The following is a 142198-nucleotide window of genomic DNA, read 5'->3' as shown; positions in this document are numbered from 1 at the left end:
GCAGCACTGAGGTCGTGTAGTACCAGCACTGATAATTTGCCTGTATCAGTATTTAAGCGAATATCATTTATTATCTTTATAAGCGCTGTCTCTGTACTGTGGTGCGGTCGGAAACCAGATTGAAAATTGTCAAAGTATCCATTCGAGCTTAAGAATTTGTTCAGCTGATTGAAGGTAACTTTTTCAATGATCTTGCCTATGAAAGGAAGATTTGAGATCGCTCTCTAGTCGGATCGGATATAGTTGTTTAATATGGTCTTATCCAGATTGCTCTTTTTCAGGAAGGGCTTGACAACTGCAGTTTTCAGGGAGTTCGGAAAACTCCCAGAGAGAAGTGAGGCATTTATCACTTCTAGGAGATCTGCTTCTAAGCTGTGTAACACATTTTTGAAAAAAGATGTGGGAAGTGCGTCAAGGGCGCAGGTTGATGTTTTTAAGTGCTGTACGGTTTCTTCCAAAATTTTCCCCTCAATTTCTTCGAAATCAGATATAGTGACTACTTTCTCAGGCTGTTGTCTGATCTGCCTGACCCCAGCGCAACTCAAGGATGAGCTGATCACCTTTCTGATATTATTGATTTTCTCAGAGAAGAAAGAAGCAAACTCACTGCACTTTCTCACTGAGAGCATTTCACAGGGAATCTGGCTTGGGGGTTTGTAGGGTTACAGTAGCAAAAAGAGTGCGTGTGTTGTTTATATTGCTGTTTATAATATTCGAGAAGAAAGTCTGTCTAGCTTTTCCTAGTTCCTTATTGAAAGCATGGATGCTGTCTTTGTAGATGTTATAATGGACTACAAATTTTGTCCTCCGCCACATGCGTTCTGCTTTTCGGCATTGTCTTTTCATATTCTGCACTGCTGTTGAGTTTCTCCAAGGTGCTTTTTGTCTGTCACTCTTCTTCCTGACTTTCACAGGAGCAATATCATCAATTACACTCTTAACTTTTGAGTTAAAAGAATCAAGGAGAAAACCAATAGTGTAAGCAGATAATCTTGGTGTTAAAGATATAGCCTTTATAAATAGTACACTAGTGTTCTCATTTAAGCATCTCTTCTTGACAGACACAGATCTAGCTTCAATGGCAGGAGAGATCAATATATCAAAGAAAATACAAAAATGATCAGACAGTGCTACATCCTTAATAACAATTGATGAAATGTTTAGACCCTTACTTATAAGTAAATCTAGAGTGTGTCCACGATTATGTGTGGGTCCATGTACATGCTGAGTCAGATCAAAAGTTTTTAAAACAGTTTTGTTTTCTTTTGCCATATTGGTTTCTGCATTATCTATGTGAATGTTAAAATCTCCAGCAATGGCAAAGCAGTCAAACTCTGAGGAAATTGTTGATAACAGTTCTGTTAAGTTCTCAGCAAAAGCTGGAGAGTATTTTGGAGGCCTGTAAACAATGATAAGTAAAATTCGTGGAGCACCTTTTAACATAATGCCCAGATATTCGAAAGACGGCTAATTCCCAAATGATATTTGCTTACATTGATAGACATCTTTATGAAGAGCAGCTAAACCTCCGCCTCTTCTGACAGCTCTGCAGACACTCATAAAAGTAAAGTTAGGAGGGGCTGTTTCATTGAGGACTGTTGCACTGCAGCTGTCTTCTTGCCAAGTTTCATTTAGCAACATAAAATCCAGGTTGTATGTGGTTATTAAGTCGTTGACTATAAGTGATTTATTTTTAAGTGAGTGGATGTTTAAAAGTACTAACTTAACAGTCTTACTTTTTGTCCCCACAGCAATCTTAGTATGTCGTGTAATAGGCACCAGATTAGATGGGTTTGCTTTACGGCTTTTCAAGGCCTTAGACTTTCTATCATGTAATCGAACAGCAATAGAAAAAGATACAGGCACACTGGGTTCCCGGCTGTTCTGTAAACATTTGAGAAAGTTATTGTTATCATAGCGGGGACCCGACACATATCACTGAGAGCTGGTATCAGTTGTTTTTGGTTCACCTCGAGCTGCTGGAGGAGGGTGTGGGCCCTGGCACTGTTGCAGAGGCCGAAGAGCTCTCACAGGAGGAGGGGGAGGGCGAGCTGGGCCCACAGGCTTTGGTGGTTGTGGGGCCTGGCGTTTTTTGGTTGGTATCTGGGGGCTCGCAGCAAAAGAGCGGGATAGTCTAGTTCCAGAATGCACCAGTTGTTCCATTTTCTCTGAGAAGCACAGAAGTGGAGATGCCGGAGAGAGAGATAACGTTTCCGGTGAGAGGGATTTTTGCTCTGGTGTTATTGGAGGCTGTAATATGCTGTCCTGGTTTCCCTGGCTGTTTTCCAGAAAGTCATCCTTGGGTGCTTTATCTTGGAGCAGTGCTGGTATGTCACAGTCTGTCTGTGGTGAGCTCTGTGGGCAGGGCTCAGCTGAGATTGTGTCCGTGAGCAGAGGTTGTTGTGGCTGAGTGGTGTTATCACTGTCCTTGTGTGATGTGTCAACCGCATGTCCATTCAGGTGCTGAAGTGAAATCCTGTGGTCATTCATACTGTACCCAGGTGTGTGTGTGCCATTCAGGTTGAGTGGATTGGCACACATTGCAGAAGGATGACGGAGGGAGAAGTAGATATTGTCCTTTAGCACTCTTGAACCAAGTTTGTTTGGGTGGTGGCCATCCTGTTGAAACAGTTGCCTCTGACTCCAGAAAAGATTGAAGTTGTCAATAAAGTTCACTCCTTTTATATTGCAGGTTTTTTGCCCAAGCAGCCATGAAAACCTGTTTGTTCCTCTTGCTGGGAGTGGTCCACTGATGAATGTCTGAATTTTCAGTCTTTTAAGTGTTTCAAAAAGTTCATTGAAATCCTTTTTAAGAAGTTCCGACTGCTCTTTATGAATATCATTCTTCCCCACGTGAATGATGAGTCGATTTGCAGTCTTATGTTTCATCAGAATGTTCTTAAGTTCCCTGTTTACACCAGATGTTGTTGCTTCTGGAAGGCAGCACGTTGCCAACCATAAGCCAACTATCAGAGTCCTGGGCCCGGCTGCGCTCTGAGCTGAGTGCCGCTGTCTGCTCGACCTTGAGCCCCAGTTAGCATCAGTGTTAGCTACTGGCTGATTCAGTCTGTGTTCGATTACATTCATCAAATTTGGGGATTCCTCATTCATTAATACTTAAAATCTGTTCTCAAGATGTATAGGCGGTGGTAGGAGACCAGTGTTTGCAATCCTTGTCAGAGCCGTATTTGGGGATGCTACTGCAGCAATATGTGATGCTCGTGAAAATCTGATGTCTCGAGTGCCTTTGGGTCTCGCTCCCTGTTTGTGCCATCAATTTGTAAGTCGATCGGCTTGTTTCTCTACACTCAGTATGGCCTGTCGAGAAACACTAGATTCATGGGACTCACCGGCTGTATGCTGTGGTCGTCCATGACGAAGCTCTGTTGTGTGTACCGTCTGATTTGGTGGTCCCGCAATTAACTTTGTTTCAAGAATTGCAATCCTTTGTAAAAGTCTGTGGCAGTTGGAGCAGCAAGTAGATACCAGAGGAGGCATTTTCTTATCCTTATGAATGTAGGCAGTTTTGTTTTCTCTTCCCCGGAATGTAAGCTTTCAGTGGGAGGCTGGTCGAATAAAATAATTCTGCTTTTTTTTGTAGTAATCCAAGCGTTTTGAGCACTGTGCTGATTTGCTGAAGTTAAAATTAGGTGATAGAAGGAGATAAAATATAGAAATATAAAAGCGATAGAGCAAAGCGCGGAGCAGTAAGCGAGAGCGTCCGAACAGTAGCTGAGCAGGAAGTAAATTCTCAGATGCAAAGGGGCCATTGAACCGGTACCTCCTTTTCGGAGCGAGTCAGGCTTTTACAGACGGTTCTATGGCCCCTTTGCACAACAGTTTCGCTATTTCTGCGCGGAGTAGATGTGCTACTTCCGTATTCACTTTCGTCGCATTCGTGCTCGAAAGCGCGGGGGACGGCGAGCGAACTGTAGTGAATAGCCCTGTCTTATTGTGCTCAGCACCCATTTTGATATTCCTGGGATCCCTTCCCATGCTTTCACATGTACAGCTAGGGGCAGAATGGCCTCCGGGTTCTGATCGCCGCACTTCGTGACGAAGTGACGAAATGAAATAAACGAAATGACTCGAATGACTCAAGAGAGTCAGTAAAATGATACAAACTTCCCATCACCCAGTTATGACTTGTGAGAGCAGGGGCACACCGGCGCTGCGGGGCGGCGGCAGCTCAGTAAAGCGTATAAATAACCTATTTTGTGAATTGTTCATTCCCGGTTGGCACACATTTTGCCGCCCTTACAAAAGTGCCGCTCTAGGCAATTGCCTAGTTCGACTATATGGACGCGAGGCAAGGACGCAAAAAAATTGTAACACAGTATTATTACAGCATACGTGCATTCAAGTTAAAGCTCACGTTATGGGAGACGCAGATGGCAAGCGGTGACCCTGCTCATTTCCCCTGTCTAAGAGATGTGTGCGCAGCAAGCGTTAATCCTGACATGAGACAGTACAAAGACAAGATTTCAGGGTTGCTGAGGGAGTTTGAGAAACGATTTCAGGTCTTTAGTGAACTTGAGACAGAATTCGCAGTTTTTCGCTCACCATTCACAGTCAGAGCTTCTGATGTGCCCGTTGACATGCAACTTGAAATAATTGATTTGCAGTGTAATGTAGAATTGAAGGACAAATTTGCCTCTGTGGGCTTGGACACATTTTATCAGTATCTCCTGCCAGGCTATCCTAAATTAACAGCACTGTTTTCAAAAATGTTGTGCATGTTTGGGACTACCTACCTGTGTGAGCAAGTTTTCTCAGTAATGAACATTAATAAAACGAAGCTGCGCTCAAAGCTCACACATAAGCACTTAAATGAGATTCTAAAATTGGCTGCTACTCAGGACATAATGTCTGATATTGATGCACTTGTGCAGGCTAAAAGATGCCAAGTTTCAGGGGCAAATACAGAGCAAGACTAAATCCTATGGAATGCTGCAAATAAACAGCTGTGAAATTAATATTTGCTGAAGTAATTTCTGTGAAAGTCAGTGCTATTTAGCAACAAATTTACTACAAAAGAGTTTTGTAGAGTAAAATATGATTTCTTATGCATACCATATGTATGCGAGTTTTTTTTATAACATTGTATGCATTATCAAGGAAGGGGACACATTTACTTGATCAATTTTCTGTTTAAAACAGCTAGGACACTTAAGATTTTAAGTGTGTGGAGTCAATTCATGTGTTCAGAATTGCTTCCCAGAATTGGAAAATGGATTTTAAATAATTTCTATATTTTGATCTGTTTGATTTATATTAAAATGCAGGACAGTGTTTTTAAGTTCCACAAAACTGTAACTAAATGTTTTGCGACATTGTACAATCACTGTGATCAGTTTGTATGCATAATGCACTTTAATAAATGTTAAACTGAGTAATAGTGTTGTTGAAATTGCACATACTTTTCTTAAAAACTCTTAGGTTGTTCATAATATATTTTGTAGAAGGACAATTAATTTAATATAAAGATTTTTATAATTTACTTCTTCTTTGCACCAAAAAAGAGGACTTATTGTTAGTTCAATGTAATTTTGCTATGAGCCTACTGGTCTGGCCCCCTTGTGATCAGATTAAGCAGTATGCGGCCCCCAGACCAAAATGAGTCTAGTACATTGTTTAAACGCTTTGTTTACAGTGCATTACATCATACACTCAGCTATGGACATTAGCAACTCCACAAGACATACATTCAGTAAAATCATGTAAGTTGCATTTCTTTGACTATTTACTGTTAGCACTTGCTGAAGTGTAATAATCAAAAGGAGTCTAGTGTTTTTCTTTTTTTACAGACTGTTTATTGGTAATTTAAATGATGTAGTTCTGTACTTACCTGTTGATTTTGCTGTTGTTCTGGTTGGGTGCATAACCCGGAACGCGCTTATAATAGCAGCGGTCATACCATTTTGCATAACCAGGGGGCAATAAATGTGGGGATTGTGATGTTTGTTCTGTGTTAAAGTTTGTAATGTGCGCCCTCATACTGCTCATGTCACGTGTATGTGACCTGCTATCCATAAATGGATATATGCTAATAAAAGAGGTTCCTGTCCATCAGAATAGAGAGTGATGCCTGTGTGTTTTTCCTCTGTTTAGTTTACTAAAATAACTGGTTTTAATTCACGAAAAGGTTATGGGCCCTGGAGAGAAGTAGGTAACCGATGGAGTAGATTGTATTTCGACGGAGATGAAAAGAACTATGAACTTTGGGAGACAACATTTCTAGGCCACCTGCGTTTGCAAGGCCTAAAGGACACGATATTATCAGAGCCTCCCGCACATGGTGATGAGGAACAAGAGGATGATGATGGCAATAAAAACGAGGAAGCATATGCATTCAATACTTGGACAACAAAAGTTTGTCTCTTGTAATGAGAGAAGCAGCGGACGACGGTAGGAAAGCTTACAGATTTTTAAGAGGTTATTAAAGGAAAGGTAAAGGAAAACTGCAAATAATCAGCCTGTACACAGAGTTAACGTCGCTGCTAAAAATGGCAAATGAGAGCGTCACAGATTATATTATTCGAGCAGAAACCGCAATCACAGCTCTGAGAAATAACGAAGAGAGTCTCTGTGATGGACTGTTAACTGCAACGATTTTGAAAAGTTTGCCACACTCGTTTAAACTGTCCGCCATCCATATCACACAAAGTGATGAAAACATAACGTTTGCAGAGTTCAAAACCAAGTTGAGAAGTTTTGAAAGTATGGAAAGGTTTCACACCAGCGCGAGTGATGATAACGCGATGAGAGCGAGTGCCTCAGCCCCGGAACGGAGGGGGAGAGAACGACTAACGTCAGCAGACTCAGACTTTACGTGCTATAACTGCGGTTAAAGGAGGCACAAAGAACGAACCAAAATCACAAAAGACTGTGGAGTAATTACTGTAAAAGCTCGACGCACAAAGATGAAAATCGCAAAAAGAGACAATCTTAAACAAGCCGCTGATAAAGAGGACAATGACATACATTTTTATTTAGAGCGAGTGACTGCCAATTCTACAGTGTGCAACGAAAGGGACTAATGTTTGACACTGGTGCGACATTGCACATTATTATGGACATTGAAAAATTCAAGTTTGATGACAAATTCCAGCCGGAGAAACACTACATTGAGTTGGCTGACGTGACCAGAGCGAGCGGAGTGGCGCTGAAAAGAGGTGATGCGGAGGTGTGTCTGATTGACAACGAGGGACAACAGGTGAAGGCGATGCTGAGGAGCGCATTGTACATCCCATCGTTCCCGCAGGACATCATCTCTGTTAAAGCTACAACGACGAATGGAGCTTCGATCAACTTCCAACAAGGACGTGATCGGGGCCTGAGTGGGGCCACTTTTCAGCCCAGGAGTTTCAGCCAAAGACCGGCCCACTTTTTCCATGGTGGTGGAAATTGGATAAATAAAAGCAACAGTTCAGCTCTTAATATTGTGTAGTTTTTATTAATACCTAGGTTCAACAAATAATGTAAAGGTTAAATAATAATTCACTTAAGCTGAGAAGTTAACAAAAAATATTCCACTATTCCACAAGGATAGGTTGATAAATTAACAAAAGCAGAAAGAAAGAAAGAAAGAAAGAAAGAAAGAAAGAAAGCATTTGAAATGTATCCCACTCTTCCACAAAGAGGCATATTGAACTAATGTGTACAGTTTTGTTTAGAAAAATGTCTTATTTTACCCAGAATGCACTGCAGTGTAGTCCTACTTAAGATAGTCAGAGTCTTATGGCTCGTTTCCACTGAGCGGTACGGTACGGTACAGTTCGGTACGGTACGCAATTATTTGCGTTTCCACTGTCAAAAGTTGTGAATGGTACCAAAAAGCCGAACCGTACCGTACCACTTTTTGGGTACCCTTCCGTTGGGGTACCTAGCACAGTGGAACGGTACTAAAGGGTGGAGCTAGACTCACTGCAGAACGCTGATTGGTTGACAGAGTATCATCACTTGCGCGTGCTATAAGGGGAATGACAACATAAGAAGCGCCATTTTTAATATACAGTTGGAATATAATACTACGGTTATTCTTTCACGAAATGTAGTTTTAAGAGTTTTTGAGGCGAGAATGTAGTTGTTTAAAGCTCAAATCTGCGGTTCATTTATAAGGATTTATGATAATTTGATCCATTCCAGGGATCACCGGGCGCTCGGCGCTCATGTTCCCCGCCTGGAACAGCCTTTCCTCGGCTAGTCGTTCTGACGTTTGCCGCTGACTCTGTAGTGGTAATTCGTCTTGTGTATATCTAACGGGTGTTCTTTGGTCTCGTGAATCGATAATTCATTCCCTGGCCAATCGCTGAGGGCTGAGGCTGAGGGCTAAGTGAAGTTTCATATATTTAGGCTATAACTTTTCCGTTGTAACGTTAACGTTAGACTAGCGCTGAATTTGTATGTTTGACTGAATTGTTTGCTTTATTTCTTATTGCATAGCTTCTTGTATAGTTACCTTTTACTTATACTTTTATAATGGCTATTATTGATAAAACTGAAATTTAACAAAAAGAGATAGGGTTGAGTTTTGTCATTTTTTATTACAAGATTATCACTGTAATGTTGTTTATTGCAACATTTGTACAAATGCACATATTGCCTGGAATATGTTTAATATTTTTTTAAATTTAAACCAAATGCGGGGTTGTGTTTTATATTTCGTTTTGTTATAGGCTACCGTTAAACATGCTGTGAATAATGTCATCAGGTCTATACATTGCCTGAACCACATTTGTGTGCCTATAATGTTTAAAATTTATTTAAATGAAAACGAAAAGAGGCAGAGTGGTGTTTTATAACATATTTCGTTTTATTGTTGCCTAAAATGTACATGCAGAGCGAGCTGAGTGACGCTTTCACGAATACGCTGTTCCATTTGGAGAATTACCGGACTCGCGTCCTCGGGAGTCCTTCTGCTGAGAACTTTACATACTTGGTATTGAGAAATGCCTAATGTCGGCGCTTGTCTTCTTGTGACAAACATGCCGAGAAGCAAGGACAAGATCTGCTGTATGCCATCCATTGGTGTTTACTTTGTCGCTTTCTTCTTCGCGCGAAAATGACGTTGACCGCTTCTTTCTGGCAAACACCACGCCTATCAAGTAGGGTACTGTTGGCGGTGGAAACGCTAGCCGGATCATGGTTTACTGACCCGACCCGAACCGAACCGTACTGTACCGTACCGTACTGCTCAGTGGAAACGAGCCATTAGGTGCTTTGTGCAACGGTCTTATTTAGATGTCTATCTGAAGTCTGACTATCTACTATATCTAAGCCATAGTCAAAGTCTATCTTTGTGAAAGAAAGAAATGCCCCAGAAGGGCATATACCAGGGGTGTCAGACTCAGATTAGACAGTAGGCCGGATTTGTTGGAATGAGAGCTCATGGGGGCCATCATTGTCATGGACATTTATCATTTTTCTGCATGGCCATGGGTATCATATTGTAGTAATTTACTACTTTTTTACTACACCCACTTCTGAACAAACAATACATAGTGGTTTATCATGTACCGTCATATACTGCTCTTTCTCACATTAAATAACTCTACCTGTCCCTGTAGTCATGGCCTCCTCATTTTCAGCGGGGGACTGGCTTATCTGGCTTATATGGACCCAACCAACTCTATTTGGGAGGGGAGGGGAGGGGAGGGGAGAACTCCGTCACATGGTACAACCCTTGCAGAGGCTGCGCGCTGCGTTGTCAGAATGCGGAGTGTGTGTAGCCTTTTTAAGAGAAGATAGACTAACGTGACAAATGTAAAAAAAAAAAAAAAAAATCCTCGACCGGCCCAAAAGTGAAGCGCCCCACCGGGAATTCTCCCGATTACCTACCCCGGGCCTGGGCGTGATGAACTCCTTCACAAAGAGTGGTACTAAATTTCACATTCAAGAATACAACAGACTGTACTTTCTAAACACTGTCAACCAGGACAATGATAGTTGTTACGGATGTTATGACATTCAAATCATCCTCGGCCACTCCAATTATGATAATGTTTCCGAATTGCAAGATGTAGTTGAGGGAATGAAAATCAAAGGAAAGATTGATAAAACTTACCTAAACTGAGATTTGCACAGAAGGTCAATTTGTTTAGAGTAGAAACAGGGAAACTGACACACGAGCTAAGGCTGCACTTGAACTAGTGCACACAGATCTAGCTGGTCCTATTGACCCAGTAGCTAAAGATGGTTTCACGTATGTGCTGGCATTTACTGATGACTACTCGGTTTCAGTGTTCGTGTATTTCCTAAAAGCTAAGAGTGACACTGAGACAGCTACTGAAAAGTTCCTCGCTGATACAGCCCCTTATGGGACTATAAATTGTGTTAGATGAGACAACGCCACAGAATTTACGGCAAAAGAGTTCCAGTCTCTATTAAGCAAGAACTGTATTCGACATGAGACCTCAGCACCATATTCACCCCATTCAAATGGGAATGCTGAGAGAAATTGGAGAACGCTGTTTGAAATGGGGAGATGTAGGCTCTCAGAGAGCAATCTACCCAAGATGTTGTGGACGTATGCATTGATTCCACTGGAGGGCCTGACCACTGGCGCTATTATCTTTGCTAAGCTGGAGGAACTATTCCAAAAGCATGGATTGTCATTTGAAAAAGTTAACCTGGTTGTCACTGGTGCTCCTGCCAAGATTGGCAGAAACAGGGGACTAGTGAGCAGAATTAAGGCTGTCGCTCCCAGCATTAATGCACTTCACTGTCTCATTCACCAAAGCATGCTGTGCGCAAAATTAAGTGGCGATCTTAAAGCTACACTCATTGTATTTACTGGGCTGTGGAAAAGATGTGGTTGTTTTAATGTCATTGATGTAATTGGCATTATTAGAATAAGGCTACCATGTGCAAATGGTTCTTCCCATTTACGTTTGACGGGAAGATTGCTTATTTAACCAGGTGGTTTGCTCTGTCAGTATAGCACAGTAGATGAGGGCTGTTCCAGTCATTTTCCTTTGTGTTTAACCTGCAATGGGTATGGTGCTGCCTCATAAGCACCGATCATGTGGTTTTTTTTTATTATTAAGTTGTACTCTGCACGGATTACCCTTGGATTGTTAATAAATTATCTCTTTTTGCACCGGAATACATCTTCTCATGCCATGCCTTGCTAACTCCTATCTAACCCTCGAACTATAGCACCTGGCTTTAGACAGTCCCAAAGGCTGTCCTTTGCGACAAAGACAGAGTATATAGAACAGACAATAAAAACCATGCGATAAACTCCAATCATACATACCAAGAGAGATTCATAATGTAGAAATATGCATGGTCACTCACCACACAAGATTACTGCTACTAGCATGCATGACAAAAAAAGACAAACAAGTAAGCCTCTTCATTTAACGGACTGATAGTGTTTTTGGGTGTGTTTTGTGTTTCTCTTTTTGGTCTCTTTTGTCTCTCTTACTTTCACTTTCACAAGCCGTCGCTGATTAGCTGTTTTTCCTGTCAGTCATGCATAATGAGTTGAGTGGGTGTTCCTTGTGAGGTGGGATCCTCATCATCCTGATGCTTGACACCTGGAGAAGCCCTACTTAAGAAACACGCTACTGTCAGCGAGGCAGAGAGAGACTTTTTCTTTTGACTTTGTGATGTGTTTTTCTTAGCTTGATTTAGTTTTGTTAAGTTTTCTGTCTGTCATGTAATCTTGCCCTTTGTTTTTGAGTGTCCAAAAAGGAGAGGGGATAGGTAAGACCGTCACGTGACATACATCTACAACTTTAGGTTGATTTTTGTTTATATACACTAGGTTAGGGATTTGTGCCACTCTCTGTATTTTTGTTTTCGTTAGTTAGAGTAGTTTAGTTACGATGTCACGGACGTTGAAGACTTTTTCTTTGATCTTTCTTTTTTTTAGTTTAGGATTATATTGCAATGGTTTAGTTAGTTTCTTTTTGATTGTTACATTTGCTTGTTTGACACAATCCAATTTCCCCTTTGTTCCTTCCGTTTTGCTTTGTTCGTATGCAAATATTAATTGCTTTACCTTTATTAAATTAATTTCACTTGATTTGGTCGTGTCTCTCCTGTTTCTTATTTCACTCAGTGCTCAATGGTGACGGGTGTCTGAACTGGCTTCATGTTCCCCTTCTAAAAATTCCTAGACGGCTGAGAGCCAAAGAAGGGTCGTAACACGGATAAAGATCCTTTGAAACCAGGAGACCAACACGAAAACTGCCGTACACTAAACTACTTACATCACTGGGTTTATTAAGGGACACCCTAGCTGCATTGGGGAGGGCTATGAAAGTGGCGAAGATGCACTATCTTTCTTCGGTCATAACTAGCAGTTGTCATGAACCTAGAGTTTTATTTAATACCATTAACTCTGTGTTGAATCCATGTACCTCTGATCAGACAGAGGATTCAATTAGTACATGTGAGAAATTTCTCAGTTATTTTACTGACAAGGTAGCATCTGTCAGGCAAAACTGCAGTCCTAATTTTAATGTGTTTGTTCCTACTGCTTCTGTGCTTCCTGCTGTTTTTGAGGATTTCAAGCCAGTTGCGTTTGCGCTGCTTTCTGAGATAGTGCAACACATGAAACCCACCTACTGTTCATTAGACATTGTCCCAGCCAGGATAGTGAAGGAAGTTTTTAATAGCGCCATCGGGTCGAGTTTACTCACTTTAATTGATTCTTGTCTTAGTCTAGGTTGTGTCCCAGCTGCATTTAAACATGCTGTGGTCAGGCCGCTACTTAAGAAGCCAAATCTTGACCCTTCAGTATTATCTAATTTTAGACCAGTTTCTCATCTGCCTTTTCTGTCAAAGGTTTTGGAAAAAGTTGTTTTTATACAGTTACAAGCCTTTAAGCAGAAAAAGTCTGTGCTTGAAAAATTTCAGTCGGGTTTTAGATCACGTCACAGTACTGAGTCAGCACTGCTCAGAGTTCATAATGACATTGCCTTGTCTGTGGATGCTGGGAATCCTGCTGTTTTAGTGCTTTTGGACCTCACAGCGGCGTTTGATATGGTGGACGACGCAGTCCTCCTATCTCGCCTCGAGCATTGTGTGGGCATTCGAGGTTTGGCCCTTCAATGGGTTTAACTCCTACTTAGCAAATAGGAGCTTCTCAGTTATGATTGGTGAATGCTCCTCGTCAGCTGCTCCTCTTTCTTGTGGGGTACCCCAGGTTTCAATTCTTGGCCCAATCTTGTTTTCTTTATATATGTTGCCGTTGGGAAGTATTATAGGAAAGCACAATCTGTCCTTTCATTGTTATGCTGATGATTTGCAGATTTATTTGCCTTTAAAACCGAATGATAGTGTCGCACTTGACTCCCTACTTAGTTGTATTGATGATATTGAGTTGTGGCTGTCACAAAATTTTCTTAGTTTAAACAAAGCAAAAAATGAGTGTATCATCTTCGGTAACCCAAATGGTTCAGCGGTGAGTTTGGGGGCTCTGGCGCCATACCTTAGGCCAGCTGTCAGAAATCTGGGGGTTATTTTTGATTGCAACATGAAATTTGACAAGCAAATTAGCAATGTTGTCAAAATGAGTTTTTTCCAGCTTCGTCTTCTAGCTAAAGTTAAGCCTTTTCTTAACAAGCATGATCTAGAAAAGGTGATTCATGCTTTTATTAGTTCGAGGTTGGACTACTGTAATGCTCTTTATGTTGGTTTAAATAAAAGCTCCATTGCACGAATTCAACTTGTGCAAAATGCTGCTGCTCGGCTTTTAACAAATACACCGAAGCGTGCACACATCACTCCCGTCCTCTACAATTTACATTGGCTTCCAGTGCAGTTTAGAATAGATTTTAAGATTTTGCTGTTCGTTTTTAAGACCCTAAATGCCCTGGCCCCGGAGTATTTGACTGAGATTTTAACTCTGCGTGAGCACAGCCGGTCGTTACGGTCTTCAAACCAGTTGGTTTTAGAAGTCCCAAGGGCAAAGTATAAGCGATGGGGTGATCAGGCGTTTGCAGTTGTTGCCCCGACTCTGGAACAAGTTACCCCCTGATATCCGTACAATTACGGATGAAACTGTTTTTAGGTCTAAACTTAAAACCCACCTGTTTAAAATGGCTTTTAATACGCAGTAGTGTTGTGACAATTACCCTGTTTTTGTTTCTTTTCAATTTTACTTTTCTTTTTGATTTTCACTGTTATATGTATTTATTGTATGATACGTTTTATTTTTTATGCTGTGAAGCACTTTGGATACCTGACGGTTGTGTAAAGCGCTATAAAAATAAAGTTGATTGATTGATTGATTGATTGATTAAAACACCAGCGCACAGCAAACAGAAGGATAAACCAACCGCTATCCCTCATTCATGATGACTTACTTCCACAAAGGAGCAGCACCAAGGATGATGCATCCCAAACAATCAAACACTTCCCTTTTTATATTCTCAACACAGCCCTGATAGGTTCAAACGATACTAACCAATCGTAAGGGAGTACAAACACTGATAGGTACAACGGTTTGCATGACATCAGCCAATCATACCGGGGCAACACTTCATATAAGAAAACCTTTTGGATGGTGCTGAGGTGGGCAGCTGGAGGGGACTCGTTTGGCGAGGCCGTAAAGAAGTCATCAAGTAAATGTATGAGGTAAGGGATTGACTACTTTCACACCTGATGATCAAACGGATGGTGAAATGCTGTCTCACCAGCACACTCTGAAGAGATGCCAGAATCAGGTTTAATAGGACTTTGAAGGCTGAAGTGAAGTCGACTTTGGATAGCTATACTCCGCGACCAACGGACACAAACTGAATTGGTTGATCTATGTGGCAAGGAACAAAAAGTATTTTTTGGCAGTAGAAAAAAAAGTTGGGAGAACCCAGGCTACACGGGGGGAGCCTGTTCTTCTTTACCATTTCAAAGTGAAATCATATCATTATTATTCACATTTTAAAATGATCATTGTCAGAGCTCTGCCACAGAGTGAAGTGCAGGGGTTGGCATTTGAGGTTTAAATTAGACTTTGTAGAACAGATTTCCAATGGGCCTATTCACACCTGGTCATTTGTGCGTTTTTACTGATCGGATTGCTATCCATTTTGTTAAAACTGTTCCATTTACTCTTGGCAACATAACCATGTCTCTGCAAAATAAAATATAAATCTAATCTTCAATTCCTGCACTATATGCAAATTCAACTGAGATATGAGCTTCATTTAGGTTATCATCAGCTATTTTCAAAATAAAGTAGAGTCACTGCTTTTAATGAAGACACCTGTGTTTTGAGATTCATGATGTGATCTTTCAGTTTCATTTGCAGCAGTTTTCATCTGGAATGTGAATGGCCTCTGTTTGGGAGCAGGATCTGCGTCTGACCTGGGTCATTTGCTTATACCCCTCTGTCTCATTGTAGTTTCCTATTACTTCTAGACGATCCACACTCTTAATAATAATAGTCAGTAAATAAGAAGATTATGATCAATTCTTTTATTACATTCTAAAATAATATAGAACAGAGAAAATGTGTTCTCCGTATATGGTTAATGCAGCTGAACATCCAATGATGTTCTCTCCTTTGGCTCCAAGCACTTTATACATACACATATGAAGATTAAAGCAATTCAATAAAATAATATATAATAAAATGTCAACAAACTGGAAGTTATAAGTGCCACAGAAAGCTATTAAAGTAACCTTTATTCACTAAGCCATAAACTCTGTTGCAATGGTAGGGTACATGCTGATTTCTATGACAATTTCACATAAAGAATTCCAGATTAACATCTTTCTTTAATTGTTTTAATCTCGAGGGAAGGCATTACAATGAAGATCGTTGTGTATTTGTTTGCAGGTCTTTTCTCATTACTCAGAGAATGGATAGATCAGGTATCCACTGAAATTGTTAAGGCCCTGGGTGTCTCCACAAAGCTGTCTGCCTGACAGCAACTCAACATAGACTTGACCGCCATGTCTAAGCTGGAGAAGAACAGTCTGAGTACTACTATCCTCTGAATCCTCACGGTTATCCTCCCACGATGAGGCAATCAGCTGACCGTTCTTCATCAACTGCAGCTTTTGGTAGAGCCGCTCACCTGCATCACCAGTTTTGGAATAAGCCGTGAAGGAGAAGAAGTAGAGACCAGCGTGGGGGGCTGTGAATGTACCTGTGAAGAATCAGGTTCAGCTTGAATACTTTGTATTATTGGCTTACTCTGACTTATTTTGAGAAGCTGTTTCTATAAGGATGAATTGAACAAGATGCACTGCATATGGTCATAACATAAATCTAAACATGAGTTTAGTTTGACCTATACTAAGCATAATTTAAATGAGATGGTGGGTTAATAATTTGCTCATGTAATAATACTGGGAACACTTCATGCCGCAGCTCAATGAAATCTACTCATTTGAATACTAGCATTTATTATTGGCCCAGTGGCCTTTGTTACATTTGAATCTAAGGCTACATCTACATTAATCCGGATACTTTTGAAAACAGCATTTTCGTTTTAAAATGCTCTCCATCCACACTACGTTTTCAGGCATTTTATGACATTCCAGTATGGATGAGAAACCTTTGGAAAACGTGCGTAAAACCTCACAAAAGCTGACTAAGATGATACAGATGGAAAAAATAAATAATAAAGTTATCGCGCAATTCTAATGACAGGATCATTTTATTTAGCCAAATATCTCAGCATTCACTGATGCGTCCAGGTCGCACTCAGTCACTATAGCTAGTTAGATTTAGATTAATTTTATTTCTGTGTCATGCCAAACATTTGGCCCATCCCACATGGGATTACAAACATCTTCTGGTCATATATACAAATCATTCAGAGAAATACATGTATACACATGTATACATACACACATATATACACACACACACAGCATATACAAACAAGTCCTCATCTACAAATCATCTCGATAAAGAGCTTTTTTCCTCTTCTCCCAGCTTTCTCAAGATAGATGGCTAATTTATATGTTGCACATGCGAACAGCCGTCTCAATCTTTGAGCATCATCCATATTTACCAAATCAATCTCTGATTTTATCTTACAAAACAAAAAATCACACTGTTCACAATAAAATGGACAGTAGAAAACAAAATGGAACTCATTTTCTATATCATTTAAACAACACAAGGGACAGATCTGTTTTTCCTCTTCTAAATTAACATATCGTCCTGTTTTAACAGTCAAAGGTTAAACACCAGATCTCACTGATCGCACACAGAGTTGTTTATATACAACATAATTCTCTGTGCCATATTCCGGTTTTACCCTCACAAAAATACGCAATTTTGGCATAGCCCATATATCCTCAGCCCACTGCTCTTTATCTTTAACAAACACAGATTATTTAAACAAACCAATATTCAGCTTTTCATTATTAGAAAACAACTCCCCAAACCCATATTTACAAAACAGTTTGCATATATCTTTAGACCAAGGACCAAGATTGTGTTTATCCCAGAGAAATATTTTCCTTGTCAACCTACTTGCGTCCATATCTAATAAACGATTCCATAACTGGGCCATACATATCTTCCAACAAGCCTCACATGATTTCCATCCCATGTCTCCCACTATCGCCAATGTTGGGGCATATTTGTGTACACCCAGAAAATATCTTATGGCACTATTTTGCACTAATTCACAATTAGATATGTTTCTAAGTCCTCTAACCCCCACAATACATCAAGTATAGGGCACGCACAAGCTTGAAACAGTTTAGAATAATTTTGAAAACGTATGTCTTTCAGATTCTTGCTTTTACTAATAATTCCTCCCAAAGCTCTACATGCTGAATCAGCCAGAACCTTAACACCTTTTCTGAAATTCATATGTTCATCAATATAGAAACCTAGATATTTAAATGAGTTCAGCTTCTGTGACCCAATTTTAAACTCATAGATGCTGCGAGCAGTTAAAGGTTTTCTAAAGTGAATTATTTCTGTTTTCCATTTATTACACCAGTCATCAATATAGGAGAGCCGCTGCATATTATCTTCAGAGGGTGACAGTAAAACTATGTCATCCGCATACAGTAGAATACTTATCATTTCATTTCCACAGGTTACTCCACAATTCAGTGATTTAAACTCCTTTGCCAAATCATTCATATAAATTGAAAAATAAAGTGGGGGACAAAGCATTACCCAGTTTTACCCCTGATGATGTTGGGAAACAGTTTGTGTGAACTTCATTTAATCTAACACATGCTATGGGCTTGTGATAAACAGACTTCATAGCCCAATAAAAATGTCCATTTACCCCGTACTCAATAAGTTTATATGCTAACAGATCCTTATTGATATCAAAAGCTTTCTGAAAATCAATAAAGCAAGAATGTGTAGGCTTATTTTCACTAATTCTTTTAGTTATAATTGTAGACAATACAAAAATGTGATCAAGACATGATCTTGACTTACGGAACCCATTTTGTTCTTCCACAAGAAGCTCTTCTTTCTCTAGGTACAACATGAGCCTCTCATTAAGTATTGTAGAACACAATTCATAAACTGTGTGCATTAAACTAATCCCTCTATAATTCAAAGTCACCCTCGGATCCTCATTTTGTGATTTTGGTATCGGATTAATAATCGATTTAAGCCACGTATATGGTATTTTGCCAGATTCATCACCAGTGTTGGGAGTAACGCGTTACAAAAGTAATGCATTACAGTAATGAATTACTTTTTGCTGTAACGCAGTAGTGTAAGGCATTACCAATCAATTTTCAGTAATATTTTACTCGGTACATGTTCAGTAACGCTTCCGTTACAACACACTTTTAGCCCAAAGGCGTAGGCGTGTTTTACAGGAGTGCCGCGACTCCCGCGAGACATGATTTCGGCCTCTGTGTTCGCGCTGGCGAGTGGAAGAGTGGCTAATGGGTAAAGATGGCAGAAGACTGTACATTCGCGAGATTGACATATGCCCATTACTTCGAGTTTGTCAGAGATAAGGACAAGAAGAACGTCATAGTCAAATGCAACCTTTGTCCAAAACCGAAAGAACTATCGACGTCGCGAAATAGCACTAGCAATTTAAAAAAACATCTCGAACGGTGCCATGCGACCACTCCACTTACTGTGAAGAGAAAAAATACTGAGGACGAGAGTATTAAGCCAAAGCAGCAGAAATTAAATTTCTCTCGGTCTGCCATCATGCCACTTGAACCTCGAGAAGTCAGAAGACTTGTGGCAGAGTATCTCGTCGAAGACATGTTACCATTGTCAACGGTGGAATCTCCTGCGTTCAAGATTTCCATTACACGAGAGTAGATGTTAAAACTTCATGCTGATTTGTACTCGGCTTTCGCCAAGATAAGCACCAACTAAGACGTAGCTTTACAGTAACCTATGCTTCTCCATCCATTTACGCTTCTTTCCATCTGGTGACGTGAATCTCCTTCTGTCTGGTGTTAATAGTGTATTTGCGCGTCAGCACACACAACGGCTGCAACCACAGTGCGGTCCCCCCATAACAACCCTCTGGATTGAGCGGAGTAGGGAACATCTCTAGGGTCTTCAAGTGGGCACCTTCCGTCCTCAGTGTTTCGTCAACTAGCCCACGACACCTCAAGAGGGCTCGACAGTGACTCTGGCGTCCCAGAGTCCCCCCCCCTCCGTCCCCCACTCAACTCAGCCCAGCTTACTGACCTCTACTTCCCTCTTGCTGCTGAGACCTAACCACAATCTCACAATCTCTCCGCAACCCAACCATATGCGCCAACCCGTTTGACTAAGGCTGTCGAGCGCCACTGGTGCGTTAATATGCAGTTTCAGTGGCAACGGTTCCGTATGGCATACCACCTACCGCAAAACACAATATTTGCCCAACCACCCGTCATTCACGCAATATACACAGGAACGTAATGACTGTAAATACTATACAACCTCTACAAATAAACCAACAGTGCTGCTGAGACCTAACCACAATCTCACAATCTCTTCGCAACCCAACCATACGCGCCAACCCGTTTGACTAAGGCTGTCGAGCCCCACTGGTGCGTTAATATGCAGTTTCAGTGGCAATGGTTCCGTATGGCATACCACCTACCGCAAATCACAATATATGCCCAACCACCCGTCATTCACGCAATATACAGAGGAACGTAATGACTGTAAATACTATACAACCTCTACAAATAAACCAACAGTGCTGCTGAGACCTAACCACAATCTCACAATCTCTCCGCAACCCAACCATACGCGCCAACCCGTTTGACTAAGGCTGTCGAGCCCCACTGGTGCGTTAATATGCAGTTTTAGTGGCAACGGTTCCGTATGGCATACCACCTACCGCAAAACACAATATCTGCCCAACATCCGTCATTCACGCAATATACACAGGAACGTAATGACTGTAAATACTATCCAACCTATACAAATAAACCAACACCCTTCAAGTTTTCAAGAATTCTACGAAACCGTAGCATGGCGGCCTGTACTCAGCCAGCTAGAATCTTTCCGTCTCAACCACAGCCAGTTGCTGCTCCTTTCTGCTGCTTCAGATAAGTTCTTTACTGTGCGACGCAACTCTTGACCACTGAATCCGACATCTCTGAGGAACCGGGTTATAGAGTGTGCCACAAAACCTCGACAACCCACTTCCACTGGATAAACCTGGACTCTCCATCCTCGCTGTTCTGCTTCAGTGGCCAGATGAGCATACCGCAATTTCTTCCTCTCATATGCCTCATCTACCATCTACCGCATCCTCCCATGGCACTGTTAACTCTGTCAGTTGAACAATGCGTGCTGATCCAGACCACAAAACAATATCTGGTCGTAGGTTAGTGGTGGCATTCTCAGGTGGAAAAATAAGCCGTTGATCAAGATCAGCCAGCATCTTCCAGTCCCTAGCAGCTTCCAGTTGTCCTGGGCGAGAATTGGTGTTAGCACCTTTTCTTGGTGGTTGCTCGCCTGGGCGGAGGAATATTGTCTTCTGCGTGTAATGTTTTGCTAGAACAGGCGGCAACTTATTGGTCATACTACGCTTGCCTTCCAATGCTAAAGCCAAACATCGCAATACTTGGTCATGGCGCCAAGTAAACCGACCTTGGCTAAGAGCCACCTTACATCCTGTCAAAATGTGCCTTAATGTGGCAGGTGATGAACACAAAGGACAAGATGGATCCTCTCCTACCCAGAGGTTTAGGTTCTGCGGTGATGGGAGAACATCATATGTTGACCTAATAAGGAAACGGATCCTACTCTCTTCCATTGACCAAAGGTCTTGGTCGAGTTGTTCCACACTCTCCCATCTCATCCACTCTCCCTGCTTGGCCTGGGAAATGGCCTTTATACATCTCATCCTCTCCTTCTGCTTTCGCACCTCGTTGACTACCAGCTTCCTCCTTTGAGCTGGGCCTGCCTTGTGCCATTTAGGAGGAGCTAAACTGAGCCCAAAACCCCCTCTTCCATGCTGTACCTGTCCCACGATATCCCCAATTTGAAGGTCAGCCTTTGCCTCTACTACAGATTTCTTTGCTGACCACTTTCTACCAGTTTTTACCACAGGGGCTGCCTCCCTTACACATTTGTCGCGTGACTCTGCTAAAGTCATTTCCAGTCTGACCTTGGCACACTTAAACTCCTCGGTTAAAGCAGAGACTGGCAGCTGCAATACTCCTTTACTATAAAGTCCCACTCTGCTGAGGCAGCGTGGAACTCCCAACCATTTCCTGATGTATGAACTTATTAACGCTTCCAGCTTATCCACTGTTGTCAAAGAAACCTCGTACACAGTCAGTGGCCACAGCAACCTTGGCAGTAGACCAAACTGAAAGCACCAGAGTTTTAGTTTGCCTGGTAGAGCACAGCTGTTTATGCTCTTCAACCCTTCTACTACTTGTCGTCTAACTTCTACCACTCGAACTTTGTCCTTTAGATCCCCATCGTACCATCTCCCTAGACTCTTCACTGGCTTCTGAGAAACTGTTGGTATTGCCTCACCATTAATGAAGAATATTTTATCTACTACCTTGCCTTTAACTATTGAGATGCTCCTTGATTTAGAGGGCTTAAATTGCATTAGTGCCCATTCAATATTATCTGTTAACTTCCCCAATAACCGATTAGTGCAGGCTACCGTTGTAGTCATGGTTGTCATGTCATCCATGTATGCTCTGATTGGTGGTAGTCGCATCCCAGAAGCCAAGCGCTCTCCTCCTACTACCCATTTTGATGCCCTAATGATTACTTCCATTGCCATGGTAAAAGCCAGTGGAGAAATGGTGCATCCTGCCATTATTCCAACCTCTAAGCATTGCCATGTAGTGCTGAATTCTGGAGTTGAGAAACTAAATTGCAAATCTCCAAAATAGGCTTTCACTAAATTTGTTATCGACATCGGTACCCTGAAAAAATCAAATGATGCCCAAAGAAGCTCATGTGGCACTGAACCATATGCATTAGCCAAATCCAGGACTGTCACGAGGAGCTCCTTCCTCTCCTTTTTAGCTGATTGTATTCGTTGACAGATAAAACTGATATGTTCTAAGCATCCTGAGAATCCTGGAATGCCCGCTTTTTGAACTGAAGTGTCAATGAAGCCATTCTTTAATAGGCAGGTTGACAATCTCTGAGCAATAATGCTGAAGAAAATTTTGCCTTCGACGTTTAATAGCGAAATAGGGCGAAACTGACTGATGCTTGTAGCATCTTTTTCTTTGGGTATAAAGACTCCCCCTGCTCGGCGCCATGATCTAGGTACAACCTTCTTTTCCCAAGCCACTTTTATCAATTTCCACAGAATCCTTAGAACTCCTGAAGCACTCTTGTACACTCTGTACGGAACTCCATTAGGCCCTGGAGATGATGAAGCCCTTGCCTTTCTCACAACCTGCTCTATCTCTTTCCACTTAGGTGCACAGACCTCCATTTGGTATTCTGGTGGATTGACAGGTGGGATGTCTGACGGAATTGACATAGGCTCATGTCTTTTTGCATCTGTATGCGTTTCCTCCAAATATCTCTCTAGCTCAACCCTAGATGCTTTTAAAGTGCCATTCTTCTCACTGGTGAATAACTTCTTTATGAATTTGAATGGATCTTTATAGAAATTAGCCCTCGCGCGTTCCTTCTTTTTGTAGCGTTTCCGTAGGCGCTCAGCTCTGCGTAATGTTGCAAGCTTATCTTTTATGGCCCTTTGTAAGAGATTGAGTCCCTCCTTCTGACTTTGTTCCGCTCTTTTCCATTGCTTCCTCAGCTGTCTCCTTTCTCTAACTAACCCTTCAATTTTCTGCTGCCGTCTAGACAATCCAGGAGTAGTTTGTACTTTTTCCTTCCTTTTTTCCACACCAAACCTCTCACTTCCATATGCGTAAATGATGTCCCCAAATTTATCCAGCTTCTTTTCAACTGTACCAGTTAATCTTTCCAATGCAAAGCATAGATCTGTGTTTACCGTGTCCCATGCAGTTTTCTCACTAGCTCTTGGCCATCCAACTCCAGGCCTATGCCCGTTGAGGTTCTTTTCTCTCTTATGCTGGTTAGTCTGACCGGGTTCACAAGAATCAATGTGTTCATCACTAACTGTGCAAACCCTCATCTCCTCTATGACAGGGGTGCTGATATCCTGCGAACTGTGGTTTGCTTCCTGTCGCTGGATTTCATTCGACTGACTTGACTGACTCCATAAGAAGTACTGATCAATGCGAGGCCCTTGTCCCTTCTCCCTCAAGCATTTCATTTTCCCTTGATGAATCTTCAAACCCCTGACCGTTGTCGCCTTGCTCCAGCCACAGACACAAGCTTGGAGTTCAATGGCTTTGCTAACTGCTGAACCTGAACAAGTCTTTTGTGAAGTACTCTCCATACTCATATCCGTTTCAATTCCAAAGTCGTTAACCATGTTGTCCACCATTGAGTCATCTTCCGCCCCTGCTCTCGCAGACTCTAGGGGTATTTTCCTCTTTAATTTTTCAGAAGCCTTGGGCGGGTGTCTCCAGCATCCTGTAAACACAGAGCTGGATACTGCCGACAAGGGTAGCTAACCCTTACCAGCCCCATTGGGGTCTCTTTCCTCCTGTCAGCTGTCTCTCCAGGCTGTCACAAGGTCTTTCCCTTGTTGCCAGCAGCACTATTCACCGCAGTCACTGGACGTATCCAGATCTTCATGATTTCCATTACACGAGAGTAGATGTTAAAACTTCATGCTGATTTGTACTCGGCTTTCGCCAAGATAAGCACCAACTAAGACGTAGCTTTACAGTAACCTATGCTTCTCCATCCATTTACGCTTCTTTCCATCTGGTGACGTGAATCTCCTTCTGTCTGGTGTTAATAGTGTATTTGCGCGTCAGCACACACAACGGCTGCAACCACAGTGCGGTCCCCCCATAACAACCCTCTGGTTTGAGCGGAGTAGGGAACATCTCTATGGTCTTCAAGTGGGCACCTTCCGTCCTCAGTGTTTCGTCGACTAGCCCACGACACCTCAAGAGGGCTCGACAGTGACTCTGGCGTCCCAGAGTCACCCCGCCCTCCGTCCCCCACTCAACTCAGCCCAGCTTACTGACCTCTACTTCCCTCTTGCTGCTGAGACCTAACCACAATCTCACAATCTCTCCGCAACCCAACCATACGCACCAACCCGTTTGACTAAGGCTGTCGAGCCCCACTGGTGCGTTAATATGCAGTTTCAGTGGCAACGGTTCCGTATGGCATACCACCTACCGCAAAACACAATATCTGCCCAACCACCCGTCATTCACGCAATATACACAGGAACGTAATGACTGTAAATACTATACAACCTCTACAAATAAACCAACAGTGCTGCTGAGACCTAACCACAATCTCACAATCTCTCCGCAACCCAACCATACGCGCCAACCCGTTTGACTAAGGCTGTCGAGCCCCACTGGTGCGTTAATATGCAGTTTCAGTGGCAACGGTTCCGTATGGCATACCACCTACCGCAAAACACAATATCTGCCCAACATCCCGTCATTCACGCAATATACACAGGAACGTAATGACTGTAAATACTATCCAACCTATACAAATAAACCAACACCCTTCAAGTTTTCAAGAATTCTACGAAACCGTAGCATGGCGGCCTGTACTCAGCCAGCTAGAATCTTTCCGTCTCAACCACAGCCAGTTGCTGCTCCTTTCTGCTGCTTCAGATAAGTTCTTTACTGTGCGACGCAACTCTTGGCCACTGAATCCGACGTCTCTGAGGAACCGGGTTGTAGAGTGTGCCACAAAACCTCGACAACCCACTTCCACTGGATAAACCTGGACTCTCCATCCTCGCTGTTCTGCTTCAGTGGCCAGATGAGCATACCGCAAGAACCTAGTTAGCAAGATCCCTGTGACAACCAACAATGACACGGTAAGCTAACATTTCCGTGAGTGACTAGCTAGAATTTTATCTAGTTCATATAGATTCTAGGTCACTGGATAAAAATGTACAGGTGAAACTCGAAAAATTAGAATATCATGCAAAAGTTTGTGTATTTCAGTAATTCAAATTAAAAGGTGAAACTATGTTAGTAGCTATATACACATGCCTGGTTATACTTTTCAGAGGGCCTGGATTTCTGTATTTTTTTTTTTTTTTTATTGATTTCATGTAATATTCAAATTTTTTTTAGATTTAGAATTTGGGGATTTCATAAGCTGTAAGCCATAATCATGAAAATAATAACTTTTGCACTACATTCTAATTTTTCAAGTTTCACCTGTGTAGTCAAAATGTTATGGCCATCCACAGACCTAAACTGAATGTATTGACCTAAACTTTAAATGTAGCTAAAATAAATTGATTGCAACCACTTACCTAAAAAAAAAAGTTAATTCAAGTAATAATTTTTCAGTGTACAGTATATAGCAGCATAATGTGAATGTATCTGACAATGGAACATTGGTTCTTGGAACAGACAATGAATTTGCAATCGTGTGATTTAGCATAGCATGATCATGAACTGGAGTTTTAATATATATTTATGTTACTTTTTTTTCAGAATGTACTGCCATGTAGAACAACGTTCACCAAAGAACTGGATAGGACCTATACTGCTATGGAAAAAGAGCTAAAAAAAAAATTTGATGAGCAGCAGTACGTGTCAACAACTGCAGACATATGGACTGCCTACAACAGGAGTTTTTTGGGGGTGATTCGGAGACGTTGCAACGGATGAAGGCTGCAATCGCTTGTCGTAGGTTCAGAGGTAGACACACTTATGACGCAATTGCATCTGAACTTGAGGATATTTTTACCCAGTATGGATTAACTACTGAAAAAGTGACTGCATGTGTGACAGACAATGGCAGCAGCTTTGTTAAATCTTTTAAGGAATACCAACAAGTCGAAACTGAGGAGGACGAAGAAGAGGAGGTGGAGGAAGATGATGATGGGAAAGTGGCCTTCACCGACCTCCACAGCGTTCTCACTGGAGGAGACGATGATGATGCACAGCAAGGGCTGTGTGTGTTGCCTGCACATCACAGATGTGCAGCTCACACGCTCAACCTCATTGCCAACAATGAGATTCATAAATGGTTGGTATCAAACCCAGAATCCAGGGATGTTTACCGCAGTTCCACAGCTAAGTGTTCAGCACTATGGACCAAAGCTAGCCGGTCCACAGTTGCATCTGAGTGCCTAGAAGAGATCAGTAAAAGGAAGTTGATTGTGCCCTCAGTCACCCGGTGGAACACATTTTATGACGCCTATGTTCGGATCATAGAAATGCCACTAACTGACATTAACAATCTGTGCACACAGGTTCAGATTAAATGCATGAATGACAGGGAATACCAGTTTCTGAAGGAATACTGCTCCATTATGAAGCCTTTCAGTGCTGCACTGGACATCCTACAGGGTGAGGAAACTTGTTTCTATGGGACACTTCAACCAACACTTGAAGTTCTAATGGCCAAAACTTTAGCAATGCAAAATGGCCTTTCACAAATGATCACTGGGTTGCCTGAAATAATTGTGGGAGCAATTAAAACTCGCTTTGCCACAACAATTGACTCCAAGGATGCCCTACTGGCTGCCGTCTCACTACCCAAATTTAAACTGCGCTGGGTAAAAGAGGAAACCAGAAGAGATCACCTCAAGTACCTCCTCACCACTGAGTGCCGCACCCTAACAGTAGAAGAGCCTGCCAACCCAATGAGTGATGCTCCTCAACCTGCTGCAGTCACCTCCTGTGAGGATGACTTCTTTTCATTTGATGAAAAGCCCAATGCCATGGCTGATGCACCTATGTCAGTGGAAACAGAGGTAACCTCTTATTTCAATTCTGATCCAGTGATGGAAAGCCTGCATCAGTTTCCAAGAATTAAAAAAATTGCATTACGTTATAATTGTCAGGGTTGAGGTGCTGGTTGAAGGATGAATCAATAGGCAGAAGTCCAATACAAATGTTTACTTAATAAAAATGAAATAAAATGGTATAGGCAGGTAGACGGGTTGAAGATCCACGAGAAACACAGCATACACTCAACATGTGCTAACATTCACATTGATAACAACAACGACCGACAAAGACTGAATGAACCGAGGCTAACTAAATACAGAGACAAATGAACCCTAATGATGTGAAGACAGGTGACACAGATGATGATAACGAAGAACAGGCTGGTAAGTGAGGGAGTGAGTTCAGGTGTGGAGACGAGGAAGATTCTGGGAAGTGTAGTGAAGAGACAAGGACAGACTGGTGCAGACGAAGACTGTGACATTACACCCCCCTCCCGGTAGGCGTGTCCTCACGCCGTAGAAGAGGGGTGGGAGGGTGGGCATTCTGGAGTCCGTGACGGGAAGGCGGACCGGGTGCAGCAGGTCGGACTCCAGGATGGTCCAGGCGGCCATGGCGGAGCAGGACGAGGGGGCGGCCAGGGCGGAGCAGGACTTGCAGCTGGCCTGGGCGGAGCAGGACGAGCAGGCGGCCAGGGCGGAGCAGGACGTGGGCGTGGCCACGGCAGAGCAGACGAACCCTCTGGCATCCAGGGCGGAGCTGTTGGACCCTCGGGCGTCCAGGGCGGAGAGGACCCTTCGGGCGACCACGGCGGTGAAGACCCTTCAGGCGGCCACGGCGGTGAAGACCCTTCGGGCGGCCATGGCGGTGAGGGCCCTTTGGGCGGCCATGGCGGTGACGGATAGCCCCCCCCCAAAAAAATTTTTGAGGAGAATTGACACCGGTTCAAGAACAGACATTGGCTCAGGCTGGGCAGACTGGACATGCATAGTCTCCGGCTGGGCAGACGGGACGTGACCAGTCTCTGCGTGCCTGACGTATCCCAGCGGTGAAGATGGCTTGGTGCTGGACGGAACCAAGGTCTCTCTCCAAGATAGTCCGGTGGTGTCTGGGAGGTCGAGGGGACGATGGAATGTGATCCCAATCTGGAACAGGGTGCTGAGAGTTTCATCCTCCAGGGAACTGCTGAGGGCGAGATGAAAAAACTTTCTGGAGAATTCCAGAACATCGTGGTTCTCCTGAGCCAGGTTGATAAACCGGATGCGTTCCTCCATATTTTTGGTCGGTTCTTCTGTTACCGGTACGTGTGGTGGTTGGAAGCACAAGGAAGCCGGAGAATAGGAATTAACAGGATTTAATATAACACTCATTAACACAGGATAACTTTTACACACCATACACAAACGAGAACAGACCAGGAATGAGGGAGAACACAGGGTTAAAATACACAGAGAACAGAATAGGGAAACAAGGCACAGGTGGGGCAAATCAACTCAACACAGGTGAATAAACTGAACACAAACGAGGAGCGGGAAAACTGGAACACAGGACTGAACCAAAAACACTAAGCAGGGGGAAACCCAGGACACACATGTAACAATAATGCACCAACACCATCCAGTGCACCGGTCGAAATACTTTTCAGTCTTGGGAGTCTGGTACTCACCCCAAAACGCAACCGTCTTGGTGATGGACGCTTTCAGCGACTTATTCTGATGCGGTACAACAGATATTTCAGTCAAATGGAATAGGCCCACCATAGTCGTAAGCAAGCACAGCTTCAATTTCCCTTTACTTGAAATTTTCCATGTTTAGCTGCACACCACCTCTGTTTTATATTTGGCAGGAAACAGAACTTTTTAAATCCAATTTTCCTGTTGGCAATATCTGACCATTACTTAAGTTTTGAAGATTTTGAACCATATTTGCTGTCAGGCCTTGTGGGCCCAAACACCTTAATTTCAGTTTTGTATTTCCAAAAGTTTTTATTTCCATTTATTTCTCATATGACTTCCCTTATTACTGAACTTTTTTGAATTTGACTTAAATGACTGAGCCATATTTCCTGTTAGGTCCAAGCACTTTAATTTCATTTTTGTATTCTCGAAAATTGTCTAGTCCTTTAGTTTCAAAGAGACAATTGCAATCTGTCTTGTTGTTGTAGCCTAAGTGGATTTATTTGAACCTTCCTTTATTTGGAAGCCTATTTTGTCTGATCCTTTTTAGAGGCATATAGGCCTAAGGGTCTCTATTTGTTCTTTTTTTTCTTCTTCTAAGCAGCAGTTAGGCTATGTTTAGCCTATGTTCATTTTCATGGACTAAAATGACTGAGGCTGAGGGTTGGCCCTCCTATTGCACTTTATACTTCCAGAGAAAGCATAAGCTATGTTCATCATGCTCACTTTGTGCATGACAGTTTTGTGTTGTGAACTTCTTGAATTCAAAGAGAATAAATTAATGGCAACAATAAAAGAACAAATGTGCATCTTGTGACTTCTTGTCATGGCATTAAAGTTTACATACAGTTCTGTTGTGTCTATTATGAATAGACCAAAGCTATTGCCAGATAATCACTTTACCTCTACCATACTTTTAACAGACTTGGATCGTTTGTGATTCTGTCTGTCATCCTCTCTTTCTTCTCTTGAGCCTTCACTTTGCCAATTATATGCTATATTGTTAGTAGCCTGGATAGCCCACAATCATTATGCTACATCATATTGCCTTCTACTGGATGTAAAATGCTCTGTAGTACATTTTGTCTTTTTATTTTTTATATTATAACTACATCTGTAGTTATTTTGGTGAAATTAACTCAAAAGTAATACAGGAGTAATGTAACGCATTACAATTCTGAGACAGTAATATTGTAAGGTAATGAATTACTTTTAAGTAACAGTAACAAGTAATCTATAATGTATTACAATTTGGAAGTAACTTGCACAACACTGTTCATCACACCATTTAAATAAATCAAACAAAATATCAAATAGTTTGGGTGATTTTAGTATTTGGGATATTTTTAACCCCCGTCGCTTTTCCCAATTTAGCTTTATTAATAGACTTTATCACAGTCTTTGCTGTCCCAACTTAATTGATAGCATAAGTAGTGTAGAACATTATATAGAAACTGTGTCTATTCCTCGTTTAGTGAGGCCAAACAATAAATCTACTACAGGATCTAGGAAAAATATAATTGTAATTAAACCTCAATTGTAGAAAATCTCAATATCAGTGAACAAAAACAATTTCTAAAGCTAGGTCTTCTAAACACTAGATCGCTCACACCTAAGGTGGTTATTGTAAATGAAATGGTCACAGATAATAGTTTCGATGTATTTTGCCTTACTAAAACCTGGCTTAAACCAAATGAGTATTTCGGTCTAAATGAGTCTACTCCACCAGGATACTGTTATAAGCATGAGCCCCGTCTGATCGGTCGTTGCAACAATATATAGAGATATTCTAAATGTTACTCAGAAAACAGGTCACAGGTTTAATTCGTTTGAAGTACTTGTGCTAAATGTTACGCTCTTAGATGTAAGAAAGAAATCCCTATTATCTCTAGCCTTGGCTACTGTATATAGACCTCCAGGGCTCTATGCTGATTTCCTAAAAGAGTTTACAGACTTTCTCTCAGATCTATTGGTCAATGTCGATAAAGCAATAATTGTTGGAGATTTTAACATACACGTAGATAACACAAATGATGCGTTAGGGGCTGCATTTACAGATTTATTAAACTCCTTTGGGGTCAAGCAAAACGTCAGTGGTCCCACTCATCGTCTAAATCATACACTAGATTTAATTATCTCATGTGGAACCAATCCAGCCAATATAGATATTATACCGCAAAGTTATGATGTCACTGATCATTACATGGCAACTTGCATAATACGTACTGCTGAAATTTGTCATGTTGCGCCGCGTTACCGACCAGGCAGAACAAACCTTCCAACCACTATAGATAGATTCTCAAATAGCTAACCTGATCTATCTCAGCCACTCAGTGAACCCAAACAAACAGATGAACTAGAGGAAATGACTAGCAGTTTGAGCACCATTTTCTCTAGTACACTAGAAATTGTTGCACCAATTAGATTAAAAAAGGTTAGAGAGAAAACGTCTCGGGTTACGACTGTAACCCTTGTTCCCCGAGAAGGGAACAAGACACTGCGTCGTCGTCGTGACGACACTATGGGGAACACCCTTAGCGTAACGCATCTGAAGTATGAATGAAATCTGTCCAATCCTGATTGGTGCTGCGTCATGACGTAGTAGATGACGGCACAACCGGAAGATACAAAGGGACGCCGGCACACACACACATCAGCTCCTTTGCGATGAAGCAAGCGCTCTGCCCGTGATAGGTGTGGCGATGAGACGCATTGTCTCGTTCCCTTTTTGGGGAACAAGGGTTACAGTCGTAACCCGAGACGTTCCCCTTCGAGGGAACTCGCACTGCGTCGTCGTCGTGACGACACCATGGGGAACGTAATACCCACTATGCCACACCGTAATCACGCCCGCCCTGGTGTGAACCTGCGAGACCAGGCACACTTAGGACGCGAGCACTCTGGCGCCAGGCGTCAAGGGGAGTTGCAGACTGTAAAAACGTATGAAGGTGTGCGGGGTGGCCCACCCGGCCGCCTCTCAGATCTCCTGAAGCGAGACGCCAGAAAGGAGAGCGTGTCCACCTCACGCTCTCTACACCAAGTGGAAAACACATTCCACTTTAGGCTGTACAGTCTCCTGGTGGAAGGAGCCCTGGAGCTGAGTAGGGTCTCGACAACATCTTCTGACAGGCCAGCCTCTAGGTACCGAGCCCCCTCAGGGGCCAGACCCAGAGGTTCCAAAGCTCTGGCCGGCGGTGAAATATTGTAACCCCTGCCTGAGACAGCAGATCCCTCCTCAGAGGGACCTGCCACGGGAGGCCGTCTAGCAGTGCTACAATCTCCGAGAACCATATCCAGGTCGGCCAGCGGGGTGCTACTAAAAGTAGGCTGATCCCTTCCCGGAGAACCTGCTCCAAGACTCCCGGGAGCAGAGCGATCGGGGGAAATGCGTACAGACGCAGCCTCGGCCATGTCTGTGTCATAGCGTCCAGCCCTAGCCGAGCTGGATACCTGAGAGAGAACCACAGTGGACAGTGGGACGTCTCTTGAGACGCGGACAGATTCACTTCCACTGGGATGAATCTCACACACATGGCCTCCACCACCTCGGGGTGGAGTCGCCACTCCCCGGGCCTCAGCCCCTGCCTCGACAGGACGTCTGCTCCCTGATTTTGGATCCCGGGGACATACTTCGCTCTAAGAGACGACGGTTTCCTCTGGGACCACAGAAGGATCTGGTGTGCCAGTCTGCATAGAGGGCGCGACCTCAGACCCCCCTGATGATTCAGATACGCGACTACAGAATTCTTGTCCGAGCGTATCAGGACATGGTGGCCGCGGAGGTCCGGGAAAAAACACCTCAGAGCTTTGTAGACCGCCAGCATTTCCAGGCAATTGATGTGCCAGGAAAAATGCCGGGTCTCCCACAGACCTCTCGCAAAGCGGCCGTCCATGACCGCGCCCCAACCAGTGAGAGAGGCATCTGTTGAAACGATTTTCGGCAACATGATGCTCCCAGCACCGGTCCCTGGGACAGGAACCAAGGTTTCCTCCATATGCCCAGGGAATGAAGGCATCTGCGCGTTACCCTGATCATACGGAACGGATTTCCCCTCAGGGAAAACCCCTTGGCTCTCAACCACCACTGTAGGGGTCTCATGTGTAGCAGGCCAAAAGGTATGATGTTGGACGCTGCTACCATGAGCCCCAGCAGTCTCTGAAACTGCTTCACAGTGTGGTTGTAGCCTAGCTTCACACTGGAGACCATCGCCAGTATGGACTCCACGCGCGCAGGAGAAATCTGTGCCCGCATCGTCGTGGAATCCCATACAACTCCCAGGAACGTAGTCCTCTGGGGGGGCGTCAACACACTCTTTTTTGTGTTGAGTCTCAACCCCAGACTCTGGATGTGGGCGAGGACGACATCTCGATGCCGAATCGCCAGCTCTGTAATTGAGCACCCTGCCGCCCTTGAGCCTCAGGGGTGCCAGAGCTGCATCCATGCACTTGGTGAAGGTACAAGGGGAGAGAGCTAGGCCGAAGGGAAGAACCCGATATTGGTACGTTTCGCCCCCGAAAGCAAACCTCAGGAACTTCCTGTGACATGGAAGGATGGATATATGGAAGTATGCGTCCTTCAGATCTAACGTGACGAACCAGTCCTCGAACTGGATCTGACTCACTATGGTTGGAATTGTGAGCATCTTGAACCTGAACCTCCTCAGAGAACGATTCAAGGACCGGCAGGGAATAATCGAAAACCGTTCCCGATGGGCAAACACGAGCACTGCCTGGCCGCAAGCCCTTGGGGCGGCAGACAGAGCAGCGTGCGTTCGCTGCTCATCATTTTAATTCCTCAGAATTAAATGCAGTCATAAACACTGTATAAGTGAAACACGGTCTGAATGGTAGGCTGAATTAAAATATCTAACTTAATATAATATTCATTTATAATATTATCAGATAATATTCCATCATTTTAATTTCTTAAAATTAAATGCAGCCATAATACCAGACAACACTGTTTTGTGTTATACAGTCTCGAATCTACACGCTGCATCGGCAGACGCGAGATTCGAGTCGTTACAATATATTTGGCTTTCATCCCTCAAGAAGAAAGTCAACAGGTGCGAGGCTGAAATATCCGACAGCGCACGGATATACGCGTCGAGATATTTCTCAATGAACAGCTGCCAGCACCCTCAGGAGCTGACTGTGAATGCCTCGCACCCAAACAGTATTATTTAACAGATCGCGTGTGTCCCCTTCATTGCAGACCCGTACTCTACGCGCTGCCTCGGCAAAAGCGAGATTCAAGTAGTTCACAATATATTTGTTTTTCATCTCTAGAGAAGAAAATCAACGAGCGCGAGGCTGAAACACCCGAAAACGTACGGCTGTGCGCGTCGAGATGTTTCTCAATGAACACAGCCAAAACCCTCAGGAGCTGACTGTTCTTGCCTCGCACACACACATAATCTTTATTGCAAAGCAGACCCGTAATCTACGCGCTGCCTCGGCAAGCGCGAGATCCGAGCCACTAGATTCTGTATTGCAATGTACGAACTTTAATCTACTACGTCATGACGCAGCACCAATCAGGATTGGACAGATTTCATTCATACTTCAGATGCGTTACGCTAAGGGCGTTCCCCATAGTGTCGTCACGACGACGACGCAGTGCGAGTTCCCTCGAAGGGGAACTAAAGCACCATGGTACAACAGTGCTACGCATGCTATCAAGAGAGAAACTCGTAACTTAGAGCGTAAATGGAAACAAACTAATTTAGAGGTCTTTAGGATAGCGTGGAAAGACAGTATGTACGTTATAAAAAGGCTCTAAAAGCAGCCAGGGCTGAGCATCTCCGCAAACTAATAGAAAATAACCAAAATAATCCAAGGTTTTTATTTAACACCATGGCTAGACTAACAAATATACACACATCACCAGAGCAAAATATTTCGTTACAGTATAGTAGTAATGATTTTATGAATTCCTTCACTGAGAAAGCATCAGAAACAAAATTGTAAATGTACAATCTTTTATGGTGTCTTATGATTCGGCCTCAATTATCACTCCTCAAGAACAACTACACCGCTTTACAACTATAGGACAGGAAGAGTTAAATAAAATTATCATTGCATCTAAACCAACAACATGTTTATTAGATCCAATATCCACTAAACTACTGAAAGAAGTGTTACCTGTAGTGGAAGAGCCTCTTCTCAATATTATTAACTCGTCTTTATCTTTAGGTCATGTTCCAAGAATATTCAAGCTGGCAGTAATAAAACCTCTCATTAAGAAACCGCAATTAGATCCAAATAACCTAGCAAATTACAGACCAAATTCAAATCTTCCATTTATGGCTAAAATACTAGAAAAAGTTGTGTCCGCTCAATTGTGCTCTTTCTTGCAAGAAAATGAGATATATGAAAAATTTCAGTCAGGATTCAGAACGCATCATAGCACAGAAACTGCGCTAGTTAAAACTACAAATGATTTACTTTTAGCTTCTGACCAAGGCTGTATCTCAATACTAGTTCTACTCGATCTTAGCGCTGCGTTCGACACTATCGATCATAAAATACTCCTGGATCGACTACAAAACTACACTGGTGTTCAGGGACAGGCACTAAGCTGGTTTAGATCGTACTTATCAGACCGTTACCATTTTGTCTGTTTAAATGGGGAAAAATCGAAGATAACATCAGTAGACTATGGAGTGCCGCAAGGATCGGTGTTAGGCCCTCTGCTATTCTCAATATATATGCTGCCACTTGGTGGTAATATTATAAGAAAACATGGAATTAATTTCCACTGTTATGCTGATGACACTCAATTATATATTTCATCACGACCAGATGAAAACACTAACTCATCTAAATTGACAGAGTGTCTCAAAGATATAAAATGCTGGATGACGTGTAGAATTGCTTATTGGTCCAAAAAACTACCCACAAAATCCCTTACAATACAACTTTAATTTAGACGGATGTCCTGTTACTTTATCCACTACAGTAAAAGACCTGGGTGTTATACTAGACCGCAACTTGTCTTTCGAAAATCATATTTCATATATTACAAGAACAGCCTTTTTCCACCTTAGAAACATTGCTAAGCTACGTAACATGCTATCTGTTTCTGATGCAGAAAAGTTAGTTCATGCATTCATGACCTCGAGACTAGATTACTGTAATGCTTTACAGGGTATCTGCACACTTTTTAAAGTCAAATTTAAGGCTTTTTAAGACCTTTTTAAGACCTGAAGAAATCAAAATTAATACCTTACATTAGGGGTGCGCAATATTGACAAAGATATGTCTCAATATTTTCAAAGTTTTGTTGATAATTAGATGATATTTATATTGTGTTTATGTACTGGTGCCATGGCTGGTTTAGGCCTGTTGCTGACAGCAGACTCACGAAGATATTCATATTTTTCATATTCTATGCAGTGGTCAGTTCACAGCAGTGAAATAAATTAAATTTTTTTTTAAAGGACAATATTTGCAACCTTAAATTGAGTTCCAGGGGCATTTTCACCCATATATGGACTTTTTTTTTTTTTTACTTAGAGGTATGCATCACCTTTTATGTCAAATTCTAACATTCAAATTAAATTATATTAGAATAATAACACAATACCACTGTTACCAGTTAAATTAAATCATTAAATAAAAATCCATCGTTGCAGTGCAGAGGAGACACAGAAGCAGCATCAGAACTGGCATTAATATATTTACACTCCATTTACAATTCCATAAATAAAACTATGATATATTCAATTCTTAATTCAATATTTAAATATGAACTGATTTCTAATTGTAACATTTTAATTACAGGGTACTTTAAATGTGAAACTAAACCCGCCAGTAGGTGGCGGCAAGTCACTGTCTGAGGGAGTCATTCATTCAACCGATTTGTTCAAACGGCTGATTCATTCCGGAAGTGCAAGTGATTGTTCATTGAACCGTTAAAATGATTCGTTCAAAACGCGGATTTCAGTCAAGAAAACATCGCTGTCTTTTGCATTGAGACTCTGCTATGGTTTCATTTTGAAATTCTCGTCAGCGAAATAAAGGGAAATAAGGGAAATTGTTGACAATATTGTTTATAAAATGTAACAATGTTAATTTAACTGTTATATAAAATAAATATCATATTTCCTATTGTGCACGGGAAAACAGCCCTCTTGCTGATGTAATATTGTATGATAACAACATATGATATATAAAATACCAAAACTTTATACGTCTATTAGGGAACATGCCTATAACTGCACTGACACATTACGCAGTGAAAGCAAGCATGAGAGACAATGCGATGTCAGCTCGCAGTGCGCCCTCGTACATAGTTAACGTTAAAGTAAAACAATGATTACAATATCATAAAATACAATACACATCGCACACCACTACGCACATAAAGAATGAACATACAATTGAACTGAAATTAACCAGCTTTCTTCTCCTCTCCTGCTGTTTTGCGTGCGGGAGACAGACGTAGGCTAATGCTGGCGCGAATGCGACGCGAAATGTCACGTGAACGAGCAAATCCACAAAGAACGAATAATAAATAAAGTACGCTAATTAGTTTTAATTTGGAAAACATTTAGATATGTCTAAGTCAAATTGCCATCGGAAATTTAAGACCTTTCATAAGTAAAAATAAGACTTTTTAAGACTTTTTAAGGCCTTAAATTTTTAAAATCTAATTTAAGACTTTTTAAGGACCCGCGGACACCCTGCTTTATTAGCTGGTTGTCCTGCATCCTCAATAAACAAGCTACAGTTAGTGCAAAATGCAGCTGCTAGAGTTCTTACTAGGTCAAGAAAATATGATCATATAACACCTATTTTATCATCTCTACACTGGTTACCTATTGTTGTAATGTCTGTCTGTGTTCCCCCGGTCTTTGTGCTTTTGGTTCAGTCCTGTTCAGTTTTCCCGCTCCTCGTTTGTGTTCATGTATACCACGCCCCCTTGTTATCTTGTTTAGCTTGTTTGGCCTTGTATTTAAGCCCTGTGTTTCAGTCCAGTCTTTGTGAGTTCTTAATAATGTTGTTGTTGTACCTTGATGTTGGTGGTTCTGTTCCTTAGTCTTGTGCCCTAGCCAGTGTCTTTATGTAGTTTGAGTTTATTAAATAAAGTGTGCTGCAATTGGATCCTGCTTCCTCCTTGCTTCCACCTCATCGTGACAGAAGAACTCACCGCCAATGGATCCAGCAGTTGTTAGCAACCAGGTACTAAGAAGATTTCTAGCCTCTATGTTTCAGGATGGCCAGCGGATCGAGAAGTATGTGAGGGACTTTTTGAACTGCTGCCATCTGGGATCGCTGAATGACATTGAGCTCATGGACCTGTTCTGGAGCGGGCTGGATGCGGATATCGCGCAACTGATGCCGGATGATTATACCGGTTGGACCCTAGAGGGATATATTGACCTGGCCCTTTACTTGGGGGGTTCGGCATCTACGGTGGGCTTGGCTGATGAAGCACCCTGCCAGTTCACAGTATCCCTGGAGCCTATCCACGTCCCGCCTGTCCAGCCAGAGACCGTCCAGCCAGAGACCGTCCAGCCAGAGACCGTCCAGCCAGAGACCGTCCAGCCAGAGACCGTTCTCGTCACGTCTTCCCAGTCAGAGACTGATCACGCCACGCATGCGCCGCCTGAGCCCTCAGTGACCGCAACACTGGCCATTATGGCCACAGCCATGTGGTGTGTGTGGGCTACGCACACACTTGAGCCGGTGTCCGCTGATCCTGCGCCAGAGCCCGCTGATCCTGCGCCAGAGCCCGCTGATCCTGCGCCAGAGCCCGCTGATCCTTCGCCAGAGCCCGCTGATCCTGCGCCAGAGCCCGCTGATCCTGCGCCAGAGCCCGCTGATCCTGCGCCAGAGCCCGCAGATCCTGCGCCAGAGCCCGCTGATCCTGCGCCAGAGCCCGCTGATCCTGCACCAGAGCCCGCTGATCCTGCGCCAGTCCTGTTCAGCCCAGAGTTTCCTTCACCGCTGGTCCTGCCCAGCCTAAAGCCCTCTTCACCGCTGGTTCTGCCTCTTTCTCCTGAGCCGGTGCCTTCTCCAGGCTACGACCCCGTAGCTACCCCCAAGAATTTTTTGGGGGGGGGCAGTAGGCCACCACCATGGCCACCCGAAGGGTCCTCTCCAGCATGGCCGCCCGAAGGGTCTTCACCGCCGTGGCCGCCCGAAGGGTCTTCACCGCCGTGGCCGCCCGAAAGGTCTTCACCGCCGTGGCCGCCCGAAGGGTCTTCACCGCCGTGGCCGCCCGAGGGGTCTTCACCGCCGTGGCCGCCCGAAAGGTCTTCACCGCCGTGGCCGCCCGAAGGGTCTTCACCGCCGTGGCCGCCCGAGGGGTCTTCACCGCCGTGGCCGCCCGAAGGGTCTTCACCGCCGTGGCCGCCCGAGGGGTCTTCACCGCCGTGGCCGCCCGAAGGGTCTTCACCGCCGTGGCCGCCCGAAGGGTCTTCACCGCCGTGGCCGCCCGAAGGGTCTTCACCGCCGTGGCCGCCCGAGGGGTCTTCACCGCCGTGGCCGCCCGAGGGGTCTTCACCGCCCTGGACGCCCGAGGGTCCGACAGCTCCGCCCTGGACGCCCGAAGGGTCTGCTCCGCCCAGGACGCCCGAGGGTCCGACAGCTCCGCCCTGGACGCCCGAGGGTCCGACAGCTCCGCCCTGGACGCCCGAGGGTCCGACAGCTCCGCCCTGGACGCCCGAGGGTCCGACAGCTTCGCCCTGGATGCCCGAGGGTCCACAGCCTGCTCCGCCCTGGTCACGCCCTCAGCCTGCTCCGCCGTGGCCTCGCCCTCAGCCTGCTCCGTCGTGGACACGCCCACAGCCTGCTCCGCCCTGGTCACGCCCTCAGCCTGCTCCGCCGTGGCCTCGCCCTCAGCCTGCTCCGTCGTGGACACGCCCACAGCCTGCTCCGCCCTGGCAGTCTGTTCGTCCAGCTCCGCCCATGTTCCATGGCCCAGGTCCGCCATCGCAAGACCCCGGTCCCGTTCCCTGCACGGACCTGGCCCGCCATCCCTCCCCCGGGACCGCCTCCGCTCCACCACCCTCCCGAACTATGTCTCTAGTTTTGATGGGCGTCGGGAGCCGCCCGTAGAGGGGGGGCTATGTTGTAATGTCTGTCTGTGTTCCCCCGGTCTTTGTGCTTTTGGTTCAGTCCTGTTCAGTTTTCCCGCTCCTCGTTTGTGTTCATGTATACCACGCCCCCTTGTTATCTTGTTTAGCTTGTTTGGCCTTGTATTTAAGCCCTGTGTTTCAGTCCAGTCTTTGTGAGTTCTTAATAATGTTGTTGTTGTACCTTGATGTTGGTGGTTCTGTTCCTTAGTCTTGTGCCCTAGCCAGTGTCTTTATGTAGTTTGAGTTTATTAAATAAAGTGTGCTGCAATTGGATCCTGCTTCCTCCTTGCTTCTACCTCATCGTGACACCTATTAAGTTCCGTATCAATTACAAAGTATTACTACTGACCTATAAAGCCCTAAATGGTTTAGCTCCTGTGTATTTAATGGACCTTCTATCGCCATACAATCCATCGCGCTCTTTAAGATCACTAAATTCGAGGCTTCTGGTCATTCCTAGGATATCTAAGTCCACTAAAGGAGGAAGGGCGTTCTCACATTTAGCTCCTAAACTCTGGAATAGCCTTCCTGATATTGTTCGAGATTCAGACTCGCTGTCCCAGTTTAAAACTAGATTAAAGACGCATCTCTTTAGCCAAGCATTTACATAATGCTTAACCTTTAATACTACTGCTGAATCAGATCGAATGCATTAATATTATGAACATCAGCTATGCTAATTATTTCCCATCTGCCTTTCTGCTGTTATCTCGGGACGCTAGTCCCGAGGTAAATGGCGTTCGTCAGCTCCAGTTTGTATCCAGCCTCCACGGAGACTTCAGATGACCCAACACCTGCGATGAGACGACTAAACGCCTGTGAAGAGACGACTCAACGCCGGCGATATGTTATGCCCTAAATTAATACATGATTAACTAACTGTATTTTTCTATGTACATTTCTGAAATATACTTTATGTAAAGCTGCTTTGAAACAATATGTATTGTGAAAAGTGCTATACAAATAAATTGAATTTAATTGAATGGCCATTTGAACTTCTTCTTTTGCAATACTCTTATTAAGATCCTCATTTATCCAATATTCCCCTTTTAAAATGTGGCCCTCTATTACATTTTTCCTCTGACATATTTCCTCGTAGAATTTTTTGTGGATGAATTTTGTAAACTCTCCTGAAAAGCTACATGACAATGAGCCTCAGGCTTTATAAAAAAATGTAACTGCAGTAAAGAATGATCTGGGACTTCTTTCTCCAATCAAATCCATACAATTTGCCATTTTAATTAATTGATTTGGAACTAACACTTCAAAGGAGTCACATATTTGTAGGCAATCATATGGGACAAGTATATATAATCAACCAGCGCTTTACGCTTGACAGATACTGCTGTGTAGTTATCACTTAAAGGACATATCCTCCCATTAACAATACATAACTAAGGGAGCTTTTACACTGGGCTTGTTTGCTGCGGTCCGAACCCGGGCGCGATTGTTCCCGGCATCCCCCACAGCGTTGGTCTGGTTTCACACTCAACTTGATTCTATCGAACTCTGGTGCGTTTGCGCGCATCTTACATAGATTGAAAACAGTATATCTCCATTCTGTAGAAATTTTATGTGGTTAAAGTTTAGTTTGACAAGGGCATTTTTTCCCACCTTATTTCCTCTCATTAGCGGAGTTCAAGTCAAGTGGTATTGTGTCGTGTCTCGGCTCTCTGCCCAGTTATCCTGTACCTGTAGCATTTCATTCTTCTCTCACTTCACACTACTTGCCTGGTTACCGACATATGCCTGCCTGCTGCACTTGCTTTTCCCTCTTGCATTGGCTGTCTTTTCCCAAAGACTGACTATTGATTTTGACCTCAGCACCTGGTCCTCAATCTCACCCCTTCACCCGTTCAGAGACCGCCTCATCGGCTTTTGACCTGTTGGACTGCCTTGTTTAATTAAAATTGTATTCAATAAACATTCAGAACTGCCTTTGACTCCACCAATTGTTTTTTGACATTAGGGCTATGACACAGCCCTAAAATGTAAAGTTGTACTTTTGAACAATGTATTTTGGCCCACTTACCCAATGCAGAATTGTACCCATTTCCCTGATTGAGTGAGACAGACTGGTAAGAGATGGACATGTTGCTGGTGAAAGGCCCAAGACATCCACTCATTGGTAGCATTGCAGCAGTGAAGGCTATCTTAGATCCAACTTGGGACAGAAAGCAAAGAAAATTCTGCAAACATTTGCATAATGTTTTATCTCCGATAAGTAAATGTGAAGTGACAATTGTGATGACTACCTGTGTCTTCCTCTATTTGGCTGTTCAGGTGAGACAATCCTTCCCATAAGCCAACCAAACGTATGAAGGTGGCCTCCTCCAGCTCAAACAGTGAATTCGCAATACAACAACAACCCTGTTGTCTCCTGAAGGCACATTCACAGTCCCATCCACCACAGGGCAGAGTCCCTGTCCAACTCACTGAATGGAAGGGAAAAGTAACAAAAGTAAGTAGAAGTGAAACAGAGCCCTGCAAAACCAGTAATTGAACCTGACAACCTGAAAATAATTCATGGTCAAATTATTCACCAGCAGTTTCACGCAGGAGGTCAAAGGCAGTGGCAGCCTCTGACCTTGAGCAGAGACAGAGAATCATCAAAATACATGGACCAGCAAGTGTCTTCATCCTCAGAATGCCCAGAATCCAACTGCCCTTTAAAAGAAAACTGTTTTACATATTAAAAAATAAATAATATATATTACATACCTACACACGCATGCATGCACACGCACACGCACACACACACACACACACACACACACACACACACACACACACACACACACACACACACACACACACACACACTCAGTAGAACTGAAAAATCCGAAAATATGGGATTCAAATATAATTTAAACCCTTGAAATGAAACGAAAACCTTCATCATTTAAAACATAACACAACAAAGAAACATAAAAATAAAGAAGACATTGTATAGCCAATGTCTCTACTAGTGTTTCCCAACCCTGTCTCCTGGAAAAACACCACTAATACACATTTTGGCTATGTTCCCTGTATACCTTTGGAGAGTGCTTACGGTCAACCTAAATCACATGATGACCAATCACATTCTCCCTTCGATATCATTGGTTTGCTGCCAGAGTTGTACAGATTTGAAGTCTCTTTAAATGGTCAGCTTCACCCAAAAATGAAAATTATGCCATGATTTTCTCACCCTCAAGCCATCCTAGGTGTAAATGACTTTCTTCTTTCAGACGAATACAGTCGGAGTTACATTAAAACATATCCTTGATCTTCCAAGCTTTATAATGGGAGTGAATGGTACCTGAGATTTTGAAGCCCCAAAAAGTGCATCCAACCATCATAATAGTAATCCATACACAGGGGCGCATTAACAGGGGAGGGGCTGCACGAAAATTATATTTTTAAATAATTATTTGTATACATTGGAGCTAGCGGCAGTGACACCCGTTCATTTCCAGGACTCTCAACTGCATTTTCGGCAAAGCCCTGCTGTGTGAACGGAACCGGACTGGACAAGTTCAGTAACTTGCGCGTGGAGCTACTACTAACTTATATAGACACAAGCTTAACTAATCAGTTAAGTAATATCACATTTAGGACTAAGATAGTTCGGTAACACTTTATAGTACGACCCGCAAACAACTGCGTAAGTAAACCGAAATTACGGTGTACGTTTCTGTAATTATAGTGTACTTCCGTGTAGGTATAAGGGAACAATATGTTAAGTTTTGGGTAATAAAGGGGTAACAAGCAGATATACAAGCAAATTATTTATAATGTAACTATTTTAAAACTAACAGGTACTGTACCTATTCTGTTAATATATTCACAGGCCTGCGAGGGGCGATGTGGGTATGTGGCGAGCCAACGCATTCTCATCCTTTGGCGTCATATAGGTGACCCCATATGACATTTCGTCGAAATCTTACGCACATGGCATCCTTTAGCGTCAATATAACACGCACTGTTATGGGTAGGTTTAGGTCTGGGGTAGGGTACGGTTATGACGCCTTGGGATCTGCGTCTCATATTCACGCTAAACGATGCCATGTGCGTTGGATTTAGACGAGCGTCACCTGTATGACGCCTTGGGTTCTGCGTCTCATATTGATGCTAAAGGATGCCATGTGCGTAAGATTTCAACGAAATGTACAAAGCGTCACATGTATGACGCCAAAGGATGAGAACGGGCTGGGCGAGCAGGACGAGGCCAAGGGACGTGAGAGAACGGCGCGAGTGACAATAATCGTCACCCACGAGACGCACCGGTCTCGCATCTCTCACGGAGGAGCGGAATCATAAATAGGGGAGCGACGGCGCTGAAGATCAAGAGAGGAACAGGCCTGATTTTATGTTGTGTTTTGTTTCTGTTTTGTGTGGACAGCAGTTGTCTGTGAGGGGCTGCTGGCTTATACTTTTCTTTTTGTGTTTGTTTTATTTTATTATTAAAATGTTTAAATGTTCACCGGTTCCCGCCTCCTTCTTCCCTGAATCTGAACCCCGTTACAATCATAAAGCATTAAAAAGGGTTCAGAAAATATAATTGCTGACACCTTATCTAGAGCTTAAACACTGCTTCAGGTTAAGTTTTAAGGGGGTGAGTGTTACGTACGCCATGCTACGTAATTTTGTTTCTTGCGTATGTTGCTGCATATGTGTGTGTGTCTGTGTACTTTGTCTGTTTCAGGTGTGAAACTCGATGCTAGGATGCTGACATCTGGAATCGCGCCACCAATCGTCTGTCGCCGTGCAGTTTATGAATGGATCTAACTTCAATGGCGACAGTCGAGATAGACTCTGAGCCGGGAAAGAGTATGCACACTCTGTGAGGACGGTTTTCTCATTTGAGAGACCAGTCTGAGAGACTGATCGATGTCTGGGGGTTCACTGCTTTTGTGATCTGGCAGTTGGATCAGCTCTCGTTTGTTCGTGCCTGTGCTCGTTTCTGTTTGTGCCCTTGATACATGCTGGATGTGCAATGCTAAATGTTTGTTACCATTTCCCTCATGAACTCATCTCAGTCACCGTCTGACACTGTGTAGACTGGCGGGAGAGGTTTTGAGTCAGGTAAGCAGGTCGCGACCTACATTTGCACACATTGTTTCTATGAAATGTATTAGACGCACTAGTGTTAGGAGTGGTGCTAATTATGCATGTTTTTGTTTGTTTAGTTAGTATAGTTTAGTTATAGCGTCTTGTATGCTGAAGATGTTTCTTTCTAAATTTTTTTTGATAGTTCAGTTCCTTAACTTTAGTTAGAGGGTTTTCTTGTTTTATTCCGTTTTTGATTTAAGCACCACTCTCTTGCTCCTTCCTCTCGACTAGATTGTTTATTGATTTTGCTTGTCCTTGTTACGTTGTACATATTGTAAATATTAATTACTTCATTACTTCACCTTATTACTACTTCACTTTATTGCAGTTGAAGAATTAAATTGTAGCAATGTTCAGGGAAGAAGGAGGCGGGAACCGGCGAAAAAGTAAATAAACTTTATTTAATATAAAACAAACAAACAAAAATACCGCCAGCAGCCCCTCGCGGACGACTGCTGGCTGAAATAAAATACAAATACAAAAACAAAACACAACACAACTAAAACACAGGCCTGTTGCTCTCTCCATCATCAACGTCGTCGCTCCTCCTTTATGCTTCCGCTCCTCCCTGAGAGATGCGAGACCGGTGTGCTTCACAGGTGTTGCTCATTAGCAATCACTCCACCGGCCTCGCGCCGTTCTCTCACGTCCCTCGGCAGTCCTTCGCCACATAAATATTTCATCTAAGTTGTTGGTTTGTTGTCCGTTCCTTTTCTTTTGCAATTCCCATTACTGTCTTGACACACACATGCAAAACTTTTGTTATGTCTAATAATATTCCTAGACAAATAACATCTAATTAATGAGGGACGTAAAAATTAGTATACTTTTTCTCACTCAATCCCCATGTATGCGGATTAGTGTGATGTTTAAGTAGGGTTGGGTACCGACACGCGGTGCCAATAGGGAACTGGTTCCGGCGTAAACGGTAGTAACCAGACCGAATAAGAACGAAAATGTTGGTGCCTGATTTCGGTGCCTGACTCTGTGTGTCATGAGGCACACACACGCAAGGTCTCTCGCTCTCTCCCTCTCCTTCTCCGCCGTGCGCGTGCTATACGGTTTGGAGCACAGTCTGTTCTGTCTCGCATGCGCGCTCTTGATCGCCCGCTCGCTCTAAATTCCGGGAGATTTTAACTAATTTGCGGGCATCAGGGAGCCGTTATCAATATGCGGGAGACTCCCGGAACGTCTGCTGATAGCGAGGGGATTAATGAAGATGCCGAAGACAAAACGCTCCAAGGTTTGGCTGCATTTCACGTGTAAAATTATACGTCAGAACGCCCTCTGGGTTTGCGATGGTCTGAAGCCCATATAGAATCACGCCAATCCATTAGCTGATGGGGCGGCGCCGCCTCGACGCTCTTACGTCATCATATTATATAGGCGCGCGCGTCATCTGCTCTTCAGATTTCTCTACCGAAAAAGGAAGCTTGTCGGCAGCGCGAGGATCTTGGCAGCGAACGCAGCGTCTCATTCCCCATTCAGAGAACATAGGTTACACCAGTAACCAGACACGTTCTCTTTCATAGGTTCACTCAACGCTGTGTAGCTGAGAAGCAGTGGGAACGAAATACCAAACTGGCCAAGCTAAGCGCTGCCGTAACTCAGGGCTGGACTGGTAATCTGGCATACAGGGCAAATGCCCGGTGGGCCGACGTGCTTTTTGGGCCGATACATCTCATATTTTTATTTTTATTTTTTTTTAAAAAAAAATTTTACGGCCAATAAAACTCGTACATCGGCAGCCCATTCGTTTTGTTTTGTTTAATTGACGGCGCTGGGTTAGTGCCGATGTAATGCATTGGTCAAAAAAAAAATCATATTTTTTTCCAATGACAGACCGGCCCATGAAACACGTAGATCAGCGGCCCATTTGTTGTTTTCTTGATTGACACTGGGCTGGCCCAATCACATCTTTAAACACCTCCCCCTTTGTGCTTTGAGTGAGCGTGCAGTGTCAATCTGTCTATAGTCTGAGAGATGGACAAGAAACGCAAGGAATGTGCAGAGAAATAGCGTGAAAAATAGATATAGGCCCTTCAAGCAGACGCTGTAAAATGTGTCAAAGTATATGTGTTTTCTGCAGCAGCAGGACCTTCATCAGCTCCAGTGGCCGATGAGGAGGATAGTGAGGAGGATCAGGAGAGAGATGAGAAAGTGTAGAGTCTGTGGTAAGCAGAACTACTTTTTAAAACACTTTGGCTATGAGTGTAGGAACCCATTACCTAGTTACGCATTATTTCCACATCTGCATTGTTGACGATTACAGCAATTTACTACAAGTTTAATGAGACACGTTTGTATCCATGTTTTCCGCCAAAATAAAAGCTTGATGCAGTTTCCGTCAAAATAAAAGATCATGTGCTTATCTCTTTCAAGTTTATAAATTAGTACAAAACTAATTATGAAAGTTTTCTTTATTTTTCAGTGCATTTGTTTTACAATATATGGCTATTAGGCTACTATCTTGAGATTAATTATAACTATTATTATGTAGTAGTGTAATATAGTAAATATAGTTTTATACTAAAAGAGTTTTTTTTCTGTGTTTAATTTGCACACTAAAAATGGGTTGGAGCTTTTAATTTTTAACTCTCAAAGTGCACCAGATTGATGAATTTAACATTAAAATGCACACAATTTTCTTAGGGGGGGGGCATGCCTCCAAACCCCCCAGAGGGACAGAGATCCACCCACCACAGTTTTACCAAAGATCCTGTGGGAAACACTGGTATTGCTATGCCAGTGCAGCTTATAGCTTGTTTTTGATGCATCACTGCGGAGTATAGTTCAATTGTATTAATAAATTACAATTTCTTACTTATTTCATCTGTTAACTCTCACTCGTTCCTACTCACTCATTACATGCCATTAGTGGTTTTAATGAATAGGAGTTGAACATATTCAAGGGCGTGCAAAGATGGGTGGTGTTTATGATCATATGTAGTGGGCCAGTCTGGGCGAAAATGCCAGGGCCGATTTTCTGTCCCAGTCCAGCCCTGCCGTAACTACTACAACAACCAGATAACTTACATGACTGGTTCAAGCTGACAAAACATGGGAACCTGGAGCCGTGTCGAGATTATATTACCCTGGTAGTAATCTCTATTAATCTCCAGTATTATTACATTGTTTGATACAATATTGTTTTATTTGATATTATGTAAATGTGAATTTTTATTTTTATTTGGTTTATTTATTATTGCCATATGTTACTTGTATTTATATTGTTTAAAGATTTAAGTTAATATTTTATCCAGTTTGACCCTGTAAATAGACAAAGTGTGTGGTTTCGTTTTCTTAAGTACCGTTTCAAGAACCGTTTAAGCACCGGAACCGTTTAAAAAATACAGAGTAGGTACTGGTATTGGATAAAACCCAACCGATACCCAACCCTACGTTTAAGTCATTTTATTAAACCCTGGGAAAATACGGCATATCATGTCTCTCATGCATCTTTTCCTCCGACACCACATATTGTTTTCCTCTCTGGGCAACAACTGTCACGGGTGGTTGCAGGAAGACAGAACAAGATGAAGGTAACTTTTCAACACAAAGGTTTAATGATGATCAAAAATACAGGACAGCAGAACAGAGTAAATGGGTGTGGCATGTAGAACTGTGTTTAGAGTTTCGCAAAAAGTTGGTTTTTCAATTGCAAACTGAGTGTAAAGCGTATAATGTGCTTGCAGTTTTGCAGACTTGGTCTGAAGATTCGGTACATGAGTGAATGGTTTTCACTGAGTGAGCCTCAAGTTCCACTTTTAGTGCGTAAGCAATTTGAAAAAACTGTAAAGCTAACAGGAAATGGAGAATTTTTCAATTAAGTTTTTCATAAATTCTTATGCTGACAGTATAATTTGCATTAAATTAAAAATGCAAAATAGAAGTATTATCACTAAAAGCACTCATATTATTTTCAGTTTATATATTTTAATTAATTATAATTATATAATAAACGTGTGAGCCCTAATATACAGTATAAACATATAAGTAAGTCAGTGTAGAAATTAAGTAACAGGGAGATGTCTTTTTGCCCTGAGGAATCAATGGAATCAAATAGACAGAAGCTAAAATACGACATAGAAAAACTACAGTGCCAGCTAAGAATAAACATGATAACCAAACGCAGGATAAATACACCCAAACATAAACCAGACGTTTTTAAATTATTGATATAAAACTACTACTAATGTGTCAAAGGGTAGAAGCTAGATAAGTGAGCCTACAACTGCCTCAATATTGTGTTTTTCAAAAGTTGTATGTAGAAACCAACAACAACATACAAATGAGTATTCTGCTTACTTATGTTTTTAAATATAATTTATTTTAATACTTACTGCTATGAAGAAACAGATGATGTTCAGAAGAATGGAGTCAGTCACAGGCCAGAGTTGTAAGTGGACTGTTCTTTGAAGCTTTATGCAGTGGGTGGAGTTGCTCAGAGTTCCTCACCCTCTACAGCATCTGATAAGACTAAAAAAGTAAAGAAAGAATATGGGACACCATATTCCAATGCCTTTCATCTGTTCCACTTGAACATGAATACATGAAAAGGATATTTTGTAACTGATACCCACAATATATTTCTTACCAGGATACTCTGGTCTCTTTCAACTCCTCATGGACCGCAGATAATATCATTCCAGCTTCTGCGTGATTGTTCACCAGTCATTTTAGCGACAAATGAAAAATGTGGCAAAATCTGAAGTCCAATTATAGAGGTGGATGCAGGATTTGGTTTCCTGATTCTCAGAACAGGGTGTAGACTAGAGAAAGATGTGAATCTAAGATCATTGTTTACAGTGTTGTCTCATGTGGCTGTATTTTAATATCATCCCAAATCTTGAGTACACATTTACTGTGATTGTTATTTAAGATTAAAGTGATATACTGGCAAATAATCACTTATTTTAAAGCATGGGAGGGCCATTGAAGTGTAAAATGAAACTAATGAAATTATCCTTCCGGAGATCCTCCATGGACTTTTGTTTGTTTCTTTTTTTTCATTTATTTATTTTTGGACAGGGACAATGCAAAATATACATTAACCTTAGAAAGGAGAGATGCATTTTTGTGTCACTTGTGCTAATTTGCACCTGTAGTCCCAGTAGACTTGAAACAGGTCAGTCGCTTGGGTGTCGCTCGCTAGGCTTCATTCCACCGGCCTTGCTCTGTTCCCACGGATCACATCTAAGATACGTTTCCCACATTGTAGTTTTACAAATAATGCAATCAATACAGACAGTGATGTGCTCATGCAGATGTTTTGCATGTGCAAAGCATATACAGTAAAGGTGTAGTGTCCAAGTTTTGTCAACAAAAAAACCCAAATGGTATCAGTCTCAATCCCTTGCAAGGCCAAGAAGTGACCGTTACGAAAAAGAAGTGTTCTATTAGTATAGGCTACTTCTTTTAAACTAAAAATAAAAAAAAGTATATTTTAGTCTATGTTTTATGTTCTTCTTAGAAACCTACTTAAAAATGCAGTTTAGTATACTTGACATATACTGACAGAAAAGTATATTTGGCCATATACTTGTATCTATCTTTTGATTAAGATGTACTTAATAAATAATAAAGTATTCTAAGTATATACTTGGCTTGTAGTTGTGTTTAGTCTTTTGATTGAGTAACCTATTCATTACTTGTTCCCTTACGAAGGGAACTCAACGATGCGTCCATCGACGCCATGGGAACGCCCCCAGCGTGACTGCGTCTGAAGCATCTATGTCAACTAGTCCAATGGAAAGAATGAGCGTCACGGGCGGGTGACGTCATGACCAGGATATGATAAAAGCACATCCGGTGCAAACCGGCATTAGCTTCTGTTGCCTCAGCAAGCGATCTGTGTCAAACTGTCTGTTATATTTACTGTTGTCTGTCTGATATATATATTTATGGAAACTAAACAATTGCACAAACTCTGTGTTCTCCCTGCTCGCGCTATTTAACGAGTAGGGACACACACGAGCTTTGTGTGATGGGTTTGGGAGTAGAGCATGCGGTATCAGCCTCCGAGGGGGCTGATTGCCAACATTGTGAGAAGCTTTCGCTTCGCATGCTCCGCTCCCGCCTGTCACTTTTCGAGGAAAGTGGCCGGGCTCGCAATTCTCAGGGTGACAGGTCCCGCGTCTGCCGAGGCAGCGCGGAGAATGCATTCCTGTGGATCGCGGATAGGATCTCTTTACGGGGTTGGAGACGGGTCCGCGGATCTTATCTCCTCCCTTTCCACGAGGGATCCAGTGCTCTCTCGCCGGTCTCGGAAGCCCGCGCTGCGGTCTCTTCCGCCCGGGGAGAGAGAGAAATCAATGCTTCAGTGCTCTACCTCCGAGGAGGTAGATGTGCTGGGCACTGAAAGTGACACAATCATGGGGGAAGTGAATTTGCCATCTCTTTCCCCAGCGTATGAGAAATATATATAGCCTATATATATATATATATGATAGTTTATATATTATATATAAAATAAAGTGAATATATATAAAAAATATATATAAAAAATAATAAGCTGGTGGAAGTGTTTACTAAGGCTGTAGATAAATTAAATATTTATGGCCAGCAGAAATAAGGGGGCACTCGTCCTAAAAATAAAATAGATTAAACGAGTTTCCTTCCCTCTATTTTTCCACCTCCATCACGGGGCCTTCCATTTTTCCCGATCTGCACAGCGAGCTGTCTAGATCATGGAAAAGCCTTACTCCTCTTGTCTTTTAGCCCCCACATTCATGTATATTCAGATATTTGGGGGTTAAGAGGGTATGGCTATGGGGCAATACCCCGGGTAGAACAGACGCTTGCGAGCTATCTGTCTCCCGGTTCAGTATCGTACCTGAAGGCGTCGGCTTCTCTCACTAAACCATTAAAGAAAACTATTTTTTAATCTAGTGGGAAAAGCATATATGGCAGTGGGTCTAGCATGGGCCTGCTTGCACACCATAGCAGTGCTACAAGCATATCAGGCTGACCTGCTGCGGTATTTGGACAGAAGTGAGGGAGTTTGGCCCGATGGGGTTTGAGAACTCCGTCGGGCCACAGATTTATCTCTCAGGGATGGCAGCCCTTGTGGTCACTGAGAGACACCTCTGGCTCAATTTGATGGGAATCATAGAGAAAGATACAAGATAATCTCTCCCTCGCTATGTCCAACCCCCTGGGGCTGCTGGGCGTGAGCAGCTCCAGCCGTCTAGTTTCTCATACACAACACAGCAGCCAAAGCCTTCAAAGCAGAAGCCGGATCCGAGGACCGTTCTTCACGCTGAGAAGGCTGTGGCTCAAAAGAAAAGGTCTGGCGCCACCGGCGTCAGACCGGTGAGGGCAGCCCCAACCGGGGTGGAATGGTGTACACCTCATTATACGGTGCCCTTTCCATCTCGGTGCCCTCAGGGGACCGTTCTGCCAACCCCGCCACCCTTGGTGCTTCGGGGCGCAGCGGTCTCCAGCGAGCTTCTGGCGCAGCGTCAACTCGACATTGCGTCGGAATGCGCCCTCTGAGGGGGGTTCGAAAACAGTCAGTTCGGGTGGTTCCTGCCAGTATGCTTCAGGTCCCCGAACTGGCTGTCTTTATTACACCAGAGGCCAGCCTCGAGGGGCTGGTTCCCTTGGTAGATTTTCTGGCAGCGCGGAAGCTACTGCCAAATATATCTCTATGGGTCCTGCAGTTAGTAGTAAGAGGCAGATTTGGTTCTCGTCCTCCAGGCTACAACGGGGTGTTGCTCACGTTAGTGCATTCCGAGCAGGCTCTGGTAATGGAGCAAGAGGTAAAGGCCCTGTTAGCAAAGAAAGCTATAGAGCAGGTGTACTCACCCGACATTGCGTCGGGTCTTTACAGTCGTTATCTCATTGTTCCAAAAAAGGATGGAGAGCTGCGTCACATACTAGATCTTCGTCTGTTGGAGTGTTTGGTGCTGGAACTCAAGTCCAAAATGCTGACACTCAAACAGATCGTGACTCAAATCAGATCCGAGGACTGGTTTGTCACGATAGATCTAAAAGACGCATACTTCCATATCTCCATCCTCCCTCAGCACAGGAGGTTCCTGAGGTTTTCTTTGGGGCAAAGAACACCAGTATCAGGCACTTCCTTTCGGTCTAGCTCTATCACCCCGCACATTCACGAAGCGTGTAGACGCAGCTCTGGCCCCGCCAGGCTGCAGTGCATATGCATTCTGAATTGCATAGATGACTGGCTGATTCTAGCGGAATCAGAACAGTTAGCGGTTCGGCACCGAGGTGTCGTTCTCGCTCCTATGCAGATGTTGGGGTTGAGGCTCAATGCCAAGAAGAGTGTGCTTTCTCCAGTACAGAGAACCACTTTCCTTGGTGTGGTATGGGATTCAGTGACGATGCGGGCCACTCTGTCGCCCGTTCGTGTAGCTGCTATCCTAACAGCCACAAAAGAGCTGAGGCTAGGCCAGTCACGCACTGTAAAACAGTTAGAGAGGCTGTTGGGTCTTGTGACAGCAGCGTTCAACTGGATAACTTTTGGCCTGCTGTACATGAGACCTTTACAGTGGTGGCTCAGGACCAGAGGGTTCTCCCCGAGGGGAAACCCACTTCGTATGATCAAGATCACGCGGCGGTGTCTCCGCACCTTGGTTATATGGAGGAAACACTGGTTCTTAACCCAGGGTCCGGTGTTGGGAGCTCTTTGCCATCGAGTTGTGATCTCGACAGATGCTTCCCTCACCGGCTGGGGAGCGGTATTGGAAGGCCGCTCAGCTCAGGGTTTGTGGAGGAGTCATCATCTCTCTTGGCACATGAATTGCCTAGAGATGATGGTCGTCTTCAATGCGTTGAGACATCTCCTCCCAGACCTGAGGGGCCATCATGTGTTGTTCTGGAACAGTGACTGTTAGGCCTCAGGGCAGCAGCGTCCAATGTGATACCCTTTGACCTGCTGTACGTGAGACCTTTACAGAGGTGGCTCAGGACCAGAGGGTTCTCCCTGAGGGGAAACCCACTCCTTACGATCAAGATCACGCGGCAGTATCCCCGCGCCTTGGTTATATGGAGGAAACTCTGGTTCTTGACCCACAGACAACACGTTGGTGGCCTCTTATTTTGGTCCCTCAAGAAATTACGCTGTCTGAGGGCAGTGTATATTCCGGGGGGGGCCAGAATATTGGAGCAGACACCCTGTCGAGGCAGGGGCTGAGGCCAGGGGACTCCACCCCGAGGCGGTGGAGCAAATATGGGAGTTTTACGGCCAGGCAGAAGTGGATTTGTTCTCGTCTCAGCATACGACGCACTGTCCACTCTGGTTATCCCTCACTCAACCAGTCCCCTCGGGGCTGGATGCTATGGTGCAGACGTGGCCGAGGCTACGTCTGTACGCATTTCCCTCCGTTGCTCTGCTCCCAGGAGTTCTGGAGTGAATCCGCCAGGATGGAATAAGCCTATTTAGTAGCACCACCCTGGCCGAGCTGAATTTGGTTTGCGGACCTAATTTTTCTCCTCGACGGACCTCCCTTGGAGGTCCCGATCAGGAGAGACCTTCTGTCTCAGGCAGGGGATGCAATATTGCACCCCCGGCAGGGGATTTGGGAACTGTGGGTTTGGCCTCTGAGGGGGCCCAACTCATAGAGAGTGGTCTCTCAACCGAGGTTGTTTAGACCATTCTAAGCTCCAGAGCTCCCGCTACGAGGAAACTATATTCACTATTTCGAGAGTTTTTCACTTCTTGGTGTTACCAGCGTCAGTGGGATCCGGTTAACTGTTCAGTAAACACAGTATTCGAGTTTCTGCAAGAACGCTTTGTATCAGGTCTATGTCCTTCCACGCTTTAGGTATAATATGTGTGGCGGCCATTGCGGCTTTCCACGCCCTGGTGGGTAGTACATTTTTGGGTCGAGACCCCCTGATCACTCGTTTCCTTCGTGGCACTTTGAGGCTGAGGCATGCAACTTGCACTAAGGTGCTGGCTTGGGACCTTGCAATAGTTCTAGAAGGCCTATCTGGGGCTCCCTTCGAGCCCTTAGATTTGGTCTCAGAGAAGTTCCTTTCTTTTAAGACTATTTTCTGCTAGCTATTTCGTCCCTATAAGAGTCAGACCTTCAGGCCCTTTCGGTCCCCACCTGCCTTGAGTGCACCGGGATGGCCAAGGCAATCTTACCCGAAACATGGATATGTTCCAAAGGTGCCTACCATTATTCCGAGGCCTATTGTGCTGCAGGTTTCTGTCCTCCCCCATTTTTCGGACCAGGAAAAGCTGAACCTCTTGTGCCAGTGCGAGCACTGGACACTTATGTTCATCGGACTTCTCTGTCGAGAAAATCCAACCTATTGAGCATATAGATAGTCGAGACTATTCTTCTTGCTTGTGAGTCTTCTGGCCAACCATTTGGTGGTCAGGGCTCATTCCACTAGGAGTATGGCTTCTAAGCGTATTATCTGGAGTTCTCTCCAAGACGTTTGTGATGCGGCGGGCTGGTCCTCACCGCTCACATTCATGAGGTTTTACAGCTTGGACCTGGATGCTGCCCCAGGATCCCAGGTGCTTGGTGCAGTGTGACAACAGGCTGACACTCAGGCATTTGAAAGTCTGGCGCTTTGGGTATTCTCGTTCCCATGGCGTCGATGGACGCATCGTTGAGTTCCCTTCGTAAGGGAACTTCTCAGGTTACTATTGTAACCATAGTTCCCTGAGAACAGGGAACGAGACGATGCGTCACCCTGCCATACTTCCTGCATCCCTGTGATCGGCTTGCTTCGGCAATTTTCGAAGCTAATGCCGGTTTGCACCGGATGTGCTTTTATCATATCCTGGTCATGACGTCACCCGCCCGTGACGCTCATTCTTTCCATTGGACTAGTTGACATAGATGCTTCAGACGCAGTCACGCTGGGGGCGTTCCCATGGCGTCGATGGACGCATCGTCTCGTTCCCTGTTCTCAGGGAACTATGGTTACAATAGTAACCTGAGACATTTGTCTTATACACTAAAAAAGAAAAAAAGAAAAAAAGATTGCTTACACAAATGTAAAATAATACGATAATCAAACATCAAACTGCATATAAGATCAAAACTGCCAAACATTACCGAATGAAATATCGACACAGGAGGAGAAAACAACCGTGAGAGGGGGTATAACGTGTTTCTTTTACTGCTTTACACACAATTTCTGAAAATATGGCTCCATTTCTCAAAACTCTACACAGAAAACCACAAAACATAAACACAACATGCAAAACATCAGACATCTCTTGCAAAAGCAAACACATGCAAAACTATTTCAACTCTTCTAAAAATGGTGTTTTCGCATATTAACTCTACACACAATCATCAAATGATCAGCCACATACACGCCAAACTACATACATGTGTGAAAAAGATAAAAAACTGTTATCTTGTGTCTTTTGCTTGTTCAGTGTGCAGTGTGTAGTGGAGTTACAGCAGTTTATCACACATGTATGTGCACAAATACACTGTATGTACAGTATGTGTGCATGTGCAGTATATATGTTCACTATAAACAGAAATGCAAGGGTGGGGTAAATATTTTAATTTCAAAACATTGTATTTTCAGTGTATTTGACCACTAAAGGATCATCAGTAACAGACAAAACAAATGCATTTGAAGATACTGTAAACTAATAGGGTTGTTACTGTAATGTAAAGGGGAAAATATTAGTTTTCTGTCTCCACATCGCAAGCAATGTTCTCTGTGGCTAAACAACGGAGTGTGTGGAGGGCCAGATCAGGAAGAGGGTATTTAAATGGGCTGTGCCTGTTGCGTGAAGCGATCGATTGGACCTGACCCTGTTCTTCGGCTCGACGTGCTGCAAGAGAAAGGTATGTGCAAGTGTTTTATCTGTGTTTGTACTGGTACAAACTGGGAGGTAGCATGATAACCATTAGCACCAATTAAAACCGTAAATGTTGGGGTTGGCTGGTAATTAATTCAGGTCAGTGGCGTTTACATTGATTCTGGGTATTACAACATAACGAATGAATGAGAAATGCAGCAATTCGGTTTTTTTTCTCTTTATCTTTACATAGTAATTTACAAGCAAAAAATTAAAAGTTGAAACACCAACAAAATCCTAAAGGAATAATAATTACAAAACAACAACAACCCACCCCCAACAAAACAAACAAACAAACATCAGAGACATGTCTAGTAGTATAATGGTGTGTGTGTGTATGTGTGGCCTGGTAAACCCTACATTATGGGGACAAAATGTCCCCATAAGGATGGCAATATCTGAAATCCTTGTTCGTGTGGGGGCATTTTTTGGTCCCCATGAGGAAAACAGCTTATAAATCATACTAAGTGATGTTTTTTGAAAATGTAAAAATGCAGAAAGTTTTCTGTGATGGGTAGGTTTAGGGGTAGGGTTAGTGTAAGGGAATAGAATATACAGTTTGTACAGTATAAAAATCATTATGTGTGTGTGTGTGTGTGTGTGTGTGTGTGTGTGTGTGTGTGTGTGTGTGTGTGTGTGTGTGTGTGTGTGTGTGTGTGTGTGTGTGTTGTCTCATGATCTGTCCAGGGTGTTTTCCTGCCTACGACCGAGACGCTGGGAATGACTCCAGCCACTTCCCCACAAACCTACATAGGACAAGTACTTTGGAAAAAGTATGAAATAGATGAATGGATGGATGAATGGATGAATGGAGGGATGAATGCACAGGCGTAACTATCGGTTAGCAGGGTACGCAGTTGCTTATGGCCCCGGACCAATCGGGGGCCCGCGTGACTGGAAGATATTGATTGACAGCCCCTATCGCATTTTACTATTTTTGGTCTGATCGCATTTTACTTTATCACAAATTTATTTGAACAAATAATGACAACAACATATTTTACTGATCATTGAATACATGTGTGAAATGAACAATGATGGATTTTGGTGTGATTAGTTTGGAATTGGGACTGGGGAATCCCCGGGTCTGTAAGTGAACATGCATATTCTCACAGAGAAAAGCCCGGAAAATGCAGCTATAATGTACGTGAGCATCTTTCTTTATGTATTTGGAGCTAGGCCTGTGTGTGTGTAGTCATAGCCTGGAGTAACAATGTGTCACCAGCAGTGCTTTTTCATGTGTTTTGGTAGGCTACTCCTGATTTTGTCAGTCATCTCTTATATGCTATGTCTCTATGATCCTATCCTGTTCATGCTAGTCTACTCGTGGGCATCACGTGCTGTAGGGGCCCCGCCTCGATGATCCTGCATAAGGGCCGGTGTTGGCTCGTTACGCCGCAGGATGGATGTCCAGTACTGCGACGGTTCTTGTCCTCCCTCTCTCTTCTTTCCTCATGTGTCTTCATTGATCCATGTTTCCAAACTAAATCATTCTGACTGAATAAAATAAAAAAAGTAAAAAAAAAAAAAAGCTTAAAAGCTTTCAGCTGAAATTGCAATTAGTTGTTTGTAATGATTATTATTTAATTTCATTGTAAATGTTCTGCTAATATTTTATATTTCAATATAAATCCTGCAGAAATATAAGAGTTTGCCATCATTCTGATTGGAATGTGCTTTTATCAGTTTTGAAAGCAGTGTTTGAGCATTGGAAAAATGTGCTGCAAATATATAGTTTTGCAGATGGTGAAATATGAATGACAAAAGTGTTCATGGATTTTGGGAAATGTGGTCATTGAATCAATTTTGTGCGAAAGCAACGAAAAACGATCCACAGTTTGGACTTCTGTTTCACTGAATGTGTGAGAGTTTGAACATGTGGCTTCAGTATTGAACAATGCTTGTTAGCAATTGAAAATAAAATAAAAAACACTGTAATAATACTATGTAAACAGACAGCAATAATAATATAGTCATCATAATTAATCCATTTAAAAAAAATTGCGTTATGTAAATTACACTTTTAACAAAATGATCTAACAATTAACAATTCAATAAATATGCAATAAAGCCGAAATCGGTATTACTAAAGATTATATTCTAATTATAACTATACCATAAAGCCTGTAAATGCAAATGCTACGATGTTTCAATGTGACCTGAATCGATGTGTGTTGCTTTTGGAGAACCATAATGTTTATTTCAACACCAAAGTAGTATTTTTGAATATGTTCTTTGCATTAAAACAATTTGAATCTATTACCCTGCTTGTTAACTCTTTCATAGCGCGAAGGACGTCTTAAGTAAATTAAAACATACAGTGTGTCACAGAGAAAGAGACACATTACACTTGTTAAGAGGACAGCGGAAATCACAATATATACCACTCTTGCACTGTTGAAATCAAAAAGAGCATACAACCAGATAAAGGAAGTCATTTCATTGTTGCACACTTAGTACTGTATTTTATATATTAAAAAAGTAAAATACAGTATAAATTTGAGAAGAGCAATAGAGTATATTAATCAGTTGCATAGAGCAGGAACCCGGTGAAAGTGTTGTAGTGGTTGTTATCGTCGCACAGAGAGCAGCCGGCTGGAAGAGCCACATCCACCCGGTCTCCTGCATTCAGCTGCACTGCTAGCACAGCGCTAACACTGTCCTCCTGGTCCTGATTGTTCCTCTCACTCGGGGATGCGAGTGTGCGTCCGTTCAGCCGGAGTCGAGCACAAGCAGCAAGTGTGGCTCCGGCAGCGCCAGCATCGCTGTAAACAGTTAGTGCCAGGCTGTAGACACCAGAACGTGGAGCTACAAAAACACCAGTGTTGGTGCTGTAGCCATCCCCCAAGTTAATAAATACACTGCCATACTTCACCACAGAGTCCTCGCGATTCGGGCCGACACACAGGCGTGTATCAGTAAGAGCCACAGAGAAAGCACTCCGACTGGCTGTCCAAACATAAGAAAAGGGGAAGTGATTCGGACATTTCAAACTTAGACAATGTATCATTATGACACTTTCTGAAGAATAGCGCAGTGCTAAGAGGAGAGTAGAACAGTGTTAAGCTTTTACGCAGGTTTGCTTTTGAGGTAATTAAATGTACATTCACTCAACATGTGCCATGTTTTCTGTTGACTGTTTAAGAGAATTAACACATCCACTTGGCTCCATAAAAGCAATTATAGATTATTGAATAGATATTACAAAATCACAATTCAATATGCAAATAGATTGAAGAAATAAGAATAATTGCAATCCAGCATGTAAAATTACGATTCCTACATTAAGCTACATTAAGAACCTTCTAAATAATAAATGTTAGCATGTGATTTTCAATGCATGTGACTTCAATTTTGTTAAAAGGTATAAGGACTTTGAATTAAGTGCAGGCTAAATTCAAGGAAGTTGAAATACTAAGTATAGGCAAACAAGAACGCTACAAATGGCTCACCCCGAATATTGTTTAAGACTGCATTAGCTCTCTCCAGGCCTTTTTGTAGCTCATTTAAGCTCATGTTGAAAAACGTCTCCATCTTCCACATCTGATTCTTCATCAGGCAGCATCCACAGGACGCCACATCAGTCGGACACACTTCAGAGAGCCAAAGAAACAAGCATCATCATATCTCACTTCCCTAGTGTCTGAATTGTTGTTTAAGGTTTTTATGTGACCTTATCTATGTGTATGATTTTTTTTAAAGTCACCATTCTCATTGGGTTCAACTTCACTGGGTTCTCCCGGACCATTCCATGAAAACATTCTGTCTTGTGCAAGAGCACATCCCAAGAAGCTTAAGATTACAATGGCTAAAACAAGTAAAAGAAAGTTACATACATCCAGGCAATCCTGTACATAATTATATGCCATTGTATAAACAGGTGAAAGACTAAAAGTTGAATTTAATTGAATTTATAGTCAGTCTCACCCTTCATTTCTGCTGATGTCTCTTGACTGTAGTCTCAGAGGAAGATGTTGACATCAACTTGAGTAATCCTGGTTATAAAGGCTACACCTCTGGTCTTTCAATAGGAATGGGGCAGGGCTTTTTGTGTGTGTGTGTGTGTGTGTGTGTGTGTGTGTGTGTGTGTGTGTGTGTGTGTGTGTGTGTGTGTGTGTGTGTGTGTGTGTGTGTGTGTGTGTTTGTGTTTGTGTGTTTCCCATGCAATACAGTGCTGAATATGGGACAAAGATCGTTTTACAGCTGAAGCACATTATGTTATTCCCATGGCTGTTTTCTCTGCGGTATCACTTATACAAATTTATCATTCTTCATCTTGGAGATGAGTATGCCTAACAGTATACTGTTTGTTGAATTGTAACAACAACAACAGCATGTCTAAATGAACACTGGCAGTGTGAAATAATGGATTTTGACTTCTCGTCTAAGGTGACAGTCAAATTATATTTTACGAAGGCACCTGGATAACAAATGTAACAGGCACGTTGAAAGAAAATTCATGTTAGACACTTCCTCAAAATTACATATAATCGAGGGCATTGTTGATCAGGACATGGAGTAAGACCTGTAATAATTTAAATTTACAGCAGCATTCTGAATCCGAAAAATGGTCTGATTTGCTTTCAAATAAAGATGAAACTGACACCGGTCTGATATCATCGCCATTAATGGCAGCGAGTCTCTGTAACCACAAGTACTCTGGCTCCGCTGACGCAATGCTTCATGTATTTTATTTTTTTCCACCCCAAAGCAAAAGCTTCACAGAATAGGTAATATGAAGATAAAACCAATGACAGTTTCGTACCATTCACCAAATATGAAATTTTTGCTCTTTCATATCAGAGGAAAGCTCAAGGAACATTTGAGAACATTTAGAGCCTAAATTAAATGATTTCAAACATTCCCTTGAGGCCTGAACGCCCCTCATGTTTTGGAAATCATCCTCTAAGCTTAAAGGGGGTCGCACACCGGACGAGAAGAACAGCGTTGCATCACAGCTATCGCACCCTGGACACACACTCCTGATAGAAGAGCTGCAAAATGGGTGAGTTTTAACTTTATTGCTTTGTTTTCATTTTTATTGGATAATAACTGAATTTTAAAAATGTATCAATGAAAAAAATCTATATCAGGTTAAGTCTGTTATTGTTTTGTTGTATCTGTTGTATAGGCAACAATGTTAGATAGTAGCAATTTATTTAGATAGCATTAGCCATTTTGTCAGACCGAAAATGTTAACTAAACAAGTTATTTGATGTGTTCTTGACTATCTTTTACATGCATGCCGATATACAGTAATATAACTTTGCAACATAACCCTCTTGTGCCGAGTGCTTAAACTTTTCACATATTAAAGTATTTGCATGCCGAACATTTACATTTTGCATTTGGCAGAAGCTTTTATCCAAAGCAGCTTACATTGAATTTCAAGGTACACATTAACATCAGGGGCGTTTCCAGCATTGAAGGACATCCGGGGTTTAGCCCAGACCATTTTATGTAAATACAGGGCCACGCCCACTTATTGATATTTACTACCACAGAAGTATAGCCCGAACCTTGTGCTGTATTCACGTCGTTTTATCACTGCCCAGGGACGAGCATGCGGAGAGTCAGTGGCTACAGTTCATACTACTACCAAAATGTGTGTTGTGTACACTCAGCGCAGCTACTAACGTTAGGTCTCTGCTGTCAATTATTTTGAAATATGTGAAATGTTTGTCGTTGATATTGGAGTTGTCATAAATGGAGCAATATTATCAATAGCCTTGGTGTAATACTGCAGTGCTTTATCAATATGTTTATGCGTTGAGCTAACGCAAACCATGACCGATTAGGTGTTTACCACTAAACTTTGGGCTATGATCTAACATAAACCAAATTGACCAATCACCGCAGATTAGCGCCACGCAAAGGAGGGGTTTTGAAAAATGTATCTTTGAACGATTCATAAGGGAGTCGCTGAGCAAATCAGGTAAAAATAAATGCATATTATAAGACAACAAAAGTGTTTTTTGTCATTGCATGCATGTAAAACGTCTCAGGTTACGTATGTAACCCTGGTTCCCTGATAGGGAACGAGACGCTGCGTTTAAGACGCGGTGGGAACGCTCTGCGTGATTACGTCATGAAGCACGTGTAAAATCAGTCCAATGGAAGCCCACTACGACATAGGTGACGTCATAGACCAGGAAACTATAAAGCAGCCCTGAAATCAGACCGCGACAGCTTCTGAAAAACCTGAAGCAAGTCGATCAGGGCATGCAGGAAGTATGGCAGGCAAACGCAGCGTCTCGTTCCCTATCAGGGAACCAGGGTTACATACGTAACCTGAGACGTTCCCTTTCAAGGGAACTCGAGCTGCGTTTGAGACGCGGTGGGAACCCCATACCCACTACGCCATAGTGACAAATGCCCGTTCTGTGTGAAGTCCTGCGCACACTAATAAGCAAGCAACCCTGACAAATGTAAGCGGAGAGGACCATCCTGCCGCATTACACACGTCAGGAAGGGAAACTCCCGAAATTAAGGCCATAGAGGCCGCCATACTCAGAGTAGAATGGGCCCACACAGCCATAGGTGAAGGCCGTCCGGCCGCTTCATAAGCCAATTAAATAGCCTCGACTATCCATTTACTCATCACCTGTTTAGATGCAGGGCATCCTCTCTTGAGTGACCCAAAACAAACAAATAATTGCTCAGATTTACGCCACAGAGCAGCTCTGTGAACGTAGGCATCTAAAGCCCGGACTGGACATAACAGGTTAAGCTGTTCCTGATCTGGGGTATTAAAGGGAGGAGGATAAAAGGCCTGCCGCACTATTGGGCCCCCAACATTTAGTGGGACCTTAGGAATATAACCCGGTCTAGGGTGGAGGAACCATACCAGGTGCAAATTCCAGACATGAAGGAGCAACCGACAGAGCATGTAAATCACCCATTCTCTTGATAGACGAAATAGCAAGGAGAAATATAGTCTTTAGAGTGAGGAATTTTTCTGAAACCTCCTCGATGGGCTCGAAGGGAGCCAAGACCAGACCCTCAAGTACAATGGCCAAATCCCAAGTGGGTGCTCTAGATTGCAGTGCAGGCCTGAGCCTCAACGTACCACGGAGAAAACAAATAATAAGAGGATCTCTCCCAAAAGAAGCCCCGAGAGGGGTGATAAGCAGATATAGCCGCTACGAACACCTTTAAGGTGGAGGGAGATAATCCAGCAGAGAAACGGTCTTGAGGAAATCGAGAACTGTACCAACCGGGCAGTTAACAAGATTTAAAAAACGTTCTCCACGCCATGTAGAGAACAGTTTCCATTTCAATGTACATAGTTTTCTCGTGGAAGGAGCTCTGGATTGAAGGACGGTCTCAACGACCTCAATCGAGAGACCGGATTCTATGAGCTGGGCCCCCTCAGAGCCCAAACCCACCGTTTCCACAACTCCGTTTAACCCTTTTCTATGATGTGCAGGACCCATAGAGAAATATTTGGCAGAAGCTTCTACGCTGCCAGAAATTCCGATAAGGGAACCAGTCTCTCGAGACTGGCCTCTGGATTTGATTGAACAATCATTTCGGCGCCCTGAAGCGGCGAACCGGCAGGGAACAACCAAACTGACCGTTCTACAACCCTCCTCAGAGGATTGCACGGGGACGCTGACACCTCGGCGCCCTGAAGCGGCGAACCGGCAGGGAACAAACAAACTGGCAGCGCTGCGACCCTCCTCAGAGAGTCGCACCCCAGGTAGAACTCCCGGGAGCATTGATACCGGGGGCTTGACCAAAGATCTCCCATAGAAGCTCCGCCACCTCGGGGTGAAGTCTCCATTCCCCGGGCCTCAGCCCCTGCCTCAACAGGATATCTGCTCTGATATACGAGATCGTCAGTGTGTTGTCCGGACCCTCCGCCGAGCGACAACTCATGATCACTCCCGACTTGTGAGGGAAGCATACGTCGATAGCATTATGCGTTGACAAGAAACCCCCAACACTGGGCCTGGGCGAGGAACCAAGGTTCTTCCACATGACCGAGGCACGTAGGCATAGCCGCGTGACCTTGATCATGCGAAAACGGATTTCCCCTCGGAGAAAACCCCTTGGTCCTGAGCCACCACTGCAGGGGTCTCATGTACAGAAGGCCAAAAGTAATTACGTTGAACGCAGCTGACATGACACCCACAGTCTGAAACTGTTTCACAGTGAGTGAGTGGCCTAGATAAACCCATATAACACCTAGAAAAATGGTCCTCTGAGCTGGGAGGATCACACTCTTCTGGCGTTGAGTGGCAACCCCAACATCTTTAAATGAGACAGAACGACATCTCGATGCCGAACTGCCATATGCTCAAATTGAGCTAGGATCAACCAATCGTCGATATAATATAATACGCGAATGCCCTGGAGTCTCAAAGGAGCCAGAGCTGCATCCACGCATTTTGTAAAGGTGCGGGGTGATAAACCTAGGCCAAATGGAAGAACCCGATACTGGTATGCTTCGCCCCCGTTTTTAAAGCGAACCTCAGGAACTTCCTGTGATGAGGATGGATAGATACTTGGAAGTACGCATCCTTCAAGTCTATTGAGACAAACCAGTCCTCGGACTGAATCTGTGATACAATCTGTTTGAGTGTAAGCATTCTGAACTTGAGTTTCTGAACTCTGCTGTTTAAATGGCGCAGATCTAGAATAGAACGCAACCCTCCATCCTTCTTTGGAACAATGAAGTAACGGCTGTAAAACCATGACTCTCTGCTGGGAGGAGAAACCCTTTCTATAGCTCATTTTTGAAGAAGTGTCAGTACTTCCTGCTCCATATGCAGAGCCTGCTGTGAGTCCACTACCGTAGGGAGGACCCCCTGAAATCTGGGCGGACGAGAACCGAGCTGAATTCTGTAACCCTTTTCTATTATGTGCAGGACCCATAGAGAAAATATTTGGCAGAAGTTTCCACGCTGCCAGAAATTCAGATAAGGGGACCAGTCTCTCGAGATTGGCCTCTGGATTTGATTGAACAATCATTTCGGTGCCCTGAAGCGGCGAACCGGCAGGGAACAACCAAACTGACCGTTCTACAACCCTCCTCGGAGGATTGCACGGGGACGCTGACACCTCGGCGTCCTGAAGCGTGAACCGGCAGGGAACAACCGAACTGGCAGCGCTGCGACCCTCCTCAGAGAGTCGCACCCCAGTGGGCGCCGAGGAGAAACGATTTCTCAAAACCGTCCCTCCTTTTTCTTTCGGCAGGACTTCTTGTCTATGCTCTATTAGAGATGACGACAGTCCTCTTTTTATTTAGATATTGCCTACCTCTAACTAGCTTAGTTCCTGCGACCCTCCTCGGAGGATCGTAGGAAAAAGCAGGCACCTCGGCACCTCGGCACCCTGAAACGGCGAACCGGCAGGGAGACCGAACTGACTGCTCTACGACCCTCCTTGGAGGATCGTATGGGGACGCTGACACCTCGGTGCCCTGAACGGCGAGCCGGCAGGGAACAACCGAACTGGTAGCGCTACGACCCTCCTCAGAGAGTCGCACCACAGAGGGCGCCGAGGAGAAACGATATCTCAAAACCGTCCCTGCCCCGGAGGGGACCACCCTTAGAAGCCTGATAGCCTCGGCATCAGGTCTTTTTTTTTTTTTTTGCACTCTATGCCAGTTTCAGGAACATAGAGTGGTGAGGAAGAAACCTCTGGAATGCCGCTGAAAGGTTTAGTTTTCTTGAAAGCGGAGCGTCCAGAAGAACAGACATTTTTATCTTTCTTTTTCTTTATTTTTATATCAGAAAAACGTATACATATAAACATATATATATATCTCGAATATATTCTCGAATAGAGTCAATGCTGACATCCTCACATTCATCTATGTCCTTAAATACTTTACCCACCAGTACTGCCTCATAAAATTTATTTATTATTAAAGATGGCTGGTGGGTAACGTCGGGGTTAGAAAATGATGACGCCGACTCGGGAGAGAGAAAGCTCGCAAGCGTCTCTATAATCCAAGGCACTGTCATACCATGATACTTAATACCCATAACATTACTCTAGTTAGACGTTTGGGTATTAAACACATAAAATAGAAACCGGTTTATTCCACGATCTCGACACCTCAGTGTGGAGATAGGGAAAAACCAGTAGTCCCCGACGAGGAGGCTGAGATACAGAGTTTTCCTGTTTTTTTGTTTGTTTTGTTTTTTAGATAGATTTCATCTAATAAACTCTTTTTATTGTTACTCTCATAATGTTCAGCTGTCCAGTAAATATTTAACTAGCAACAGCATTAGAAAAACCTCCTTTAAAAAGCTCCTCTTTATTCAACAGAGTTATGAGCTGCCTATTTATTGAAAAATCAAACATCTGCCTTTTTCTTAATATTTTTATTTTTGTTCACTTTTTCTTGACAAAACACTAACTATACCAATTCCTCGGAACTGGAAATCGCAGCACACTGGATCTGCAGGTGAAAGCTGAGATTGGGCGGGGCCCGTCCCAACCCACGCTGTCAGATCCGTTTGCGAACCCCAAAATGCGAGTCGCCGCCGTCTCTAGGCAACAGCGGGACCCGCGCGGGGAGCGCGAACCAAACCATTCTCCTCAAAGAACGATCGCCCAGAGCGGAGCGTCTTCATAGATAGACTCATACAATGCTCACAATCAGCCCCCTCGAGGACTGACTGAGCATGCTCCACTCCCAAACAAGCAACACAAAGCTGATGTGTGTCCCCACCTGTAATATAACGAGGGCAGGGAACAACACACCGTCTATAATCTTGCTTGCTCGCCATAATAATGATAGATATATTGGGCTTGACAGACAACAATAAATAGACAAGGACAGATATACAGAGAGCGCTTGCTGAAGGTACAGAAGCTGTCGCGGTCTGATTTCAGGGCTGCTTTACAGTTTCCTGGTCTATGACGTCACCTATGTCGTAATGGGCTTCCATTGGACTGATTTTACACGTGCTTCATGACGTAATCACGCAGAGCGTTCCCACCACGTCTCAAACGCAGCTCGAGTTCCCTTGAAAGGGAACAAATATTCTCAGTTTATGTAATCTGTATGAAAAGAGAGAGATTGCGAGGTTGTAGTCTTTTTCTTTTCAGCTCATAATACCTGATTACGTGTTAATGTGCCAAGCCCACGGAGAGCTCGCGCTATTCAAACGCAAATGATCTGAGGCAAGCCATGCAAACATGCCAACGCCAACCAGCTGGATTATAAAACAGATCAAGTTTACTTTACCTCGTCTTGCTGCGCTGTGAGGAATAATAGCCTACTAGCTCTAATAATCCTGGAAAATGTCCCAGAAGTGCTGGTAGTTTCATTTCGAGGATCGATAACGGATCCAGCTGATGTAGTAAGTTATTTATTCTTAAGGGCTTTGTTCTAATCCCGATATTGAATAGTGTCCGTAAACTGCAAAAAGACTGTTTAAATATGAATTGCGTGTCTGTGTGTAGGCTAAATGATGAATGAACGACACAGGCATGCACGCACGCGCTGCTGTTTACTACAGTTATAGAGCGCGTGTCTGTGCCGTTCATTCACTCTCGCACCTATATTGGTAAACATTTTATTTTTACATGAACACATCCAAACTATATTGCTATAGCCTACTGAGAAAAGTAAAAATAGACTGAAATATGTTGAAATAAAATGTCTGTATAAGCAACAAACAGCAAATTAACATATTCTAATATATCATAAACACCATATGTTACAGACTAAATAATATGAATGTTTATACAAGATTCTGTTGATTAGTTTTGGCTACTGTTAAAAAAGACTACGGCCACATTAAATAAGCTTTTGTCCAATTTTTGCTCATATGTTAAATATATTGTATGGAATGTCTTGTCAAAACAAGAAATTGAAATTTGAATATTGAGTTTTTGACACAATCCTATCCATTAGGTGTTTATTAATGCCTGTGTGGTGTTATTTTTGTAAAAAAATATTTTTTTAGTATAGTTATTAATAAAATAAAAGGTTCCATCTCACAAAACAGCAGGGATGTAAAAACTTTGATGCTCAATATCTCAGAACTACCCTAAACGGAGATAGAACTGTATAATTCTAAGCTCACGAGTGGCTAAACTAACAAGAAATAAAGCGTTTACTTCTGAAGTTTCCAAAGAGCATAGAAGAAATTACTTTATGAACTTCTTTACTTATAAGATTGATCATCTAAATCAACAACATGTATGTTAGACCCTATATTGGCTAAGCTACTGAAAGAAATGCTTCCAGAGATCGTAGATCCTCTGCTTACTATCATAGATCCTCTTCTTAATATCATTAATTCATCTTTGTCACTAGGATATGTACCGGAAACTTTTAAGCTGGCTATTATTAAACCTCTTATTAAAAAAAAACACAACTTGATCCTAGAGAATTAGTCGATTACAGGTCGTTCTCAAATCTACCCTTTTTATCAAAGATACTAGAAAAGGCATAACTGTGCATATCATCCAATCGTGGTTGTATCTTTCTATTAGTGTTTCTCGATCTTAGTGCTGCATTTGATACCATTGACCACAACATTCTTTTAAATAGCCTCGAAAATTATGTTGGCATTAGTGGAAATACATAAGCATGGTTTAAATCATACTTATCTGACCATTATCAGTTTGTAGCAGTAAATGAAGAGATGTCTTATCGATCACAAGTTCAGTATGGCGTACCACAAGGCTCAGTACTAGGACCGTTACTGTTCACTCTGTACATGCTACCCTTGGGAGATATCATTAGGAAGCATGGCATTAGTTTTCACAGTTATGCCGATAATACTCAGCTCTATATCTCTTTGTGCCCCGACAAAACTCCGTAAATTCAAGAAATTAATGGAACGCATAGCTGATATAAAAATTTGGATGACTAGTAATTTCCTATCACTTAAATCTGAAAAAAAAAAAAACAGTTTCTAATGATTGGACCTAGGGGTGGGCGATATCTCGATATTTAAAATATATCGAGATATTATTTAAACACGATATGGATTTTGACATATCGTATATATCGATATATTGTTTATATTTAATTCTGATTTCACCACTTTGCTTGTTTGCCTTCTCTGTGCTGTGTCTCGCCCCCGCTCCCCCCGCCTCCTTGCTTTTGTTCCCCCTCCCCTCGCGTGTGGTCTCATTCAACATGGCGGCGCCAACAACAGTCCGGAGGCTACAGAACTCGTCTAAAAAAAAAAGGCCAACTGGCTCCCTTATATTGAGATACTTCGGTTTTAAGGCGTCGGACGAACAGCAGACAGATGTCTACTGCCGTGAATGCCGAAACTTGGTGACAACCAAAGCTTCTAGCACCACAAAGCTTTTCCACCATTTACAGACAAGGCACAAGCTCACATACGAGGAGTGCACCAGACTAAGGATCCCGGGAACTAAACCCACTAGCTCTGGCAACACTCCAAACACTACACAGATAATACTCCACAAATCTTAAACGCGGAGTGTAGAATATGAAAGAAAGAGCGCAAGGTGGTGTAGCATCACAGAGTCCATGGTATTTCATAAAACGGTGGACATGGCACCCATTGCCGTCGTTGAACAAAGTGGCTTTATACGCATGCTAAAAACACTTGATCCAAGATACAGATTACCTCGTCGGCATTACATTGCGAGACAAGAACTCCCACGACTGTACATTATGGAGAGAAAGCGGCTTGCTGCTGAATTGGAGAAGATTACTTACTATGCCCTGACTACAGACATGTGGAGCAGCAGGACATGCAAGCCTTACATGTGCGTCACTATACATTACATTTTGGACTGGAAGATTAAAACCGCATGCCTTCAAACCACTTATTTCCCACAGGATCACACGGGTGAAAATATCGCAGAGGCCCTCAGAGACGTAACAACAACCTGGATGTTAAATGCAAATGGATCCGTGGCCATTACCACTGACAATGGAGTGAATATCGTCTGCGCAGTCCAAAACAACAACTGGCAGAGGATGCAATGTTTTGGTCACAGACTACATTTGAGGATTGGTGAGTGCAATATACCTGGTCTTACATGGGCGTGTGTGTGTGTGTCTGTGTTCCTATATGCACTGCCTACCTTGAGTTGAGTTGTTTCATTTTTGAATGAAAAGAAGGCAATATGTATTATTTATTCCTTTATTTTACAGATAAATTATTATTTTTGTATACAGGGATATTTTTTTTTAAATGTCGCAGAAGCACTTTGTTAATACATGAACTGCCTACCTCTTTGCACTTCAACAAAAAAAAAGACTGTGGTATTTGGCATATTTGTTTTTGCAGTAGTTTTTGGGGGTTATGTTTTCCTGTAAAGATATCGAGAGATATATATCGTATATCGAGATATATCGCCCAGCCCTAATTGGACCAAAAACCTCTGCACGTACTAACCTACAATACTGTCTAACAATTGATGGCTGCTATGTCAAGACTTCATCGTCGGTGTCATGGAGCAACCCCATGATCATCAATGGACTGTATGCACATACACCATATCACACACACACACACACACACACACACACACATATATTGTCGCAGCATTAGCACAGTATGTTTACTGACATCGATATCATGTATATTCAGACTTGTGCAATGTTTGTAAATGTTTGTAGGTATTGTGTATAGTGTTTTTAAGATATGTAAGGGTACGGTGTGTATTTGCTTGTTTTGTGTAGTGGATATGTACAATGGGTCTCATTCATGAAACATTCGTAAATATACGAGTAAATATGCGAGTGATTTGCGCGTAAAGAGACCTTCCCGAAAACTCTTCTCCTGATTCACAAATACTTCGTAAACGTCAGATGTGATTGTGAAATGTGTGTGTGTTAATGAATTCCAATCAGTCGTAAATGGGATGCGCGTGCACGTTCATTCTCAATTACCATAAATCCCGCCCATTAAATTCGACTGACAACTATATATGGGCATCATATCATGACATGAATGCGAATGAAAAAGAAAAATTTCTCAGATGCAAAAATTGAAGTTTTATTATCAGAAGTTCATTCAAAATGCCACATTTTATTTTCAAGCGTACATAGTGGCGTATCGGGTCCTAAAAAAAAGGAAGCTTGGCAGCATAATAGAGATGCAGTCAATGGAGTTTCATCTGTTAATCGAACATTCGCAGAAGTGAGAAGAAAATGGTTCGACATTAAGCTTGAGTGCAAAAAACGAATTAGTTCACTTCGGAAAAATCGTATTAAAACTGGAGAAGGACCACCATCGCAGATGCTATTACTGACTATCATAATAAGAAAAACCGTATGTAATTATTATATATAATATTTTTTCAAAATGCTGTGTAATTATGTACCCGATTAAGGTGAATTAAAATGCAGCCTTATTAATGAGCAAAACGTTCGTGTAGATTTCTTGCGTACCAACTAACATTTGGAAAATACGAACATTTTAATGACGCGCTGACGGATTGGGAGAAACCATGTGCGGTATGATGTAACTGGGGGTTTCCATAATTCCTGTAAAACAAGTCAAGTCAAGTCATCCTCATTTATATAGCGCTTTTAACAATGTAGATTGTTTCAAAGCAGCTTTACAGAGATAAACATATAATTTAAGTTTACAGAGATTGGTTTGGTTTTATAGTGGTTCTTGACAAATGTTTTTTCCAGCTAAAGTTAGTTTTGATTGATTCACTTCCGTCTAAATTATCATTTGTTATTAAATTAGGGGCCGCTAAGACGACACCGTTCTCTCTAAACAGACTTTAAACGTGAACCTGTGATAGACGCTGATGGCGTTCACATGCGCATTAAGAATTGATTCTATAGTTATGTGCGTTTGAATATATGTGCGCAGGTTTGTAATTCCATACAAACCATGCCTAAACAAACTACTTGTCTTGTCTATATATTTTGATGCAGAATTTTATTTTATCTTATCACTTCGGGTAGGTACGCAAACCGAAAAATTCCACAACGCTTTATCTGTAGAGTGGTATATGGATCCTCCATAGGGAGAGGCTAGTTGGCACTTCAGCACTGCATTGTCATCGGGTCCGGGCGAAAGTCCTTCATCAGATCTGGAAACGGCCTGGATCCGGCAGGCTGCGGGAAAACCTCGGGATAAACAAAGACGCTAAAATTAGCGTAGATGCCATTCTTCTTATGATGTAACGAGTGCATCAGGATTTAAGGGAAGTGTTCCCAGTTCCAGCTGACCTAATCTAAGCAGCCTGATATTGAATTATATAAGTCTATAGAGTGTTATGTGAATGCTAGGTCAAAGAGATGTGTTTTTAGTCTAGCTTTAAACTGACAGACTGTGTCTGCTTCCCGGACAATGTTAGGAAGATTGTTCCAAAGTTTTGGTGCTAAATAGGAAAAGGATCTACCGCCAGCAGTCGATTTATATATTCTAGGTATTATCAACTGGCCGGAGTTTTGAGATCGCAATAGACGTGAAGGACTATAATGCGTTAAGAGCTCGCTCAAGTACTGGGGAGCTAAACCATTTAGTGCTTTGTAAGTAATCAGCAATATTTTAAAATTTATACGATGTTTAATAAGGAGTCAATGCAGTGTTGACAGAACCGGGCTAATATGGTCGTACTTCCTGGTTCTGGTAAGAACTCCAGCAGCTGCGTTTTGAACTAGCTGTAGTTTGTTTATTAAGCGTGCAGGTCAACCACCCAGTAGAGCATTACAATAATCTAGCCTTGATGTCATGAATGCATGAACTAGTTGTTCCGAATTTGTCAGTGAGAGCATATGACGTACTTTATATATATTTTTAAGATGGAAAAATGCGGTTTTACAGACACTAGACACGTGACTTTCAAATGAAAGATTTCTAAAACCCAAAACAAGGTTAATATGTATTTATTAATTCATCAGTTGCATTGTTCTATTGTGTTATTGTGAAACTTAACCATGGATATATGTTGTTGTACGTATATACATAAGGTGATAAGAAGTGCATATGTAAGAAAGTAAAACGTCTCAGGTTACGACTGTAACCTATGTTCCCTGAGAACAGGGAACGAGACAATACGTCAACGACGTTATGGGGAACGCCTCAGGCGTGACAGGTGTCTGAAATCACTATCAAATCACGTCAATCATATTGACCGGCGACAGCCCGTGAATCATTAGCGTGAATGATTAACGTGCGACCTGGAAGTATAAAAGGGCGCCTTGCAAACATGACAAATCACCTTATCGTCTGAAGGGACTGTACGGTAGGCAAGCCCCGAGGCATGGCAGGGAGACGTATTGTCTCGTTCCCTGTTCTCAGGGAACATAGGTTACAGTCGTAACCTGAGACGTTCCCTTTCGAAGGGAACTCAACAATACGTCAACGACGTTATGGGGAACGATATACCAACGCCGCCATGCTAAGGGGAGTGCATGCCAAGTGGCAGTGACAACTGTCAGAACCAGCAACTTTAAATGAAACGCTAGAACCACTCACCCTCAGGTCACACTGGGCTGTCAGTGACAGCATTCCCTACGGTCATAATCCAAGCTACAGCCTCACAGAAAAACCTTCATAAACATGGTTAAATGAAAGGTCTACCAGGGCCGGCTCCGGGCCTGAAACCTCAGCTTCCAATTAGAAGGGGTCCCTTCTAGGGAATGTGGCTAGGGAACCCAAGGGAACCCCAGCCAGTCACTATTCAGGGGAACGTACTCACCCCGAAATGCCACCAGGACGGCCTGACCTGGCGCCAGTACATAGACACTTAGTCTGGCCAAATCCTGTCTGTCTGAAGACAGAGCCTCTGGACCAATGCCTTAAGTAAGGCATCCAACCCGAGGGACTGCGAAGCTGGCAGAGAACCACTCGGCCCGGATCTCAGAGACGGGATATCCCGGAGAGTATGACTCAGCATAGTGCTTTTCAACCCTTGCTAGCGAGGGGAGTTCTCTACTCGATCCATGGATCAACCCAGTGTCTGTGTTTCAAAACACTGAGGAGGCCTGTGAAGGCCTAAGGGCTGATCTAACTGGGAGGCCTCACGAGAGGCCTACGACCGTCTGACCAGACTCAGGAAGCCGCATGCTCATAGAGACCCTCGGTGAGGGGAGCACAAGGTCTGCCTGGTAGGCAAACCAGGCTGTAGGCAGAAAAGGTTCCGGGAGGGAACCAATAGCAGAGAATGAACACTTTAGCGAGCCAGGGTGCAAGCTCGCCTTCAGCAGCTGCCTATTAAGGCTAGCTGAAACTGATAGCAAGTGACCACTAGCTTCATAAACCCAGCACCACTAGGGAACGTTACAGGGAGGCCCGGAGAGGCCTACTACCTGATAGCCAACGTAAGTGGGAATTCACCTTCAGGGAGGCCCGTGAGGCCTACTACCTGATAACCACAGTATGTGGGGTGCTCACCTTCAGGGAGGCCCAGAGAGGCCTACTACCTGATAACCACAGTATGTGAAATGCTCACCTTCAGAGAGGCCAAGAGAGGCCTACTACCTGATAACCACAGTACGTGGGAACTCACCTTCAGGGAGGCCCGGTGAGGCCTGCTACCTTACAACCACAGTATGTGGGGAGCTCACCTTCAGGGAGGCCTGGTGAGGCCTACTACCTGGTAACCACTATCTGTGGGAACTCACCTTCAGGGAGGCCTGGTGAGGCCTACTACCTGACCGTTCTCATTCAAGGAGGCCTGGAGGAGCCTACTACCTGATAATCACAGCATGTGGGAACTCACCTTCAGGGAGGCCTGGTGAGGCCTACTACCTGACAGCCACAATATTTGGGAGCTCACATTCAGGGAGGCCCAGAGAGGCCTACTACCTGATAACCACAGTATGTGAGATGCTCACCTTCAGAGAGGCCAAGAGAGGCCTACTACCTGATAACCACAGTACGTGGGAACTCACCTTAAGGGAGGCCCGGTGAGGCCTGCTACCTTACAACCACAGTATGTGGGGAGCTCACCTTCAGGGAGGCCTGGTGAGGCCTACTACCTGGTAACCACTATCTGTGGGAACTCGCCTTCAGGGAGGCCTGGTGAGGCCTACTACCTGACCGTTCTCATTCAAGGAGGCCTGGAGGAGCCTACTACCTGATAATCACAGCATGTGGGAACTCACCTTCAGGGAGGCCTGGTGAGGCCTACTACCTGACAGCCAAAATATTTGGGAGCTCACATTCAGGGAGGCCCAGAGAGGCCTACTACCTGATAGCCAACGTAAGTGGGAATTCGCCTTCAGGGTGGCCGGGTGAGGCCTACTAACTGATAACCATCTTAAGTGGGAATTCACCTTCAGGGAGGCCTGAGTGGCCTACTACCTGATAACCACTGGTAGCTTTGAGCCCTGAGTCAGGGTGATAGTATAAGGTGGCCTGCTAAGGCCAGTCAGCTGGGGACTCGCCTATCAGGGAGGCCTGGTCGGGCCTACTAGCTAATAGCAAGTCATATTCTGCCATAAAGTACACTGTTGGAAACCATACTACACAGCATAATTTACTAATGGGCTTCCAGTAGCGCTATAAGGTATGTCCCACAATGTTGGGACTCACCTCCGAGGAGGCCTGTTTAAGGCCTACTACCCATCAGTGAGTCAACTGCCCGAACCACCAAGGCCAACCACGTAAAGTGAGCTGGCCTACAGTGCCCTCTGGGGGGCTGTCCAATCAAGGAGGCCTGCTGAGGCCTACTACCTAATGGCGCAGCCTTCGTTGGCAGAAAAACTGTTTACACAGCGCCTACAGCATCCTGGTGCCTAATCACATTGCCCATGGCAGTGTACTCCGCAAGAAAGCTAGCACCCTTAAAACAAGGGGAGTACAACATACGCCACTCTGCCTCAACGGAGGCCCCAGTTAGTCAGGGGCCTACCATCTATGCATGGGCGTCAGCTCAGGGCAATGCTCTGGCTTCAGGGGAGCGTACTTCGACCAAAGAAGAAGTGAAGCTTACTTCATACTCGACCCGAGCCATAGTGGTGCGAGGTAGGATAAAACAGAACTGGGAGTGAAGTGCTCAGACCTACCCTGTATCACAGGGGAATACTCACACCTCACCCTGAGGTTACCAGGGTGCGGGCCTGCCAGCGGCTCTAGGGGTGACAGAAATGTATCTGTGCCCAACCTAGGGGAGTGGGGCTTGAATGAAAGCCAACCACCTACAACCTAGCGCTCGAGCAGTAGCTCAGCGAGGTGAGTGAAGCCTAAACTGGCGGCCTAAATCCGTAGGCCAGTTCTGCATGGCAGGGTCGGGCAGGAAACCCAGTCTTCCTCGTGAAGCGAAAGACGGCCTAACCCTGCTCAATAAAGACATATATACCACGGAGGCCTGTTTGAGGCCTACCATGTCCTTACAAACCATCCTCTGCACCACGCTGCATTACTCTAGTCACCCCAGAATGCAGAGAAGGGGGCGGGCCTTGGCCTAACGACTCCCACGGGAGGAGGCTGTTTATACAGGGATGCTAGAAACCAACATTCACAAAGTGAAGGGTCAGAGGAAGAAATGCTAAATTTTTTAGCAGAGCGCCTCTATTATCCCTGGCACAGCCTAGGCCAGCTACAGAGGTGGCCCTGGTGAGGGCCAGCCTGCAAGCATAGATCAATCTGAGGGCTCGGAGGAGCCACAGCCTTACTAAAGGATATAGTCTGTATTATTCCATACAAAGGGCTGCAGAATCGCTCAGCCTAATGAAACCCAAACAGAGCTCAAGGGGCGAAATACTCAGGAAGAAGTCAACGGACCCGTGGGCCGGACATAAGATCTATCTGAAGCTCTAGCGTCAGTCAACACTCTAAGTAAAAAATTCTAAGAGAGAGACCAACTACTCTACCCTGAGGTGGCTAACAGCCCGAAGGCTAACATAGTTATCGTTCTGGCCACCTAACGGGGAACTTCAGGGCCCTAATGATCCAGGAAACTTCTCTTACCTTATTACCTTGACATGACCCCATAGCTCTATACAGGGAACGAGGTCTGTAGAGAGATACATCTCGGAATTTTAATTCACAAAAAATTACTCTTAAAAGACCAGTCAGCTCACCTGCGGCGTGCGGAGTGAAGACTCGCCAGATAGTTCTTTATGACCCTGGGGTCCACCACTTTACATGCCTGAAAGAGGCGTTTCTACTAGCCAAGCCTAGGCGGGCCATTGGAACATCGTTCTTATCATAGGCCCAGCCCCAGGCCTGATGTAATGAACGTCTGGGGAGTCAGAAGAGAGGAGAGGGCTGGATTTATTTTTAATGAAGCCCTCCGGGGAGATTATCCATCAGCGACACTGTGTGCGCTTGTGCTGGATAACCTCCCTCAGATCCCTCTTCTTGCGGGAGTCACGCCTCGTCAAATGGGTGGCATCGACACATACCCATGCTCTGCGATCCCCTCAACATCAGCGAAATTAACCCGCTGATGTCGGTGAATACGGGCAGAGTATGGGCTCTTCCATGCCCTCTCGATCTCCGTGTGAAGATCAGGAAGGAATGGAAGGCTCACCTGAGCTGGTGGTGTATGGCAGGGGAGAAACCGATCGCCAAGCCTACCGCGAGCGGTCTCTCCTCTAGCGCGTCGCCATGGCAGCTACAGCCTGTTGGCGGCGCGCTCCACAACATCCACCAGGTCTGCATACAGGGGCAGGGTGGCTGAGAGGGTTCAGGATCTACCTGATTATAAACCTCCTCAGCCATCTCCTGCTCGTCCTGAAGAGCAGGAACTGCAGGAAACCATTGGTGCCTGCAGTTCGCCCTCGTCAGCCGTCGAATCATTTGAGAGGTTTACAGGACTCTCAAGATGATCGATGAGCTCTATCTGGAAGCCCATGATGCAAGTCGCCGCTCTGCCTCAGCACGAGCGGGACCACGCGGACCAGACATTGAACCCCGTTCACTCGAGAAGAGGGCCAGACGAGAGCGGAGCGTTTTAAGAGAAAAACGCTCACAGTTCACACAGAGGATTCCCTCGAGAACCTCTCGTGCGCGCTCTTCTCCCAGGCAGGAAAAAACACACTCGTGTGCTGTACATTTCATTTTCTTACCGTTTCATTGAGTAGCGTTTTCAAACAGACAGTCCCTGAAGACGATGAGATGATTTGTCATGTTTGCAAGGCGCCCTTTTATACTTCCAGGTCGCACGTTAATCATTCACGCTAATGATTCACGGGCTGTCGCCGGTCAATATGATTGACGTGATTTGATAGTGATTTCAGACACCTGTCACGCCTGAGGCGTTCCCCATAACGTCGTTGACGTATTGTTGAGTTCCCTTCGAAAGGGAACTTACTTGTAGAATGGTACACTCCAGTGCTGTGGCCTAGACTATAAATGGCTGCCAGAGTTGGTGCATGGAAGAGAGGGTCAGGTTGGTTATGTGAAGTGGATGCAAACCTATAGAAGTTTGGGTTCCAGAAAGTTTGTTAACCAAATGATACAACTGCGGTTGACGCTAGGTTTCCACAAATAACAAGTAACTATTTATATTATTTTCTATTTCAACATTTATTTATTTTTATTATTACTTTTTTGTTTTGTTTTTGCTGTTGGATTTGTGCTGTCAGCACAATAAATTCACCTCAACTGGGATTTCCTGTCGCATTGGTCTTATTATGCCTCAGATCGCTAACAGTCGGTTAGGAACCTACCATAGGCTCTACCGCGCTGATGGCCTGCACCCCAGCAGAATCGGAGCGGCTGTTCTGTCGGACAACATCTCCAAGACCTTACACACCATATGACTAGTAAGTCAAAGTCCAAATCACAATCTTTGCTGTCCCAACTTAATAGATATAAGTAGTGTAGAACATTATATAGAAACTGTGTCTATTCCTCGTTTAGTGAGGCCAAACAATAAATCTACTATAGGATCTAGGAAAAATATAATTGTAATTAAACCTCAATTGTAGAAAATCTCAATATCAGTGAACAAAAACAATTTCTAAAGCTAGGTCTTCTAAACATTAGATCGCTCACACCAAAGGCGATTATTGTAAACGAAATGGTCACAGATAATAGTTTCGATGTATTTTGCCTTACTGAAACCTGGCTTAAACCAAATGATTATTTCGGTCTAAATGAATCTACTCCACCAGGATACTGTTATAAGCATGAGCCCCGTCTGATCGGTCGTGGCGGCGGTGTTGCAACAATCTATAGAGATATTCTTAATGTTACTCAGAAAACAGGTCACAGGTTTAATTTGTTTGAAGTACTTGTGCTAAATGTTACGCTCTTAGATGTAAGAAAGAAATCCCTATTATCTCTAGCCTTGGCTACTGTATATAGACCTCCAGGGCCCTATGCTGACTTCCTAAAAGAGTTTGCAGACTTTCTCTCAGATCTATTGGTCAATGTCGATAAAGCAATAATTGTTGGAGATTTTAACATACACGTAGATAACACAAATTATGTGTTAGGGGCTGCATTTACAGATTTATTAAACTCCTTTGGGGTCAAGCAAAACGTCAGTGGTCCCACTCATCGTCTAAATCATACACTAGATTTAATTATATCATATGGAACCAATCCAACCAATATAGATATCATACCGTAAAGTTATGATGTCACTGATCATTACATGGCAACTTGCATAATACGTACTGCTGAAATTTGTCCTGTTGCGCCACGTTATCGACCAGGCAGAACAATCCTTCCAACCACTATAGATAGATTCTCAAATAGCTTACCTGATCTATCTCAGCTGCTCAGTGAACCCAAACAAACAGATGAACTAGAGGAAATGACTAGCAGTTTGAGCACCATTTTCTCTAGTACACTAGAAATGGTTGCACCAATTTGATTAAAAAAGGTTAGAGAGAAAACTAAAGCACCATGGTACAACAGTGCTACGCATGTTATCGAGAGAGAAACTCGTAACTTACAGCGTAAATGGAAACAAACTAATTTAGAGGTCTTTAGAATCGCGTGGAAAGACAGTATGTCACGTTATAAAAAGGCTCTAAAAGCAGCCAGGGCTGAGCATCTCCGCAAACTAATAGAAAATAACCTAAATAATCCAAGGTTTTTATTTAACACCGTGGCCAGACTAACAAATAAACAGACATCACCAGAGCAAAATATTCCGTTAAAGTATAGTAGTAATGATTTTATGAATTTCTTCACTGAAAAAATAGAAAGCATCAGAAACACAATTGTAGATGTACAATATTTTATGGTGTCTTATGATTCAGCCTCAATTATCACTCCTCAAGAACAACTACACCGCTTTACAACTATAGGACAGGAAGAGCTAAATAAACTTATCATTGCATCTAAACCAACAACATGTTTATTAGATCCAATACCCACTAAATTACTGAAAGAAGTGTTACCTGTAGTGGAAGAGCCTCTCAATATTATTAACTTTTCCAAGAATATTCAAGCTGGCAGTAATAAAACCTCTCATTAAGAAACCACAATTAGATCCAAATAACCTAGCAAATTACAGACCCATTTCAAATCTTCCATTTATGTCTAAAACACTAGAAAAATTGTGTCCGCTCAATTGTGCTCTTTCTTGCAAGAAAATTATATTTATGAAAAATTTCAGTCAGGATTCAGACCGCATCATAGCACAGAAACTGCGCTAGTTAAAATTACAAATGATTTACTTTTAGCTTCTGACCAAGGCTGTATCTCAATACTAATTCTACTCGATCTCAGTGCTGCGTTCGACACTATAGATCATAAAATACTCTTGGATTGACTACAAAACTACACTGGTGTTCAGGGTCAGGCATTAAGCTGGTTTAGATCATACTTATCAGACCGTTACCATTTTGTCTGTTTAAATGGGGAAAAATCAAAGATAACGTCAGTAGACTATGGAGTGCCGCAAGGATCGGTGTTAGGCCCTCTGCTATTCTCAATATATATGCTGCCAATTGGTGGTAATATTATAAGAAAGCATGGAATTAATTTCCACTGTTATGCTGATGACACTCAATTATATATTTCATCACGACCAGATGAAAACACTAACTCATCTAAATTGACAGAGTGTCTTAAAGATATAAAATGCTGGATGACGTGTAATTTCCTGCTATTAAATTCAGATAAAACTGAGGTATTACTTATTGGTCCAAAAAACTACCCACAAAACCTTGTACAATACAACTTTAATTTAGAAGGATGCCCTGTTACTTTATCCACTACAGTAAAATACCTGGGTGTTATACTAGACCACAGCTTGTCCTTCGAAAATTATATTTCATATGTTACAAGAACAGCCTTTTTCCACCTTACGCCGCCTTCACACTGGCAGTTGAAATCAGCTCCGATACGACACCGAAACGACCGGAAGTCATTCATTCCCTATGGAGATTCGCAGACCACATGCGAATGGGTCCGAAACGGGTCCAACCGAGTGCGGTGCGAAGAAAACTCGACGACTGTAAAGAGACGACTCAATGCCGGCGATATGTTATGCCCTAAATTAATATATGATTAACTAGCTGTATTTTTCTATGTACATTTCTGAAATGCACTTTCTGTAAAGCTGCTTTGAAACAATATGTATTGTGAAAAGCGCTATACAAATAAATTTGAATTTAATTTAATTGAATGTGAATATTTTTTATTTCTTTTAAGAAAATGTTATTATTAAAAATATGAATAAAAAAGAATGTATTTGGTGCATTTACAAAGAGCTTCTCCACTCCTCAAGGGTCTGTCCTGATGCAGGGCAGTACCATTTTCCACGTACCTGTGAGTGTCCAGTTTGCTTTGATTTCGGTTGACCACACAACTTACACTCATAGTGGTAGTTCTCTTTTGCCTTTCTTTCTCATCTTTGGGGGCTCACCTTTCCTCACTCGCTCCTGGTTCTCAAGGGCTGCCTTGCGTAATTGCCATTCACGCTGGCGATTAAAGGGATCTAGTGCTTGGTGAGGAAACCTAGGTTGGTCAGGACAATAGGAGGTGGATGACCAGCCCTGGGTGGATCCTGAGGGTGGGGTGGGTTGCAGTCCAGCCCTGGTTGGAGGACCAGCCCTGGCTGGAGGTCCAGCCCTGGGTGGATGTTGAGGGCTGTGGGTGGATGCTGAGGGTGGGGGGTGGATGCCGAGGGTGGTGGGTGGCTTGCAGACCAGCCCTGGGTGGATGCTGAGGCTGGTGGTTGGGTGGCAGGCCAGCCCTGGGAGGATGCTGAGGGTGACGGTTGGGTGGCAGGCCAGCCCTGGGAGGATGCTGAGGTTGGTGGGTGGGTTGCAGACCAGCCCTGGGTGGATGCTGAGGGTGGTGGGTGGGTGGAGGACCAAACATGAGAGTGTGCCAGGGGTGCCTGATAAGAAGACCAGCTCTGGTAGTGTGTTGGAGATGGCTGGTAGGCAGAGGACCAGCCCTCCATACAGCTGTTTCGAGAGGAAGCAGCATCATGTTTGGCAATAGCTGTGTCCCCACCTGTGTGTGGAATAGCAGGTGTTCTGGAACTGTGTAGCTGTGAAGCTGATCTGAAAGACAGAATCCAGAAAGATTTTCATGAATTATATATTCATATTTGTAAAGACTGTTTTGAATACATCCAGAGGCTGGATCTCAACAATAGGAAGTAGCAGATTCTGGCCTAAGCCAGTGGTTTTCAAACCATTCTCGAAACCTCCCAGACGCTATACATTTTCGTTATCTTCCTTATTTCAAAAGGGTTAATTGAGCTACTTAGTAGAGTACTCAATGATCTGACGTGGGTGTGTCCAATAAGGGAGATGAGCAGAATGTGAAGGGTAGGCTTCTGAAGTAGTTTGTGGACCCCAGTTTTAAACATATGTCTGACTCAGAGAGACATCAGAGCAAAAGAGGCCACTGACTATTCTGGTGGGACTCACAACCAGGGAATTTCTCCATTCGCATCCTAGAAGTCCAAAGTTCTATCCATTGTACCATAAAATGACACGCTTCAGGGAAGTGTTGCATGCGCAGCACTTCTTAGTTTTTCCAGTTTTGTGCAGGTAAACACAGTTCGTCATGCAAAGATTTTCATATGTGAAAAGGTTAAGCACTCCCATATCCTGTGCCAAAGGCACTGCTGGGATTTGAACCCAGGATCTCCTGTTTACGAGACAGGCGCTTTGACCAGCTAAGCCACAGCGCCAGAGCCGGTGAAATTTGTTGGTAAAACAAGTCTAAAAGAGGTACCACATCAGGAAAACAGCTGATCACGTCATGAACGAGGTCCCTTAGAGGTAAGAGGATTGTTTCCAAAACACGAGGGCCTTTCACGCCTCAAGGGAATGTCTGAACTCATTTAATTTTGGCTCTACACTCTCGATAGTCATGCCTAAAATGTTTCCTGAGCCTTCTTCTGATATGAAAGGGCAAAATCCAGAAAGATATCCATGTATTAATCTTCATATATGTAAAGACTTTGTTTGTACAAATATCCATAGGCTTGACCATATCAATAGGTAGTAGCAGATTTCAGGCCTAAGCCAGGAGCTTGCAAACCATTCTTGAAGCGCATCTGCACCACATATATATATTTTTTATTATCTCTCTCATTTAATACAGGTGAATCAAATAATTGATTGATAAGTAACGTACTCGACGATCTGACTTGGGTGTGCTCAATGAGGAAAAGAAGAAAAATGTGCTGCGTAGGCTTCTGAAAAAGTTGGAAAACCCCAGCTTTAAGCAAATGTCAGTCTGGTAAAGACATCTGTGCAAAGGGACACCATTTGTGACTCTGGTGGGACCCAAAAAACGGCAAAATTTTTAAAACCTTCATTTGCAACCGAAAAGTCCAGATTGTCTTTCCTGCCAAGAATTTCACATCAAGGGGGTTGAATGACTACTCTTAGAAGCCACAGATTAGGCACTGCTGGGATTTGAACCCAGGATCTCCTGTTTACTAGACAGGCGCTTTGACCAACTAAGCCACAGCGCCAGTTACTGTCACTTGTTTGATGCTTTTGTATACAAAATCTAAAAGAGGTAGCACTTCAGGAGAATAGCTGATTACATCATGAGTTGGTCCCTTTGCAGTTACAGGATTATTTCCAAAACCTGAAAGGTGTGCAGGCTTCTGTTGAGGGACAAGGGAATATCTCAAGCCATTTATTTCTGGATCGAAACTCTCAGTACTCGTGTCTCAAATGTTTCGGGAACGTCCAGTTACGATACATCTAAATGCTGTTTCAGCTTGGAGAAATGGAAAGCGTGTTTTTTTTTCTTCTTTTTTTTCTAGGTAGGTGGCCAACAATAGGTTGTTGCAGATTTTGGCCTAGGCCAGTGGATTTCAACCTATTCTTATTTAAATAGGTGACTTAAGTTAATTAGTAGAGTACTCTGTGATCTGAGTTGGGTGTGTCCAATAAGGGAAATAAGCAGAACGTGAAGGGTATGCTTCTGAAGTAGTTTGTGGATTCAAGTTTTAGGCATGTGCTTGTCCAACACAAAGACATCTGAGCTAAAGAGGGTATGCACGACTCTGGTGGGACTCGAACCCACAAACTTTGAATATCTCCATTCACAATCTAGAAGTCCAATGCGCTATCCATTGCGCCACAGAGCCACAAAAGACAAGCTTTAAGATGCTATTCCATGCTCATCACTTCTTAGATTTCCACATTTTGTGCAGATGCACACTGTTCAGCATGCAAAGATTTACATATGTAAAAGATTGAGTGAGCGGTGCCCATATCCTGTGGCATAGGCACTGCTGGGATTGGAATCCAGGATCTCCTGTTTACTAGACAGGCGCTTTGCCCAACTAAGCCACAGCGCCAGTTACTGTCACTGGTTTGATGCTTTTGTATACAAAGTCTAAAAGAGGTAGCACGTCAGGAGAATAGCTGATTACATCATGAGTAGGTCCTTTTGAAGTTACAGGATTATTTCCAAAACCTGAAAGGTGCGCAGGCTTCTGTTGAGGGACAAGGGAATATCTCAAGCCATTTATTTCTGGATCGAAAATCTCAGTACTCGTGTCTCAAATGTTTCGGGAACCTCCAGTTACGATACATCTAAATGCTGTTTCAGCTTGGAGAAATGGAAAGCGTGTTTTTTTTCTTCTTTTTTTTCTAGGTAGGTGGCCAACAATAGGTTGTTGCAGCTTTTGGGTTAGGCCAGTGGATTTCAACCTATTCTTATTTAAATAGGTGACTTAAGCTAATTAGTAGAGTACTCTGTGATCTGAGTTGGGTGTGTCCAATAAGTGAAATAAGCAGAACGTGAAGGGTATGCTTCTGAAGTAGTTTGTGGATTCAACTTTTAAGCATATGCTTGTCCAACACAAAGACATCCGAGTAAAAGTGGGTATGCACGACTCTGGTGGGACTCGAACCCACAAACTTTGAATACCTCCATTCACAATCTAGAAGTCCAATGCGCTATCCATTGCGCCACAGAGCCACAAAAGACAAGCTTTAAGACGCTTTTTTATGCACATCACTTCTTAGATTTCCACATTTTGTGCAGATGCACACTGTTCAGCATGCAAAGATTTACATATGTAAAAGATTAAGTGAGCGGTGCCAACATCCTGTGGCATAGGCACTGCTGGGATTGGAACCCAGGATCTCATGTTTACAAGACAGGCGCTTTGACCAACTAAAAGAGTCTAGCAGGTCAGGAAAATAGCTGATTACATCATGAAAGAGGTTATTGGATTATTTCCAAAACCCGAGGGGCATTCAGGGCTCTGTTGAAGAAAGAGGGAATATCTGAATCTCTCAATACTTGTGTCTGAAATGTTTTTGGAACCTCCAGTTACAATACATCTAAATTCTGTCTCAGCTGGGAGAAATGGAAAGCAATCTCTGCTATGCTTTCAGCTGATCTGAAAGACAAAATCCAGAAAGATTTTCATGAATTATATATTCATATTTGTAAAGACTGTTTTGAATACATCCAGAGGCTGGATCTCAACAATAGGAAGTAGCAGATTCTGGCCTAAGCCAGTGGTTTTCAAACCATTCTCGAAACCTCCCAGACGCTATACATTTTCGTTATCTTCCTTATTTCAAAAGGGTTAATTGAGCTACTTAGTAGAGTACTCTATGATCAGATCGTGGGTGTGTCCAATAAGGGAGATGAGCAGAATGTGAAGGGTAGGCTTCTGAAGTAGTTTGTGGACCCCAGTTTTAAACATATGTCTGACTCAGAGAGACATCAGAGCAAAAGAGGCCACTGACTATTCTGGTGGGACTCGCAACCAGGGAATTTCTCCATTCGCATCCTAGAAGTCCAAAGTTCTATCCATTGTACCATAAAATGACACACTTCAGGGAAGTGTTGCATGCGCAGCACTTCTTAGTTTTTCCAGTTTTGTGCAGGTAAACACAGTTCGTCATGCAAAGATTTTCATATGTGAAAAGGTTAAGCACTCCCATATCCTGTGCCAAAGGCACTGCTGGGATTTGAACCCAGGATCTCCTGTTTACGAGACAGGCGCTTTGACCAGCTAAGCCACAGCGCCAGATCCGGTGAAATGTGTTGGTAAAACAAGTCTAAAAGAGGTACCACATCAGGAAAACAGCTGATCACGTCATGAACGAGGTCCCTTAGAGGTAAGAGGATTGTTTCCAAAACACGAGGGCCTTTCACGCCTCAAGGGAATGTCTGAACTCATTTAATTTTGGCTCTACACTCTCGATAGTCATGCCTAAAATGTTTCCTGAGCCTTCTTCTGATATGAAAGGGCAAAATCCAGAAAGATATCCATGTATTAATCTTCATATATGTAAAGACTTTGTTTGTACAAATATCCATAGGCTTGACCATATCAATAGGTAGTAGCAGATTTCAGGCCTAAGCCAGGATTTTGTAAACCATTCTTGAAGCGCATCTGCACCACATATATATATATTTTATTATCTCTCTCATTTAATATAGGTGAATCAAATAATTGATTGATAAGTAACGTACTCGACGATCTGACTTGGGTGTGCTCAAAAAGGAAAAGAAGAAAAATGTGCTGCGTAGGCTTCTGAAAAAGTTGGAAAACCCCAGCTTTAAGAAAATGTCAGTCTGGTAAAGACGTCTGTGCAAAGGGACACCATTCGTGACTCTGGTGGGACCCAAAAAACGGCAACATTTTTAAAACCTTTATTTGCAACCGAAAAGTCCAGATTGTCTTTCCTGCCAAGACTTTCACACCAGAGAAGGTTGAATGACTACTCTTAGAAGCCACAGATTAGGCACTGCTGGGATTCGAACCCAGGATCTCCTGTTTACTAGACAGGCGCTTTGACCAACTAAGCCACAGCGCCAGTTACTGTCACTTGTTTGATGCTTTTGTATACAAAGTCTAAAAGAGGTAGCACTTCAGGAGAATAGCTGATTACATCATGAGTAGGTCCCTTTGCAGTTACAGGATTATTTCCAAAACCTGAAAGGTGTGCAGGCTTCTGTTGAGGGACAAGGGAATATCTCAAGCCATTTATTTCTGGATCGAAACTCTCAGTACTCGTGTCTCAAATGTTTCGGGAACCTTCAGTTACGATACATCTAAATGCTGTTTCAGCTTGGAGAAATGGAAAGCGTGTTTTTTTTTCTTCTTTTTTTTCTAGGTAGGTGGCCAACAATAGGTTGTTGCAGATTTTGGCCTAGGCCAGTGGATTTCAACCTATTCTTATTTAAATAGGTGACTTAAGTTAATTAGTAGAGTACTCTGTGATCTGAGTTGGGTGTGTCCAATAAGGGAAATAAGCAGAACGTGAAGGGTATGCTTCTGAAGTAGTTTGTGGATTCAAGTTTTAGGCACATGCTTGTCCAACACAAAGACATCCGAGCAAAAGAGGGTATGCACGACTCTGGTGGGACTCGAACCCACAACCTTTGAATATCTCCATTCACAATCTAGAAGTCCAATGCGCTATCCATTGCGCCAAAAAGCCACAAAAGACAAGCTTTAAGATGCTATTCCATGCACATCACTTCTTAGATTTCCACATTTTGTGCAGATACACACTGTTCAGCATGCAAAGATTTACATATTTAAAAGATTAAGTGAGCGGTGCCCACATCCTGTGGCATAGGCACTGCTGGGATTGGAATCCAGGATCTCCTGTTTACTAGACAGGCGCTTTGACCAACTAAGCCACAGCGCCAGTTACTGTCACTGGTTTGATGCTTTTGTATACAAAGTCTAAAAGAGGTAGCACGTCAGGAGAATAGCTGATTACATCATGAGTAGGTCCCTTTGAAGTTACAGGATTATTTCCAAAACCTGAAAGGTGCGCAGGCTTCTGTTGAGGGACAAGGGAATATCTCAAGCCATTTATTTCTGGATCGAAAATCTCAGTACTCGTGTCTCAAATGTTTCGGGAACCTCCAGTTACGATACATCTAAATGCTGTTTCAGCTTGGAGAAATGGAAAGCGTGTTTTTTTTTCTAGGTAGGTGGCCAACAATAGGTTTTTGCAGATTTTGGCCTAGGCCAGTGGATTTCAACCTATTCTTATTTCAATAGGTGACTTAAGTTAATTAGTAGAGTACTCTGTGATCTGAGTTGGGTGTGTCCAATAAGGGAAATTAGCAGAACGTGAAGGGTATGCTTCTGAAGTAGTTTGTGGATTCAAGTTTCAAGCATATGCTTTTCCAACACAAAGACATCTGAGCAAAAGAGGGTATGCACGACTCTGGTGGGACTCGAACCCACAACCTTTGAATATCTCCATTCACAATCTAGAAGTCCAATGGGCTATCCATTGCGCCACAGAGCCACAAAAGACAAGCTTTAAGACGCTTTTGCATGCACATCACTTCTTAGATTTCCACATTTTGTGCAGATGCACACTGTTCAGCATGCAAAGATTTACATATGTAAAAGATTAAGTGAGTGGTGCCAACATCCTGTGGCATAGGCACTGCTGGGATTCGAACCCAGGATCTCCTGTTTACAAGACAGGCGCTTTGACCAACTAAGCCACAGCGCCACTTGCTGAACCTTCTACAATGTGTTGGCATAAAAAGTCTAAAAGAGGTAGCAGGTCAGGAAAATAGCTGATTACATCATGAAAGAGGTTAGGGGATTATTTCCAAAACCCGAGGGGCATTCAGGGCTCTGTTGAAGAAAGAGGGAATATCTGAAACTCTCAATACTTGTGTCTGAAATGTTTTTGGAACCTCCAGTTACAATACATCTAAATTCTGTCTCAGCTGGGAGAAATGGAAAGCAATCTCTGCTATGCTTTCAGCTGATCTGAAAGACAAAATCCAGAAAGATTTTCATGAATTATATATTCATATTTGTAAAGACTGTTTTGAATACATCCAGAGGCTGGATCTCAACAATAGGAAGTAGCAGATTCTGGCCTAAGCCAGTGGTTTTCAAACCATTCTCGAAACCTCCCAGACGCTATACATTTTCGTTATCTTCCTTATTTCAAAAGGGTTAATTGAGCTACTTAGTAGAGTACTCAATGATGTGACGTGGGTGTGTCCAATAAGGGAGATGAGCAGAATGTGAAGGGTAGGCTTCTGAAGTAGTTTGTGGACCCTGGTTTTAAACATATGTCTGACTCACAGAGAGATCAGAGCAAAAGAGGCCACTGACTATTCTGGTGGGACTCAAAACCACAACCAGGGAATTTCTCCATTCGAATCCTAGAAGTCCAAAGTTCTATCCATTGTACCATAAAATGACACACTTCAGGGAAGTGTTGCATGCGCAGCACTTCTTAGTTTTTCCAGTTTTGTGCAGGTAAACACAGTTCGTCATGCAAAGACTTTCATATGTGAAAAGGTTAAGCACTCCCATATCCTGTGCCAAAGGCACTGCCCCAGGATCTCCTGTTCACGAGACAGGCGCTTGGACCACCTAAGCCACAGCGCCAGATACGGTGAAATTTGTTGGTAAAACAAGTCTAAAAGAGGTAGCACATCAGGAAAATAGCTGATCACGTCATGAAAGAGGTCCCTTAGAGGTAAGAGGATAGTTTCCAAAACACGAGGGCCTTTCACGCCTCAAGGGAATGTCTGAACTCATTTAATTTTGGCTCTACACTCTCGATAGTCGTGCCTAAAATGTTTCCTGAGCCTTGTTCTGATATGAAAGGGCAAAATTCAGAAAGATATCCATGTATTATTCTTCATATATGTAAAGACTTTGTTTGTCCAAATATCCACAGGCTTGAACTTATCAATAGGTGGTAGCAGATTTCAGGCCTAAGCCAGGAGCTTGCAAACCATTCCTGAAGCGCATCTGCACCACATATATATATATTTTTTATTATCTCTCTCATTTAATACAGGTGAATCAAATAATTGATTGATAAGTAACGTACTCGACGATCTGATTTGGGTGTGCTCAATAAGGAAAAGAAGAAAAATGTGCTGCATAGGCTTCTGAAAAAGTTGGAAACCCCTAGGTTTAAGCAAATGTCAGTCTGGCAAAGAGTTCTGTACAAAGGGACACCATTAGTGACTCTGGTGGGACCCAAAAAACGACAACCTTTTTAAAACCTTCATTTGCAACCAAGAAGTCCAGATTGTCTTTCCTGCCAAGACTTTCACATCAGAGAAGGTTGAATGACTACTCTTAGAAGCCACATATTAGGCACTGCTGGGATTCAAACCCAGGATCTCCTGTTTTCTAGACAGGCGCTTTGACCAACTAAGCCACAGCGCCAGTTACTGTCACTGGTTCGATGCTTTTGTATACAAAGTCTAAAAGAGGTAGCATGTCAGGAGAATAGCTGATTACATCATGAATAGGTCACTTTGAAGTTACAGGATTATTTCCAAAACCTGAAAGGTGTGCAGGCTTCTGTTGAGGGACAAGGGAATATCTCAAGCCATTTATTTCTGGATCGAAACTCTCAGTACTCGTGTCTCAAATGTTTCGGGAACCTCCAGTTACGATACATCTAAATGCTGTTTCAGCTTGGAGAAATGGAAAGCGTGTTTTTTTTCTTCTTTTTTTTCTAGGTAGGTGGCCAACAATAGGTTGTTGCAGCTTTTGGCCTAGGCAAGTGGATTTCAACCTATTCTTATTTAAATAGGTGACTTAAGTTAATTAGTAGAGTACTCTGTGATCTGAGTTGGGTGTGTCCAATAAGGGAAATAAGCAGAACGTGAAGGGTATGCTTCTGAAGGAGTTTGTGGATTCAAGTTTTAGGCATATGCTTGTCCAACACAAAGACATCTGAGCAAAAGAGGGTATGCACGACTCTGGTGGGACTCGAACCCACAACCTTTGAAAATCTCCATTCACAATCTAGAAGTCCAATACGCTATCCATTAGGCCACAGAGCCCAAAGACAAGCTTTAGGACGCTATTGCATGCACATCACTTCTTAGATTTCCACATTTTGTGCAGATGCACACTGTTCAGCATGCAAAGATTTACATATGTAAAAGATTAAGTGAGCGGTTCCCACATCCTGTGGCATAGGCACTGCTGGGATTCGAATCCAGGATCTCCTGTTTACTAGACAGGCGCTTTCACCAACTAAGCCACAGCGCCAGTTACTGCCCCTTGTTTGATGCTTTTGTATACAAAGTCTAAAAGAGGTAGCACGTCAGGAGAATAGCTGATTACATCATGAATAGGTCCCTTTGAAGTTACAGGATTATTTCCAAAACCTGAAAGGTGTGCAGGTTTCTGTTGAGCGACAAGGGAATATCTCAAGCCATTTATTTCTGGATCGAAACTCTCAGTACTCGTGTCTCAAATGTTTCGGGAACCTCCAGTTACGATACATCTAAATGCTGTTTCAGCTTGGAGAAATGGAAAGCGTGTTTTTTTTTTCTTCTTTTTTTTTCTAGGTAGGTGGCCAACAATAGGTTGTTGCAGATTTTGGCCTAGGCCAGTGGATTTCAACCTATTCTTACTTAAATAGGTGACTTAAGCTAATTAGTAGAGGACTCTGTGATCTGAGTTGGGTGTGTCCAATAAAGGAAATAAGCAGAACGTGAAGGGTATGCTTCTGAATTAGTTTGTGGATTCAAGTTTTAAGCATATGCTTGTCCAACACAAAGACATCTGAGCAAAAGAGGGTATGCACGACTCTGGTGGGTCTTGAACCCGCAACCTTTGAATATCTCTATTCACAATCTAGAAGTCCAATGCGCTATCCATTGCGCCAAGGACGGCGCTCATACATCTATCAAAGCTAGCACAAGTTGCCTGAAATTGACCCAAAGATCGCAGGTTCGAATCCCGCTCGTCCAAACTTTTTATGACTAATGTTAATTATTAGGATAAACGTTATTTAACTACACATTTAAGTCCAGATAATTCTGTCATGTGTAGAAATTAACATATGTATATAATAATACAGTAAACAATAATAATAATAATTATAAGAGGAAGAAGATGAAGAAGAAAAACACAAAAACGTCCTAACCCATTATATTTTTTTAAAATAATCACAGCAATTATTAAAACTGGTAATATTAATAATAATAGTAGTAATAATAATCTGGTACATAAATAACTTAAGGCATAACTAAAGATAAATAAACTAAAATAAATGCTTCTAATCTATTATTATTATTATTTAAAATATATATTATTATAATAATAATAGTAATAATGATATTAATGATAATCAGGTACATAAATAACTTAAATGCTTCTCATCTATTATTATTATTATTAATAATAATAGTAATAATGATATTAATGATAATCAGGTACATAAATAACTTAAGGCATAAGTTAACGTAATAAAATAACTAAAATAAACTCTTCTCATCCAGGCAACCACCTGTTGCCCAGAAATTAAAATGTGTATATAATTTTAGTGTAGTTGTTGTAGTAAATAATACAGTAAACAACAATAATAATAATGAAAAGAGGAAGTAGATGAATAAGAAAAAACACAGAAACATCCAAACCCATTACATTTTTTTTTATATAATCACATTCCGGTACATAAATAACTTAAGGCATAGCTAAACATAAATAAACAAAAAAAAATGCTTCTCATCTATTATTATTATTATTAAAAATATATATTATTATTAATAATAATAGTAATAATGATATTAATGATAATCAGGTACATAAATAACTTAAGGCATAAGTTAACGTAACAAAATAACTAAAATAAACTGTTCTCATCCAGGCAACCACCTGTGGCCCTGACGACAGCTACTAACAGGACCATTAAAACAATGGACCACCAATCTCTGGATACTGTAGTTTCTTTCCCTGGGCCAAGTATTTTACTTAACTCCAATAAGAATTAAATTACCTGATACAGTATACCTGTCTTTCACTCCAATTCTAAAAACTGTAAACAAATGTAATCAAATAAAGTGTAAGAAAAGTAAAATGAATAAAACACAAATAAAGGTACAAACACAACACCCATTATCCCCATCCTACTCACAGATGCATGCGCGCAACACACACCCACACCCACACCCACACCCACACCCACACACACACACACACACACACACACACAAACACAAACACACACTAACCATGTTTAAAAATGATTCAAAAGGCATCACACACATAGTTGTTATACATTTTAAAGACAGCTGTCATTGTTGGAGAATTGCTCTATAATCAAACATTAATCAAATAAATAAATAAAAATAAAATGCTGAAAGAGCAATTTTAAGAAATTGGAGGGTTGTCATTTCCTGGCTTTTTTTTCCTATAACCTCGTTCCATCAGCACAGCCCTCCATTCATCATATGATTTAGTCTCAGACTCTTCGCAGTACCAGTTGCCAAAGTACTGAAGATGTGTTGGTGGCTTTCTCTCCTTATTGCACTTTCTGCAAAGAATGACGTCTGTCTTCCTAACATACTTTCTTGTCACTGTTCCAGCGCTCTCCCTCTTCTGTTTTCTCTTTCTATATTGCTGAGTGGAGTAAGGAACCGCTTGACTGGATGTCTGTGTCTGAGCTGATGGTGGCATAGCTGACGGTAATGGGAGGTTGAAGAACATCACCTGTGAGGGACCAGGCACTGTAGGAAGCTGCACAGGTGGTAAATTGAAAGGGAGAGAGACAGGTGGTGCTGGTGCAATAGGGACAGGAAGTCCTTGATGTGATGGTGGAGCCTGGAAGATGGCCTGAGGTTGCGACCTCCCCTTGAGTTTTGCCTCCCCAGCATTATTTGGTGGCAGGATAAAAAGGTGTGGCTCTGACAAATTGCCGGAACAGAGAGTCGGTCCTTTCTGCATAGCAGCAGGAAGGTTCTCAGGTCCTGCCATGGGTGCTTCAGGGGCTTGGATACCCTGTTTCAATATCTCCTGTTCCTGTGACTTACAACGCCTGCTGTACCTGGGAAAACATAAAGCAACCAATTTGAATAAACATTTAAGCAATTATACAAAAGATGGTATGTTCAACTACGGTTTGATCATGACTATGATGCAACAGCAAGACACAGCTGAGATCACAGAGCAATTGATCACACCCTTGTCTCGGGTATCCTTGCTTTAGTAAAATGCCGCTGCAGTGAGAGGTGCAGTGAGAGGTGCAGTGAGAGATGCAGTGAGAGATGCAGTGAGAGATGCAGTGAGAGGTGCAATGAGAGGTGCAGTGAGAGGTGCAGTGAGAGGTGCAGTGAGAGATGCAGTGAGAGATGCAGTGAGAGGTGCAGTGAGAGATGCAGTGAGAGGTGCAGTGAGAGGTGCAGTGAGAGATGCAGTGAGAGGTGCAGTGAGAAGTACAGTGAGAGGTGCAGTGAGAGGTGCAGTGAGAGATGGACTGAGGGGTGCAGTGAGATTTGCAGTGAGAGGTGCAGTGAGAGGTGCAGTGAGAGGTGCAGTGAGAGATGCAGTGAGAGATGCAGTGAGAGATGCAGTGAGAGGTGCAGTGAGAGATGCAGTGAGATATGCAGTGAGTGATGCAGTGAGTGATGCAGTGAGAGATGCAGTGAGAGGTGCAGTGAGTGATGCAGTGAGAGATGCAGTGAGAGATGCAGTGAGAGATGCAGTGAGTGATGCAGTGAGAGGTGCAGGTGCAGATAGAGGTGAAAAAACTGATTTGCTTTTTACTGGAATGCTTTTGAATGTGAACAGTACGGTACATGTGGAAATAAAAGTCCCAACCAAGAAATTTAGTGTAAAAACGGGGGATTGCATGTTTTGCATGCAAATACCTGTAAAACTGACACATACAAGTCTATGTAGTTTTTTTAATGTCAACAATAGCCATTATTTTGAAACCTGGTGTACTTTGATTGACTGCATGTACCTTGTGAAGTGAAATCAAGTGTTATTCTTTGACAGAATAATTTCATTTTGAGTCAGATTTCCAGTGTTTTGGGAAATTTAGTGTGTAGAGAAAGATGTGTTCTATTTTGAAATGAAGAGTTAGTATATATTTAACAAAATTGTGTTTTTGAGAGGAAAATCATCCATTTGGCCAATTGTGTTTTGTTGGTGTGAGTCTGTGTTAAGAGTTTCGAAAAAGTATCTGAAGTATGGGTAAGTGCTTGTTGGCAATTGAAAAAAACTGTAAGACAACCACATAAAAGACTTGAACGCTTTGTGTGGCACTTCAATTTATGTTTAGCTGGAACAATGCTAATTTACTCACCATTGTGTGACTGTTGCCGTGTTAACTTCTGGGAGCTGGATGGTGCTCTCGCTCATCACCTTAGCATTGGTGAGGATGCACTCTCGGATGTGCTTGTAAGCACGCACCACCATTGTGAAGCGGGACACCCTCATTCCATCACATCGCACCATGTTTGGGTAGAGGGCACAACGCCTTGTGAAGATGGCCTCCACCACTCGGTTGCAGTCAGGCCACTGTGCAGGACTATGAGCCCCAACGAAACACCTGCGAATTACAGCAGAATACATATTCATTTCAATGTGTGATCCTTACTCTGTTATTTTTCTTTTTTGTTTCCCCCTTTTCTAATCTGTCTGTTTTGCTTTGTGTTGTCTAGATGTAAATTTTTAATATCTGTGCATAGTTATGTTTTGTGGTTTGTTTTATACAAAATTTAAGACAATCAAGAACCTGTGTTTGCTAAATTAAACATACCTTTTGGTGCTCTCCACACCTGGTGCCACAATCTTCTTAGTGGCTGTGAATCGTCCCTGTTTTAGGGAGGTTTGGTGACGTCGTGGGTAAATGGTTTTCCTCTTGTCATACTCCCCCAATGCCTGCCATAGGGTGATGATCTTGACACACTCTTCTCCAGTCAAGGCCAGACGGTGGTCTCTGAGGTTAACCAAGAACTCTGCCAAGTCCTGCACGGCTCCATACCCCCCAATATTATCAGGTCCAACAGAATCCTAAAATAAAAGATAATTTAGGAACTTTTGATAGCAGCAATGAATACAAATATTCACATGAAAGCACAGCAAACGTAACTAAGATTTTGTTTACAGACGTAAATGTACACTGGGCCCTTACATCATGATAAGTGTTCTCTTCAGATGTCAGAAGACCAGTTTCAGCTGATAATTGGTCCACTGGAACTACATGAAAAAGGCAAACATTCAGTTTAAATTTGTATTTTTGCCTTTCAATAAGACATATATACATAGAGGTGGTGGTAATTGTTGTCACAATAACTCTATATAGATACTTTGGTAAACTCACAGCTATGTGCTCCAGGAAAGAGTCCTGGCTTTGAATGACTGTGCAGTGGGCTGGTGACAGGAGACGGAGGGACCACAGACAATGATGAAATGGAGCAGGTGACAGATGTCACTGGTGATGGAGGAACCACAGACAATGATGAAATGGAGCTGGTGACAGGAGATGTCACTGGTGATGGAGGAACCACAGACAATGATGAAATGGAGCTGGTGACAGGAGATGTCACTGGTGATGGAGGAACCACAGACAATGATGAAGTGGAGCTGGTGACAGGAGATGTCGCTGGTGATGGAGGAACCACAGACAATGATGAAATGGAGCTGGTGACAGGAGGGGTTGGAGATGATGCTGCAGACACTGATGCTTGTGAAGAGGCAACAGGTGTCCGTTCTATGTCAAAGGTGGGGACAGTGATGTCCTGAAACTCCTCAAGTTCAGCATAACTTTCATCCACTTCTATACCAACCTCAGTGGTCTCGGACTCTTCAATGGCCAACTTGTAGTCCTGCAGAACTTTACCAGTTTGCTGGTAAAGGTATTCCACTCCAATAAGCTCACCTTTAAAATATTAAAACATTGAAAATTGATAATATGCCAGGATATTATATTATAATTCAGAGGTTAAATGGTATGTGTACACTTAAAAAAAATGTGACCAAAAACAACAAATAGTTATCTACCAGTGTACTTTCTTGGCCCAACATAAGGGATGATTTTCTTGCCCATAACCTCCTCTGCAAGAGTATTGACAGCATGACGCAGAAGATGATTGTAGGAATGGGGCTGCTGCTCATCAGCTGTTGCTGCCACAGCCCGGTCCTCATTCCACCTTGCAAGTCCATCCAAAAGATACGCCTGGAAGAAGGTGTCACTCGCCAGCCTACCTGTAAATTCAAAAAAGAAAAATAAGACCACACAAAAATGTCATATGGATACACAAATAGCTGTTCCCATAGATATTTTAATATATAATTAAATCAAATCTTATTTTAATAATTCAGTTAAGTCACTTATTTACCTGGGATGAATCTGTTAAGGTGCAGGTGAAATGACTCAAGCGAAGTGGAACCTCTGGCACAGCGGTAGGTTGGCAGACGGTGCCCTCCCTTCACTACAGTGCCCGTCTGCATGTAGAGCTGCACACCTACAGGATCCTGGATGCAGGCCACATGCTTCCGCTGGGACTTCAATATCTCTCTCATCCGGGCTGAGTTTATTAGTGGGACTTCCATAGTGTCACGACCAGCATCTCCATCAAAGGCCTGAATATGGCTCTCAATCAGCGCCAGGGTCTCCTTGGTCCCGCGAGTGGTTCTCCTGCAATGTAGGGCTAGCTCGTTACGGCTGATACAGCGCAGCACATCAGCCTCGGATGTAGGTTTCCAGTTAGCTTCTAGCTCTGCATGCTTTGCCTTCTTCAGGGCCGTCAGGTCAACCTGGTCCCACATGAAAATACAGTGGCTGAGGCGACTCATAAATGTGGCATACAACTGATGAGAGTCAGTGGTGCAACCCACAGCAAACCTCCGCATGAAGTGCCATACATCTAAACGGATGATCATTTGCTCCCACTCGTCAAACATTCTTCTCAGAATAGTGTTGCCACAGCAGTCTCGGTCGACATACAGTACCTCGGGAGGAGCCACCCCAGCCTCTCTGTATCGCTTAATGAGGCCTTCAATCATTGGCCCGAGACCAAAACCTTCACTGGCTGTGAGCACGGACATGATCACCTGTCCGTGCTCATTGCCAACATTGGTTGCCCAGGTAGCAGTGCCATAGCTGCGTCCTGCTAGTTTTCTGGCCACTTTTTTTGTTGAATCCATTTTTAAGATCCGACCATATTGTGATGTGATAGTGGCCTTGATCTCATCCAGCCTTTGCAGGACATCCTGGGCGTACACCTGCATCGACCACCGGTGCTTAGGGACAGAAGGAATTGAAGGAGCAGATTCAAATGTCACAGGCAGGATCAGGCTACAAGTGACAGCACTGGCAATCCCCTTGCAATCTGTCAGATACTGGACTGTCTTTTGCAACCACACCTCAGTATGACGTTCCTGCAGCTTGCGCTGGATCTGGCTGCTGCTGTTTCCCAGCCCTCGCTGACGCATCAAACATACTACCTCGACGTCACATGCAAGTTTTGATGTAAGAATGCAAGGGAACTGCACCCTGTGGCCAATGTCGAGCTGGGAGACGATATCATGGCTCCAGCTGATGACCGTCCTCTTACATCTTCGGCAGGCCAGGTACTCAGATGCCCACAAAGTATATCTTACCCAAGGCAAACACCTGCCTGATCTTTTGATGCAAACCAGCTGAGGTCAGAAGGTCTTTCTGACAGTCTGGATGTGGACAGGTCAGCTTCACTTGCCACAGTTTTCGTGGCATCCAGAGGAGCAGGGGATGGCCAAAGTAGTTCTCTAAGGGAGGGCAATTACTGGTCTTCAGTGGAACCTGTGGAGGATACCACCAACGTTTGTCCACCCTGCTAAAGATCAGCTCAGGATGGCCCTGTGCTATCCACCTGAACAGAGCCTTGGAAATCCACCTCTGATCCACTTCAGGCAGAGTGTGTATCCATCCAGATGGAAGACAGACTCGTTGTGCTGGGGAAAAAAACAAAAAATGTAATAAATACAACAAATGCAAATTCACAATAACTTCCCTTAACTTTTTTATCCCTGGAATGGAACTTGAATATTTTGTTGCATGTTTTAAATAAGTATAAACGTACATGCCAGATGTGCCATCTCAAACTTAGTTGCCTCTGCCAGCAGTGTGCTGTCATCTATCTCAATGGACACAGTCGGGCGAGTGAGGATAGCTGAGGTCCCTGTGGCTGCATCAATGGACACAGTCGGGCGAGTGAGGATAGCTGAGGTCCCTGTGGCTGCCTCAATGGACACAGTCGGGCGAGTAAGGATAGCTGAGGTCCCTGTGGCTGCCTCAATGGACACAGTCGGGCAAGTGAGGATAGCTGAGGTCCCTGTGGCTGCCTCAATGGACACAGTCGGGCGGGTGAGGGTGGCTGAGGGCCGCGTACGTGCCTGGGCCAAAGCTACAAAACAAAACACAGAACAGATAAACATGACTACAGAACAATAAATCCTAAAATCCTACAAAGCAATAAATACTAAACACACCAAAAAAGTGATATACAAATAAATGTTTGCTTACAAGGTGTGGATTTGACGGGGGAAACCAGCCTTTCAATGGTCTTGGTCAGGCTTTTCTGGTTAGGCAACTTCCTAAACAAGAGGGAACGGAGAGAGGCGGTGGAAGTATGGGTGGAGGCAGCGTGCTGGGTGGTGGTTGTAGTGTGCTGGGAATGGTTTGGTAGCGTGCTGGGTGGAGGCAGCGTGCTGGGTGGTGGTGGTAGCGTGCTGGGTGGTGGCAGCGTGCTGGAGAGCTTTCCCAGCATATTGCTCTTCCTTCATGACAATGGCAATTCTGCCAGAAGGAAAGAGCTCAAAATACTTATTTAAATAGGTGACTTAAACTAATTAGTAGAGTACTCTGTGATCTGAGTTGGGTGTGTCCAATAAGGGAAATAAGCAGAACGTGAAGGGTATGCTTCTGAAGTAGTTTGTGGATTCAAGGTTTGAGCATATGCTTGTCCAACACAAAGACATCTGAGCAAAAGAGGGTATGCACGACTCTGGTGGGATTGAACCCACAACCTTTGAATATCTCCATTCACAATCTAGAAGTCCAATGAGCTATCCATTGCGCCACAGAGCCGCAAAAGACAGGCTTTAAGATGCTATTGCATGCACATCACTTCTTAGATTTCCACATTTTGTGCAGATGCACACTGTTCAGCATGCAAAGATTAACATATGTAAAAGATTAAATGAGCGGTGCCCACATCCTGTGGCATAGGCACTGCTGGGATTGGAATCCAGGATATCCTGTTTACTAGACAAGCGCTTTGACCAACTAAGCCACAGCGCCAGTTACTGTCACTGGTTTGATGCTTTTGTATACAAAGTCTAAAAGAGGTAGCACGTCAGGAGAATAGCTGATTACATCATGAGTAGGTCCCTTTGAAGTTACAGGATTATTTCCAAAACCTGAAAGGTGCACAGGCTTCTGTTGAGGGACAAGGGAATATCTCAAGCCATTTATTTCTGGATCGAAACTCTCAGTACTCGTGTCTCAAATGTTTCGGGAACCTCCAGTTACGATACATCTAAATGCTTTTTCAGCTTGAAGAAATGGAAAGCGTGTTTTTTTTTTCTTCTTTTTTTTCTAGGTAGGTGGCCAACAATAGGTTCCCACATGGAAAGAAACTATATGGGGATATATGCGCATGAAACCTATATGCAGTTTATATGCACATATATGCTACATATATACAGCATATATGCTAATATATATGCTGCATATATGCGTATATATGGCACATATAGGCAAAACTGAGGTGCATATATGTGCATATACAGGCCATATAGGTCTCCTGTATTGCTTCTTTATATCCACATATAAGCCCTATATGTGCATACATGTCTCCTAGCTCATAGCAGGATCTGGTCATTTTTTACTGTCATACATGATGCCTAGCTCATATTTTCTATTATCAAGGCAATAAGAACTAACTAAAAAAAAATTATGCAAGAACTGTATGTGCAAACATGTGAAATTGGTATCACATGTAATTGGCATGTTATGGAATTTAATTATGGCAATTAAGTGAGAGGAGATGGAAAGCTATGGGAAAGCCATTTACAAGGTCAATTCTTTCTTGTATGAAGATAGTGGAAAAGAAGGAAATAACAAAATGGTTTGTCGTTTTTTTATTTTGTCAATCAAGCCCTCTTTCCAATTTTAGGTCACTTCCAGATTCACATTACAGCTCATAGGCCTACACATCCACACATTCACCGTTACATCCACCAAATGCAATGCAAAATGCAATGTTTTCTGTATTGTCTTAATGCAGTTTCTAGATGAATATGGCTGAAAGGTCATTACAGTCTAAATGTAGCAACAAAAAAAAAAGAACATAGAACATACATTCAAGTAATCATCATCATCATCATCCCATCTATCTGAGCATTTCACTGTGGTTAATGAATTTGAAGACAAGCATGTATTTTAGTCTGTAAAGTTTTTAAAAAATCGAAAAGCCCAAAGATCTGTATCTCTGCTAAATGAATTTAATATGTTTGCGATGCCATTTATCTTTTCTTTTCATTTCTTTTCTTTTCATTTCTTTTCTTTTCATTTCTTTTCTTTTCTTTTCTTTTTGTCCAAATTATTGTTGTTTCAACTTATACTTATCAAATGTGAAAATGTGTAAAAGAAATGTGTCAAGAACTTGATATCAAACTCTGTAATTTTGAAAATTAAAAAAAAAAATCTCCACTCTGCTGCTACCATGGCTGCTACAGCGCCGCGCGTAGTTGATGAGTCATGACGTCCCCCGCCTGACGTTTGACGATTCGCGCCGAAAGATATCGGCTGGGAGTGAAAATGGCGATGGAGCGTTGGAGATCTGCTATGTCCTACTTATCATCAATCGTAAGTATTCCTAATTTTAATATTTATTAGCAGGGTTTTTTCTGGAGATGGATATTGCGGTGGCAGAGAAGTATAAACTTAGAAATTGTATGGGCTGAAAGTTTAACACGTGTTTGGCAAAATAAATGCTATGTTGTTAGCTGGTAGTGTGGGTGCTCATATAGCCGTTGATAAGATTCAAATTAGAATTATATTTATTTGTCTCTTTCTGGAGGAATTCGTAGAGGGTTCACAAAAGTCATGGCCTAGAGAATATAGTTCATGAGTACACACACTTCTCTGCCTTCAACGGCTCAAGAAGGCAATCGGCTCTAGAAAAAAACCCTGGGGAATTTGAATTTGGGAGAAATATATATATATGTTTTAATTGCGTTCACAAACAGGTTTCCTCTGCAGAGCCTTATGAATGGGCTTTGGGGGGTTGTAGCTTGCGTTCACAGCTGCAGGAAATGTCTTTCGAAGAGTAACGTTAGAGTTGCTGGGTGCTATTTTGATTTAGTGATTGTAATTGTTTTTGTTTTTTTATATAACCTCTTTCTAGAAATCCCTCAAATGAAAAGTGACCTCGCCATTATTGCTCAAAAGGTAAGTTCCTCTGTTTTTCATTGCTTTTTAAAATTGTTTCTCAAGCAGATCTGTAGAGACTTGTGATGTTGGGCTGATTGATAGTGTTAATTATTTGATGTATTTGCACTTTAATTTATTGAAGAGAATAACTATATTTTTCTTCTATGAACAAGACTGGAAGGAGTCCTGTGGAGGATCTAGATCCCCCCTTCTCGACTTTTGGAGAAGTGCAACCGGTGAGTAACCCCCTTGCATTTGTATTTATTTATTTAGTTTACTTGTTACTCAAACAGAGCTATATGGATTTTATGATGTTTGGCTGATTACTTTTGCATGTAACTTTAATTTATTGACATGTTTGATGTTTTCCAAGCCCCCCCTGTAAATAAGAATCTATAGTGGCTTGCTTGGATGAATAAAAATTGTTGTGGAGTTTTACTAAGTTTCTTTCTTCTCTAAGACTCCAGAGAGGAGACCGAGCCATTTAAAGAGAGTCCCATGGTGACTGAGTGCTTTCGAGAGACACCACAGGTGTGTGTAACCCTTTTATACCTCAGATTTTTCTGTACTTATTTTACTTAAGGCTCCAACTGAGCTATAGGGATTTTTATGTTGGGATAGTTAGTGGTAATATGTAATTTACTTGCCCCATATGCATAAAATTGTTGAAGTTTTACAATTGTTGAGTTTAACAATGTTTTTCTTCTCTAACAAGACTGCAGCAACAGCTGAGACATCAGTGAAAACACAGGTGGGTAACATTATTTAGTAAGGATGGGTATAAACTGTGTGTTTGTAGGAGCCAATTAGTGTTATACGAGACAATCATCCTTTCCTCCTGCACCCCTTCGCTCCTCTCCACCCACTGTCTTTCCTCCTTCCCTACTCTCCATCCAACCTCCTCCTCCCTATTATTATATTATTATTATTATTATTAACTATTGGGAAGCTAAAAATAAGAATCAATATGAAACATAAAAACCTTTCTAAAAGTTGCCAATAAATTAATATTGTGATGTGAAATTATTTTTCAGATTGAAGTTATAAAGGGCTCTGGCGTGTTTTGCCAGGCCTTGCCACCTCTGCTACTGCCATGGTGTGGAATCTGCTGCTGGGCACCTTTTGATTTGGAGACTTTGCTAAAAAGCAACCTGAATGGTACAAAACAACATGTTCCTAATCTCTTCTGTCCTTGAAAAAAAGTCAGTCATATTCTGTGGAATAAATTATGTTTGTGTGCGGGCATACCATTGCTTTTTTACTTGCCATTTTTGTATTTCCTTGCACCTCAAATAAAAGTGATGTGTATATAAAAAATAATCTCTTGTTTTCACCACCTTCATTTTACCCCCCTTTCATAATAATTTTGAAATATTACTTTAAGGTGGGAAGCCAACCAGAGGGGATGGGGAGCAGCTGGTCGCCCTTGACCAAATTAAAAAGGCAGCCATTATTGGTGAGTAAATGCATAATGCGTTGAGAAGGGAAAACAAAACTTTTAAGACTTTATAAGTTCACTACTTTAACCATAGCCTACTTGTATCAATGTTTATTAGGTATCAATGGAGACTGTATTAGATAGGGCACCCATTATTGTTACTGTATCTGCTTGTAACCTATAATACTAATTCATTGCTTGCTCATTTCTTGATCCTACCTTTCCTTTTCTAAAGCCACATTTCTGAATTTTTCCTATCCATGAATTTTCTCTGCTTTGGATGCACATGATTGACCGTGTGACTGTTAACAATGCAGTCCCCATGACGGACGTGCATATGAAAGAACGATGCCGCTAGAAAAAAGGGGGGGTGATGTTTCCAATCAGAATTTCTTTCAGATTTAGCAGAATCCAATCAGAATCTTCCAAATGACGTGTTTACATGACGCATTTTTTATTATGATCAGCCCTTTATCCAAAATATGTGTCCAATCGCAGCTGTACTGTAAGCACTTTGGGTTCCTGATGAAGCACTATATTATTATTATTATACTGTCTTATTATTTTTGTCTTCTCTAGATGCTACATTGAAGAAGTGGCCGGCAGCCAGCCGAGGACAGATAGGCACATCTATCAATTCGAAGCTCACAGAGCTGAGAAGATCAACAAGATAAATTGGGGTTTTTTCTGTTCAGTTTTTTGTCTTATTTTTGTTCTTGTAATATTTGATTGTTCTTAAGTAAATAAATAATTAAAATTTTTACATCTTGGGCTATTATTTATGTTGCCTAGTAGCTATGGATTTTAATAATAATACTAATATATAGGTAACATATAGCTGCATATATGCACCTATATAGGTACATATATGCACATATATATATGCACCTATATAGGTACATATATGCAGCTATATATGCACCTTTATAGGTACATATATGCACCTATATAGGTACATATATGCACATATATATGCACCTATATAGGTACATATATGCACCTATATAGGTACATATATACACCTATATAGGTACATATATGTACACATATATATACCTATATAAGTACATATATGCACGTATATATGTGTACATATATGCACATATATATGTACACATATATGTACATATATGTGCATATATGCACATATAATATAGGAAAACGGCCAATTTTATATATGTCACATATATTGAAATCCTATATCAAAACCTATATTAAAACATATATGTTTATATAGGTTTTTTCCATGTGGGTTGTTGCAGATTTTGGCCTAGGCCAGTGGATTTCAACCTATTCTTATTTAAATAGGTGACTTAAGTTAATTAGTAGAGTACTCTGTGATCTGAGTTGGGTGTGTCCAATAAGGGAAATAAGCAGAACGAGAAGGGTATGCTTCTGAAGTAGTTTGTGGATTCAAGTTTTAAGCATATGCTTGTCCAACACAAAGACATCTGAGCAAAAGAGGGTATGCACGACTCTGGTGGGACTCAAACCCGCAACCTTTGAATATCTGCATTCACAATCTAGAAGTCCAATGCGCTATCCATTGCGCCACAGAGCCACAAAAGACAAGGCTTAAGACGCTATTGCATGCACATCACTTCTTAGATTTCCACATTTTGTGCAGATGCACACTGTTCAGCATGCAAAGATTTATATATGTAAAAGATTAAGTGAGCGGTGCCAACATCCTGTGGCATAGGCACTGCTGGGATTCGAACCCAGGATCTGCTGTTTACAAGACAGACGCTTTGACCAACCCAGCCACAGCGCCACTTGCTGAACCTTCTACAATGTGTTGGCATAAAAAGTCTAAAAGAGGTAGCAGGTCAGGAAAATAGCTGATTACATCATGAAAGAGGTTAGGGGATTATTTCCAAAACCCGAGGGGCATTCAGGGCTCTGTTGAAGAAAGAGGGAATATCTGAAACTCTCAATAGTTGTGTCTGAAATGTTTTTGGAACCTCCAGTTACAATACATCTAAATTCTGTCTCAGCTGGGAGAAATGGAAAGCAATCTCTGCTATGCTTTCAGCTGACCTGAAAGACAAAATCCAGAAAGATTTTCATGAATTTATATATTCATATTTGTAAAGACTGTTTTGAATACATCCAGAGGCTGGATCTCAACAATAGGAAGTAGCAGATTCTGGCCTAAGCCAGTGGTTTTCAAACCATTCTCGAAACCTCCCAGACGCTATAAATTTTCGTTATCTTCCTTATTTTTCAAAGGGTTAATTGAGCTACTTAGTAGAGTACTCAATGATCTGACGTGGGTGTGTCCAATAAGGGAGATGAGCAGAATGTGAAGGGTAGGCTTCTGAAGTAGTTTGTGGACCCCAGTTTTAAACATATGTCTGACTCACAGAGACATCAGAGCAAAAGAGGCCACTGACTATTCTGGTGGGACTCAAAACCACAACCAGGGAAGTTTTCCATTCGCATCCTAGAAGTCCAAAGTTCTATCCATTGTACCATAAAATGACACACTTCAGGGAAGTGTTGCATGCGCAGCACTTCTTAGTTTTTCCAGTTTTGTGCAGGTAAACACAGTTCGTCATGCAAAGACTTTCATATGTGAAAAGGTTAAGCACTCCCATATCCTGTGCCAAAGGCACTGCTGGGCTTTGCCCCAGGATCTCCTGTTTACGAGACAGGCGCTTTGACCAGCTAAGCCACAGCGCCAGATCCGGTGAAATTTGTTGGTAAAACAAGTCTAAAAGAGGTAGCACATCAGGAAAACAGCTGATCACGTCATGAAAGAGGTCCCTTAGAGGTAAGAGGATTGTTTCCAAAACACGAGGGCCTTTCACGCCTCAAGGGAATGTCTGAACTCATTTAATTTTGGCTCTACACTCTCGATAGTCATGCCTTAAATGTTTCCTGAGCCTTCTTCTGATATGAAAGGGCAAAATCCAGAAAGATATCCATGTATTAATCTTCATATATGTAAAGACTTTGTTTGTACAAATATCCATAGGCTTGACCTTATCAATAGGTGGTAGCAGATTTCAGGCCTAAGCCAGGAGCTTGCAAACCATTCTTGAAGTGCATCAGCACCACATATATATATTTTTATTATCTCTCTCATTTAATACAGGTGAATCAAATAATTGATTAATAAGTAACGTACTCGACGATCTGACTTGGGTGTGCTCAATGAGGAAAAGAAGAAAAATGTGCTGCATTGGCTTCTGAAAAAGTTGGAAAACCCCAGCTTTAAGCAAATGTCAGTCTGGTAAAGACGTCTGTGCAAAGGGACACCATTTGTGACTCTGGTGGGACCCAAAAAACGACAAAATTTTTAAAACCTTCATTTGCAACCGAAAAGTCCAGATTGTCTTTCCTGCCAAGACTTTCACATCAGAGAAGGTTGAATAACTACTCTTAGAAGCCACAGATTAGGCACTGCTGGGATTCGAACCCAGGATCTCCTGTTTACTAGACAGGCGCTTTGACCAACTAAGCCACAGCGCCAGTTACTGTCATTTGTTTGATGCTTTTGTATACAAAGTCTAAAAGAGGTAGCACTTCAGGAGAATAGCTGATTACATCATGAGTAGGTCCCTTTGCAGTTACAGGATTATTTTCAAAACCTGAAAGGTGTGCAGGCTTCTGTTGAGGGACAAGGGAATATCTCAAGCCATTTATTTCTGGATCGAAACTCTCAGTACTCGTGTCTCAAATGTTTCGGGAACCTCCAGTTACGATACATCTAAATGCTGTTTCAGCTTGGAGAAATGGAAAGCGTGTTTTTTTTCTTCTTTTTTTTCTAGGTAGGTGGCCAACAATAGGTTGTTGCAGATTTTGGCCTAGGCCAGTGGATTTCAACCTATTCTTATTTAAATAGGTGACTTAAGTTAATTAGTAGAGTACTCTGTGATCTGAGTTGGGTGTGTCCAATAAGGGAAATAAGCAGAACGTGAAGGGTATGCTTCTGAAGTAGTTTGTGGATTCAAGTTTTAGGCATATGCTTGTCCAACACAAAGACATCTGAGCAAAAGAGGGTATGCACGACTCTGGTGGGACTCAAACCCACAACCTTCGAATATCTCCATTCACAATCTAGAAGTCCAATGAGCTATCCATTGCGCCACAGAGCCACAAAAGACAGGCTATAAGATGCTATTGCATGCACATCACTTCTTAGATTTCCACATTTTGTGCAGATGCACACTGTTCAGCATGCAAAGATTAACATATGTAAAAGATTAAGTGAGCGGTGCCCACATCCTGTGGCATAGGCACTGCTGGGATTCGAACCCAGGATCTCCTGTTTACTAGACAGGCGCTTTGACCAACTAAGCCACAGCGCCTGTTACTGTCACTTGTTTGATGCTTTTGTATACAAAGTCTAAAAGAGGTAGCACTTCAGGAGAATAACTGATTATATCATGAGTAGGTCCCTTTGCAGTTACAGGATTATTTCCAAAACCTGAAAGGTGTGCAGGCTTCTGTTGAGGGACAAGGGAATATCTCAAGCCATTTATTTCTGGATCGAAACTCTCAGTACTCGTGTCTCAAATGTTTCGGGAACCTCCAGTTACGATACATCTAAATGCTGTTTCTGCTTGGAGAAATGGAAAGCGTGTTTTTTTTCTTCTTTTTTTTCTAGGTAGGTGGCCAACAATAGGTTGTTGCAGATTTTGGACTAGGCCAGTGGATTTCAACCTATTCTTATTTAAATAGGTGACTTAAGTTAATTAGTAGAGTACTCTGTGATCTGAGTTGGGTGTGTCCAATAAGGGAAATAAGCAGAACGAGAAGGGTATGCTTCTGAAGTAGTTTGTGGATTCAAGTTTTAAGCATATGCGTGTCCAACACAAAGACATCTGAGCAAAAGAGGGTATGCACGACTCTGGTGGGACTCGAACCCACAACCTTTGAATATCTGCATTCACAATCTAGAAGTCCAATGCGCTATCCATTGCGCCACAGAGCCACAAAAGACATGCTTTAAGATGCTATTCCATGCACATCACTTCTTAGATTTCCACATTTTGTGCAGATGCACACTGTTCAGCATGCAAAGATTTACATATGTAAAGGATTAAGTGAGCGGTGCCAACATCCTGAGGCATAGGCACTGCTGGGATTCGAACCCAGGATCTCCTGTTTACTAGACAGGCGCTTTGACCAACTAAGCCACAGCACCACTTGCTGAATCTTACAATGTGTTGCTATAAAAAGTTTAAAAGAGGTAGCAGGTCAGGAAAATAGCTGATTACATCATGAAAGAGATTAGGGGATTATTTCCAAAACCCGAGGGGCATTCAGGGCTCTGTTGAAGAAAGAGGGAATATCTGAAACTCTCAATACTTGTGTCTGAAATGTTTTGGAACCTCCAGTTACAATACATCTAAACTCTGTCTCAGCTAGGAGAAATGGAAAGCAATCTCTGCTTTGCTTTCAGTTGATCTGAAAGACAAAATCTGGAAAGATTTTCATGAATTATATATTCATATTTGTAAAGACTGTTTTGAATACATCCAGAGGCTGGATCTCAACAATAGGAAGTAGCAGATTCTGGCCTAAGCCAGTGGTTTTCAAACCATTCTCGAAACCTCCCAGACGCTATACATTTTCGTTATCTTCCTTATTTCAAAAGGGTTAATTGAGCTACTTAGTAGAGTACTCTATGATCTGACGTGGGTGTGTCCAATAAGGGAGATGAGCAGAATGTGAAGGGTAGGCTTCTGAAGTAGTTTGTGGACCCCAGTTTTAAACATATGTCTGACTCACAGAGACATCAGAGCAAAAGAGGCCACTGACTATTCTGGTGGGACTCAAAACCACAACCAGGGAATTTCTCCATTCGCATCCCAGAAGTCCAAAGTTCTATCCATTGTACCATAAAATGACACACTTCAGGGAAGTATTGCATGCGCAGCACTTCTTAGTTTTTCCAGTTTTGTGCAGGTAAACACAGTTCGTCATGCAAAGACTTTCATATGTGAAAAGGTTAAGCACTCCCATATCCTGTGCCAAAGGCACTGCTGGGATTTGAACCCAGGATCTCCTGTTTACGAGACAGGCGCTTTGACCAGCTAAGCCACAGCGCCACTTGCTGAACCTTCTACAATGTGTTGGCATAAAAATTCTAAAAGAGGTAGCAGGTCAGGAAAATAGCTGATTACATCATTAAAGAGGTTAGGGGATTATTTCCAAAACCCGAGGGGCATTCAGGGCTCTGTTGAAGAAAGAGGGAATATCTGAAACTCTCAATACTTGTGTCTGAAATGTTTTTGGAACCTCCAGTTACAATACATCTAAATTCTGTCTCAGCTGGGAGAAATGGAAAGCAATCTCTGCTATGCTTTCAGCTGATCTGAAAGACAAAATCTAGAAAGATTTTCATGAATTATATATTCATATTTGTAAAGACTGTTTTGAATACATCCAGAGGCTGGATCTCAACAATAGGAAGTAGCAGATTCTGGCCTAAGCCAGTGGTTTTCAAACCATTCTCGAAACCTCCCAGACGCTATACATTTTCGTTATCTTCCTTATTTCAAAAGGGTTAATTGAGCTACTTAGTAGAGTACTCAATGATCTGACGTGGGTGTGTCCAATAAGGGAGATGAGCAGAATGTGAAGGGTAGGCTTCTGAAGTAGTTTGTGGACCCCAGTTTTAAACATATGTCTGACTCACAGAGACATCAGAGCAAAAGAGGCCACTGACTATTCTGGTGGGACTCAAAACCACAACAAGGGAATTTCTCCATTCGCATCCTAAAAGTCCAAAGTTCTATCCATTGTACCATAAAATGACACACTTGTAAAGACTCTGGGGCGGATCTAATCCGTGGGGAATTTGCATATCATAATTAATAATTGGTAATTAATAATTATTCATACATGTTTGGATTAGATCAGTCTTACATGTTAATAAAACTCCCGATAAGGGATGATATGTCATTTTACCTGCATGCATGTCTGTGTATCCTTGCACTTAACCACAAGTTGATTGCAATTAACTACACGGACCACGTCTTACAAAACAGGCTAAATTAATTAGCTCAATTGTCAGAATAATATTTGTGGGACTCCACAATATCATCTTACTTTATAGGATTTCAGGAAAAGCAATTCTGTGGCCACAAGAATTGGGTTTCCTGCCCTATAAACACATACTCTTTAAAGTATCTTTAATTTGTAAGCTTGTTGCTATAAGATCTTTTGGCACTTAAGGGACTTGAAAATGAGCAAAAAGGCAGTACATCAATCAGATGAATATAATGAATTTAATAAGGCAGAACTACTTATGTATTTACTACGGTTACATGGGATATATGTATTTACAAACATAATAAACAACAATACATGATAAGGCATTGATGAACGAGAAATGCATAGAGTGTAGACAATGGAAACACGTGTGAGAGGGGAAGAGGAAGAGAGAGAGAGAGAGAGAGAGCATTGGCAACATTCCCCCTGACAGTCCCCTGTCTGTAACAACACGAAAACATCATCTTAATGCTTCTTAGAAGCTCTATAAAGAGATATACTTAAGTTTCTGGGTCTCTCTGTGTCGCGGTATTCCTGCGCGTGCGTGAGCGGAGTCCTTTAGGAAGCGTCACTGGGTGCTGCTTGGCGCGCGTGTTGAACGGAGTTTCCAAGTCTTTGGGGTAACATTACCAAAGGAAAATAGTTCGGCTAAGTTCGTTTCACTTTGTGGAAGTGAACAGAGTCGACTACGGAAAACAAAACTTTGACTAACAAATAAAAGAAATAAAGATCTCTACGGGGAAATCACGCGGAGTTAACGTCACATCTTCGCATGGCTGGTGAGGAAGCGTGTGTGCGTCTCTCGCCACGTGGTCACGTGCGCGTGTTTCTCCTTCAAAACGAGCGCGCGCTCGTTTAAAGGTCCCCTGTAGATGGATTTGCTGAAGAGATATGTCACGCGGTGTTCTTTTCACTCGTCGATTGGAATTAAATACGGAGACTTATCTAAGACTGAAAAACACAAACTAAACTAGAAACAAATAAAAGAAAGGCGAAGAGCTCGCCCGGAGGCGAGACCTTACATTATGACACAAAGACAGGCGAAGTAACAGAGCGAGCGCAGGGGGGAAGCGTCATTTATCACCTTGGAGAAATCCGGCCTCTTCCTGTTGACTTGGCCAATTAGAGGGTTGGAATTTCACAGGCGGGACTTTGGTTTTTATTGCTCTTTGTCTAAGAGAGAGACATTTGAAACCGACGAAATTAGGGTGTTTAAGAGCAGAATCTTCACAATTCTTATAATACTAATGTGTCACAAGTTTAGCAAAATGTAATGTCAATTAACAAATGGGGAATGAAGACTGGAGTTTATCGAGACCAAACTTGCCACAAATGGATTTGGTTAAACATTAGTTGGCAAAGTTTAAAACATTATCGCATTAGAGTTGTCGAGAAAAATAGACCAAACCACAAAAAGGCAACTCATGAAATAGGGAACTTAGATACATTGATCATACAATTCTCAAGTGGATATATAATAGCATATATATATATATGAATACAGGATTCATTTCTCCTCCTTGGTTAGAATTCAGAGAGGGCCACAGTTCTGTGAACATTCCTTTGGGTCGTAAACGCCGTTATCTAAGAACACCAGTGATGTTAGTTTTGGTCTCTTTTCACTCCAAAGATGTAAAACATAGTAAACTATATTTTACTGGATATTACTGTACGTATTCTGATTGATCACACCGAAAGCATTCTGGAGGTGTCCAGAACTATGTGTACAAGTTATGGGAATAGACAGTTATATTTAAAATGCATAATGAAGGTATTTATAATTCACTTTAAGCTACGATAAAATCATAGTCATTCCGATGTGACATGGGCAAATGGACACACATAAAAACACATTGAATATATCTGGTTAAATGTCTTTTAAAGAAAATAAGTTTCTTTTCGCTTTGGAATCCACTTCCTTTGGGACATTCCGATCAGTCATAAAATGTCTTGTAATCGGACACCACGCTCTGTCCTGAGTGTGGTCTTCACTGGTGGGGGAATGTGTGTGTGTGTGTGTGTGTGTGCGTGTGTGTGTTTGTGTGTGTGTGTTTGGGTTAATTTACATTCAGAGATTTTTGGTCTTTAGCCGGATGTATTTAGTTATTCAGATTCACCCACTTAGCCCAGTCCTTACACACTTCAGGGAAGTATTGCATGCGCAGCACTTCTTAGTTTTTCCAGTTTTGTGCAGGTAAACACAGTTCGTCATGCAAAGACTTTCATATGTGAAAAGGTTAAGCACTCCCATATCCTGTGCCAAAGGCACTGCTGGGATTTGAACCCAGGATCTCCTGTTTACGAGACAGGCGCTTTGACCAGCTAAGCCACAGCGCCAGATACGGTGAAATTTGTTGGTAAAACAAGTCTAAAAGAGGTACCACATCAGGAAAACAGCTGATCACGTCATGAACGAGGTCCCTTAGAGGTAAGAGGATTGTTTCCAAAACACGAGGGCCTTTCACGCCTCAAGGGAATGTCTGAACTTATTTAATTTTGGCTCTACACTCTCGATAGTCATGCCTAAAATGTTTCCTGAGCCTTCTTCTGATATGAAAGGCCAAATCCAGAAAGATATCCATGTATTATTCTTCATATATGTAAAGACTTTGTTTGTACAAATATCCATAGGCTTGACCATATCAATAGGTAGTAGCAGATTTCAGGCCTAAGCCAGGAGCTTGCAAACCATTCTTGAAGCGCATCTGCACCACATATATATATTTTTTATTATCTCTCTCATTTAATACAGGTGAATCAAATAATTGATTGATAACTAACGTACTCGACGATCTGACTTGGGTGTGCTCAATAAGGAAAATAAGAAAAATGTGCTGCGTAGGCTTCTGAAAAAGTTGGAAAACCCCAGCTTTAAGCAAATGTCAGTCTGGTAAAGACGTCTGTGCAAAGGGACACCATTCGTGACTCTGGTGGGACCCAAAAAACGACAAACTTTTTAAAACTTTCATTTGCAACCGAGAAGTCCAGATTGTCTTTCCTGCCAAGACTTTCACATCAGAGAAGGTTGAATGACTACTCTTAGAAGCCACAGATTAGGCACTGCTGGGATTCGAACCCAGGATCTCCTGTTTACTAGACAGGCGCTTTGACCAACTAAGCCACAGCGCCAGTTACTGTCACTGGTTTGATGCTTTTGTATACAAAGTCTAAAAGAGGTAGCCCGGCTTCTGTTGAGGGACAAGGGAATATCTCAAGCCATTTATTTGTGGATCGAAACTCTCAGTACTCGTGTCTCAAATGTTTCGGGAACCTCCAGTTACGATACATCTAAATGCTGTTTCAGCTTGGAGAAATGGAAAGCGTGTTTTTTTTTCTTCTTTTTTTTTCTAGGTAGGTGGCCAACAATAGGTTGTTACAGATTTTGGCCTAGGCCAGTGGATTTCAACCTATTCTTATTTAAATAGGTGACTTAAGCTAATTAGTAGAGTACTCTGTGATCTGAGTTGGGTGTGTCCAATAAGGGAAATAAGCAGAACGTGAAGGGTATGCTTCTGAAGTAGTTTGTGGATTCAAGTTTTAAGCATATGCTTGTCCAACACAAAGACATCTGAGCAAAAGAGGATATGCACGACTCTGGTGGGACTTGAACCCACAACCTTTGAATATCTCTATTCACAATCTAGAAGTCCAATGCGCTATCCATTGCGCCAAGGACGGCGCGCATACGTTTATCAAAGCTAGCCGAAGTTGGCTGAAATTGACCCAAAGATCGCAGGTTCGAATCCCGCTCGTCCAAACTTTTTATCACTAATGTTAATTATTAGAATAAACGTTATTTAACTACACATTTAAGTCCAGATAATTCTGTCATGTGTAGAAATTAACATATGTATATAATAATTGTCACGGAGCGTGCGGCTGTCACTGAGCGCGCGCCTTCACCTCTCCCCGATCTCACACGCTCCTTGTCACCTGAGTTCTAGAACTGCACTTCCCATCATTCCCCTCTGCTATCATTAGGTTCCATCCCTGCCTGGTTTCTCCATTCAGTCTCATCACTCCCACCTGTTAATCGTTACCTACCCTTTATCTGGACTGCTCAGTTCTATGTTCTTTGCGAAGTCTTGTTTTGCCACGCTACATGCTGAAACGTGTGCATTTGTTTCATGTCAGTGATTCCTTGTTTTATTACCTGTTTGAATAAAGTGCTGCAGATGGATTCGACTGCCTCTTCTCCGTCATTACAATAATACAGTAAACAATAATAATAATAATTATAAGAGGAAGAAGATGAAGAAGAAAAACACAAAAACGTCCTAACCCATTATATTTTTTTAATATAATCACAACAATTATTAAAACTGGTAATATTAATAATAATAGTAGTAATAATAATCTGGTACATAAATAACTTAAGGCATAACTAAACATAAATAAACTAAAATAAATGCTTCTAATCTATTATTATTATTATTTAAAATATATATTATTATAATAATAATAGTAATAATGATATTAATCATTATTACTAATGATTATTACTAACATTATTACTTATTTATCAGGTACATAAATAACTTAAATGCTTCTCATCTATTATTATTATTATTAATAATAATAGTAATAATGATATTAATGATAATCAGGTACATAAATAACTTAAGGCATAAGTTAACGTAATAAAATAACTAAAATAAACTCTTCTCATCCAGGCAACCACCTGTTGCCCAGAAATTAAAATGTGTATATAATTTTAGTGTAGTTGTTGTAGTAAATAATACAGTAAACAACAATAATAATAATGAAAAGAGGAAGTAGATGAATAAGAAAAAACACAGAAACATCCAAACCCATTACATTTCTTTTAATATAATCACATTCCGGTACATAAATAACTTAAGGCATAGCTAAACATAAATAAACAAAAAAAAATGCTTCTCATCTATTATTATTATTATTATTATTATTATTAAAAATATATATTATTATTAATAATAATAGTAATAATGATATTACAGTAATGATAATCAGGTACATAAATAACTTAAGGCATAAGTTAACGTAACAAAATAACTAAAATAAACTGTTCTCATCCAGGCAACCAACTGTTGCCCTGACGACAGCTACTAACAGGACCATTAAAACAATGGACCACCAATCTCCGGATACTGTAGTTTCTTTCCCTGGGCCAAGTATTTTACTTAACTCCAATAAGAATTAAATTACCTGATACAGTATACCTGTCTTTCACTCCTATTCTAAAAACTGTAAACAAATGTAATCCAATAAAGTGTAAGAAAAGTAAAATGAATAAAACACAAATAAAGGTACAAACACAACACCCATTATCCCCATCCTACTCACAGATGCATGCGCGCAACACACACCCACCCCCACCCACACCCACACCCACACCCACACACACACACACACACACCCACACCCACACACACAAACACACACTAACCATGTTTAAAAATGATTCAAAAGGCATCACACACATAGTTGTTATACATTTTAAAGACAGCTTTCATTGTTGGAGAATTGCTCTATAATCAAACATTAATCAAATAAATAAATAAAAATAACATGCTGAAAGAGCAATTTTAAGAAGCTGGAGGGTTGTCATTTCCTGGCTTTTTTTTCCCTATAACCTCGTTCCATCAGCACAGCCCTCCATTCATCATATGATTTAGTCTCAGACTCTTCGCAGTACCAGTTGCCAAAGTACTGAAGATGTGTTGGTGGCTTTCTCTCCTTATTGCACTTTCTGCAAAGAATGACGTCTGTCTTCCTAACATACTTTCTTGTCACTGTTCCAGCGCTCTCCCTCTTCTGTTTTCTCTTTCTATATTGCTGAGTGGAGTAAGGAACCGCTTGACTGGATGTCTGTGTCTGAGCTGATGGTGGCATAGCTGACGGTAATGGGAGGTTGAAGAACATCACCTGTAGGAAGCTGCACAGGTGGTAAAATGAAAGGGAGAGAGACAGGTGGTGCTGGTGCAATAGGGACAGGAAGTCCTTGATGTGATGGTGGAGCCTGGAAGATGGCCTGAGGTTGCGACCTCCCCTTGAGTTTTGCCTCCCCAGCAGTATTTGGTGGCAGGATAAAAAGGTGTGGCTCTGACAAATTGCCGGAACAGAGAGTCGGTCCTTTCTGCATAGCAGCAGGAAGGTTCTCAGGTCCTGCCATGGGTGCTTCAGGGGCTTGGATACCCTGTTTCAATATCTCCTGTTCCTGTGACTTACAACGCCTGCTGTACCTGGGAAAACATAAAGCAACCAATTTGAATAAACATTTAAGCAATTATACAAAAGATGGTATGTTCAACTACGGTTTGATCATGACTATGATGCAACAGCAAGACACAGCTGAGATCACAGAGCAATTGATCACACCCTTGTCTCGGGTATCCTTGCTTTAGTAAAATGCCGCTGCAGTGAGAGGTGCAGTGAGAGGTGCAGTGAGAGATGCAGTGAGAGGTGCAGTGAGAGGTGCAGTGAGAGATGCAGTGAGAGGTGCAGTGAGAGGTGCAGTGAGAGGTGCAGTGAGAGGTGCAGTGAGAGGTGCAGTGAGAGGTGCAGTGAGAGATGCAGTGAGAGATGCAGTGAGAGGTGCAGTGAGAGGTGCAGTGAGAGATGCAGTGAGAGGTTCAGTGAGAGGTGCAGTGAGAGGTGCAGTGAGAGGTGCAGTGAGAGATGCAGTGAGTGATGCAGTGAGAGATGCAGTGAGTGATGCAGTGAGTGATGCAGTGAGAGATGCAGTGAGAGGTGCAGTGAGTGATGCAGTGAGAGGTGCAGTGAGTGATGCAGTGAGTGATGCAGTGAGTGATGCAGTGAGAGGTGCAGGTGCAGAGAGAGGTGAAAAAAACTGATTTGCTTTTTACTGGAATGCTTTTGAATGTGAACAGTACGGTACATGTGGAAATAAAAGTCCCAACCAATAAATTTAGTGTAAAAACGGGGGATTGCATTTTTTGCATGCAAATACCTGTAAAACTGACACATACAAGTCTATGTAGTTTTTGTAATGTCAACAATAGCCATTATTTTGAAACCTGGTGTACTTTGATTGACTGCATGTACCTTGTGAAGTGAAAGGAAGTGTTATTCTTTGACAGAATAATTTCATTTTGAGTCAGATTTCCAGTGTTTTGGGAAATTTAGTGTGTAGAGAAAGATGTGTTCTATTTTGAAATGAAGAGTTAGTATATATTTAACAAAATGTGTTTTTGAGAAGAAAATCATCCATTTGGCCAATTGTGTTTTGTTGGTGTGAGTCTGTGTTAAGAGTTTCGAAAAAGTATCTGAAGTATGGGTAAGCGCTTGTTGGCGATTGAAAAAAACTGTAAGACAACCACATAAAAGACTTGAACGCTTTGTGTGGCACTTCAATTTATGCTTAGCTGGAACAATGCTAATTTACTCACCATTGTGTGACTGTTGCAGTGTTAACTTCTGGGAGCTGGATGGTGCTCTCGCTCATCACCTTAGCATTGTTGAGGATGCACTCTCGGATGTGCTTGTAAGCACGCACCACCATTGTGAAGCGGGACACCCTCATTCCATCACACCGCACCACGTTTGGGTAGAGGGCACAAAGCCTTGTGAAGATGGCCTCCACCACTCGGTTGCAGTCAGGCCACTGTGCAGGACTATACATTTTTAATATCTGTGCATAGTTATGTTTTGTGGTTTGTTTTATACAAAATTTAAGGCAATCAAGAACCTGTGTTTGCTAAATTTAACATACCTTTTGGTGCTCTCCACACCTGGTGCCACAATCTTCTTAGATGCTTTGAATCGTCCCTGTTTTAGGGAGGTTTGGTGACGTCGTGGGTAAATGGTTTTCCTCTTGTCATACTCCCCCAATGCCTGCCATAGGGTGATGATCTTGACACACTCTTCTCCAGTCAAGGCTAGACGGTGGTCTCTGAGGCTAACCAAGAACTCTGCCAAGTCCTGCACGGCTCCATACCCCCCAATATTATCAGGTCCAACAGAATCCTAAAATAAAAGATAATTTAGGAACTTTTGATAGCAGCAATGAATACAAATATTCACATGAAAGCACAGCAAACATAACTAAGATTTTATTTACAGACGTAAATGTACACTGGGCCCTTACATCATGATAAGTGCTCTTCAGATGTCAGAAGACCAGTTTCAGCTGATAATTGGTCCACTGGAACTACATGAAAAAGGCAAACATTCAGTTTAAATTTGTATTTTTGCCTTTCAATAAGACATATATACATAGAGGTGGTGGTAATTGTTGTGACAATAACTCTATACAGATACTTCGGTAAACTCACAGCTATGTGCTCCAGGAAAGAGTCCTGGCTTTGAATGACTGTGCAGTGGGCTGGTGACAGGAGACGGAGGGACCACAGACAATGATGAAATGGAGCAGGTGACAGATGTCACTGGTGATGGAGGAACCACAGACAATGATGAAATGGAGCTGGTGACAGGAGATGTCACTGGTGATGGAGGAACCACAGACAATGATGAAATGGAGCTGGTGACAGGAGATGTCACTGGTGATGGAGGAACCACAGACAATGATGAAGTGGAGCTGGTGACAGGAGATGAGTGTAAAAGTGTAAAAGAGGTAGCAGGTCAGGAAAATAGCTGATTACATCATGAAAGAGGTTAGGGGATTATTTCCAAAAACCGAGGATCATTCAGGGCTCTGTTGAAGAAAGAGGGAATATCTGAAACTCTCAATACTTGTGTCTGAAATGTTTTTGGGACCTCCAGTTACAATACATCTAAATTCTGTCTCAGCTGGGAGAAATGGAAAGCAATCTCTGCTATGCTTTCAGCTGATCTGAAAGACAAAATCCAGAAAGATTTTCATGAATTATATATTCATATTTGTAAAGAGTGTTTTGAATACATCCAGAGGCTGGATCTCAACAATAGGAAGTAGCAGATTCTGGCCTAAGCCAGTGGTTTTCAAACCATTCTCGAAACCTCCCAGACGCTATACATTTTCGTTGTCTTCCTTATTTCAAAAGGGTTAATTGAGCTACTTAGTAGAGTACTCAATGATCTGACGTGGGTGTGTCCAATAAGGGAGATGAGCAGAATGTGAAGGGTAGGCTTCTGAAGTAGTTTTTTGGACCCCAGTTTTAAATATATGTCTGACTCACAGAGACATCAGAGCAAAAGAGGCCACTGACTATTCTAGTGGGACTCACAACCAGGGAATTTCTCCATTCGCATCCTAAAAGTCCAAAGTTCTATCCATTGTACCATAAAATGACACACTTCAGGGAAGTGTTGCATGCGCAGCACTTCTTAGTTTTTCCAGTTATGTGCAGGTAAACACAGTTCGTCATGCAAAGACTTTCATATGTGAAAAGATTAAGCACTCCCATATCCTGTGCCAAAGGCAATGCTGGGATTTGAACCCAGGATCTCCTGTATACAAGACAGGCGCTTTGACCAGCTAAGCCAAAGCGCCAGATACGGAGAAATTTGTTGGTAAAACAAGTCTAAAAGAGGTAGCACATCAGGAAAACAGCTGATCACGTCATGAACGAGGTCCCTTAGAGGTAAGAGGATTGTTTCCAAAACACGAGGGCCTTTCACGCCTCAAGGGAATGTCTGAACTCATTTAATTTTGGCTCTACACTCTCTATAGTCATGCCTAAAATGTTTCCTGAGCCTTCTTCTGATATGAAAGGGCAAATCCAGAAAGATATCCATGTATTATTCTTCATATATGTAAAGACTTTGTTTGTACAAATATCCATAGGCTTGACCATATCAATAAGCAGTAGCAGATTTCAGGCCTAAGCCAGGAGCTTGCAAACCATTCTTGAAGCGCATCTGCACCACATATATATATATATATATATATATATATATATATTTTATTATCTCTCTCATTTAATACAGGTGAATCAAATAATTGATTGATAAGTAACGTACTCGACGATCTGACTTGGGTGTGCTCAATAAGGAAAAGAAGAAAAATGTGCTGCGTAGGCTTCTGAAAAAGTTGGAAAACCCTAGCTTTAAGCAAATGTCAGTCTGGTAAAGACGTCTGTGCAAAGGGACGCCATTCTTGACTCTGGTGGGACCCAAAAAACGACAACCTTTTTAAAACCTTCATTTGCAACAGAGAAGTCCAGATTGTCTTTCCTGCCAAGATTTTCACATCAGAGAAGGTTGAATGACTAATCTTAAAAGCCACAGATTTGGCACTGCTGGGATTCGAACCCAGGATCTCCTGTTTACTAGACAGGCGCTTTGACCAACTAAGCCACAGCGCCAGTTACTGTCACTTGTTTGCTGCTTTTGTATACAAAGTCTAAAAGAGGTAGCACGTCAGGAGAATAGCTGATTACATCATGAATAGGTCCCTTTGAAGTTACAGGATTATTTCCAAAACCTGAAAGGTGTGCAGGCTTCTGTTGAGGGACAAGGGAATATCTCAAGCCATTTATTTCTGGATCGAAACTCTCAGTACTCGTGTCTCAAATGTTTCGGGAACCTCCAGTTACGGTAAATCTAAATGCTGTTTCAGCTTGGAGAAATGGAAAGCGTGTTTTTTTTTCTTCTTTTTTTTCTAGGTAGGTGGCCAACAATAGATTGTTGCAGATTTTGGCCTAGGCCAGTGGATTTCAACCTATTCTTATTTAAATAGGTGACTTAAGTTAATTAGTAGAGTACTCTGTGATCTGAGTTGGGTGTGTCCAATAAGGGAAATAAGCAGAGCGTGAAGGGTATGCTTCTGAAGTAGTTTGTGGATTCAAGTTTTAGGCATATGCTTGTCCAACACAAAGACATCTGAGCAAAAGAGGGTATGCACGACTCTGGTGGGAGTCGAACCCACAACCTTTGTATATCTCCATTCACAATCTAGAAGTCCAATGCGCAATCCATTTTGCCACAGAGCCACAAAAAGACAAGCTTTAAGATGCTATTACATGCACATCACTTCTTAGATTTCCACATTTTGTGCAGATGCACACTGTTCAGCATACAAAGATTTACATATGTAAAAAATTAAGTGAGCAGTGCCCACATCCTGTGCTATAGGCACTGCTGGGATTCGAATCCAGGATCTCCTGTTTACTAGACAGGCGCTTTGACCAACTAAGACACAGCGCCAGTTACTGTCACTGGTTCGATGCTTTTGTATACAAAGTCTAAAAGAGGTAGCATGTCAGGAGAATAGCTGATTACATCATGAATAGGTCCCTTTGAAGTTACAGGATTATTTCCATAACCTGAAAGGTGTGCAGGCTTCTGTTGAGGGACAAGGGAATATCTCAAGCCATTTATTTCTGGATCGAAACTCTCAGTACTCGTGTCTCAAATGTTTCGGGAACCTCCAGTTGCGATACATCTAAATGCTGTTTCAGCTTGGAGATATGGAAAGCGTGTTTTTTTTTCTTCTTCTTTTTCTAGGTAGGTGGCCAACAATATGTTGTTGCAGATTTTGGCCTAGGCCAGTGGATTTCAACCTATTCTTATTTAAATTGGTGACTTAAGTTAATTAGTAGAGTACTCTGTGATCTGAGTTGGGTGTGTCCAATAAGGGAAATAAGCAGAACGTGAAGGGTATGCTTCTGAAGTAGTTTGTGGATTCAAGTTTTAAGCATATGCTTGTCCAACACAAAGACATCTGAGCAAAAGAGGGTATGCACGACTCTGGTGGGAGTCGAACCCACAACCTTTGAATATCTCCATTCACAATCTAGAAGTCCAATGCGCTATCCATTGCGCCACAGAGCCACAAAAGACAAGCTTTAAGACGCTATTGCATGCACATCACTTCTTAGATTTCCACATTTTGTGCAGATGCACACTGTTCAGCATGCAAAGATTTACATATGTAAAAGATTAAGTGAGCGGTGCCCACATCCTGTGGCATAGGCACTGCTGGGATTCAAACCCAGGATCTCCTGTTTACAAGACAGGCGCTTTGACCTACTAAGCCACAGCGCCACTTGCTGAACCTTCTACAATGTGGGCATAAAAAGTCTAAAAGAGGTAGCAGTTCAGGAAAATAGCTGATTACATCATGAAAGAGGTTAGGGGATTATTTCCAAAACCCGAGGGGCATTCAGGGCTCTGTTGAAGAAAGAGGGAATATCTGAAACTCTCAATACTTGTGTCTGAAATGTTTTTGGAACCTCCAGTTACAATACATCTAAATTCTGTCTCAGCTGGGAGAAATGGAAAGCAATCTCTGCTATGCTTTCAGCTGATCTCAAAGACAAAATCCAGAAAGATTTTCATGAATTATATATTCATATTTGTAAAGACTGTTTTGAATACATCAAGACGCTGGATCTCAATAATAGGAAGTAGCAGATTCTGGCCTAAGCCAGTGGTTTTCAAACCATTCTCGAAACCTCCCAGACGCTATACATTTTCGTTATTTTCCTTATTTCAAAAGGGTTAATTAAGCTACTTAGTAGAGTACTCTATGATCTGACGTGGGTGTGTCCAATAAGGGAGATGAGCAGAATGTGAAGGGTAGGCTTCTGAAGTAGTTTGTGGACCCCAGTTTTAAACATATGTCTGACTCACAGAGACATCAGAGCAAAAGAGGCCACTGACTATTCTGGTGGGACTCACAACCAGGGAATTTCTCCATTCGCATCCTAGAAGTCCAAAGTTCTATCCATTGTACCATAAAATGACACACTTCAGGGAAGTATTGCATGCGCAGCACTTCTTAGTTTTTCCAGTTTTGTGCAGGTAAACACAGTTCGTCATGCAAAGACTTTCATATGTGAAAAGGTTAAGCACTCCCATATCCTGTGCCAAAGGCACTGCTGGGATTTGAACCCAGGATCTCCTGTTTACTAGACAGGCGCTTTGACCAGCTAAGCCACAGCGCCAGATACAATGAAATTGGTTGGTAAAACAAGTCTAAAAGAGGTACCACATCAGGAAAACAGCTGATCACGTCATGAAAGAGGTCCCTTAGAGGTAAGAGGATTGTTTCCAAAACACGAGGGCCTTTCACGCCTCAAGGGAATGTCTGAACTCATTTAATTTTGGCTCTACACTCTCGATAGTCATGCCTACAATGTTTCCTGAGCCTTCTTCTGATATGAAAGGGCAAAATCCAGAAAGATATCCATGTATTATTCTTCATATATGTAAGGACTTTGTTTGTACAAATATCCATAGGCTTGACCATATCAATAGGTAGTAGCAGATTTCAGGCCTAAGCCAGGAGCTTGCAAACCATTCTTGAAGCGCATCTGCACCACATATATATATTTTTTTATTATCTCTCTCATTTAATACATGTGAATCAAATAATTGATTAATAAGTAACGTACTCGACGATCTGACATGGGTGTGCTCAATAAGGAAAAGAAGAAAAATGCGTAGGCTTCTGAAAAAGTTGGAAAACCCCAGCTTTAAGCAAATGTCAGTCTGGTAAAGACGTCTGTGCAAAGGGACACCATTCGTGACTCTGGTGGGACCCAAAAAACGACAACCTTTTTAAAACTTTCATTTGCAACCGAGAAGTCCAGATTGTCTTTCCTGCCAAGACTTTCACATCAGAGAAGGTTGAATGACTAATCTTAAAAGCCACAGATTAGGCACTGCTGGGATTCGAACCCAGGATCTCCTGTTTACTAGACAGGCGCTTTGACCAACTAAGCCACAGCGCCAGTTACTGAAACTTGTTTGATGCTTTTGTATACAAAGTCTAAAAGAGGTAGCACGTCAGGAGTATAGCTGATTACATCATTAATAGGTCCCTTTGAAGTTACAGGATTATTTCCAAAACCTGAAAGGTGTGCAGGCTTCTGTTGAGGGACAAGGGAATATCTCAAGCCATTTATTTCTGGATCGAAACTCTCAGTACTCGTGTCTCAAATGTTTCGGGAACCTTCAGTTTCGGTACATCTAAATGCTGTTTCAGCTTGGAGAAATGGAAAGCGTGTTTTTTTTTTCTTCTTTTTTTTCTAGGTAGGTGGCCAACAATAGGTTGTTGCAGATTTTGGCCTAGGCCAGTGGATTTCAACCTATTCTTATTTAAATAGGTGACTTAAGTCAATTAGTAGAGTACTCTGTGATCTGAGTTGGGTGTGTCCAATAAGGGACTTTAAGACGCTATTGCATGCACATCACTTCTTAGATTTCCACATTTTGTGCATATGCACACTGTTCAGCATGCAAAGATTTACATATGTAAAAGATTAAGTGAGCAGTGCCAACATCCTGTGGCATAGGCACTGCTGCGATTCGAACCCAGGATCTCCTGTTTACAAGACAGGCGCTTTGACCAACTAAGCCATAGTGCCACTTGCTGAACCTTCTACAATGTGTTGGCATAAAAAGTCTAAAAGAGGTAGCAGGTCAGGAAAATAGCTGATTAGATCATGAAAGAGGTTAGGGGATTATTTCCAAAACCCGAGGGGCATTCAGGGCTCTGTTGAAGAAAGAGGGAATATCTGAAACTCTCAATAGAAGAAGAAGAAGAAGAAAGCTGTTTCAGCTTGGAGAAATGGAAAGCGTGTTTTTTTTTCTTCTTTTTTTCTAGGTAGGTGGCCAACAATAGGTTGTTGCAGATTTTGGCCAGGCAAGTGGATTTCAACCTATTCTTATTTAAATAGGTGACTTAAGTTAATTAGTAGAGTACTCTGTGATCTGAGTTGGGTGTGTCCAATAAGGGAAATAAGCAGAACGTGAAGGGTATGCTTCTGAAGGAGTTTGTGGATTCAAGTTTTAGGCATATGCTTGTCCAACACAAAGACATCTGAGCAAAAGAGGGTACGCACGACTCTGGTGGGACTCGAACCCACAACCTTTGAATATCTCCATTCACAATCTAGAAGTCCAATGCGCTATCCATTGCGCCAAGGACTGCGTGCATTTGTCTATCAAAGCTAGCAGAAGTTGCCTGAAATTGACCCAAAGATCGCAGATTCGAATCCCGCACGTCCAAACTTTTTATGACTAATGTTAATTATTAGGATAAACGTTATTTAAGTACACATTTAAGTCCAGATAATTCTGTCATGTGTAGAAATTAACATATGTATATAATAATACAGTAAACAATAATAATTATAATTATAAGAGGAAGAAGATGAAGAAGAAAAACACAAAAACGTCCTAACCCATTATATTTTTTTATTATAATGACAACAATTATTAAAACTGGTAATATTAATAATAATAGTAGTAATAATAATCTGGTACATAAATAACTTAAGGCATAACTAAACATAAACAAACTAAAATAAATGCTTCTAATCTATTATTATTATTATTTAAAATATATATTATTATAATAATAATAGTAATAATGATATTAATGATAATCAGGTACATAAATAACTTAAATGCTTCTCTTCTAGTATTATTATTATTAATAATAATAGTAATAATGATATTAATGATAATCAGGTACATAAATAACTTAAGGCATAAGTTAACGTAATAAAATAACTAAAATAAACTCTTCTCATCCAGGCAACCACCTGTTGCCCAGAAATTAAAATGTGTATATAATTTTAGTGTAGTTGTTGTAGTAAATAATACAGTAAACAACAATAATAATAATGAAAAGAGGAAGTAGATGAATAAGAAAAAACACAGAAACATCCAAACCCATTACATTTTTTTTAATATAATCACATTCCGGTACATAAATAACTTAAGGCATAGCTAAACATAAATAAACAAAAAAAAATGCTTCTCATCTATTATTATTATTATTAAAAATATATATTATTATTAATAATAATAGTAATAATGATATTAATGATAATCAGGTACATAAATAACTTAAGGCATAAGTTAACGTAACAAAATAACTAAAATAAACTGTTCTCATCCAGGCAACCACCTGTTGCCCTGACGACAGCTACTAACAGGACCATTAAAACAATGGACCACCAATCTCTGGATACTGTAGTTTCTTTCCCTGGGCCAAGTATTTTACTTAACTCCAATAAGAATCAAATTACCTGATACAGTATACCTGTCTTTCACTCCTATTCTAAAAACTGTAAACAAATGTAATCAAATAAAGTGTAAGAAAAGTAAAATGAATAAAACACAAATAAAGGTACAAACACAACACCCATTATCCCCATCCTACTCACAGATGCATGCGCGCAACACACACCCACACCCACACCCACACCCACACCCACACCCACACACACACACACACACACACACACACACACACACACACACACACACACACACACACACACACACACACACACACACACACACACAAACACACACCAACCATGTTTAAAAATGATTCAAAAGGCATCACACACATAGTTGTTATACATTTTAAAGACAGCTGTCATTGTTGGAGAATTGCTCTATAATCAAACATTAATCAAATAAATAAATAAAAATAAAATGCTGAAAGAGCAATTTTAAGAAATTGGAGGGTTGTCATTTCCTGGCTTTTTTTTCCTATAACCTCGTTCCATCAGCACAGCCCTCCATTCATCATATGATTTAGTCTCAGACTCTTCGCAGTACCAGTTGCATAAGTACTGAAGATGTGTTGGTGGCTTTCTCTCCTTATTGCACTTTCTGCAAAGAATGACGTCTGTCTTCCTAACATACTTTCTTGTCACTGTTCCAGCGCTCTCCCTCTTCTGTTTTCTCTTTCTATATTGCTGAGTGGAGTAAGGAACCGCTTGACTGATCATCACAGACAATGATGAAATGGAGCTGGTGACAGGAGATGTCACTGGTGATGGAGGAACCACAGACAATGATGAAGTGGAGCTGGTGACAGGAGATGTCACTGGTGATGGAGGAACCACAGACAATGATGAAATGGAGCTGGTGACAGGAGGGGTTGGAGATGATGCTGCAGACACTGATGCTTGTGAAGAGGCAACAGGTGTCCGTTCTGTGTCAAAGGTGGGGACAGTGATGTCCTGAAACTCCTCAAGTTCAGCATAACTTTCATCCACTTCTATACCAACCTCAGTGGTCTCGGACTCTTCAATGGCCAACTTGTAGTCCTGCAGAACTTTACCAGTTTGCTGGTAAAGGTATTCCACTCCAATAAGCTCACCTTTAAAATATTAAAACATTGAAAATTAGATAATATACCAGGATATTATATTATATTCAGAGGTTAAATGGTATGTGTACACTTAAAAAAAATGTGACCAAAAACAACAAATAGTTATCTACCAGTGTACTTTCTTGGCCCAACATAAGGGATGATTTTCTTGCCCATAACCTCCTCTGCAAGAGTATTGACAGCATGCAAAGATTTACATATGTAAAAGATTAAGTGAGCGGTGCCCACATCCTGTGGCATAGGCACTGCTGGGATTCGAATCCAGGATCTCCTGTTTACTAGACAGGCGCTTTGACCAACTAAGCCACAGCGCCAGTTGCTGTCACTGGTTCGATGCTTTTGTATACGAAGTCTAAAAGAGGTGGCATGTCAGGAGAATAGCTGATTACATCATGAATAGGTCCCTTTGAAGTTACAGGATTATTTCCAAAACCTGAAAGGTGTGCAGGCTTCTGTTGAGGGACAAGGGAATATCTCAAGCCATTTATTTCTGGATCAAAACTCTCAGTACTCGTGTCTCAAATGTTTCGGGAACCTCCAGTTACGATACATCTAAATGCTGTTTCAGCTTGGAGAAATGGAATAGGTGTTTTTTTTTTCTTCTTTTTTTTCTAGGTAGGTGGCCAACAATAGGTTTTTGCAGATTTTGGCCTAGGCCAGTGGATTTCAACCTATTCTTATTTAAATAGGTGACTTAAGTTAATTAGTAGAGTACTCTGTGATCTGAGTTTGGTGTGTCCAATAAGGGAAATAAGCAGAACGTGAAGGGTATGCTTCTGAAGTAGTTTGTGGATTCAAGTTTTAAGCATATGCTTGTCCAACACAAAGACATCTGAGCAAAAGAGGGTATGCATTCTCGAAACCTCCCAGACGCTATACATTTTCGTTATCTTCCTTATTTCAAAAGGGTTAATTGAGCTACTTAGTAGAGTACTCTATGATCTGACGTGGGTGTGTCCAATAAGGGAGATGAGCAGAATGTGAAGGGTAGGCTTCTGAAGGAGTTTATGGACCCCAGTTTTAAACATATGTCTGACTCACAGAGACATCAGAGCAAAAGAGGCCACTGACTATTCTGGTGGGACTCAAAACCACAACCAGGGAATTTCTCCATTCGCATCCTAGAAGTCCAAAGTTCTATCCATTGTACCATAAAATGTCACACTTCAGGGAAGTATTGCATGCGCAGCACTTCTTAGTTTTTCCAGTTTTGTGCAGGTAAACACAGTTCGTCATGCAAAGACTTTCATATGTGAAAAGGTTAAGCACTCCCATATCCTGTGCCAAAGGCACTGCTGGGATTTGAACCCAGGATCTCCTGTTTACGAGACAGGCGCTTTGACCAGCTAAGCCACAGCACCAGTTACAAAATTGTTGTGAAAGTTGTCGGTAAAACAAATCTAAAAGAGGAAGCACATCAGGAAAACAGATGATCACGTCATGAAAGAGGTCCCTTAGAGGTAAGAGGATTGTTTCCAAAACACGAGGGCCTTTCACGCCTCAAGGGAATGTCTGAACTCATTTAATTTTGGCTCTACACTCTCGATAATCATGCCTTAAATGTTTCCTGAGCCGCCTTCTGATATGAAAGGGCAAAATCCAGAAAGATATCCATGTATTATTCTTCATATATGTAAAGACTTTGTTTGTACAAATATCCATAGGCTTGACCTTATCAACAGGTGGTAGCAGATTTCAGGCCTAAGCCAGGGGCTTGGAAACCATTCTTGAAGCGCATATGCACCTGTCACGGCTGTATACTTTGTATTGTGGTTTTTGCCGTGTCTGGGTGTGTTTTGCTCCTCCTACAGCTGCGCTGCGGAGCTGAGGGGGTAATCAGGTGGATTGGGTGCACCGGTGCACAGGTGTGCCTGTCAATAAAAGCTTCCTGTTTGGCGTCCTCAGAGAGCGTTCCATTCTGTCACATCGATCCCTGGCCAGGACCGAGATGTTGATCGCCGTTACGGCGTATTGCGAAAGCTTGAGAGAACTTGAGAGACAGTTTTTGTCACGAAGAATGTGTAAATAAAGAGAGTATTGTAACCGCCGTAAACGTTTCTTCCTCCTTCATTGTTGCTCCCAGGTAAGGGAGTAACAATTGGGGGCTCGTCGAACTAAATTTGTGTTTGGATTCGTGCGAATCATAAAAAATGAAAAAAAAAAAACGTTGTCTTTGAAGGAGGGTAAAAGGTAGGATAATTTTGAATTGATGTTTGAATATTTGTATATTATCCGACTATTTGTGAATTGAAAAATTGGAACGCTCCATTAATTAGTTAGGTTCTAGAACATAATTTGTTGGGGGTATTTGAAGAACAAACCTTCCGGGTAGGTTTAGTGCGTGTCTTTGGGCACGTAGTTTTTTTATTTTAGTTTGTTATTTTTGGTTGGCTCGGGGCTTAGAGCAGTTGTCTCGGGAGCACATCCGAGGTTTGGGGGGCGACTCGGCAATTGGTCGTCTTCCCAAACTTGCGGGATTTAGTGCGTAAATACCCGGTCTTGGGCCAACTGAAGACTAGGGTTGATTTAGTTTAATGGGATGGTTTAGTTTCTTTAAATAAACCCTGATTTGTCAAGTAAAAAAAAAAAAAAAAAAAACTTTGAGATTTATTGAGCGTTTGTTTTGTAAGCGTGATTATTGGTAATTATGGCTACTGATGTGATTGAAACATTTTCTCAGACTCCGTCTGAGGAATTGTTAGAGGAAATGACCAAAGAGCAATTGATAGAGCTAGCTGCGCATTATAAAATCGAGCTAACATATAATCAAAAAAGGTCAAAAGACGGAATTAAGTTAATCGTTGAGACTGCGCTGTGTGACCTTGGAATCTTGAGGAAAAGATCGAAATGGCCTGATTCAACTGCGTTGCCTGCCGTAGGTATGCCTCTTCCAACTGCTCTTCCGTTGCCTGCTTTAAACACACTTTCATTTGAGCAACAGAAAGAGTTGTTGATGATACAACATGATACTGAGTGTGAGAAGCGTCGCTTGGAGTGTGACAAGGTACGTTTGGAGTTAGAGTTGGAGGAGAGCCGGCAACAGGTAGAGCAGCAGCGTTTACAGATTGAAAGGCGTCGATTAGAGTTACACGAAGAAGGTAAGCCAGTGGGAGGTTTTGATACGGAGTCGACGAAACTGAGTGTCGCTCATAATTTACGATCAGTACCACCGTTTAATGAGGCTGAGTTGGAGATTTTTTTTCTCCTATTTGAGCGAGTCGCAGTAGCATATAAATTGAGTGATGTTGAACGCGCTATGTTACTTCAATGCGTTTTAACAGGTAAAGCCCAACAAGCCTATTCCACGCTGTCTGATGCTGACAACCAGAATTATGAAGCCATTAAAGCGGCGGTGTTAAAAATTAATGAGCAACGAAAGGTGAATGAAACAAATGTTGAGTTCGTAAGAGAGTTGACTGTGCAGTTTGATCGGTGGTGTACAGCGGCAGATAGTACAGCAGTTGATAAGCTGAAAGAGTTGATTTTATTTGAACAATACAGAAATACACTTCCCGAGATGATAGCCACTTATGTTGCGGAGCGTCAGGTTAAAACCGCGTCAGAAGCTGCACTGCTGGTTGATGACTGGGAACTTATTCATAAGCCCCGTGTTAATGAATTCAATCAACATCAGGTTCATACACGGGAAATTTTTCCATTGTCCCTGTGGGTACAGCCAGGCGCTTTTTAAGAAAAAAAATTCAAGTGACGTTGATAGCTGTAACTACTGTCTGGGTAAAGGACATTGGAAGTCAAATTGTCCAGTGCTTAAGTCAAAATTTGTCAGACACGCCCATTCCGCGAAGCCTGCTGTCCTAGCTACTTCAGTTTCTGTATTAAATCAGGCCGGTACTTTGGAAGGAATACCAGTGGTAGCACCCAAGAGTGTAGAGAATCACCAGCAGTTATTTGAACCATTTATTTCTAATGGCTTTGTGTCGCTTCCAGATGGTGTTGAGAAAGTAGCAGTAAAAATTCTCCGGGACACGGGGTCATCTGAGTCGTTTATTTTGGAGTCGGTGTTGCCCTTTTCAACTTAGTCGCACACTGGTAGCTCGCTTTTGATTCGTGGCATTGGGCTTAATACATTATCCGTACCCCTGCATAAAGTTGATTTAACCTGTGATTTAGTGCATGGGGTAGTGGCTCTAGGTATACGCCCTATTCTACCTGTTGATGGCGTTTCACTGATTCTCGGAAATAACTTAGCCGGCGGACGCGTTTGGGTTAATCAATCGCCCTCTCTGGTTGTGACTGAGGCACCGTCCTGTACTGGTGGTCCGGATATCAGTGCGCGACAGTATCCGGAAGTGTTCGTCGTGTGTGCAGTGACTCGTTCTTGTGCACAACCAAGGGTTGAAGGTAAAATCAGTGACGCTGAAGCCTGTTTCGTTTTGAGTGATTATCCTATTGTGGTTTCTCGGGAAGAGTTGTCTACAGAACAGCAGAATGATGAGACATTAAAATCTCAATTTGAACAGGTTGTTGACAGTACTGAAATTCGTGACAGAGGGCAAGGCTATTTTATTGAACAGAATGTTCTACTGAGGAAGTGGTCCCCGCATGCTATTGATGGTATGGGAGATTCTGTCATTCAAGTCGTGATACCAGTAAAGTTTCGTTCGTTAGTGTTGAAAATGGCTCACGATCAGCTCGCCGGTCATGCGGGTGTTCAGAAAACTTATGACAGAATTCTGCGTTACTTTTACTGGCCTCGTGTTAAAAAGGACGTTGCCAGTTTTATTAAGACCTGTCATACGTGCCAACTTACCGGCAAACCGAACCAGTCGTTAAAACCGGCTCCTCTGCGTCCAATTCCGGTTGTATGTCAACCGTTTGAACACATTATTGTTGATTGCGTCAGTCCTCTTCCTCGTTCGAAAGCTGGAAGTGAGTACCTGTTGACCGTGATGTGTCAAGTTACGCGTTATCCAGCTGCGTACCCATTGTGCTCGATAAATACAAAAGCTATTGTGAAGGCGCTCACTCAGTTCGTGTCTATTTTTGGGTTGCCGAAAATTATTCAATCGGACCAAGGAAGTAATTTTACTTCGAAAATGTTTGCGGAGGTGTTGTTCGAGCTGGATATTAAACACAATTTGTCAACAGCGTATCACGCCCAGAGTCAAGGGGCACTCGAACGTTTTCATTCCACGTTAAAATCACTATTGAGAGCCTACTGTCTGGAAATGCAGCGGGACTGGGAAGAGGGTCTTCCGTGGTTGATGTTAGCAGCCAGGGAAGTCACCCAGCAGAGCATTGGATTTAGCCCTAACGAGCTGGTTTTTGCACATAAAGTACGTGGACTATTAGCTGTTTTACGTGATCAATGGATTGAGTCAGAACCACCGATACGTTTTTCGGAGAACATGCTGGGTTTTCGTCGTCGGCTTTCATTGGCTGGGGAGTTAGCTGGGAAAAGTTTGAGTAGAACTCAGGGGAAAATGAAAAAGTTGTTTGACCGTTACACTGAACATCGAAAGTTTAGTGTAGGAGATCAAGTCATCGCGCTTCTGCCTGTAATAGTTTCCCCGTTTCAGGCCAAATATACTGGGCCGTATGAGATAATACATTGCGGGGCCATGGATAATTACACGATTCTTACACCAGACCGAAGAAAGAAATCCCAAGTCTGTCATGTAAGTCTCCTTAAGCCTTATTATCAGCGAAACCGACCAGTCTCAGTGCCAGTGGCGCCTGTGTTGCTAGTGGACAGCTCCCCTCAGTCAGGCATACCACAGGACATGATGAGTATGTCTGTGGACGAATTAGAGTCTCCTGATGACGGCGTGTTACTGGGTCGTCTAAAGAATTCTGAAACGTTGAAAAATCTGTCTTCTAATCTTAAACATTTAGACGAGACGCAAAGTCATGAATTGATTCGTTTGCTTTCTGAGTTTCCGGAGCTGTTTTCGGATGTTCCAACCCAAACTACACAGTTAGAGCATGATATAGAGGTGGGCGAGGCTGCTCCTGTCCGTCAGCGTTTTTACAGGGTTCCGCTGAATAAACGAGAGGTTTTGGAAAAGGAAGTCCAGTATTTGCTGGATAATGGATTAGCCAAGCTTTCATTTTCCAGCTGGTCTTCGCCGTGTTTGTTGGTAAAAAAATCTGATGGTACTTTCCGTCTTTGCACAGATTACAGGAAACTGAATTCTGTTACAAGACCAGACTCCTTTCCTGTGCCGAGAATGGAGGACTGTGTCGATCAGGTCGGTGCCGCGAAATTTGTGACAAAATTAGATTTACTTAAAGGCTATTGGCAGATTCCGCTGACAGAACGCGCTCGCGATATTTCCTCGTTTATAACACCTAACAGATTATTTTCTTACCGGGTTATGAGCTTCGGTCTTCGAAACGCACCGGCGACGTTTCAAAGAATGATGAATAGAGTAATAGCGGGACTGAAAGGCGTGACTGTTTATTTGGATGATACGATCGTGGTAAGTGATACATGGTCAGAACATCTTAAACGGTTACGGTTACTTTTAGTCTGTCTTTCTCAAGCAAATCTTACACTGAATCTTGCTAAGTGCGAATTTGCAGGAGCGACCGTTACGTATCTCGGTAAGATAGTGGGGCAAGAACAGGTGCGTCCAGTGAGGGAGAAGGTGAGAGCAATAGATGAATATCCTGTTCCGAACACTAAAAAGGAGTTAATGAGCTTTCTAGGTCTGGTGGGATTCTACCGCTGTTTTTGTAGGAATTTTTCTACGGTTGTTGCTCCTTTAACGAACCTATTGAAAGACAAAGCTTTGTTTGTTTGGTCTGAGTCTTGTCAGAATGCCTTTGAGGCAGTAAAATCGTTGTTAACTACGACACCTGTCCTAATGGCACCTCAGCTGGAGAGAACTTTTAAAATTCAGGTTGATGCCAGTAAAGAGGGAGCAGGGGCGGTGTTGATTCAAGAGGATGATGCGGGTATTGAGCGGCCGGTATGTTTTTTCTCGCGGAAGTTCAATAGTCATCAAAGGAACTACTCCACAATTGAAAAGGAGGCCCTTGCGTTAATTTTAGCACTCCAACATTTCGAAGTGTATGTAGGTGGGAACAGTGCAGCGGTAATAGTTTATAGTGATCATAATCCGCTTACATTTTTACATTCTCTTAAAAATCCAAATCAACGGTTGATGAGTTGGTGCCTTTTCCTTCAGCCCTTTCATTTAGATGTTAGGCATTTGAAGGGCTCAGAAAATATAGTGGCCGATGCACTGTCTAGGGCACCCTTGTAGAACATTTCTTAGGTTGTGCCTTGGATGAAGAGTTAACAGGATTGTTTTTCTATTTATTACTTTATTCACGGGGGTGGGGGGGTGGGGGGAGGAATGTTGTTGTTATTGGGTATGTATAGGCCTATACTTAAATTATATTTGTTAATGCGGTTATGAATGATTATTGTTGGCGGAAACTTATTAGTTTCCTTTTTTTTAAGGGGGGAAGTGTCACGGCTGTATACTTTGTATTGTGGTTTTGCCGTGTCTGGGTGTGTTTTGCTCCTCCTACAGGTGCGCTGCGGAGCTGAGGGGGTAATCAGGTGGATTGGGTGCACCGGTGCACAGGTGTGCCTGTCAATAAAAGCTTCCTGTTTGGCGTCCTCAGAGAGCGTTCCATTCTGTCACATCGATCCCTGGCCAGGACCGAGATGTTGATCGGCGTTGCGGCGTATTGCGAAACCTTGAGAGAACTTGAGAGACAGTTTTTGTCACAAAGAATGTGTAAATAGAGAGAGTATTGTAACCGCCGTAAACGTTTCTTCCTCCTTCATTGTTGCTCCCAAGTAAGGGCGTAACAGCACCACATATATATTTTTTATTATCTCTCTCATTTAATACAGGTGAATCAAATAATTGATTGATAAGTAACGTACTCGACGATCCGACTTGGGTGTGCCCAATAAGGAAAAGAAGAAAAATGTGCTGCGTAGGCTTCTGAAAAAGTTGGAAAACCCCAGGTTTAAGCAAATGTCAGTCTGGCAAAGACGTCTGTGCAAAGGGGCACCATTCGTGACTCTGGTGGGACCCAAAAAACAACAACCTTTTTAAAACCTTCATTTGCTCTTTGAAATAGTTCTGTCAACTATTGAAATAGTTGATGAAATAATTCTGTCAGGACAAGCGGTCAGTCCGTGAACAAGACAAGAGCGCGCAAGTCGTTTTTCTGAAAATCCAGTTCTCCTGTTGTTTCAGTGTAGTATCTACCACAAGGTAAGGTTGTTTTCGATTCTCTGGTTATTTTCTTTTTTTGCCTTCTCACAAATTTGTATTTTAATTAGACGCGTTCCCACTTTATATAACAGCCGCTCTGAATAGTATTGCAGTTAAAAATTTATAGCACTTAAGTGAGCGCTGTCCAACAGCTAGTTTCGATTTCTCCCATTAGTCCAGTAGGTAGCGTTTGCTGTGTTAATTGCTGGGCAGAAACAGCAACTGTAAAACAGATATGAAGTCGAATTTATACGGAACAAGGCCGGGACAAGCGGTCAGTCCGTGAACAAGACAAGAGCGCGCAAGTCGTTTTTCTGAATATCCAGTTCTCCTGTTGTTTCAGTGTAGTATCTACCACAAGGTAAGGTTGTTTTCGATTCTCTGGTTATTTTCTTTTTTTGCCTTCTCACAAATTTGTATTTTAATTAGACGCGTTCCCACTTTATATAACAGCCGCTCTGAATAGTATTGCAGTTTAAATTTTATAGCACTTAAGTGAGCGCTGTCCAACAGCTAGTTTCGATTTCTTCCATTATTCGGGTAATTTGTGTTTGCTGTGTTAATTGCTGGGCAGAAACAGCTGTCCTCACTCAGACGTTAGTACGCATTATATCTATGTAGTGTGCGTGCTGTCGCGGAAGTGCCAGCGGAAACGTTCAGCCTCCTTGTGTAAAGACCGACTCGGGTAAAGACCATTGACTCTACCTGTGCGTCTCCACCGAGCAAGGACTCCGGCAAGGCACTTAAGTATCGTCTTCTCTCCTTTTCCTTTCCCACTTCTATCTTTTTTTCCCTTTCACACCATGTGCTTTCAATACATTCCTGTTGTCTCTCGACAACGTGCACTCATCACGCACAGAAGGCAGCGCGATACTGCTAATCTGCGTCCCAATCTCTTATCCACACACACACCTCTCTCTCTTTCTATGGGTTATGGAATTGTCAGTCAGCAGTCAATAATTCTGACTTCATTCCAGCCTTTGCATCTCATTCTACTCTTAATATATTGGGCTTGACTGAGACCTGGATCCGTCCAGAAGACTCAGCAACCCCTGCTGCTCTCTCTAACAACTTCTCTTTCTCCCACACCCCTCGCCAGTCTGGGAGGGGTGGGGGTACTGGTCTTCTCATTTATAACAACTGGATATACTCAACTCTCTCTTCTCTATGCAATAAGAGCTAGTTTGAATATCATGCAATTACACTTACAACTCCCATTAGGATCAATATTGTAGTTATTTATCGCCCCCGAGGTCAACTGGGAAGCTTTGTTGAGGAGCTGGATGTGCTGCTGTCCTCTTTCCCTGAGGATGGCACCCCACTCGTAGTCTTTGGTGATTTTAACATTCATCTAGAAAAGGCGTATGCAACAGTCTTCATCTCTCTTCTAGCCTCATTCGATCTCAAGCGGCTCATCACCACAGGTACTCACAAGTCAGGAAACCAACTGGACCTGGTTTACACACGCAACTGCATCACAGACAACATTTTGGTGAAACCTCTCCATGTTTCAGATCATTTCCTCATTACTTTCAATCTACAACTCAGTACCCATGCTCCACCAACTCCCTTACCAGTTACTTTCAGACGTAACCTGCGCTCACTTTATCCTTCCCATCTTTCCTCTGCTGAGTCATCTTCACTTCCCTCACCCTCACGATTCTCATCTCTAGATGTGAATACCGCAGCAGATACTTTATGCTACACTTTAACTTCTTCTTTAGACAATATCTGCCCTCTCTCCTCCAGGCCAGCACGCGCTACTCCCTCTAACCCCTGGATATCTGAGGTTCTTCGTGAACACCGGACCAAACTCAGGGCAATGGAGAGGAAATGACGCAAATCAAAAGACACGTCTGACCTGAGTATGTATCAATCTCTGCTCTCTTCCTTTTCTGCTCATGTTCATGTTGCAAAATTTTCATATTTCCACAGCAAGATCAACAGCGCCTCTAACACACGAACACTTTTCAAAACATTTATCACTCTCCTCTGTCCACCTCCACCATCACCCACATCCTCTTTAACTGCTGATGACTTTGCTAACTTCTTCACCAACAAAACAACCTCTATCAGCAGTCAGTTCTCAATTCCACACACACACAGGAACCCAAACCATCCTCTCCCACTACCAGAAACCTTCTCTTTACCTTCTCTCCGCTAACCGAGGAAGAAGTATCTAAACTTCTCCTCTCCAGTCATCCTACCACCTGCCCTCTAGACCCCATCCCCTCACACCTTCTACAAGCCATCTCTCCCACACTTCTACCAGCACTCACACACATCATCAACTCATCCCTCCACACTGGCATTTTCCCTACAGCATTCCAGCAGGCTCGGGTAACTCCACTGCTTAAAAAAAACAACATTAGACATATCACTTTTAGAGAATTACAGACCTGTCTCTCTCCTACCATTCATTGCGAAAACACTTGAACGAGTTGCTTTCAACCAAGTGTCATCCTTCCTGTCTCTGACCAACCAGCTAGATGTCAACCAATCTGGCTTCAAGAAAGGCCATTCAACCGAGACTGCACTACTGTCGGTCACAGAAGCCCTGCGGATCGCAAAAGCTGCTTCCAAATCTTCAGTTCTCATTCTGCTGGATCTTTCTGCTGCCTTCGACACTGTGAATCATCAGATCCTTCTGTCCACCCTCTCATCACTGGGCATCAAAGGAACTTCCCTCCACTGGTTTGAGTCCTATCTCACAGGTAGGTCCTTCAGGGTTGCATGGAGAGGCGAGGTATCCAAAGCAAATTGTTACGAACCTCCAGTGGAAAGTCTAGGGAAGGAGGAGGTTGTGACAATAATAATTACATTTCAGGTTGAAGGAACAAATGAGACAGGGTTATCAGCAAGTCTGGCGTTTATTTACAATATTAGTTAACCAAGGTAGTCTCAAAAAGGTACAACAGAAAATAACTTCCCAAAACAAAGAGGAAGCGCCCAGTTAAGGTAACAGAAGAGATCATACACCAACAACTTAAAAGGTAGCTCACAAGAGAACAAAAAGGTAAATCACAAAAAAAAGGAAAGTCCAGATACAAATACCAGATAATTTATCACCCTCCCTCCACTGAGAGAGTAAACCCCAACACGAGGTTCAGACTAGATACGTTCTACTGTAGGGACTCCACGAACGCCACTACAGTGTCACCCAGCTCTGGTAAGCCGTCTGCTCTCCACACTCTTCACCCACAGTCTGCCCGTTCTCTGCTCTTTATACCAGCTCCTGCTGATTACCAACTGGAGACAGGTGTGCACACTAGCTAATTGCCAACTGGAGACAGGTGTGCACACAGGACCTGCAGAGGACAAAGAAGCAGCAGTACACCTGGGCAGACACACACACAGGGCCTAATGACCGTAACACTCCCCCCCATAAAATCCAACTAAGGGTTTGACTAAGTTAAAAGTTACAATTCACTACCACCTGAGGCAAAACAAACCAAACACTCCCACCTAACATTCCCCCCGCCAGCGGATGAATAGAGAAACCTCTCACCCACCAGACAATGCGTCGGCTATCACGTTGTCAGCTCCCTTCTTATGACGGATCTCCAAGTTGTAACCCTGCACCAACAGAGCCCACCTCATCAGGCGTTGATTGTGGTTATACATTTGGGACAGGAAAACCAGAGGGTTATGATCTGTGAATACAACAACTGGAAAGGGGTTATAACCAACATAGACATCAAAATGCTGCAAAGCAAGCAGCAATGCTAGGGTCTCTTTCTCTATGGTGGAGTAGTTCAGTTGATGTTTTTTAAACTTGACAGAGAAATAGCTAACCGGATGACACACATCTCCTTCTCCATCCTGCACCAGCACAGCCCCAGCACCCGTGGCACTCGCGTCAACCTCGAGCTTAAAGGGGCGAGAGAGGTTTGGCGCGGCCAGGACAGGGGTACAACAGAGGAGAGATTTCACAGCTTCAAAAGCATGTTGACACTCGTCCGTCCACACAAACGGGATAGTGGGACTACACAAACTAGTTAGGGGGGCGACGACTACTGAGAAGTTTTTGCAAAAACACCTGTAATATCCAGCCATACCAAGGAAACGACGAAGCTCACGTCTGGTCGTGGGGGCTGGATAGGCTAACACAGCCGTAACCTTGGCGTCAACAGGACAGACCTGGCCATGGCCTACCTGCTTACCCAAGTACGTCACAGTGGCCTTTCCAAACTCGCACTTAGCTAAGTTCAGTGTCAGTGACGCTGCCGCTAACCTCTGGAACACCTCAGCCAAAATCGACATGTGACTAATCCAGTCGTCTGCGTACACTACCACGTCATCTAGGTAGACATTACAGTTTGGGACAGTCCCTAATACTATATGCATTATACGCTGGAACGTGGCAGGCGCATTTCTCATCCCGAAGGCCATAACCGTGTACTGCATGAAGTGGTCTGGGGTAACAAACGCAGAGATATCAGATGCACGAGGGGTTAATGGCACCTGCCAGTACCCCTTCAGCAGGTCTAACTTAGTGATATACTCCGCGGGACCAATACTATCAATGCAGTCCTCCATCCTGGACAAGGGGAACGAGTCTGGGACTGTCACTGCATTTACCTTACGAAAGTCTGTGCAAAAACGTAGCGTACCGTCCGACTTAGGAGTAAGTAAACAGGGGGAACTCCACGGGCTATAGCTGGGCCTGGCTAACCCATTTCGTACCAAGTAGTCGACTTCCTCTTTCATCATCTCTCTCTTAGCCAGCGGACAACGATATGCATGCTGCTTTATGGGGGCAGCTGTCCCAATGTCGATATCGTGATGCAGTACAGTGGTCTGGGACGGCACATCGCTAAACAGAGAGAGATGAGAAGTTATTAACATCATTACATCATCACGCTGATCTGGGGAGAGGTAAGACAAATGTGCCTTTAGGTCAGACAAGAGCTCCGGGCTTCTGTCGAACCGCAGCTTCATGCCTTCCTGTGAAAGAGCTAGAGCCCTCTTTGCCAGGGAGGTGGCACGGTGCAACCGCTCCCGGTTTTGGGATACAAAATCTAATACATTAACCTTTGGTAAGGATTCAGACACCAACTGCTCCTTCAAAACCTTAAGTGGTCCTCGCACGCTATGACCAAACACGAGTTCAGCCGGACTGAACCCCAGGGACTCTTGCTTAGCATTGCGAACAGCAAAGAGCACGTACGGCACACCTTCATCCCAGTCTCTTCCTGTGTCATAGCAGAACTT

General features: G+C 42.5%; 2 protein-coding genes, 3 long non-coding RNA genes and 33 other non-coding genes across 39 annotated transcripts; 2 read left to right on the top strand and 36 right to left on the bottom strand.

Annotated features, from left to right (window-relative positions):
• Positions 1–15417: 15417 nt before the first annotated feature.
• cbln18 (cerebellin 18) lies at positions 15418–49512 on the bottom strand. Of its 2 annotated transcripts, none has more exons than XM_077197392.1 (5): positions 49375–49512; positions 42481–42604; positions 42193–42372; positions 41970–42101; positions 15418–16109 (listed from the first exon to the last, which is right to left on the bottom strand). In XM_077197392.1, exons 2-5 carry the CDS (start codon positions 42575–42577, stop codon positions 15808–15810), a joined length of 711 nt encoding a protein of 236 aa, XP_077053507.1. In that variant the 5' UTR covers positions 42578–42604; positions 49375–49512; the 3' UTR covers positions 15418–15807. The 2 variants fall into 2 exon arrangements, with proteins under 2 accessions (XP_077053507.1, XP_077053508.1); XM_077197393.1 differs by having other exon boundaries at positions 42481–42617; positions 49375–49460.
• Positions 49513–57794: 8282 nt separating this feature from the next.
• On the bottom strand, positions 57795–60840 carry cbln20 (cerebellin 20). Its single transcript, XM_077197391.1, has 4 exons — positions 60771–60840; positions 60550–60651; positions 60296–60436; positions 57795–59792 (listed from the first exon to the last, which is right to left on the bottom strand). Exons 1-4 carry the CDS (start codon positions 60775–60777, stop codon positions 59365–59367), a joined length of 678 nt encoding a protein of 225 aa, XP_077053506.1. The 5' UTR covers positions 60778–60840; the 3' UTR covers positions 57795–59364.
• A 22917-nt stretch (positions 60841–83757) lies between these two features.
• Positions 83758–83831, bottom strand: trnat-cgu (transfer RNA threonine (anticodon CGU)). Its single transcript has one exon. It is a non-coding gene; the product is annotated as a tRNA-Thr (tRNA).
• A 718-nt stretch (positions 83832–84549) lies between these two features.
• trnat-agu (transfer RNA threonine (anticodon AGU)) lies at positions 84550–84623 on the bottom strand. Its single transcript has one exon. It is a non-coding gene; the product is annotated as a tRNA-Thr (tRNA).
• Positions 84624–85161: 538 nt separating this feature from the next.
• Positions 85162–85250, bottom strand: trnar-ucu (transfer RNA arginine (anticodon UCU)). Its single transcript is given in 2 exon segments — positions 85162–85197; positions 85214–85250. It is a non-coding gene; the product is annotated as a tRNA-Arg (tRNA).
• A 139-nt stretch (positions 85251–85389) lies between these two features.
• Positions 85390–85463, bottom strand: trnat-agu (transfer RNA threonine (anticodon AGU)). The gene has a single exon. It is a non-coding gene; the product is annotated as a tRNA-Thr (tRNA).
• A 537-nt stretch (positions 85464–86000) lies between these two features.
• On the bottom strand, positions 86001–86089 carry trnar-ucu (transfer RNA arginine (anticodon UCU)). Its single transcript is given in 2 exon segments — positions 86001–86036; positions 86053–86089. It is a non-coding gene; the product is annotated as a tRNA-Arg (tRNA).
• Positions 86090–87081: 992 nt separating this feature from the next.
• Positions 87082–87155, bottom strand: trnat-cgu (transfer RNA threonine (anticodon CGU)). The gene has a single exon. It is a non-coding gene; the product is annotated as a tRNA-Thr (tRNA).
• A 719-nt stretch (positions 87156–87874) lies between these two features.
• On the bottom strand, positions 87875–87948 carry trnat-agu (transfer RNA threonine (anticodon AGU)). Its single transcript has one exon. It is a non-coding gene; the product is annotated as a tRNA-Thr (tRNA).
• A 538-nt stretch (positions 87949–88486) lies between these two features.
• Positions 88487–88575, bottom strand: trnar-ucu (transfer RNA arginine (anticodon UCU)). The gene is given in 2 exon segments: positions 88487–88522; positions 88539–88575. It is a non-coding gene; the product is annotated as a tRNA-Arg (tRNA).
• A 139-nt stretch (positions 88576–88714) lies between these two features.
• Positions 88715–88788, bottom strand: trnat-agu (transfer RNA threonine (anticodon AGU)). The gene has a single exon. It is a non-coding gene; the product is annotated as a tRNA-Thr (tRNA).
• Positions 88789–89314: 526 nt separating this feature from the next.
• On the bottom strand, positions 89315–89403 carry trnar-ucu (transfer RNA arginine (anticodon UCU)). The gene is given in 2 exon segments: positions 89315–89350; positions 89367–89403. It is a non-coding gene; the product is annotated as a tRNA-Arg (tRNA).
• Positions 89404–89542: 139 nt separating this feature from the next.
• On the bottom strand, positions 89543–89616 carry trnat-ugu (transfer RNA threonine (anticodon UGU)). The gene has a single exon. It is a non-coding gene; the product is annotated as a tRNA-Thr (tRNA).
• Positions 89617–91236: 1620 nt separating this feature from the next.
• trnas-aga (transfer RNA serine (anticodon AGA)) lies at positions 91237–91310 on the bottom strand. Its single transcript has one exon. It is a non-coding gene; the product is annotated as a tRNA-Ser (tRNA).
• A 763-nt stretch (positions 91311–92073) lies between these two features.
• trnat-agu (transfer RNA threonine (anticodon AGU)) lies at positions 92074–92147 on the bottom strand. Its single transcript has one exon. It is a non-coding gene; the product is annotated as a tRNA-Thr (tRNA).
• A 5365-nt stretch (positions 92148–97512) lies between these two features.
• Positions 97513–97994, bottom strand: LOC143703937 (uncharacterized). Its single transcript, XR_013191492.1, has 3 exons — positions 97893–97994; positions 97679–97770; positions 97513–97602 (listed from the first exon to the last, which is right to left on the bottom strand). It is a non-coding gene; the product is annotated as an uncharacterized LOC143703937 (long non-coding RNA).
• A 3104-nt stretch (positions 97995–101098) lies between these two features.
• On the bottom strand, positions 101099–101172 carry trnat-agu (transfer RNA threonine (anticodon AGU)). The gene has a single exon. It is a non-coding gene; the product is annotated as a tRNA-Thr (tRNA).
• Positions 101173–102678: 1506 nt separating this feature from the next.
• On the top strand, positions 102679–103838 carry LOC143703936 (uncharacterized). Its single transcript, XR_013191491.1, has 4 exons — positions 102679–102741; positions 103283–103326; positions 103482–103544; positions 103769–103838. It is a non-coding gene; the product is annotated as an uncharacterized LOC143703936 (long non-coding RNA).
• A 528-nt stretch (positions 103839–104366) lies between these two features.
• LOC143703935 (uncharacterized) lies at positions 104367–105474 on the top strand. Its single transcript, XR_013191490.1, has 3 exons — positions 104367–104466; positions 104693–104764; positions 105326–105474. It is a non-coding gene; the product is annotated as an uncharacterized LOC143703935 (long non-coding RNA).
• A 744-nt stretch (positions 105475–106218) lies between these two features.
• Positions 106219–106307, bottom strand: trnar-ucu (transfer RNA arginine (anticodon UCU)). The gene is given in 2 exon segments: positions 106219–106254; positions 106271–106307. It is a non-coding gene; the product is annotated as a tRNA-Arg (tRNA).
• A 139-nt stretch (positions 106308–106446) lies between these two features.
• trnat-ugu (transfer RNA threonine (anticodon UGU)) lies at positions 106447–106520 on the bottom strand. The gene has a single exon. It is a non-coding gene; the product is annotated as a tRNA-Thr (tRNA).
• Positions 106521–108149: 1629 nt separating this feature from the next.
• Positions 108150–108223, bottom strand: trnat-agu (transfer RNA threonine (anticodon AGU)). Its single transcript has one exon. It is a non-coding gene; the product is annotated as a tRNA-Thr (tRNA).
• A 765-nt stretch (positions 108224–108988) lies between these two features.
• Positions 108989–109062, bottom strand: trnat-agu (transfer RNA threonine (anticodon AGU)). Its single transcript has one exon. It is a non-coding gene; the product is annotated as a tRNA-Thr (tRNA).
• A 537-nt stretch (positions 109063–109599) lies between these two features.
• trnar-ucu (transfer RNA arginine (anticodon UCU)) lies at positions 109600–109688 on the bottom strand. Its single transcript is given in 2 exon segments — positions 109600–109635; positions 109652–109688. It is a non-coding gene; the product is annotated as a tRNA-Arg (tRNA).
• A 139-nt stretch (positions 109689–109827) lies between these two features.
• trnat-agu (transfer RNA threonine (anticodon AGU)) lies at positions 109828–109901 on the bottom strand. The gene has a single exon. It is a non-coding gene; the product is annotated as a tRNA-Thr (tRNA).
• Positions 109902–110734: 833 nt separating this feature from the next.
• trnat-cgu (transfer RNA threonine (anticodon CGU)) lies at positions 110735–110808 on the bottom strand. The gene has a single exon. It is a non-coding gene; the product is annotated as a tRNA-Thr (tRNA).
• A 3209-nt stretch (positions 110809–114017) lies between these two features.
• Positions 114018–114091, bottom strand: trnat-cgu (transfer RNA threonine (anticodon CGU)). The gene has a single exon. It is a non-coding gene; the product is annotated as a tRNA-Thr (tRNA).
• Positions 114092–114809: 718 nt separating this feature from the next.
• On the bottom strand, positions 114810–114883 carry trnat-agu (transfer RNA threonine (anticodon AGU)). The gene has a single exon. It is a non-coding gene; the product is annotated as a tRNA-Thr (tRNA).
• Positions 114884–121113: 6230 nt separating this feature from the next.
• trnat-ugu (transfer RNA threonine (anticodon UGU)) lies at positions 121114–121187 on the bottom strand. The gene has a single exon. It is a non-coding gene; the product is annotated as a tRNA-Thr (tRNA).
• Positions 121188–121927: 740 nt separating this feature from the next.
• trnat-agu (transfer RNA threonine (anticodon AGU)) lies at positions 121928–122001 on the bottom strand. The gene has a single exon. It is a non-coding gene; the product is annotated as a tRNA-Thr (tRNA).
• A 767-nt stretch (positions 122002–122768) lies between these two features.
• Positions 122769–122842, bottom strand: trnat-agu (transfer RNA threonine (anticodon AGU)). The gene has a single exon. It is a non-coding gene; the product is annotated as a tRNA-Thr (tRNA).
• Positions 122843–123380: 538 nt separating this feature from the next.
• Positions 123381–123469, bottom strand: trnar-ucu (transfer RNA arginine (anticodon UCU)). The gene is given in 2 exon segments: positions 123381–123416; positions 123433–123469. It is a non-coding gene; the product is annotated as a tRNA-Arg (tRNA).
• A 139-nt stretch (positions 123470–123608) lies between these two features.
• Positions 123609–123682, bottom strand: trnat-ugu (transfer RNA threonine (anticodon UGU)). The gene has a single exon. It is a non-coding gene; the product is annotated as a tRNA-Thr (tRNA).
• Positions 123683–124510: 828 nt separating this feature from the next.
• trnat-agu (transfer RNA threonine (anticodon AGU)) lies at positions 124511–124584 on the bottom strand. The gene has a single exon. It is a non-coding gene; the product is annotated as a tRNA-Thr (tRNA).
• Positions 124585–125299: 715 nt separating this feature from the next.
• trnat-agu (transfer RNA threonine (anticodon AGU)) lies at positions 125300–125373 on the bottom strand. The gene has a single exon. It is a non-coding gene; the product is annotated as a tRNA-Thr (tRNA).
• A 562-nt stretch (positions 125374–125935) lies between these two features.
• On the bottom strand, positions 125936–126009 carry trnat-ugu (transfer RNA threonine (anticodon UGU)). The gene has a single exon. It is a non-coding gene; the product is annotated as a tRNA-Thr (tRNA).
• A 3011-nt stretch (positions 126010–129020) lies between these two features.
• On the bottom strand, positions 129021–129094 carry trnat-agu (transfer RNA threonine (anticodon AGU)). The gene has a single exon. It is a non-coding gene; the product is annotated as a tRNA-Thr (tRNA).
• A 973-nt stretch (positions 129095–130067) lies between these two features.
• Positions 130068–130141, bottom strand: trnat-cgu (transfer RNA threonine (anticodon CGU)). The gene has a single exon. It is a non-coding gene; the product is annotated as a tRNA-Thr (tRNA).
• Between the last annotated feature and the right edge of the window lie 12057 nt (positions 130142–142198).

The sequence above is a fragment of the Siphateles boraxobius genome, unplaced genomic scaffold (assembly GCF_051911475.1).
Source record: "Siphateles boraxobius isolate OS27281-9 unplaced genomic scaffold, OSU_SipBor_1 39, whole genome shotgun sequence".
NCBI classification, from domain to species: domain Eukaryota; kingdom Metazoa; phylum Chordata; class Actinopteri; order Cypriniformes; family Leuciscidae; genus Siphateles; species Siphateles boraxobius.
Note: the sequence above shows the minus strand (reverse complement) of the source record. Positions and strands in the feature narration are given on the sequence as shown.

Excerpts from the sequence above, each read along its gene's own strand:
- cbln18 (XM_077197392.1), bottom strand. The coding sequence starts at position 42,577 with ATGAAGACACTTGCTGGTCCATGTATTTTGATGATTCTCTGTCTCTGC. Across the intron at positions 42,373-42,480 it reads CCTCCTGCGTGAAACTGCTG|TGAGTTGGACAGGGACTCTG; the intron begins GTGAATAATTTG and ends CCTTCCATTCAG. Across the intron at positions 16,110-41,969 it reads TGGGTACAATTCTGCATTGG|GTACATTCACAGCCCCCCAC; the intron begins GTAAGTGGGCCA and ends GATTCTTCACAG.
- cbln20 (XM_077197391.1), bottom strand. Across the intron at positions 60,437-60,549 it reads AGTTGAACCCAATGAGAATG|TGTGTCCGACTGATGTGGCG; the intron begins GTGACTTTAAAA and ends GGCTCTCTGAAG. Across the intron at positions 59,793-60,295 it reads AGTCTTAAACAATATTCGGG|CCAGTCGGAGTGCTTTCTCT; the intron begins GTGAGCCATTTG and ends ATGTTTGGACAG.